The 143,570-nt window shown below is 45.3% G+C and overlaps 1 protein-coding gene across 3 annotated transcripts; it reads right to left on the bottom strand.

The window, feature by feature from the left end:
• Nucleotides 1–21,963: 21,963 nt before the first annotated feature.
• On the bottom strand, nt 21,964–124,842 carry LG13H14orf132 (linkage group 13 C14orf132 homolog). 3 transcript variants are annotated; one of them, XM_073610197.1, is made up of 2 exons: nt 123,686–124,842; nt 21,964–25,554 (listed from the first exon to the last, which is right to left on the bottom strand). In XM_073610197.1, the coding sequence occupies exons 1-2, from the start codon at nt 123,710–123,712 to the stop codon at nt 25,327–25,329; spliced, it is 255 nt and encodes an 84-aa protein (XP_073466298.1). In that variant the 5' UTR covers nt 123,713–124,842; the 3' UTR covers nt 21,964–25,326. The 3 variants fall into 3 exon arrangements, 2 of the variants coding, with proteins under 2 accessions (XP_073466298.1, XP_073466297.1); XM_073610196.1 differs by lacking the exon at nt 123,686–124,842 and adding an exon at nt 63,002–63,390; XR_012237145.1 differs by lacking the exon at nt 21,964–25,554 and adding an exon at nt 96,118–97,046.
• Nucleotides 124,843–143,570: the final 18,728 nt, after the last annotated feature.

Here is a 143,570-nt window from a genome sequence, read left to right as displayed (position 1 = left end):
GACTTAAGGAGATCTTGATATAAGGAAGACCTTGATGTAAGGGAGACTCTGTTGGGGACCCTGATATAAGGGGGGCTCTGATGTAAGAGGGACTCTGATGGGGTCCCTAATATAAGGGGGACTCTTATGCGATCCCTGATATAAGGGGGACTCTGATTTAAGGGGACCTTGATATAAGAGGGACCCTGATGTAGGGAGAACTCTGATATAAGGAAGGTCCTGTTTAAGGGAAGAATCTGCATTGGGCTCAGAGAAAAGAAGACCTTGATGTAAGGGAGACTCTGATGGGGTCCCTAAAATAAGAGGGCCTTTTATTTAAGGGGATCTTGATATAAGGAGGACTTTGATATAAGGGAGACTCGGATGGGGTCCCTGATGTAGGGGGGGTTCTGATGGGGATCCTGATAAAGGGGGTACTCTGATGGGGTCCCTGATGTGGGAGGGGGATGCTGATGGGAATCCTGATATAAAGGGGACCTTGATATAAGGGGGACTCTGATTGGGTCCCTGATATAAGAGGGACACTGATGTATGGGGGACTCTGATGGGGACCCTGATTTAAGAGGGACTCTGATGTAAGGAGGGCTCTGATGCAGACTCTGATATACAGTTTAATAGAGAAATTGGCAGGGAACTCTGACACAAAAAGGACCCTGATGCAAGGGGGACTCTGATGAGGACCCTGATGTAAGGGAGACTCTAAAGGGGTCCCTGAAGTAAGGAAGGACTCTGATTTAAGGGGTTCCTAATATAAGGAGGACCTTGATGTAAGGGGGGCTCTGATGGGAACACAGATGTAGGGGGGACTCTGATGTAGGGGGGATTTTAATGGGTGCCTTGATATAAGAGGTGCCCCGATGTAAGGGGGACTCTGATGGGGTCCCTGATGTAATGGGAATTTTGATGGGTGCACTGATATAAGAGGGACCCTGCTATAAGGAAAACCCTGTTTAAGGGAGGAATCTGCAGTTTATTCAGACACAAAGAGGACCCTGATGTAAGGGAGGACTCTGATGAGGAATCTGATGTAAGGGGGTCTCTTTATTTATTCTATTTTATTATTATATTCTATCATTATATTCTAATCTGTTATTTTTTTTCTATTCTATTATATTCTTTTATCTTTCTAATCTATTTGAATTCAAATTTATTCTATTCAAAATTTGAATTATGGAAGACGGTTATATTCTTTCTATTTTAGTCTATTATATTGTATTGTTTTTTTTCTGTTCTGTTGTATTCTATTCTTTTTTTTTCAACTTTTTTTTCTATTCTACTCTATTTCCTATTTTCTATTCTCTTCTTTTCTATTATATTCTTTCCTATTCTATTCTAACCTGTTCTTTTCTTTTCTTTTCTTATCTATTCCTTTATTTTCTATTCTGTTTCAGTCTATTCTTTTTGTTTTATTCTATTCTATTCTGTTCTGTTTTACTCTATTATTTTCTATTCCATGCTATTATTTTATTTTCTATCATTTTCTGTTCTAGTCCTTTATTTTCTATTCTATTTTATTCTATTACATTCTGTTGTTTTTCTCTGTTCTGTTCTATTTTATTCTTTTTTTTTTCAAAGTTTTTTTTTTTTATTTTCTCTTCTATTCCTTACTTTAATATTCTCTTCTTTTCTATTATATTCTTTCCTATTCCTTTCTAACCTATTCTTTTCGTATCTCTTCCTTTATTTTCTATTCTGTTTTAGTCTATTCTTTTATTTTATTTTTATTCTATTCTGTTCTGTTCTGTTTTACTCTATTCTGTTCTATTCCATTCTATTCTTTTATTTCCTATCATTTTCTATTCTATTCCTTTTTTTCTATTCTATTTTATTCTATCATATTCTGTAGTTTTTTTTTTCCTGTTCTGTTCTATTATATTCTTTTTTTTTCCATTTTTTTTATTTCTTTTCTCTTCTATTCCTTATTTTCTATTCTCTTGTTTTCAATTATATTCTTTCCTATTCCTTCCCAACTTATTCTTTTCTATTCCTTTATTTTCTATTCTGTTTTAGACTATTCTTTTATTTTATTTTTTATTCTATTCTATTCTGTTCTGTTTTACTCTATTATTTTCTATTCCATGCTATTATTTTATTTTCTATCATTTTCTATTCTAGTCCTTTATTTTCTATTCAATTTTAATCTATTATATTTTGTTGTTTTTTTCTGTTCTGTTCTATTCTTTTTTTTATTTTCTCTTCTATTCCTTATTTTAATATAATCTTCTTTTCTATTATATTCTTTCCTATTCCTTTCCAACCCATTCTTTTCTTATCTCTTCCTTTATTTTCTATTCTGTTTTAGTCTATTCTTTTATTTTAAAATGATTTTTTATTCTATTCTCTTTTGTTTTACTTTATTCTTTTCTATTCCATTCGATTCTTTTATGTTCTTTCATATTCCTTTATTTTCCATTCTTATATTATTATATTCTTGTTTGTGAATTAGACTTAATTTCCAAAATTCGATTCAAATCAAATTTTGGACAAAATTTAATTTCATTATTTCAGATTCATTTTAAATTTGCTACTATTGTAATTCGGAAATTCAGATACATCCAAATCTGCGAATAATGAAAAAAAAAATTGTCCGAATTTAGATTTGATTTGGAATTAAATGAACCGCACATTGTCTACCTGCAGCCGCCGCCCGCCCGCAGTAAATGTAGCGTAAGCGGGGGGGGGGGGGGGGGAGTGGTTAAGTTGGAACTTTTTGGGCAATTCCTTGTTGTTCTCCATTGTGATATACAGATATACGGAACACGCAGGTGGCTGACATTTCCATTAATACATGTGTGTGTTTTTCCCTGTCTCTGGGTTCTCTAACGAGAAGAACGATTGTCTGCCTTCCGCCAGATTCATTTGCTTTACCAGCATTTCATCACTGAATGATGATAAGACGCCCCTGTCAGTGTTCTCCAGGAGAAGCGCGCTGTGGTGCGGGAAGATTAGTGTTCAGGTGCCGGAATTGTAGCAGTAGATAGGAAAACATATTTTATATAAAAAACAATCCTCCAAGCATTGTTTGCCTTCCGATTCCTTCACTAATATAACCTCAAACAATGACAAGTCCTGTCCAAAAAAAAGTGGAACGCAAAAATAGGATCCGGTCCGTCCTTTTTTTTTGTGAGATCTCCCCCAAAACATTGATTTATTACCTATTGATCCTGCCAGTAGATCCATTATTCTTCTCCTTTACCAGGGTGACGGCGCTTTGTTGTGCAGTGAAACCCATTTTGGCTGGACATGGAGCAACTGATTATTGAACCTGTTGCTTAGGCATTCGATGGAGACCGTGAGGTCCCTTTATGGGGGTTTAACCCTTTTCCCGTCCATGCTATAGCCAAAAGATGGCTACAGGGCGCCTCTCTGGTCCTGGGAGGGCGTCCATCAGTGCAGGTAATCAATGCCCATCAGTGTTGCCTATCAGTGCCCATCAGTGCAGCCTCATAAGTGCCCATTAGTGCTGCTTCATAAGTGCAGCCTTGTCAGTGCACAACTGTGCAGCCTTATCAATACCCATCACTGCAGCCTCACCTGTGGCCATCAGTGCTGCTTCATCAGTGCGGCTGTATCAGTGCAGCCTTATCAGTGCCCATCAGTGCACAACAGTGCAGCCTCATAAGTGGCCATCAGTACTGCTTCATCACTGCAGCTGTATCAGTGCAGCCTTATCAGTACCCATCAGTGCCCATCAGTGTAGCCTCATAAGTGGCCATCAGTGCAGTTTCACCAGTGCAGCTTATCAGAGCCCATCAGTGCAGCCACATCAATGCCTCTTTATCAGTTCCCTTCAGTGCAGCTTACCAGTGTCCATAAGTGCTGCCTCATCAGTGCAGCTTATTGGTGCCCATCAGTGCCCATCAGTACAGCTGTATCTGTACAGCCTCATCAGTGCCCACCAGTGCAGCCTCATCAGTGTCCATCAGTGCAGCCTCATCAGTGCCCATCAGTGCAGCCTCATTAGTACTGCTTCATCAGTGCAGCTGTATCAGTGCAGCCTTATCAGTACCCATCAGTGCCCATCAGTGCAGCCTCATAAGTGGCCATCAGTGCAGTTTCACCAGTGCAGCTTATCAGGGCCCTTCAGTGCAGCCACATCAATGCCTCCTTATCAGTTCCCTTCAGTGCAGCTTATCAGTGTCCATAAGTGCTGCCTCATCAGTGCAGCTTATTGGTGCCCATCAGTGCCCATCAGTACAGCTGTATCTGTACAGCCTCATCAGTGCCCACCAGTGCAGCCTCATCAGTGTCCATCAGTGCAGCCTCATCAGTGTCCATCAGTGCAGCCTCATCAGTGCCCATCAGTGCAGCCTCATTAGTACTGCTTCATCAGTGCAGCTGTATCAGTGCAGCCTTATCAGTACCCATCAGTGCCCATCAGTGCAGCCTCATAAGTGGCCATCAGTGCAGTTTCACCAGTGCAGCTTATCAGGGCCCTTCAGTGCAGCCACATCAATGCCTCCTTATCAGTTCCCTTCAGTGCAGCTTATCAGTGTCCATAAGTGCTGCCTCATCAGTGCAGCTTATTGGTGCCCATCAGTGCCCATCAGTACAGCTGTATCTGTGCAGCCTCATCAGTGCCCACCAGTGCAGCCTCGTTAGTACTGCTTCATCAGTGCAGCTGTATCAGTGCAGCCTTATCAGTGCCCATCGGTGCACAACAGTGCAGCCTCATAAGTGGCCATCAGTGCAGTTTCACCAGTTCTCATCAGTGCAACTTCTCAGAGCCCATCAGTGCAGCCACATCAACGCCTCCTCATCAGTTTCCTTTAGTGCAGTTTATCAGTGCTTATCAGTGCTGCCTCATCAGTGCAGCTTATTGATGCCCATCAGTACAGCTGTATCAGTACAGCCTCATCAGTGCCCATCAGTGCAGCCTCATCAGTGCCCATCAGCGAAAAATTAAAATTAAAATTTTGCTAAACTAAACTAACTAAGAAAAGCTTTTCTATTTCAAAATTTTCAGTCTTTATCGTTTGTTTAGCAAAAAATAAAAAACCCCAATGGTGATTAAATACCACCAAAATAAACATCTATCTGTCTAAAAATTATAAAAATTTTGTTTGGTTACAGTGTTGTATGACCACGCAATTGTCATTCAAAGTGTGAGAGCGCTGAAAGCTGAAAAGTGTCCAGTATGGAAGGGGTTAAAGTAATTATAAAGGCAAAACTTTTTTTTTTTTTTTGCCTTAATGCATTCAAACTTTTAAAAGTTGCCCCCCACCCCTAGCCCTACTTAAACACTTATCTGAGCCCAATCTCGATCAAGTGCTGTGTCCGTCTACAGCAGCTCTTCCCCGCCCTCTTTCTTCTCACAGGAGACTCGGCAGCAGCGGGAGCCATTTATCTATGAGAAGGGAGCGGGGCCAAGCAGCGCAGTGTGTATCTATGGATGCACACAGTCCAACTTGGGCTCGAGCCCTCACGTCTGCCTCTATAGAAAGCAGATTGCTATGGGTTGGGGACAGATGGGAGCTATGGACAATGCTGCTATCCCTGCTGTTGTGAGACCTAAGGTGGGCAACCTGAGGGCCTGGAGCTAGAAAGAGAACTGACTGAGGTGGACTGTCCGCTGAAGATCTAGTCTGATATCACTGGAATAAAGTGTCTCTTGGATGTTGGAAAGAAGCAACCAGCTGTTCCTTGGGCCTTGTGTGAGTACAGATGCTTCGGAGAGATCTTGGGGACCTTTGTGATTTGGGCACCCCTCTGGTGCTGGAGAGTCAGCTGTGGTTCTAGTTAAAGGGGACTCCGGCTTGTCTTGAAAGAATATCTAAGTCCTCAAATGCTTGCATGATGCAGAGGCAGCAAAAGCCTTGTTGGTCAGTGGGAGAAATGCTCCTTAGATTGGTGATCAGTGGGAAGAATGCTCCTTACATTGGTGATCAGTGAGAAGAATGTTCCTTACATTGGTGATCAGTGAGAAGAATGTCCCTTACATTGGTGATCAGTGGGAAGAATGTTCCTTACATTGGTGATCAGTGAGAAGAATGTTCCTTACATTGGTGATCAGTGAGAAGAATGCTCCTTACATTGGTGATCAGTGAGAAGAATGTTCCTTACATTGGTGATCAGTGGGAAGAATGATCCTTACATTGGTGATCAGTGGGAAGAATGTTCCTTACATTGGTGATCAGTGGGAAGAATGTTCCTTACATTGGTGATCAGTGAGAAGAATGTTCCTTACATTGGTGATCAGTGGGAAGAATGTTCCTTACATTGGTGATCAGTGGGAAGAATGTTCCTTACATTGGTGATCAGTGGGAAGAATGTTCCTTACATTGGTGATCAGTGAGAAGAATGTTCCTTACATTGGTGATCAGTGGGAAGAATGTTCCTTACATTGGTGATCAGTGGGAAGAATGTTCCTTACATTGGTGATCAGTGGGAAGAACGTTCCTTACATTGGTGATCAGTGAGAAGAATGTTCCTTACATTGGTGATCAGTGAGAAGAATGTTCCTTACATTGGTGATCAGTGGGAAGAATGTCCCTTACATTGGTGATCAGTTGGAAGAATGTCCCTTACATTGGTGATTAGTGAGAAGAATGTTCCTTACATTGGTGATCAGTGAGAAGAATGTTCCTTACATTGGTGATCAGTGAGAAGAATGTTCCTTACATTGGTGATCAGTGAGAAGAATGTTCCTTACATTGGTGATCAGTGGGAAGAATGTCCCTTACATTGGTGATCAGTGAGAAGAATGTTCCTTACATTGGTGATCAGTGAGAAGAATGCTCCTTACATTGGTGATCAGTGGGAAGAATGTTCCTTACATTGGTGATCAGTGAGAAGAATGTTCCTTACATTGGTGATCAGTGAGAAGGATGTTCCTTACATTGGTGATCAGTGAGAAAAATGTTCCTTACATTGGTGATCAGTGAGAAGAATGCTCCTTACATTGGTGATCAGAGGGAAGAATGTTCCTTACATTGGTGATCAGTGAGAAAAATGTTCCTTACATTGGTGATCAGTGAGAAGAATGATCCTTACATTGGTGATCAGTGAGAAGGATGTTCCTTACATTGGTGATCAGTGAGAAGAATGTTCCTTACATTGGTGATCAGTGGGAAGAATGTTCCTTACATTGGTGATCAGTGGGAAGAATGTTCCTTACATTGGTGGTCACTGGTCAGTGGGAGAAATGCCCCTTACATTGGTGGTCAGTGGAAACAATGCTCCTTATAGTGGTGGTTAGAATGCCACTCTTACAGACTAAAAATATCTAGTGTCAAAAACCTGGTATTGCCAGATGATACTGGTCCTGGAGCTATGCAGGCACCATCAAATTGAAAGGTCATTTAGCCACAGCTCAAGCAACCCCTAGCAACCTCTAAAGTAACCCCAAGGTCCCACAGAGCCCTGGTTGAGAATTCTGCAAGACAATAGGAGTGTTGAAGCTGGGCCAAGATGGCTACCGCCTCTCTATTTTTTCCCACAATTCCTTACTACTAGAAACATGGAGCATGTGCTGTTCTACCACAACTCCTGCAACTCTCACCATCCCACCGGGTAAAAGGCAACCTTCTTACTGACTTCTTTCAGCAGAATAGTTTCCTCAGAAAAAAAACTATTCTTTGCTTGTTCTATATGTAATCCTTACATAACCATGAGATTATAGAGTGATTTTTTTTTTTTTTTTTTTTAGAAGGCCATTTAATCAATGCATGTATCCTTCTCAGAACACCCCGCCCACCTTCCTGCGATTAGGTTTCCCTTTAGAAATGTTCAGAAACATCTCATTAGAGCACCGGAATCTTCTTTCCTCCATGACCTCCCGTTAAATATTGATTGTCCTTTGAGATTGCGCTTCGAAGATGTGAGCAATCAATAAAACATTAAAACTGAACATGCGATGTACAGTGTAATGAAAGCAATGTAGGCCTATTTTCAATACGTATATACATTTATAGGAACATCGCTCGGATTTTGTTTCATTGAATTTAAAGCCCTCGGAGGAGGTGAAGACATTTCCTCTGACATGCAATAATTAATTATGGAAGGCAGCCTGTTGCAGTTTAAGGAGAAACTTGCAGGTTAAAGACCCCTGGTAAATGTGAATTAAATCAATTTGTCGCGATGTGTATCCACTTTGTCTTAAAATATAGACTGTAGAAGTGTAATGCAGGGGCTATTCTTTAAATTGTGAGCAGCAAGTGTTCCAGACATTTGTTTCCTTTCATCATAGATGCCAATTGTCCCAGGTTTGCCAGGACAGTCCGCAATGGCTTAACTTTCAAGGTTTCCAGTAAGTGGTGGCTGGTGCTCCATTTTTTGGCAGCAAACAAACCCTCCACCCCCCCCCCCCCCCACCGCCAGCCCTGCATGCCAGCTCCACTCACTACCACCGCTCGCAAGCACGCTTGCCAGCCCGGCTAGCCTGCTTGGCAGCCCCGCTCGCAGGCCCGCCAGCCCCTGCACTTACCCCATCCAGGTAACAAAAGTTCGGACAAGAACTACAAACCTTATTGAAGTCTATGGGACCCAAACTTAAAAAATCAAAAGTCCCAATTTTAAAGGCTTATAGGCAAGTTATTGGTATGCGGCCTGGGTACTGCCCTGGGGGACATGTACCAATGCAAATGGTATTGTTTTTCTGGCAATTTAAGTGGGTTTTTTTACAAATGTCTGTTTTGCTGCAGCAGGTGCTATACATGGTACAGACTCGCCACTTTACAGGCAGACTAAGGGGACCCCCCAGGCACTATATTTAAAGGAATTTTTCATTTTTATTGTTTCACTTTAAGCATCAGTAAAATCACAGCTCCCTTAAAAACTATCTTTTTATTTAAATTTTTTTTGCATTGGTACATCTCACCACCACCAGTTAAAGTAAAACTGTGGCAGGGAAAAGCATGTCCTTTCCCCTGCCAGACAGAAGGATCTGTGCTGTATAACGGGGCTGTTTGCATTTTTTGTACTGGACGGAGAGAAAACTGATTCTTTTTGACAGACAAAATAGATCCCATATATGTATTTAATCTGCTTATTTGGATGTTTGCCTGGAGATCAGCTTTATGAATGTTGGGGTTGGGGTGCTTAAGTGTTAAAGATAAGGGCACCAAAAGTTTCTGGTCTTCTACTGAGTGCCCCAGGTCTTCTATTAAGTGTAACAAAAAAGGGGGGGGTTTCCGGCGCTCTGCAACATGTGATGTCTAAGGTAAATAGTACAATGGTAGCTATAATAGCACATTAAAATAAGGCAGGTAAATTCTAGAATGAGGAGGCAGCCATCCTCAGAGGGTGTCCATTACCTCTGTTGATAATCAATGTTGAAAAAAGGAGGGGTGTGGAGGCGCCAACTGTGGTAGCTTGTTTATGCAAAAATAAAAGTTAGTGTAACAATTACACTTACTGGTTTGCAGGGTATTTCTTTGAGATGGAAAGTGTCCTGGGGTGTGCTGTTATCTTGTTTCCGGCTCAGATTTCATTCCTTCAGGCGTCTGGGTGTGGAGTCTGTACACAGGCTGAACCGCTGCATCCAGTGCATGGAAAGCTCCACGCTGAGCACTCTGGAGTGCAGAAGAGGAAATGACGTCACTGATGCACGGCAAACGTCCAGGCTGGTGTTGGGGATAATGCAGGGATAGTACAGGCTACGCGCTCGGGGCTCACAGCTCCTTCTACTGGCCAGTAGAAGGAGCTGTGAGTGCCCCAGTGTTTTTCAACCTTTTTTCAGCCAAGGCACCCTTTAGAATTGCAAACAATCCCAGGGCACACCAGTCTGAGGGCTTGATCGCACTAGGAGGTGCATTTGAGCGCACATGCTTTTTTGCCTGTTACCCTTCTAGCACAACCCCAGCAAATTCCCCCTCCTGGCACAATCCCAATCCCCCAACCAAATCATCCTCCCAGTACAACACCCCCCCCCAGCACAACCCCCCCAAACTCCCCTCCTAGCACAAATCCCCCTCCCAGCACAACCCCCCCCTCCTAGCACAACCACCCCTTCTAGCACAACCCCACCAAATTCCACCTCCTAGCACACCCCCCTCCTAGCACAACCACCCCTCCTAGCACAACCCCCCCCCAAATCCCCCTCCCATCACAAACCGCTACAAATCCCCCTCCTAGCACACCACCCAAATCCCCCCTCCGAGCAAAAAACCCAGACACAAATCCCCCTCCCAGCACAACCACCCATCCGAGCACAACCCCACCAAATCCCCCCTCCTAGCACACTCCCCCACTCAAATTATCCTCCCAGTACAACCCCCCTCCTAGCACAACCCCCCAAACCCCCCTTCTAGCACAAATCCCTCTCCCAGCAGAAACCCCCCCTCTTAGCACAAACCCCAAACGCCCCTCCTACCACAACCCCCATCCAAACCCCCCTCCTAGCATAACCCCCCCCACCTAAATCCCCCTCCTAGCACAACACATCTTCTAGCGCAAACTCTCCCACCCAAATCCCCCTCCAAGCACAAACCGCCACAAATCCCCCTTCAAGCACAAACCGCCACAAATCCCCTTCCCAGCACAAACCCCCCTGATAGCACAACCACCCCTCCTATCACTAGTACAACCCCACCAAATTCCACCTCCTAGCACCCCCCCAGCACAACCACCCCTCCTAGCACAACCCCCCCACCCAAATCTCCCTCCCAGCACAAACCCCCTCATTTAGCACAACCCCCCATCCAAAAATTCCCCTCCCAGCACAAACCACCCCTCCTAGCACAGCCCTCCCACCCAAATCCCCCTCCCAGCATAAACCGCCTCAAATCCCCCCTCCGAACACCCCCCCCTAGCACAATCCCCCAACCAAATCATCCTCCCAGTACAACCCCCCTCCTAGCGCAACCCCCCAAACCCCCCTCCTAACACATATCCCCCTCCCAGCACAACCCCTCCCTCTTAGCACAACCACCCCTCCAAGCACAACCCCACCAAATTCCCCCTCCTAGCACACTTCCCCACTCAAATTATCCTCCCAGTACAACCCCCCCTCCTAGCACGACCCCCCAAACCCCCCTTCTAGCACAAATCCCCCTCCCAGCAGAAACCCCCCCTCTTAGCATAAACCCCAAACCCCCCTCCTAACACAACCCCCATCCAAACCCCCCTCCTAGCACAACCCCCCCCCACCTAAATCCCCCTCCTAGCACAACCCATCTTCTAGCGCAAACCCTCCCACCCAAATCTCCCTCCAAGCACAAACCGCCACAAATCCCCCCTCCGATCACAAACCCAGACACAAATCCCCTTCCTAGCACACCCCCCCAGCACAACCACCCCTCCTAGCACAACCCCCCACCCAAATCTCCCTCCCAGCACAAACCCCCTCACTTAGCACAACCCCCAAACCCCCCTCCTACCGCACCCCCCCATCCAAAAATTCCCCTCCCAGCACAAACCACCCCTCCTAGCACAACCCCCCCTCCTAGCACTACCCTCCCACCCAAATCCCCCTCCCAGCACAAACCGCCTCAAATCCCCCCTCCAAGCACACCCCCCAAATCCCCCCTCCGAGCACACCCCCCAAATCCCCCCTCCTAGCACAATCCCCCAACCAAATCATTCCCCAGCACAACCCCCCAAAATACCTCCTCCTAGCAACACCCCCCCCCCTCAAAATCTGCCCTTCTAGCACAACCCCCTCACCTTCTCCCAAATCCCCCTCATAACACAATTACCCCCCCCCCCAAATCCCCCCTCTTCCTCTCCTTCCTGAGATATGAGCGATCCTCTGTTAACTAAGAGTACAGAGAAGAGCAGAGACCAGGGGGGGGGGGGGTTGGGTGCGGGCACAGATCTCTGCCTCCTCTGACCCTAAAGACTCCTCGTGGCACCCCATTGAGAAACACTGCGATAACTATCTCCTGTAGCATGATGGTAGTCTTTGATCATCTCTATTGGCATGAAGCTTTATAGGCTCTGTCTCTGACCACCTCCTGCTGCAACTCGTCCGCTTTCAATAACATTATATTCACTGACTGCTATGTGCTGCCTTATGGTGGTGTCAGGAGCCACACTTCAGATCCCCCCCCCCCCCCCCGTATCAAGGAAGTTGACCACCACTGCTCTATAAGATGACTCTCAATTAAAAATACCATGGCCAATAAAAAACACAAATCTTCAATGTTAATTTTATTAGAGTATATACATACGCACAAAAATACAGTAAAAAGTTTCATAATCCATCAACAGCACATAGAAAAATCACATTACCTGGAAATATAAACATTTAATGTCCCAACACCGCTTGAGAAAAAAATTCCTTGTCTGGCACAAAAAAGAACTTTCTAATTCTTCATTTAGATTGAAAAAGTTTTTCTGAACAAATTATATCATTTACAAAAATTGAGTAAACTATAATTACAGGCAAGGAATACCAAGTCGTATCTTCTAAATTCTTAATAGTATACAGTATGTCAGCAAATCGAGCGAATATTTGAGCTGATTTACTAAAGAAGTTAAGAAGTTGTGTTAATATTCACTTCAAATATCCAATCATGTGCAGGTGAGATAAGAGAACAGGAATTTGCTTTGTGACATGATTGGATAATTGAAGTAAACCGATAGATATACATTATAATTTTGTTATATGATGTAACTAAGAGATTATAATAATCTACAATGTTTGATGTGTGATTATGAGATTGTAAAATTGTTTTTTTTTTTTCCTATTGATTTTAAGAGGGGCGACATTTTTTTCTTCTGATATATAATAAATACAAAATTAGATACTTTTATATATGTCCATAAACAATGACGGCAAATCATTAATAACCCCAATCTTTCTTCATAAAGTGAAGTGAATATTCACACACTTTGTTAATTTATTCACTACATTATTTCCTAATTAATTCATTTATTTATTAATTTACATTTAATAAATCAGCCTCATTGACTTGGTTAAGTATAAACCTTTGGTACATTTTGAATGTCTTTTTTTTTCCTGTAGGGGGAGCAAACTTCCACTGGTCAGCCTTTGTCAATCAATCCAAGGGTGCAAGGGCCATTGAAACCATCTAACACTTATCATGTCTCCGGTGTTGCTCAGCATTGGCATTTAATGTCTCTTAATTAAGCTACAGAGTATAAAAGAGAAGAGAGGCACCTCTGAGTGTAGCAATATGTTGCTAAATGTTGTACCTTTATTAAATGTAACCATATTGCTACACTTAGAGGTGCCTCTCTTCTCTTTTATACTCAGTTGTGACATGACGCTACTTGTATATCAAGACATCGCTTGTATATCAAGTCAAACTTTATTTAAAAATTTTGCTTGACTTGCAAAACGCTCTCAAACCAAGTTACTCTCAAACCAAGGCTTTACTGTACTAATCAGTAGCGGCCCATCCATTAGGGGCGCACGAGCGCCCACCCACCCTATCCATGCGTCCGGCCCCCTGATCTACATACAGGGGGCGCCGGACTATGGATTCCAATGGGGGGGGGGTGTTTTTTTTAAGCACGTGATTGGAGCCAGAGGCTCTAATAGGCTTAAAAAAAGGGTGGGCTCGGGGCGCAGAGCACCTTCGTCCTGATCCCACTCAGTTGTGTGACGATAGCGAGTAAATATTCACTATTTTCGCACTACGTCTCCTCCACGCCAATCAGGAAGCGGGTCGTAGCCAAAAACATCAGGCGATCCTTTTGGACGCCTAGCGCCTAGGAGGAGGAGAGAAGAGACACACGGCAGAAGCCACGGAGGAAGCCACTGGTGGATAGGATACCCGAGCCGCTACTCCCACCTAGATGGGGTAAGTGCCAGACCGACTGGCCGCCACTGGTGCTAACTTTTTTTTTTCGTTTTGGATAGAGTCAGAAAATGCTGAAACCTCTTTTATGCTTTTGTTGCTCCAATAGCTGGAGCGCTGGACCCAAAGCTTGAGGTAATTCCCGTTATATCGATGAGTGTGCCAGCTCTCTATGGCCTAGGACAGTGGTTCTCAACTCCTGTCCTCAGGACCCGCTAAGGCTCTGTTTCCACTACCGCGAGCTGTTGTGCGGCTTGACACATGTGAAGTCGCAAGACAAGTCAAAACCCATGCATTTCAATGGTCCCCCCCGTTCTAATTGGTGCGACTCAAGTCGCAGCGACTCCAAAAAAAGGTTCTTGCACAACTTTGTTCCTACTTTGGTGCGACTTGTTCTCACATGGCTTACACCAGTCGCATGACATCGCATTCACAAACCGCATAGCAAAGTCGCAGTGTAAATCGCGTGACTTTGGGGACGCAATAGTGGAAACATAGCCTAAAAGGCCAGGTTTGCAAGATAACTGAAATACATCACAGGTGATATAATTTACTGTTCAGTGATTGCAGGATTCTAGCCTGCATCTCCCCCCAAGGTAATATTTAAAATCTGGCCTGTTAGGCTCTATTCACACTAACGCGTTTTTTGATGCATTTTGCATTTTGCAGGAATGCATGGGATTTTTTTTAACATGGGTTCCTATGGAACATGTTCACATCAATGCATTTTTGTGCCTCTGCGTTTTTGGAAAGGGTTGGGGACATTTTTTCATGCAAAATGCAGTGTTTTGCACGTAATAGAATTCAATGGGCCTGCATCCAAAATGCAAGTACCACGGTTTTTATCGTGTTTTGCGTTTTTTTTTTCTTTCTTTTTTTTTACACTGTATACAGTATTTTAAAAAAAACACCGTAAAAAAAAAAAAAAAAAAAAAAAAAAGCAAAAACGGGGCAAAAATGCGGCAACAACGAATGTTCAAAAACGCGGCAAGCACCGCAAAAAGCACTGCAGAAACGCTCAAAAGCAACATGCAAAGATGTGAATCGAGCCTTAGTGGGTCCTGAGGATAGGAGTTCAGAACCACTGGCCTCGGGAATCCCCAGTAGGATTCCTGGAAGAGCCAATTTGTCTGCCAACAACTTTACTGAATGAATCTTAAATTACGGTTTGCAAAGAAAATAAATAAATAAATAATACAAATTATGGGAAAAAAGTAAAGAAATAATAATTATTATTAAAATATTAATATTATTATGAATACATAAGATTTAATAACAATAATAAAACAAATTATAATACTAAATAAAAACTGTCAAGATTGTTCCCACACAATTAACCAAAGCCCTGAAAAAAAAGAATTATGACCCCCTATGGCTTGGCACCCCTCATGTTTTATTTCCATACAATGTTTTTTATTGCTGTCTGCGAGAGTCACTTGCTCTGTTCGATTTAAATGACTATTGTCAATAGGCCAGTAAGTGGGGTGGAGTCGAAAATGTTTAAGGGTGTCACAAGAACAGGAAATACTTCTATTGGATTGGGGTCACCTGTTTTAGTAAAAAAAAAAAAAAAAAAAAAAAAAAAGAAAAAAAGTTTAGATGGAATTTCCCCATATTTTTAAATGTTTTCAATTAATTTACTATTATGTCTTCCAGACAAAAAGTGAAAGGAAATCTCTCGAATTGGTTACAAGCAAAAAACAAAACAAAAAAAATAATTAAAAAAATAAATAAACCAGAGGTTCTAAACATTCCCTTCTGAATCCAAAACAAAAAGCGAAAAAAATGTATATATATATATATATATATATAAACAAAACATTTGGAGATGCAATCTCAGTTTCTGTTCAAAAAGAATTTTACTTCAGTCTTCTTGCATATACAAGACTGCGCAGTTTCGGACAGGAACTCCGTCCTTCATCAAGTTGCTTGTAGAGATGCATGAAGGGCGGAGTTCCTGTCCAAAACTGTGTCCGAAACATGATGATTGAAGTAAAATTCTTTTGAAAAGAAACTGAGATTGCATCTCCAATTTTTTGTTACATCTGGTGGAAGCAGGAGTACCACATCGGATGTGAATCTCTAAAGGAAGTGAAAGGCACGGCAGAGGTGTCCCACCCTAATATATATATATATATATATATATATATATATATATATATATATATATATATATATATATATATATATATATATATATATGTGTGTGTATACCTATATATCTATGAAACATTTGAAGGATGTTGTAAAAATGTATATCAATCAATGTAAGAGAACAAATACCATTGGGTTAAAAGTAGTTCACTGCCTAGAGGAAGGTCAACCAAAATCTATCTTGAACTTAGTTAATTGCCATGGGCTTATTGACCCCCTAGACCAGTGATGGTGAACCTTGGCACCCCAGATGTTTTGGAACTACATTTCCCATGATGCTCAACTGCATTGTAGAGTGCATGAGCATCATGGGAAATGTAGTTCCAAAACATCTGGGGTGCCAAGGTTCACCATCACTGCCCTAGAACCTCCCCAATTGCCTGTCTTTATTTTTCTTTTCTTTTTTTGTAGCCCTTCACCATTATTTGTCAGTAAAATTAAATCTAGCATTAAAAATGTATCTACACATTTAATACGTATATGTTCTTTTATTTTTTTTTTCTCAATTTGTTATATAAATAATTACACTTGCCAAAATTTTGACAAAAGCATATTACACTGAACACCCTAAGGCACCTGTTCACTAATCATGACTTGTAAGTTGCTTAATAATATTGATTTCCCTATGAATTAAATATGAAAGGGTCCATGTAGGGTAGCCATTTTTATGCATTTAGATTACTTTTACCCGTTGACTTCCATGGGCTTTCCTGAAGCTAATAATGATACATCTAAGCACACAGCCAAAACTGATATTCTATATTCTTCTGTCTAGTGGGGGCTTCTTTGCTCCTTACCACCAGAAGAGTTTACCAAACTGCTTTAGTAGCAGCAAAGCTGAATTATGATGCCACGAGATAGAAGACGTACATGCAGGAAATCTGGAGTGATACTGAAGTGATATATGGCCAAAGGTTGTGGACACCTGACCATCACACCTATATGAGCTCGTTGGACATTCCATTACAAAACCATGGCCTTGAATATGGAGTTATCTTCATTGTAGCTAATCACTCTTCTGGGAAAGCTTCAACAAGATTTGGGAGGGTCTGTGGGAATTTGTGCCCACTTGTGAGGTCAGGTACTGATGTTGGATAAGACCTGGCCCACAATGGACGTTCCAATTCATCCCAAACATGTTCAGTAGGGTTGAGGTCAGGACTCTCAAGTTCCTCCACACCAAACTGGTCAAACCAAGTCTTTATGGAGCTGGTTACACTTTTCTGGGAAGCTAAGCTCAAAATTTTGGAGTGTGTCTGGGGATTTTTGTTCATTCAGCCTAAAGGGCATTTGTGAGGTCAGGTTGGATGAGAAGACCCGGCTTACAGCGGATGTTCCAATTCATCCCAAAAGGTGTTCAGTAGGGTTGAGGCAAGGTCTCCATCATGTTACATAATGGAGATCTGCTTCCATTATGACCACGGGTTGTGAATACCTGACCATCACACCTATATGAGCTTGTTGGACATCCCATTACAAAACCATGACCTTGAATATGGACTTTTCTTCATTGTAGGTAATTACTCTTCTGTGAAAGCTTCAAAAAGATTTGGGAGGATCTGCGGGAATTTGTGCCCATTTGTGAGGTCAGGTACTGATGTTGGATGAGAAGATCTAGTTCACAATAGGTCTTCCGATTCAACCCAAAGGTGTTCTATAGGGTTGAGGTCAGTTCCTCTACGCCAAACTGGTCAAACCATGTCTGATTGGAGCAGGCTCCACTCTTCTGGGAAGGCTTCCCTCAAAATTTTGGTGTGTGTCTGAGGATTTGCTCTCATTCAGCCTAAAGGGCATTTGTGAGGTCAGGTTGGATGAGAAGACCTGGCCTACATCAGATGTTCCAATTCATCCCAAAAGGTGTTCAGTAGTGTTGACACAACATAATAGAGATCTGCTTCCATTATGTAATTTATGAGTCTGTATTAATACAGTTATACTAAATAGTTTTCATAAGTGTCTTCTGTTTACAATTAATTTAGTCAGTTAGTGCCATTTTTATATATGAATTAATATATTTTATTAGTAATTGAACCAATAAAGGAATTCATACTGTGACATCGGCCACGGTGTGAAAAAAGGGTTTTGTTTCACCTAGCGTTCTCAACCAGGCAGGTTAAGGGGCACCAGGCTGCTGGTGTTCTATGGAGGAAACTCTATTTTCAGTTTCCTCAGAGACTGGTAAAGCCTGGTTTGGGTTCTGGAGCCCAAAGGCTTTGTAGAGACTTGGGATGAGTGAAGTTTCCAGTCCTGGGTCCGGGCTTTGTGGACAACCAGCACATTGATGGTGTAGGTGTGGAAGGGGCTTTTGTTAGAGAGGTGGCTAGTGCTCAGGGCTCCACCCCGATGGACAGAGGAAGTCAACCACACAGAAGTCAGGAGGGCTCCACCCCGGCAACTAGTGTCCAGGGCTCCATCCCGGTGGACAGAGGAGGACTCCACACATAAGTCAGGAGAGCTCCACCCCGTCAACTAGTGTTCAGGGCTCCATCCCGGTGGACAGAGGAGGTCTCCACACAAGTCAGGAGGGCTCTACCTAGGAGGTAGGTGGGAGCCAGTGCAGGAGGGATCTGCTAAGTGCATGCACTGAGTCTGTCTGGAGGAAACAGACAAGGACGGCAGGGCCTAAGAAGGTTGATGTATATTGGTTTTGTGGCAGAGAAATGCTGAAAAAAACAGCATGAGAAACCCACGTGCACATATTTCTACTGCTCCAGGTAAGTCGGCACTATCAAATACTTCTACGATACAACACGGGGTGCAAGCTCAGTTCTCCACTGTGTCACTCCAAACATATTCTGGATGGCTGCACACCGGTGGATCTCCGAATGAAAACATTATTATATAACTACAAATGCATAAAAGCACCACATATGCAATAGCGGGGGAGGGATGGATAGTTCACGCATTTTATACTCTTCACAGTGCTTTGTCAAAAGAAGAGTGTGAAACGCGTAAACCATCCATCCCTGCCCTGCTATTGCACATATGGTGCTTTTATGCATTTGTATTTATTCAATAAAGTTTTCATTTGAGGATCCACGGGTGTGCAGCCATCCAGAATTGTATGTTTGGAGGGAAACCCACGTGTTGCATCTGTTTTTTTTTTTTTGTTGAAAAAAAGAAGACTTGAGCAAGAAAAGCCCTTATTATGAAGATTTAAGCGAGCTGGATGCGTCCTTGATGCTCTACTGTCCCCACAATATGTTTACAACATTTCCATAGCTGTTTTTTAGCCCTAAAGAAGGAGGAGATCTTTGATTCCCCAAAATGCGTTGGATATTTAAAGGAGAAGTACAGCCAAAGTTTGTTTGGCCGTACTTCTCCTGTGGATCACAGAAGTGCAGTTCGTTCTGCACCCCTATGACCATTTTCAGCAGACAGCGGGCTGAAGCCCCGCTGTCGGCTGATGTCACAGAGCCGGTCCAGGCTGGGGAAAGATTGCGACCGTATGGTCAGGATCCACCCACATGCCTGGACCGGCACCCAGCTCAGCCTCTCTGGGAGCCTGAGCCAGCTGCTCCCGCCCCCTCCACAGCCCAGCGCTCCAGTGAGCATGCGTGGGGGGGGGACAGAGCAGAGAGCCGGAGACTGACAATCATCAGTTCTCTGCTCAGGGAGCTCTGCGAACCGAGCGATCAGCGGTGTGTGATCGCTCGGTTCTTGGCCTTAGAGCCGGTGGTGGTGGACCGATACTGCATCTACCTAGGTAGGTATGATTAAAAATTAAAAAATCCCATACTTCTCTTTTAATATCCTTTTGTTATGAAATGACACTAATATTAAAAGATTTTGAACTCTCAATTAACTTTGTACATCAATCACCAAGAGGGAAATGTTGTTTTTTTTTCTCTTTTTTTCTCAGCACAAGTGGAGTGGGGGGAAAAAAACACTGCGATAAAAAAAAACTCAAAAGATGCATTCGCCAAAAATAAACCATTTTTTTTTTTTTTTGAATAAGTCAAAATCCTATTTTTACAAGCTGCAACAAATTCATTACGAAGAAACGGAATTTTAAACTATACGAGAGAGTAAAAAAAAAAAAAAGAAAAGAAAAGTGGATCAAACTTTAATGAAGCCTTTGATAAATTATACAGATTCGTTTAGCAGACATGAGCTGCTCCTCCGTTTGCCCTTTTGTTTATTAAAGCCTGCTTTTAAAAAGGCAGATTATTAGCTAATTAAAGCGTGACACATGTTTTGTTTTGTTTTTCCTGTGGCGTACAGCTGGAGACCTACATCATTACCCTTTCCGAGAGGATACAAAGGGGAAAGAAAAGGGTTTTTCAATGGGTTTGTTTTGAAAATGTTTGTTAATAAACAGGAAAAAAAAAAAAAAAGAAAAATAAATGGAATAAAATGTATCCACTTTGTGAATATTTTAATTAGAGGTCAAACTGTAGTGAGTGATAATGAAGAATGCAAAATGCCCACCAAAGTTTTTTTTAAGGCTGAACTCCGATCTGACAAAAAACTAAGAAATATTTTGTCCTAATATTTATTCCTAAAGAAAAAAAAATCAATAGATTCAAAAGCGAGAGATGAGAGAGGCGGAGTAATACTCAGGTAATGCCCTAGATCAGAGGTCTCCAAACTGCAGCCCTTTGCTTGCTTTCATCTGGCCTCTGGGGAACTATTTAATCCACCGACACCAACGATGGGGCACTATTCTTCCCACCGACACCAACGATGGGGCACTATTCTTCCCACCAACACCAAAGATGGGGAACTATTCTTCCCACAGACACCAACGATGGGGCACTATTCTTCCCACCGACACCAACGATGGGGAACTATTCCGCTCACTGGTACCAACGATGGGGCACAATTTCTCCCAATGACACCAAAGATAGGGCACAATTCCCCCCACTAACAATGATGGGGCACTATTCCTCCCACTGACACCAATGAGAGGGCACAATTCCCCCCACTGACTCCAATGATTGGGCACAATTCCCCCCACAGACACCAACGATGGGGCACAATTCCTCCCACTGCCAGCAATTATGGGGCACTATTCCTCCCACTGATAACAATGATGGGGCACTATTCCTTCCACCGACACCAAGGATGAGGAACTATTCCTTCCACTGGTACCAATGATGAGGCATAATTCTCTCCACTGACACCAACAATGGGGCACAATTTCTCCCAATGACACCAATGATAGGACACAATTCCCCCCCACTGACACCAATGATAGGGCAAAATTCCCCCCACTGACACTAATGATAGGGCACAATTCCCCCCACCGACACCAATGATGGGGCACAATACCCCCACTGACACCAAAGGCGGGGCAATGCTCTTTACCACTAATGTCTGGATCTTTTCTACTCCCTCTGGCCACAGTCCGGCCCCCCTAAAGTCTAAAGGACAGTAAACTGGCCCTTTGTTTAGAAAGTTTGTAGACCCCTGACCTAGAGTGCCACCATCCAGAAATACAACAAGGTCAAAACCAGGGACTTTATAGGATGGCACCCAAGCATACAGACCCAACACACGGGTATAAAAAAAAGTCAAAATATTATACGAAAATATATATATACCATATTACCAAAAGTTTTGGGACACCTGCCTTTACATGCACATGAACTTTAATGGCATCCCAGTCTTAGTCCGTAGGGTTCAATATTGAGTTGGCCCGCCCTTTGCAGCTATAACAGCTTCAACTCTTCTGGGAAGGCCATCCTGGAAGGTCATCCTGGAGATGTCCTAGAAAACCCATGATTTTTACCCTGTTTAAAAAAAATATATCAATAGATGTATTTTTAAATCTAATTAAAATTTTTAAATGTACACAAAATCTTGCCTTTGTTTTAGTTTCCTGCAATGCCCCGCACAGAAGCCTCTGAATGGGTGGATAAGGATTAGCAATGGGAGCCATTCATCAAAGTGCTAAAATTCCTTTATTATCCCCCCCCCCCCCCGTTCCACGAGTCCTTTATGTGTGGAATCTGTGGAATCACCTGTGGACCCCAGACCAGCATGGCAGGTACTTCCAGGTAGAGGTAAAGGGAGACCAGTGAACCTCTAGATTTGTATGCTGGCACTTTCCAAGGGAAGCACTGCTGCCTAAGGCACCCCGCCGCTGGTTTCCCTATGTACGTTTTCGGCTGTGTCCCATTGTTCTGTTGTGTCTGTCTGCCTTAGGAGAAGTGTATTAAGGGATGGATGTTTGTATTGGTGCTCCTGGAATGTAAACTGGGAGCAGGGTAGAGAGGGGAAGGGGGCAATTCCTCAAACAGCCCTCCCTGCTGATAAGGTGGTCTATTGTTCAAATGTTTGAATACCTGCGTGTTCCTTATTGCTGATTGGACAGTTTACCCCGCCCTGAATCCAAGGGAGGGGGCATTGCCCCTGAGTGTTTTTTTTCTGTTTGTACCTGTTTCAATAAACAGTCTGTTGTTTTCACCCTACATTGAGTTACGGCTAATGACCGGATGCTCTAATGCAGGGGTCTCAAACTGGTGGCCCTCCAGCTGTTGCAGAACTACAAGTCCCATGAGGCATAGCAAGGCTGACAGTTACAAGCATGACTCCCACAGGCAGAAGGCTCGCAACAGCTGGAGGGCCGCCAGTTTGAGACCCCTGCTCTAAGGGATCTTGGATTGTGTGGTACCGGACAAAGGAAGCATTTACGGCGGACAGACTCATCTTGAGTACGGGGGTCCACCACAGTCATAACCTCATGTTTTATATTTTACCATAAACTTGGATACTAAATTCTGATTGCGTGCCCAAAAATTAACTTTGACATATATTGTTTACTGAACTTTTGCATTTAATAAACCATTGCTCTAACATTGTGTGAAACCACCATTTTATTCTTAAGGGTCTTTGCTTTCAGAAAACCCACAATATTTTGCTGGGGTTTAAGTAATCTTCAGTACTGAAATTGTTTTTTAAACATGTGTGCATACCCCCCCCCTCAAAAACAGCTCTGGCAACAGAAGGGTTAATAAGCATTTGCCTTTTGCAGTATAAGGGGGAGGGGGGAGGGGGAGGGGGGGTGTAATGTAAGGGTATTTTTAAATCTCAGGATTCAGCTTTCAGTGCAATGGAGGTGCTGACTGTACTGTCTGGTACAGAAGCCAGGATTGTAAGGCTGGCTAAACACACTGTCAAGTATTTGGCAGGTCAGTCAGTTGGAAAAAATTCTGTTGAATAAAGAGTTCAATAGCTCAAGGTGAATTTTACACACAAAACTAAATGACTCCTTGCAATGGCTCATATATATATATATATATATATATATATATATTAGATATAAAAAGGTTTTTAAAGAATAGACATAAGAAATAAAAATAAATTAAACCGTTTTACTTTAGTACCGTCAGCTTATGTTTCTCTGACGGGTCCCCTTTTAGTACTTGGCCTATGCGGGGTCCCCTATCCATCTTTACATCTTGGCTTTGCGTTCCCGCCACTCCATCCAGCCACAGGGAGTGGAGAGAAAATACCCAATACTTGCAAGTATGGCAAGCATGTGATTCCCTCCCATCCAGACCATATTATAGTCCTGGGGCTTGGCCATTGGTTGCTAAAGCTCCAGTGCTATCACATGGGGTCAGAGTTCACATAAGGAGATTTGAAATCTTTGGGCAGAATCGCCACAATACTGCCTACGGTTCCAAATCGCGGCAGAACGTGTGCCGTGAGTTTTGGCCGCCAATTATTCTTTCATGGCACCCCAAAACATGGTGCAATTCTGTCATGATTGTCACGGGATAGAATCGTGTGGCAATTTGCGGCAAAACACACGTTTAAACTTGTCGCCCCAAAAAAATGGACGGAAACCTCTTTTGGGTGACAAACGCACACAAAGCAGCCTATTGAAGTGAATGGGCTACCGTATGCACTTTAAAAAAATTGCGTTCCCGCTGCGTGAGGTCTGAACAGGGCCTAAGGCCGGCAATATATGGAGAAAATTTCTTTCCTGCAACCACGGGTTGCAGGAAAGAAATTTGCTCTATTCCCCCAACAACATTGATAGTGTTGATACAGGAATCCTTCCTGCCGGTCCATTGTCTTCTCCCGGTGGGGGTGGGGGGGGGGAGCCGCCGCCGCTGGGAGAAGGCAGTGATTATAATTGCAAGAGAAACCGGGAGGCTGGTTGTACCCAAGCTGATCGGTCAACTTTCTACATTCAGCCTGCCCATTAGCGGTTCAAATCTTAGCCGGTTCCTGCTGAACCGGCTGAAATTTAAACCATGTATGGATGGCCTTAGTCTTCTCCTTGCTCCAGGGGGCCAAACGGTGTGGCAGGGGATCAAACAGAAGGCCAATAGAAGCATCGGAGAAGGGTGGCAGTTGAGTCAATCTGTTGATTTGACAAGCATGGCCAAAGCACAGGTCCACTTTAAGACAGTTACAGAAACCAGGAGGCTGGTTGTACATTCAGCCTGCCCATTAACGGTGCGAATCTTAGCCGGTTCCTGCTGAACCGGCTGATATTCAAACTATGTATGGATGGCCTTAGTCTTCTCCTTGCTCCCAGGGGCCAAACGGTGTGGCAGGGGATCAAATGGAAGGCCAATAGAAGCATCTGAGAAGGGCGGCATTTGAGTCAATCTGTTGATTTGACAAGCATGGCCAAAGTACAGGTCCACTTTTATAGAAACCCGGAGGCTGGTTGTACCCAAGCGGATCGATCAACTTGCTACATTCAGCCTGCCCATTATCGCTTTGAATCTTAGCCGGTTCCTGCTCAACCAGCCGCGATTTGAACCATGGTATGGATGGCCTTAGTCTTCTCCTTGCTCCAGGAGGCCAAGTGGAGTGGCAGGGGATCAAAAGGAAGGTCAATAGAAGCATCTGGGAAGGGCGGCAGTTGAGTCAATCTGTTAGTTTGACTAGCATGGCCAAAGCACAGGTCCACTTTAAGACGGTTACAGAAATAAGTAATGTTTCAGCAATTTGCAAGTTTCTAAACCGCATGTCAGTTGCAAGTGGTGATAAGTGACTGGAGAGCTGGAGAAAAATGCCCAATAACACTAAAAAAAAAGAAAAGCTTGCAAATATATTGAGAGTTGCAGATCTTTCATTAATAAGCCGTCGTTCGGATTGCCATCAATTAATTTTTTTTTTCCCGCCGCGTGCACAAATTGTCAGCTGGCTCCTTCAGGGTATTTCTTTTCCATCTTCTGGACCATCAGTATGAGAGCCGTAATACAAGCAGAATGAAGGCGGCAGTCATTTTTCAGCCTTCTGATGTTTCCATGTAAATTACAGCAGCTTTTTCCATCTCTGTAGGCAAGGAAGCGGCCGGTACCCCCTGGGCTCCGCAGAGTGTGACCGCCGCGCGTTTTCGATTATTTACACTCCACAATGAACCGTCGTTCCCGAGCGTTAAATGTTTCATGTTCATTTTCTTCTTTAGGTCTGACAGGGTTTAAATAATGAACGCGGTATGTACATAAATAAAAAATAATGTTTGTCTCTTGGAGCGTCTGGCATTCTCGTCTTCTTAGAAAGTGAAGGCGTAGACAACGCCGACCACAACAATGTTCCCGATGGTGGCGATGATGGCAATCCATAGCAAGATGGCGTCGTTGGAGGAGCGGGCGGGTTCTTCGGGGGGGCTCTGGGCGATGATGGAGGCCGCGTGGACGTTGGCGGAAGAGTTGAATATGGAATACTCTGTTCCGAATTCCTCATTGGGTGAATCCATAAAGGCCCCTCCCATGACGGGGAGCTGTAGGAAGAAACAGAAAAAGTCAGTTTAAACTCTCTTAGAAATAAAAAAGTATATTCAAACCCTTACATGTTTTCTACAGATTATTCGTTTAAAGAGGAAATGAACTGTGCCCCAAAAGAAAGTCTGGCAGAGGTGCCTATTGCAGTAGGGTGTGCACCCCAAAGCTCAAACACACATGTGTGATTGTCTACATCAGGGGTCTCAAACTGACGGCCTTCCAGCCGTCACAAAACTACAAGTCCCATGAGGCATTGCAAGGCTGGCAGTTACAAGCATGACTCCCACAGGCAGAGGCATGATGGGACTTGTATTTTCGCCAATTTGAGACCCTTGGTCTAAATATTCACTATATTACCAAAAGTATTAGAACCCCTGCCTTTACACACACATGAACTTTAATGACATCCCAGTCTTAGTCCGTAGGGTTCAATATTGAGTTGGCTCACCCTTTGCAGCTATAAAAAGCAGCAACACCTGGTAATACACTCACATTTATGTGGTGGATATCAAACAAAGCAATGTCCCAGGTCAATCCAGGGGGTCCGTGGAGTCATCTCTCTCGGCTGGTAGATGTAGGGGGTCTGTGCAGTCTCAATGCGCTCGATGTCCTCGGCCGAACAGCGGAGACAGGCACCAGAACGAGGCTTGGGTTACAGCCGATCCTGTCCTGGTTAAGACCGTTCCCACATTTCTTGTGCTGGTTACCTAAATTATGGGTTTCCTTATCTTTACAATTTTGGCCTTTTAGTCCCCTTGCAGTTTGATTGTGGTGTGAAAGTCCTCTTCTGAAAAGGCTGTCCACAAGGTTTAGGAGTGTGTCTATGGGAATGTTTGACCATTTTTCCAGAAGCGCATTTATGAGGTCAGGCACCGATGTTGGATGAGAAGGCATGGCTTACAGCCTCCACTCTAATTCATCCCAAAGGTGTTGAGGTCAGGACTCAGTGCAGGCCAGTCAAGTTCCTCCACCCCAAACTCGCTCATCCATGTCTTTATGGACCTTGCTTTGTGCACTGGTCCAAATCATTTGGTGGAGGGGGGATTACAGTGTGGGAGTGTTTTTCAGGGGTTGGACTTGGCCCCTTAGTTCCAGTGATCTCTTAAGGCGTCAGCATACCAAGACATTTTGGACAATTTCATGCTCCCAACATTGTGGGAACAGTTTGGGGACGGCCCCTTCCTGTTCCAGCATGACTGCCCACCAGTGCACAAAGCAAAGTCCATAAAGACATGGATGAGCGTGTTTGGGGTGGAGGAACTTGCACAGAGTCCTGACGTCAACCTGATAGAACACCTTTGGGGTGAACTAGATCGGAGACTGCAAGACAGGCCTTCTCGTCCAACAACAGTGCTTGACCTCACAAATGCTCTTCTGGAAGAATGGTCAAACATTCCCATAGACACACTCCTAAACCTTGTGGACAGCCTTCCCAGAAGAGTTGAAGCTGTTATAGCTGCAAAGGGTGGGCCAACTCAATATTGAACCCTACAGACTAAGACGTCATTAAAGTTCATGTGTGTGTAAAAGACAGGTGTCCCAATACTTTTGGTACTATAGCGTATTTAGCCCCGACACATTTATCTCCCTGCCAGCACAAAAAAACCCCCCACAATCTATAACTTATTTTTTATAGTAAAATCTGAAAGATGATGTTATGCCAAGTAAATAGATACCCAACATGTCACGGTTTAAAATTTGCTTGTGGAATGGCGCCAAACTATGAAACTTTAAAATAGCCATAGGTGACATGTTAAAAATTTCTACAGGTTACCAGTTTAGAGTTACAGAGGAGTTCATTGCTCTCGCTCTGACGTTCACGGCGAATCGGCGATACCTCACATGTGTGGTTTGAACACCGTTTACAAATATGGGTGTGACCTACATATGCATTCACCACTGCTTGCGAGCATAGGGGGATGGGGGCTCTTTAAAATATATATTTATTTATTTATTTTATTACTATTTTAATGTTTACACTGTCCCTTAAAAAAAAAAAATTGTGATCACTTTTATTCCTATTACATGGAATCTAAACATCTCTGTGACAGGTCCTCTTTACAGAGAGATCTGGGGTCAATAAGACCTCAAATCTCTCCTCTACAATGTAAAGCATTAGATGAAAAAAAAATAAATAAATTGACCTAATGCGTTAAAAAAAATGGCCTTGTTTACATTGGTCCAGAACCGGAAGTGATGTCATGACTTCGCTCTAGTCCTCCTAGATCATAGAGATGAGCAGAGGCCATCTTTCCCCAGCTCATGTGATCAGCCGCCAGTTCTCTGAGCTACCAATTATCCAGGTAAGTCCAACAACCACTGGGAAACGGCGGGAGGGTGAGGACAGCCCCTTCCGCCGCTTCTAATAGTGATCCAGCAGCTAATCAGCCGCTCAGATCACTTTGAGTGGTTAGAGAATCGCCAGCTGAGAAAATAATACCGGGGTCATGGAATATTGCTGCAGCCATAACCCCCGACATTCCACTGCCAATCGGGGACATCATTTCACAATGGACCTAAACAGGGCCATCTTTAATATTGATTGGACCCTGGGCAAAAAATTTCCTGCCCCCCCCCCCCCATGCAATTTCACTCTCCACCTGCTCTGAGACATACAATAAATAGCAGCTAGAATTAAAATCAGTTTACTGTATCAGATCAGGCAGCAATTGCGATTGGTTGCCAGCAGTTACAGCATATAATTACTGCTTACTGACTGGTTGCTAGAGGTTACAGCAAATGATTAATTGTTAATTGGTTGCTAGAGATTACTGTACAGTAATACTTCTCACTGATTGGTTGCTAGAGGTTACAGTACATCATCTTCTCACTGCAGGGGGGCATGATATACATATGAATGCCGCCTTTATTTACATATCAGTGCCGCCAGACGCAGCTATTTACTTATGAATGCCGCCGCTATTTACATATGATGCCGGGTATTTACATGTAAACACAGGGTCTGCAGGTGATTCATCTGTACACAACAATAGGGCAGAGCTGGGCAGCATTAGTACCAGCACTTCACACTGAGATATAGGGACACAGCACAGGACTAAAATTTCAAAGGACAAGGAAATTTAAACTGGGATAGTTGGCAAGCATGAGGCACCTGCTTTGGGCCCCACAACAATGACAGGGCCCAGGGCAGCTGCCCCTTTTGCCCTGCATTAAAGACGGCACTGGACCTGAACTGTGCCACAAAAAATGCTGGTAAAGGGCATAAGAATAATATTGGCTGTGGTCTCTCTGTAGCTCTTTTTTCCCCCATTACTGACTTGCTATGACATGTTCTGCACCATGCCTCTGTATGGCGGCAGCCACCTTGGTAGAAGCAAGGCTTTGCTTCCTTATGTCAGAGCCTCCAGCGAGGAGAACAATGGAGCAGCACAGCAGTAACATCACCAACTCTTAATCCAAATTTCCTGAGACTAGCAGTCAGAGGCAGCAGTGCCCCAGATCAGGGGTCCCCAAACTTTCCAACGAGGGGGCCAGTTTACTGTCCTTCAGACTTTAAGGGGGCCAGACTGTTTCCATTGGGAGTAGAAAAGGTCCCCACGTCAGCGGGAGGAATTGTGCCCCATCGTTGATGTCAGTGGGAGGAATTGTGCACCATTATTGGTCCCAATTGTTGGTGTCATTGGGAGGAATTGTGAGCCCATTGTTGATGTCATTGGGAGGAATTGTGCACCATCATTGGTCCTGATAGTTGGTGTCATTGGGTGGAATTGTGCCCTCATTGTTGATGTCATTGGGAGGAATTGTGCCCCATCATTGGTGTCAGTGGTAGGAGTTGTGCCCCATCGTTGGTGTCATTGGTCCCAATTGTTGGTGTCATTGGGAGGAATTGTGCCCCAATTTCTGGAAAAATTATGCCCCAAGGCCCGGATAAAAGCAAGCAAAGGGCCGCATCTGGCCCCCGGGCCACAGTTTGGAGACCACTGCCCTAGATGATCTCACACTGCAGATATACAACTAGGAGGCTACAGAACAGCACACTCACATATCAGGAAGTGCTATACTATTTCAGGAGAAATTCAAGAACGAAGGTGCATTATTCAATGTACTGCTTAGCCACAATTATTAGTTAAAGCCATCCTCTAAGAACAGCTTCACTTTTGTGTTCAGTTTAACTTAAAATCCAACTCGGGGCAACTAAAATGTTGTATCTTACAGTGGGGTTATGCCTGCATTACTTACCCGAATCTCCGCTCCCCCCTTCATCATACATAGCATCTTCTCCCGCCCTAAATGGTTAATTCACCCAAACCTGATGGGCTGAACCAGACTATAGATACTCCAACAGTGAGATCTCCCTGACATAATTCCTGATTCTGTGCTTGTCCACCTGAGAGTTCTGGATATTTTTACCCATCTTGGTGTGTCCAAGATCATCCTATAGTTATCATATAGTTATATTAACTGTTCAGTTAAAATAAAATAAATACAATTTCCAGAAGGGATGGTGAGAAACCCTAAAAATTACTACAGCAGGTGTACAAACCTGGGAACTCAGCACAGGGATGGTGGGAACCCCTCATAATGGGCCAGCAGGTGTCAAGACATGGGAACTCTGCACAGGGATGGTGGGAACCCCTCATAAACGGGTGGCCCCGCCCCCTCTGACACCACGGGGAAGCCATTTGGAAGTCCCCATGCATCAGAGGGGGGGCGGGGTCCCCCGGGTAGGTCACCGTGTGGCCCCTCCCTCAGTTATAAAAGAACTGTCACCTGACAGAACGGTCATTACAGCGGGTGCCTCCCATGGGGGCGGATCATGGCGGCGTGCAGGGTTTTTTTTTTTCTGGTCCGGCGGTGCGAGAAAAGAAGATGAATGGACTTCGTGGGACATTTTTATTTTTTATTTTTTTAATAAAGGACTTGTCCCAAGTTGTGACATTTTGACACTTTTTTAATGAAATGGTAGGGGTACAATGTACCTGTTACCATTTCAAACGGGGGGGCGGGATCAGGGGGTCCCCTTGTTAAAGGGGGCTTCCAGATTCCGATAAGCCCCCCGCCCGCAGACCCCCACAACCATCGGGCAAAGGTTGTGGGGATGAGGCCCTTGTCCCCATCAACATGGGGACAAGGTGCTTTGGGGGTCTACTCCAAAGCACCCTCCCCATGTTGAGGGCATGTAGCCTGATGCGGTTCAGGAGGGGGGGTGCTTTCTCGTCCCCCCTCTTTTCCTGCGGCCTGCCAGGTTGCGTGCTCAGATAAGGGTCTGGTATGGATTTTTGGGGGGACCCCACGCCATTTTTTTTTAAATTTTGGGACGGGGTTCCCCTTAAAATCCATACCAGACCCTCAGGTCTGGTATGGATTTTGAGGGGGACCCCTACTCCATTTTTAAAAAAAAAATTTGGTGCAGGGTTCCCCTTAATATCCATACCAAACCTGAAGGGCCTGGTATGGAATTTGGGGGGACCCCCACACAATTTTTTTTTTTAATTTTGGTTCGGGGTTCCCCTTAATATTCATACCAGATCCAAAGGGCCTGGTATGGATTTTTTGGGGGACCCACATGCCGTTTTTTTCAATGACTTATCTGTATTGCCAAGACCCGACAATTCATTATAGCCGCGAGTAGTTTAAATGACTTTTTTCCCTTTAGAAATGTCATTTTGCACTCGGACTGTTCTAAACACGGGAAAACTGCGTCACTTTACAGGCATACTATAGACACCCCCAGGTACGAAATTTAAAGGAAAATTTCACTTTTATTGTTTCACTTTAAGCATTATTAAAATCACTGCTCCCGAAAAAAGGTACGTTTTTAAAACTTTTTTTTGCATTGATACATGTCCCCTGGGGCAGGACCCGGGTCCCCAAACACTTTTTAAGAAAATAACTTGGATATTAACCCTTAAAATTAGCACTTTTGATTTTTCACGTTCGTGTCCCATAGACTTTAACGGTGTTTGCGTGTTCGAACAAATTTTTTGCCTGTTCGCATGTTCTGCTGCTGGGGGGGTGTTCGGCTCATCCCTATTGACAATGTTATCCAGCATCTGCCATCCTCAGCTTTCCTGGGTAGGGACAGGCTGACTATCTTCTACCTGGGCCAGCCAAAGCTCTGCAACAAGTGTGGAGATAAAGGGCTTCTTGCATTCCCCTGTCCGGTGATAAAGTGCTCTCTGTGTCAGGGTATAGGACATTTGGCAAAGCATTGTAACATTATAAGGTGCCATTTGTGCAATGCGGTGGGACATCCTTACAGTCAGTGTCCTGAGGCAATGCACAACAAGCCTGAGCTCATGAGAGAGTTCTTCCGCCTGGACATGGAGGATGCTCAGAGCTCAGCAGCTGGGGTGCCTGTGAGTCCATTTGAGTCTGTGCCAATACTCAATATGTCTGTGTCTTCCCAGTCTGTGGTGCCCCAGTCTGTGCCAATACCCAGTATGTCTGTGTCTTCCCAGTCTGTGGTGCCCCAGTCTGTGCCAATACCCAGTATGTCTGTGGTGGCCCAGTCTGTGCGTGTGCCTAGTGTGCCCGTGTCTTCTCAGTCTATGTGTTTGCCTAGTGTGCCCGTGTCTTCCCAGTCTGTAGGTAAGGTATCAGTTACTGAGAATAGTAAGTTAGGGGGTTATTCCCGCGCTATCAAATATGGAAGCAGCTAGGAGTGGAAAAGCCGCATGCACCAATAAGGTGAACACCAGACCTTTTGGGTAAATGATAAAAGTGGGTGGTGCTGCGCTAATCCAAAGCAATTAAAATTGGATAAAAGTGTGTGTGAATGAATAAATAAATACGTGTATCACAAATTCCGTGCAATTTCTTAAAAGAAAGTATATATGTGTAACCCAAATTAAAATAGTCAATTACTTAGATGACTGGTGCGAAAGTGGCATACATACATTATAAATAAATAATCACTTAGGAAAAAAAAAAAAAATTGGTATAATTATAAATACAAAAACGTGATTGATGAGACTACCTAAACAACAGTAGCTAAGATTCAGTTAAGCATAAATAAAGTGCAAATGTAAACAACGTGCATCTACAATAAAACCAGCAAAGTGTACAGTGCAAACACAAAAGTGCAATGTGCAACTTTAAGAGGTAATATCTAACTCTTATTCATATAATGCATGTGTGTAGAAATGACATCAAAGAATAAAAAAGAAAAATGACAAAGAAAAAGCGCATACAAAAAATGCATAAAAGAGTCAGTTTATAAAATTGTGACAGCAACGTCCTGGCATGCACACGTTGCAATTAAAGTGCTGAAGTGAACCACATCAAGTGTTTTCTTCGTGTACAAAAACCACTCGGATAGGTAATGGCCCCTTACCTTAAGGTAATAGGGCAAAAGCATGTGTCAGGATAGTTGTTAGGGCGTCCACCTATAGGCTCCAAACACGTCCCTCACTGTCCTAGATCCAAGGATGAAGTTCCCTCAAGTAGGATGCGGGGGGGGTTGTATGTATAGGGGTAATCGGCAAAAGAAAAGCCAATAGTGTAATCCCGTTTGGTGAATGATTTTCTCTTTATTAATAAATAATATAGGTACTCACATAAAGATTAAAAAACAGCGGTATCAATCCGACGAGCGGCGAGCTCGTATGCCTCTGTTAGTGTATTCAGCCTGTCTCGTCCCTACGCGTGACGTCATCACCCTGATGAAGTCACGAGGTGTGACGTCACGCGTAGGGACGAGACAGGCTGAATACACTAACAGAGGCATACAAGCTCGCCGCTCGTCGGATTGATACCGCTGTTTTTTAATCTTTATGTGAGTTACTGAGAATGTGTTCAATTCTCATGTGTCTGTGTCTTCTAAAATTGCAGAGGCAGCAAGAGGTGCTGAGGCAGGTGCCTCAAGTGCTGTGCAAGTCCCCACCCCCGCCCGACGCTGCAGGGTTTCTATTGAGGATCGTGGGGTGCAGAGGACTAGGGAAAATGGTGAAGAGGCCAGCCTGGTGGTAGTTACGAGAAGGGAGAGTGGGGGAAGGGAAGGAGTGGGGAAGCTGTTAATTCCGGTTTGTCCAAGGATGTTGTTTGTAAGATTTTTCAATAAACAAAATTAACCCATCATAATGGACACAGCAGGTGTACAGACGCGGGAACTCGGCACAGGGATGGTGGGAACTCCACCTGAGAGTTCTGGATGTTTCTACCCATCTTGGTGTGTCCAAGATCATCCTGTTCTGTTCAGTTTAGTATAAAATAAATAACATTTCCAAAAGGGTTGGTGGGAACCCCTAAAAACGACTATAGCAGGTGTACAAACCTGGGAACTCAGCACAGGGATGGTGGGAACCCCTCATAATGGGCACAGCAGGTGTACAGAATTGGGAACTCAGCATAGGGATGGTGGTAACCACTCATAATGGGCACAGCAGGTGTACAGACCCGGGAATTCAGCACAGGGATGGTGGGAACCTCGTCATAATGGGCACAGCAGGTATACATAGCCGGGAACTAAGTACAGGTATGGTAGGAACCCCTCATAATGGGCACAGCAGGTGTGTAAACCCAAAGAGCTGGCACTTTAAGAAAATATTAATAATAAAAAACATAATAAAACATGACCATCGCCATTTTTTTTCTTGTTGGCACATAGTTATCTCTTACCGGGACACCCTGGAATCTTTTTTGCAATCAAAGCTCTTTAAAATAGGGGTGTATTATGGGATGAAAATGAGCCTGACCTCGGGGTCAATTTAATAAATGGCCATTTGAACTCTATGGCGGTACGGTCCTGCATGCAGCTGAATGTCTACAAATTGCTTTGTAATAAGTGTCAGCGGTATTTTATGGTGGTCGGTATATTCACGTATCCCAGCGCATACGGCCGGCTACAAAATCCCATCACTGGTGGGAAAAAAAAAAGTAACTCGGAGGTGAGCGGAGATCAATGATTCAAATTAAGCTCTTTATTATGGGGAGCCATACCTCTATTTTTCACAATATCCATGACATGTTTAAAACATCAGAGCCATTCGGCAGTTTCTGCGCACTCGGTGGATATATGAAGTAAAGAGATCCGGACTGTACTGATGTGACCTCGACAATAAGTGCTCTATGGTCATGAACGGTCTATCTGGCCAACAAATCTGAGCTTTGTCTGTGTTCACAGTAACCATGAGTATAGAGACTGCGAGGGCTACACTGGCCATACGCATCACCTCACACCCATCTTTGGGTTCATTCCATAAGCTGGTTATATGCTCAAATTTCAGCCGATCAGGGACATCCCCTGATGAAGTCACGTGACGCATCAGAGCCATTCGGCAGTTTCTGCGCACTCGGTGGATATATGAAGTAAAGAGATCCGGACTGTACTGATGTGACCTCGACAATAAGTGCTCTATGGTCATGAACGGTCTATCTGGCCAACAAATCTGAGCTTTGTCTGTGTTCACAGTAACCATGAGTATAGAGACTGCGAGGGCTACACTGGCCATACGCATCACCTCACACCCATCTTTGGGTTCATTCCATAAGCTGGTTATATGCTCAAATTTCAGCCGATCAGGGACATCCCCTGATGAAGTCACGTGACGCAACGCGTAGGGAGTGGTCGGAATCAGTGCACACCGGAAGTGATGTGAGAAGGCGATGAGAACGCCGTTCTAATTGTTCTTTGCTTGTTTTTACACTTTTTATGTAAGAGTCCACCTACTTGGCACCTTAATAAATATACTTTTAGCCTTTAACATCTTTCTTTCTTCCCCCCACCTTTGCTGTGGTACTATACTGGAGCGGATCAGGATGGCTCAGTAGAGGATTTATATAGCTGGAGAAGCACTCATGGTTTCGCCAGCAGTGTATGTGAACAGGAAAAGGTCCCAATAGGATGCTGTGGAGAGTCCAACTTACTTACTGATGCGATTATCTTCATGTATATAAGGTGAGAGTTCTGTGAGACTAGATTTCGAAGAGACAATCCGTGGAGTTATTTATGGACAATGTAATGTTATTTATCTGCTCATTTTACAATACATCTACCGGATGCACCATTCTTTGAAATTAGGCGGTTGCCTAAGGCCTCGCGCTCACAGGGGCCTCGCGGCCGCCTAGTTTGCCTAATTAAAGAGCTGTGTTGATGGCGGATTCCCCGGGTGATCGGAGCTCACTGACAGTTCCAGATCACAGCCAGGGAGAGCCGCTGACACTTCCACCCTTCCCTCACAAGCAGGAGAGGAGAGAGAGCTGCTTATGCTGCTGCTCCTCCTCCTTCCGCCCACTTCTCCTGTCTGCCCCGCTGACCCATCAGGGATGAAGCCAGTGTCGGACCAAGTCCCGAACTTACGGCACTGCGCTCCACTCAATGAGGATTTTTAGCTGTGCCAATCTGTTGTAATGGATCTCTGGTTCCTCCACTCGGCGCCTCTCTCCCTGCCCGCCTTGGTGACCCTTTTTGAATCTGCTGCTGTATACACAGTGAGGAGAAATCTGTAGAACCACTCCACCTCTCAGCTCCGCCCCCTAACTTCGGCTCTCACACCTTGCTTGTAGCGGTACCTGATTCCTGCTGGTAAGGCAATATAAATAGAGACCTTTAAGAGGGCAGCGGGTGCTGCTATAAGCAGGGTCTCTATGATCTCTGGAGAACTCTAAGGAAGGGGGGCACTGATATAAGGGAACTGTGAGCTAATGGGGTTCTCTGGGGGGGCTACACTAAGGGGTATCCTTCTTTCCTTCCGCTCCCCCTGTACTGTGCCCACTTATCCCTCCTTTACTTTACTCTCTTGTCCTGTGCCCACTTACCCTCCCCCGTACTGTACCCTCCTGCCCCCTGTACTGTGCCCACTTACCCTCTCCCTGTGCTGTGCCCTCCTGCCCCCTGTACTGTGCCCGCACCCTCCCCCCTGTGCTGTGCCTTCCTGCTCCCCCTGTACTGTACCCTCCTGCCCCCTGTACTGTGCCCACTTACCCTCCCCCTGTGCTGTGCCCTCCTGCCCCCTGTACTGTGCCCACTTACCCTCCTCCCTGTTCTGTGCCCTCCTGCTCCCCCCTGTACTGTACCCTCCTGCCCCTGTACTGCCCCCATTTACCCTCCCCCTGTGCTGTGCCCTCCTACCCCCTGCACAGTGCCCACTTACCCTCCCCCCTGTGCTGTGCCTTCCTGCTCCCCTTGTACTGTACTCTCCTGCCCCCTGTACTGTGCCCACATACCATCCCCCCTGTGCTGTACCCTCCTGCCCCCTGTACTGTGCCCACTTACCCTCCTCCCTGTGCTGTACCCTCCTGCTCCCCCTTTACTGTACCCTCCTGCCCCCGTACTGTGCCCACTTACCCCCCTGTTCTGTGCCCTCCTGCTCCGCCCTGTACTATACCCTCCTGCCCCCTGTACTGTGAACACTTACCCTCTCCCTGTGCTGTGCCCTCTTGCCCCCTGTACTGTGCCCACTTACCCCCCCCCTGTGCTGTGCCCTCCTGCCCCCTGTACTGTGCCTACTTACCCTCCCCCTGTGCTGTGCCCTCCTGCCCCCTGTACTGTGCCCACTTACCCTCCCCCCTGTGCTGTGCCTTCCTGCTCCCCCTGTACTGTACCCTCTTGCTCCCTGCATTGTGCCCACTTACCCTCTCCCTGTGCTGTGCCCTCCTGCCCCCTGTACTGTGCCCACTTACCCTCCTCCCTGTGCTGTGCCCTCCTGCTCCCCCTGTACTGTACCCTCTTGCCCCCTGTACTGTGCCCACTTACCATCCCCCCTGTGCTGTACCCTCCTGCCCCCTGTACTGTGCCCACTTACCATCCCCCCTGTGCTGTACCCTCCTGCCCCCTGTACTGTGACCACTTACCCTCCTCCCTGTACTGTGCCCGCTTGCTCCCCCTTTTCTGTACCCTCCTGCCCCCGTACTGTGCCCACTTACCCCCCCCTGTTCTGCGCCCTCCTGCTCCGCCCTGTACTGTACCCTCCTGCCCCCTGTACTGTGAACACTTACCCTCCCCCTGTGCTGTGCCCTCCTGCCCCTTGTACTGTGCCCACTTACCCTCCCCCTGTTCTGTGCCTTCCTGCTACCTGTACTGTGCCCACTTACTCTCCCCCCTGTGCTGTGCCTTCCTGCTCCCCCTGTACTGTACCCTCCTGCCCCCTGCACTGTGCCCACTTACTGTCCCCCCCTGTGCTGTACCCTCCTGCCCTGTACTGTGCCCACTTACCCTCCTCCCTGTGCTGTGCCCTCCTGCTCCCCCTGTACTGTACCCTCCTGCCCCCCATACTGTGCTCACTTACCCCCTCCTGTTCTGTGCCTTCCTGCTCCCCCCTTTACTGTACCCTCCTGCCCCCTGTACTGTGCCCACTTACCCTCCCCCCTGTGCTGTGCCCTGCTGCTCCCTCCTTTACTATACCCTCCTGCCCCCTGTACTGTACTGACTTTCCCTTCCCCTGTGCTGTGTCCTCCAGCTCCCACCTGTACTGTGTCCAATTACCCTCCTTATACAGTCAATTTTTATCACTTGAATTATTTTTCCCATTATGGGTGTGAGTGGCTCATGCCTAAGTTTTGCCTAAGGCCTCACAAAGCCTAGAGCCGCCTCTGCCCGGTGGTTGTCTCTGGGCAGGGGGCTTATTAGAATCTGGCCCCCAGATACCACCCCTTCCCTCACGTGAATGAATAAGGGGGACACCCCTACTCATTCCCAGAAAAAAAGAAATGTAACCTGGAAATAAATTCCTTTACCACTTGCCGACCACCTAAATAGGAAAATATGTCATGACTTACATACGGGGCTTATGGCTGCAGCTAGATGCCATAACCTTGGTATTTTATTTTCCCTTAGGAGCCGGTCCTTCAGATAAAAGTGATCTCTGCGGCGGATTCGCCATGGGATCACTTTTAGAAGCGTCGGGGGAGGTGCCCCGTTTCCTGGTGGTTCCCAGGCTTACATTACCGATTGCTGAGCCCCGGGAACCATCTGGCGCCAGCAGTGTCTTGCCCATGAGATAAGCGATGGCAAGATGGCCACCACTCTATGATCTTTATGCCCTTGGAGGACCGGAGCGACGTCATGATGTCACTTCCGGTTCCCAGGCCATGTAAACATGTCATTTCAATTTAATTTTTTGATCTTTTGCTTTTAAGGGTAGAGGAGAGATTTGAGGTCTTTCAGATCTCTCCGTAAAGAGGACCTGTCATGCTGTATTGTTATCGCAAAGGATGCTTACATTCCTTGCGATAGCAATAAAAGTGATTTTTTTTTTTAAAGGGATAGTGTAAAATTAAAAATTTTATTAAAAAAAAAAAAAATATGTTAAAGCGCCCCCGTACCCGCATGCTCACGTGCAGTAGCAAACACATACGTAGGTCCTAAACCTTGTGGACAGCCTTCCCAGAAGAGTTGAAGCTGTTATAGCTGCAAAGTGCGGAGCCAACCCAATATTGATCCCTACAGACTAAGACTGGGATGCGTGTGCGTGTAAAGGCGGGTGTCCCAATACTTTTGACAATATAGTGTAGGTCTTTCGCCTCATCCCTAATCCTATATATCATCCAATCAGATGAATCGGGTTGCAGAAAAGAAATTTGCACGATTCCCCCCCCCATCGACACAGGCAGTTCTGACGGGGGAATCAGCAATTGTTTTCTCCTGGCGGGAGAAGACAGTGATTATCGCTATCGCCTGGGTTAATCAACCCCTATTGGAGCACATGTGCGAAAACTCAAATAGGCATTATGTAGGGGATTGGCACTGCAAGTGGGCAGTCCCCGCATATTTAGAGGCGGAGCCTGCGAAGGACCATCCTGTACAAAAGCCATGACTTCTGCACGCTCAACCAGAAAGTGCGCTGATGAATTGCAGACTGTGGGTGGAGATAATCATTTCCCGGGACCATAATATTCTTAAGGGTGGTATTATGTTAAAAAAAAAAAAAACGTTATAGAGAGGAGGTATAGCTGGGTGGAGTCCCCCCCACCCCTCCCTCCGCCCTCCGATGCTGCTCTGAGCTCGCCCCCGTATGATCGGCGAACCGGAGAAAGAATTCACCGCCACTGGATGTTGATCACAGAAATTTCCAGTGACCAGATGGTCCCCAGTCATCTCTATGACCTTCGGAGGCCCAGGCGTGACCTTATGACGTCACGTCCGGCGGAAGTAAACAAAGCCAAGATCTCGGCTGGAAAGAAAGAGGTCGTTCATTTTTTTATTTTTTTATCTCAATCTTTCCAGCCTGGAGGAGCAAAAAAAAAAAAAATGTAAAGAGAAAGTGTAAAAATGTAAAAAAAAATAAAGTAAAATAAACAATAATAAAAAAAAAAAAATTAAAAGAGAAAGTGTAAAAATAAAAAAAGAAAGTAAAATAAACAATAATAGAAAAAAAATGAAAAGAGAAAGTGTAAAAATAAAAAAATGAAAATGAAATAAACAATAATAAAAAAAAAATAAAAGAGAAAGTGTAAAAATAAAAAATGAAAGTAAAATAAACAATAGTTTAAAAAAAAATGTAAAGAGAAAGTGTAAAAATAAAAAAATGAAAATAAAATAAACAAAAAAAAAAAAAAAAATTTAAAGTGCCCCCGTGTGCTCGCATGCAGAAGTGAACGCATACGAAATTTGCACTCGCATATCTAAACGGCGTTCGAATCACACATGAGGTATCGCTGCATGCGTTAGAGCCAGAGCAATAATTCTAGCACTAGATCTCCTCTGTAACTCTAAACTGGTAACCTGTAAAAAAATTAAAGCGTCGCCTATGGAGATTTTTAAGTACCAAAGTTTCCATTCCTGAGCGTGCGCAATTTTAAAGCGTGACATGTTAGGTATCTTTTTACTCGGTGTAACATCATCTTTCACATTATACAAAAATAAATTGGCTAACTTTACTGTTTTGTTATTTTTTAATTCATGAAACTGTTTTTTTTTTTCCAAAAAAAAAACACGTTTCAAAAATTGTTGCGCAAATACTGTGTGACATAAAAAGTTGCAACGGCCGATATTTTATTCCCCGCTAAAAAACATATATATATTGTTTGGGGGTTCCGAGTAATTTTCTAGCAAAAAAAAAAAAAAAATGCTGATTTTTACACGTAGGAGAGAAGTGCCAGAACAGGCCCGGTATGGAAGTGGTTAAGCACCTAACTCAAACCAGTAAGGTCAATTTTTACTGGGAAAAATGATTAGCTCCTCTAGTGATACATTTGTTGCTTAAGTCGTCACTTTTTTTTGAGCGTTGATATTTAAAGTGCGCTGTCAGTGTTTCACGCCACCTAACCGCACTCCGTGCAAAAACCCCACTTTCGCTGGTCTTGTCTGATGTGCTAATAATCGCCATATCTCTGCTGGAGGATTTTAATATTTCATCGCCTCCGCTAACAGCTAACCACCGGCACAGATAAATCACCGGAATATGACAGCCAATGCCGCGACCCGACGCTCTCCTTCCTTACACAACTCATTTGCATAAGGTTTTAATTAGAGAAGAAAATATAACAAGAACTGCATGAGGTATAAAATCCTCCACATATCATAAATAATGTAAATATATATATAGTTTAGAAGAGGATACGATTTACGAGAAGGGTTCAGTTTCCATCAATGAATAATTGAAGGCTTGGAAAAAAGCAGTCTCTTCAGAGTGAATCCGCAATGTAGGATTGGAAGCTGACAGAAATAAGGGCTTGGAGGAGCAGAAATGTAGGAAACAAATTTACAAAAAGGAAATTATACATGGTGCTAACTACTGTAAAAGTGATGCTATTAGAAGGCGTGGGATACGTTATACCTCAGGGACCTGTTTATTAGAGATGAGCCGAAATGTCCTGGGTTTGGAAGCAGGATTCAGGGAACGTCAAAAGAAGTTTGGATGTTGAAACCCAAACCCCATTGAAATCAATAGGAGCCCAATCTGTCATATCAAAAATTAGCACTTTTCTGGGCTAAAAAGCAAATGCTTGTCAAAGATTGGGAAGCGAAGAATGTGGATGTGATGTGATCCTGTGCCCCCCGCTGTGTCTATGTCTATGCTCTGAACAATGTAGTAGGCCAGTGGTCTCCAAACTGAGGCCTGCGGGCCAGATGTAGCCTTTTGCTTGCTGTTATCTGGTCCTTAGGGCACTATTCCTCCCACTGACACCAATGATGGGGCACTATTCCTCCCACTGACACCAATGATGGGGCACTATTCCTCCCACTGACACCAATGATGGGGTACTATTCCTCCCACTGACACCAATGATGGGGCACTATTCCTCCCACTGACACCAATGATGGGGCACTATTCCTCCCACTGATACCAACAATGGGGCACTATTTCTTCCACTGACACCAATGATGGGGCACTATTCCTCCCACTGACACCAATGATGGGGCACTATTCCTCTCACTGATACCAATGATGGGGCACTATTCCCCCCACTGAAACCAATGATGGGGCACTATTCCTCCCACTTATACCAATGATGGGGCACTATTCATCCCACTGACCCCAATGACGGGGCACTATTCCTCCCACTGATACCAATAATGGGGCATTATTCCTCCTACTGATACCAATCATGGGGCACTATTTCTTCCACTGATAACTATGATGGGGCACTGTTCCTCCCACTGACACCAACAATGGGGCACTATTCCTCCCACTGACACCAACAATGGGGCACTATTTCTTCCACTGATAACTATGATGGGGCACTGTTCCTCCCACTGACACCAATGATGGGACACTATTTCTCCCACTGAAACCAATGATGGGGCACTATTCCTCCCACTGACACCAATGATGGGGCACTATTCCTCCCACTTATACCAATGATGGGGCACTATTCATCCCACTGACCCCAATGACGGGGCACTATTCCTCCCACTGATACCAATAATGGGGCATTATTCCTCCTACTGATACCAATCATGGGGCACTATTTCTTCCACTGATAACTATGATGGGGCACTGTTCCTCCCACTGACACCAACAATGGGGCACTATTCCTCCCACTGACACCAACAATGGGGCACTATTTCTTCCACTGATAACTATGATGGGGCACTGTTCCTCCCACTGACACCAACAATGGGGCACTATTCCTCCCACTGACACCAACAATGGGGCACTATTTCTTCCACTGATAACTATGATGGGGCACTGTTCCTCCCACTGACACCAATGATGGGGCACTATTCCTCCCACTGATACCAATCATGGGGCACTATTCCTCCTACTGATACCAATGATGGGGCACTATTCCTCCCACTGATACCAATGATGGGGCACTATTCCTCCCACTGATACCAATGACGGGGCACTATTCCTCCCACTGACACCAATGACGGGGCACTATTCCTCCCACTGACACCAATGATGGGGCACTATTCCCCCCACTGAAACCAATGACGGGGCACTATTCCTCCCACTGATACCAATGATGGGGCACTATTCATCCCACTGACCCCAATGACGGGGCACTATTCGTCCCACTGATACCAATCATGGGGCATTATTCCTCCTACTGATACCAATGATGGGGCACTATTCCTCCCACTGACACCAATGATGGGGCACTATTCCTCCCACTGACACCAATGATGGGGCACTATTCCCCCCACTGACACCAATGATGGGGCACTATTCCTCCCACTGACACCAATGATGGGGCACTATTCCTCCCACTGACACCAATGATGGGGCACTATTCCTCCCACTGACACCAATGATGGGACACTATTCCTCCCACTGATACCAACAATGGGGCACTATTTCTTCCACTGACACCAATGATGGGGCACTATTCCTCCCACTGACACCAATGATGGGGCACTATTCCTCTCACTGATACCAATGATGGGGCACTATTCCCCCCACTGAAACCAATGATGGGGCACTATTCCTCCCACTTATACCAATGATGGGGCACTATTCATCCCACTGACCCCAATGACGGGGCACTATTCCTCCCACTGATACCAATAATGGGGCATTATTCCTCCTACTGATACCAATCATGGGGCACTATTTCTTCCACTGATAACTATGATGGGGCACTGTTCCTCCCACTGACACCAACAATGGGGCACTATTCCTCCCACTGACACCAACAATGGGGCACTATTTCTTCCACTGATAACTATGATGGGGCACTGTTCCTCCCACTGACACCAATGATGGGACACTATTTCTCCCACTGAAACCAATGATGGGGCACTATTCCTCCCACTGACACCAATGATGGGGCACTATTCCTCCCACTGACACCAATGATGGAGCACTATTCCTCCCACTGATACCAATCATGGGGCACTATTCCTCCTACTGATACCAATGATGGGGCACTATTCCTCCCACTGATACCAATGATGGGGCACTATTCCTCCCACTGATACCAATGACGGGGCACTATTCCTCCCACTGACACCAATGATGGGGCACTATTCCTCCCACTGACACCAATGATGGAGCACTATTCCTCCCACTGATACCAATCATGGGGCACTATTCCTCCTACTGATACCAATGATGGGGCACTATTCCTCCCACTGATACCAATGATGGGGCACTATTCCTCCCACTGATACCAATCATGGGGCACTATTCCTCCCACTGACACCAATGATGGGGCACTATTCCTCCCACTGATACCAATGATGGGGCACTATTCCTCCCACTGACACCAATGATGGGGCACTATTCCTCCTACTGACACCAATGATGGGGCACTATTTCTTCCACTGACATCATAAGATAGGGCATCATTCCTTCCACTGACAACAATGGGGCACCATTCCTCCCACTGATAATTATGATGGGGCACTATTCCTCCCACTGACACCAATGATGGGGCACTATTCCTCCCACTGACACCAATGATGGGGCACTATTCCCCCCACTGAAACCAATGATGGGGCACTATTCCCCCCACTGATATCAATGATGGGGCACTATTCATCCCACTGACCCCAATGACGGGGCACTATTCCTCCCACTGATACCAATCATGGGGCATTATTCCTCCTACTGATACCAATGATGGGGCACTATTCCTCCCACTGACACCAATGATGGGGCACTATTCCTCCCACTGACACCAATGATGGGGCACTATTCCCCCCACTGAAACCAATGATGGGGCACTATTCCTCCCACTGATACCAATGATGGGGCACTATTCATCCCACTGACCCCAATGACGGGGCACTATTCGTCCCACTGATACCAATCATGGGGCATTATTCCTCCTACTGATACCAATGATGGGGCACTATTCCTCCCACTGACACCAATGATGGGGCACTATTCCTCCCACTGACACCAATGATGGGGCACTATTCCCCCCACTGACACCAATGATGGGGCACTATTCCCCCCACTGAAACCAATGATGGGGCACTATTCCTCCCACTGATACCAATGATGGGGCACTATTCCTCTCACTGATACCAATGATGGGGCACTATTCCTCCCACTGACACCAATGATGGGGCACTATTCCTCCCACTGATACCAATGATGGGGCACCATTCCTCCCACTGACACCAATGATGGGGCACTATTCCCCCCACTGACACCAATGATGGGGCACTATTCCCCCCACTGAAACCAATGATGGGGCACTATTCCTCCCACTGATACCAATGATGGGGCACTATTCCCCCCACTGAAACCAATGATGGGGCACTATTCCTTCCACTAATACCAATGATGGGGCACTATTCCTCCCACTGACACCAATGATGGGGCACTATTCCCCCCACTGACACCAATGATGGGGCACTATTCCCCCCACTGAAACCAATGATGGGGCACTATTCCTCCTACTGATACCAATGATGGGGCACTATTGATCTTTTATTAAAAGAATCAAGCAACCAATTTTATACAAAAGTAAAAAACAAAACCATAGTACAAAACTTCAACAGAAATCCAAGGAATACACATCCATGTTCAGAATATATACAATATATACATAATCCACTACCAAAATTATTTACATAAAGCAGCAGAGAGGGCCTAAGAGGCACAACCCATCACCTATGTACGCAGCCATTTATCAAAAATTAATCCAAAAAAAAAATAATAATCTAGGGTGATAAGAGACAGACAGCCACACCCGGGAAAGAGACTCCTGGCAGTCAGGGAGGCTTGAAACCCCTCCACGCCTTCAACCAAGCCCCCTGACTCCGCTTGTCTCTCTCGAGCACCCGAATCTTCTCTACCTCATGCAAAATGTCATACACCACCACCTGAACAGGAAGGATTTTACGCCGAATGCAGACCTGACACCGTGCGTTCCAAGTGAAATAACGGACTACTAGGCTAACTAGAAAAAGTGTATCTAAACAAAAAACCACCACCAGTATTGAATGCTCCGTACACCCACTCAGCATAACCCAGCCTGGAGAGGAAAGGGACACCGAGGGCCCGTCCCACCTGTTTGTACACCTCTATGTTAAAAGGGCAATGAAGCAGAAAATGGTCCATAGTCTCCTCCTCACCTGCACACTCCTCCCGAGGACAGCTACGATCCACCCCACTGCGGAATTTCAAATTGCCCCTAACATAGAGCCTCCCATGGAAGCACAACCAGGCCAGATCCCTGAATTTAGGGGGTACTCTGTCCAAATTAATAAGTCTTAACCCTGCCCTCAAAACTGGGCCTGGGCAATCCCTTAAGGCCAGTGGGTCATGAAAGACTTCGCTCAAGACTCGACTCATAAGGACTTTCCTCGGAACCGATCTGAGATCTTCAGCCGACAATCGCCACTGCCGTAGTAACTTCAGGCACGGAGCGACATAGGCTGGTAGCTGACCACGATGACCCCTGAGATTCTTCACTTGGCCACCTTCTTCCCAAAGTCGTAGAAAAGGCCTAAACCAAGATCTAAATATGCCTGCCCATCCAGGAGGTTCCACTGCAAGCATATTACCAATATTAAACTTGAGAAAAAGCAGTGAAAAGAAAAGAACTGGGTTGACCATACCTAAGCCACCCTCCCTCCTGGATAGATAGGTGACATTCCTCTTGATGGGGTTCAGTCTGTTCCCCCACAACATCTGGAAGAACACACTACTGACCCTAGCATAGAGAGACACTGGCAAGATGCAGACAAAGCTGACATACAAGAAGATCGGAATCAGGTAAGTCTTAATCAGATCAACCCTTTCCCTCATAGATAACTTCCATCTCTTCCAGCTGACCACCTTAGTATTGGCAATTTCCAGTCTGCCTTCCCAGTTTTTGAGGCCATAATCACCAGGTCCAAATTCAATGCCTAGAATCTTAATTCTTTCCTGGGGCACTGGAAAGGTGTCCGGGAGATCAAACCCCTCACCTTCCTTTCCCATCCAGAAAACTTCACTCTTTTCCTGATTGATCTTGGAGCCTGATGCTTCAGAATACCGTGATGTCAGAGAGACCACCTCCTCTGCTTCATCCGCCCCAGTGACAATCACCGACACATCGTCCGCATAGGCAACAACCCTCAAAGGCGGCTCACCCGGAAGCCCCACTGGCACCCCACACAACATGCCGCTCTCTAGCCTCCTGATGAAGGGGTCGATTGCAAACACATAGAGCAGGGGACTCAGGGGACAACCCTGGCGCACCCCGGAGCCAACCTCAAAGGACTGCCCAACCCAACCATTAACAAGAGGAAAGCTCTCTGCCCCCTCATACAAGACTTTTAACCAATCGACAAAACCACCCGGCAGACCGTACTTACTAAGGAGCAACCACAGGTACTCATGGTTAACACGATCAAAAGCCTTTGCCTGATCCAATGTCAGCAAATACTTTCCCCAGCCTGCAGCCCTGCACCGCTCCAAGGCCTCCCGGACAGCTAAAACTGCTGTGAAGGTGCACCTACCCTGGACCGAACAGTGCTGATGGCGAGAAAGCAAAGACTCTGCTACTGACGATAGGCGCCAGAAAATGATCTTTGCCAGTATCTTTCTATCGACATTAAGAAGGCTGATGGGGCGCCAATTCTCAACCATCGAAGGATCTTTACCCTTTGAAAGAAGAATCACAGCTGAGTGCCTCATGGAAGAGGGAAGTACCCCCTCAGCAAGGCAACTGTTAAAAACCTCTACCAAATGTGGGGCCAGAATAGACTTAAAAGCTTTGTAAAACTCAGCCGTCAAGCCATCCGGTCCAGGTGACTTTTTGATGGCAAGCTGTTCAATTGCCCTTATCACCTCTTCAACTGTGATCTCCTCTGTCAAATTCATCAATGGGACATCTTCATCATTTAGACCTGGAGTAGAGTCCAAAAAGCTTTCCATCTTGTCACGGTCAAGCTCTTTCCTCCCAAGAAGGTCAGCATAAAAGGACCTCACGACCTCCAGAATCCCTGACCTGGACTTTGTCAAGGAACCTGTACTGTCCTTAAGGCCAACGACCGTTTTAACAGCTACACCTTGTTTGCAGTTCTGGTAAGGGTCAGGCGAGTGGTACTTCCCATAGTCCCTCTCCAGAACCAAAGAGGCATGCCGGTCATATTGACACTTCCTGAGAAGGAGTTTCACTTCGGAGATTGCCCCAGGATCTCCTCCTCTCGAGACAAGAATATCCAGCTTCCTCCGTAAACGTTGGTAGGTCATGTATTTATTAAACTGCTTTCTATTGGCTAGGCCCCTGAAGAATCCAGCAATCCTCTTTTTGGTCAGCTCCCACCACTCAGCCTTGCTGCTACAAAAGTCCAGGATGGTCACCTGTGCCTGAAAGAATTCCTCAAAGGATTGTCTAACATGTTCTTCCTTGAGTAGAGTCGAATTCAATCTCCAGATGCCCTTGCCCCTCTGAGGGGCGTCTGAAGCATTCAGGACCACAGATAGCATACAGTGATCAGAGAACTCTACTGCCTGCACCACTGGGGGTGAGAAAGCAGAGGTCTCCTTCAAAAAAAACCTATCTATTCTACTCTGACTATTACCTCGATGAAAGGTGAACCCAGTGTCATCCGGGAGGTGCTTAATGTGCACATCCACAAGACCAGCATCCCTAACCATACTATTTAAAAAAACGCTATCATATCCCAGCCTGTCCTTGAAGTCCTTCCTGTCCTTGGGCCTAGTTACTGTATTAAAGTCACCTCCAAAGACCACTTGCCGGGATGTAAAAAGAAATGGCTTGATCCTTGTAAAAAGGCATTTCCTGTCCCACTTTGTGTGCGGTCCATAAACATTAATTAGGCGCAGGTCCTGCCCTCCCACAAGGACGTCTAAGACCATACATCTCCCAATCTCCACCTCAATAACCCGCCGGACAGTTACCATGCCGGTTTTAAACAACACCGCCACACCGCCGTAAGGCTCGGCCGCAAGAGACCAGTAAGATGGACCATACCTCCACTCTCTCTTGGCCATATGAATATCTGCCAAGGAGGTGAGCCTAGTCTCTTGCAAAAATAAAATTTCAGCATCTAATTGGCTGAACAAAAAGAAGGCCATAGAACGAGCTCTTACTGACTTAATGCTGGCGACATTTATTGTCACCACTTTTAACGGAGGGGGAACCGCCATTTGGGTTATTGGGTGGTTTGCTTCTTAGCTCCCCTCTGCTGCTCATCACCAGAAGCCTCTCTCTTTCTTGAGGCCGCCTCAAACTCCATTTCGGAGTCAGAACTTCGCTCCGAAGAAGCTCCAGATGAAGAGATATCCCAATTAGAGGACCTATACCGGTTGGAGACAGGCACTGGAGCCTGTTCTGTCCTCACCACCTGCTTCTTCCGCTTCCCAACCTTCCTTCTCTCCTCCAGGTACTGCAGGTCAGCTTCAGAGATGCCCTCATCTCTTACTTTTTTCTGTGAAGTCTTTACAGAAGACTTCTTTACAGAGGAAGAAGCAACCTTTTTAGTACCCACTACCACTGCTGGTGGGGGGGGTGCTCCCTTTGAATCAGACTTAGGAGGGGTAGACTCCTGGGGGGTAACTGACTCAGGGGGCACAAACTTGGAAGGTTCAGACACAAGAGGAGAGGGTACAGTAGGCTGGGGGGAGACAGATATAGATACAGAAGGAATACTTACAGACACATGAGGGGTGGCCACAGGAACTGGAGAGGGATCCTGAGCAGGACCAGGGGAGTCGGTCACCGCAGAGGAGGATGGTACACCAGGGGCCTCACCCTCCATCCTGTCCAGCCTTGACATGTCATCAATTACCTCCTTCTCCATATTGTGCAAGGCTTCAGGACATCTGCTGTAGGGGTGGCCAAGGCGCAGGCACAGGTTGCACCTGATCATTTCGGTGCAGTCCTTAGCCATATGACCCTGACCCCGACACACTGAACATATCAAGGCTGAACAGGAGGAACTCAAATGCCCCTTTTCTCCACAGCGGTGACACAGCTTCGGCTGACCAGGGTAAAAAACAGTCATCCTATCCCTCCCTATAAAAGCTGAGGAGGGCAGGTGACGGACAACATTCCCATCCCTGGCCAACCTGACTGTAACTGACCAACCCCCAGTCCAGATGTTACGCTCATCAAGGATTTTATTGGGCTTGGTCAAAACCTCCCCATAGTTCCTTAACCAAACCTCTAGATCCCGGGCAGGGACACTCTCATTAGTGAGGATAATTGTGATTTTTTTTACTGTAGACCTCTGAGAAACTGCAACTGGGGCCAGACCTTCCCATTCAGGTCTTGACCTGCACCGAGCCTCATATCTCTCCCAGAACAGGTCAAGACCCTCTGGCCTGGTGAAGCTAACTGTATAATCCCGTGTCCCAGCTACATGTATAAAGGCATACAGATCATTTGCCCCAAAACCCATCTCTAAAATCAAATCCACCACTGCACGCCGTGCTGGAGGGATCGCACCACCTTCCCATTTCAGAATAACAACATTACGTCTGGGACCCCCAGCAGAAGCCAGAGACCCAAGACCAGATCCTGGGGTGCTCAAAGTGGTAGCCTGTAGGGGAAAACCCCGCTTGGGAGCAGAGCTACCAGGAGCAGAGCGTACCACCTGAGCAAAGGTAGGTTTATCAGGGCCAAGGCCCCACACTGAAGTCACATTAGTCTGTACATCATTATCAACTGTCTGAACTGAACTGGCAGAATCCATAACAGGACGATTGTCCATCACACTGATACTGGGGTGATTGTTATCAGTCACAGCAATATTCAATTTCCCATCAGGAAAGGTCACAGTTTCTGCTGCAATACCAGCTGTCTCCTGATGCTGCGCTGTAGAGTCCTCAGCAGCAGTGGGGCAAACAGTTTTGGACTCACCTAAAGAAGGGTTAATGGGCTGTGCTGACACCTGTGGTTCTTCTACAGAAATGACATTTTTTAAAAGTAACTCTTGCTGCATTGCAGCATCAGCAGGCACAACATTGCTGCACACAGGATCAGCAGCCTGATTGTCATTAGGCACATTGTCAGTGTTGAAAGGCACAAAAACAGTCTTATCCACAACATGGGACTTGGCAGTCTTTACCTTATCAGGTACATCATCAGTAATGTCCTCTTCATTAAACATTAACTGATTCCTCCGCATAGGAGACTCCATTACCTGGATGGCCCTGAGCATGCCTCCTGAGTCCTGGGAAGGCATGGGGCTGCTTACCTCTCCCTGAGGGGGCAGGGGGTCAGAACTGGGGGTCTCCTCCTCCACCTCCATCTTTGCCATCCTTCCAAACCTCCTGTCATTTCCAAACTTCTCCTTAAATGGCCCATCTCTGCCTTCCATCATGGCCACAATGGTCTCCTGATGGTCCACACGGACTTTGGCCAACTGGATCTCCGGATCCATGGATCCACGCTTCTGGCTGTGTAAGCCCTCACGCTGCCTTCGCAGACGCTTCAGCTCCGCTCGTAACTTGTAAAGCTTATCCCTCTCCCTATTTAGGGCCTTAATCCCGGCCACCACTCGCTCCCGAATGGCTTCGGAACCTTCATCCCCACCAGGGGTAGAGAGATCAGCTTGTACAGGGGCAGGCATGTCACCCGACGGCCCAGGAGATGGCTGTGAGCTTCCAGCAGGAGAGGCCCTGCTGGCCTCCATGGCTTCCCCAGAAAGGGGCCAGGAGAGCTGGGATAGATTTCCTCACCAGTCCCCTCTCACACGGATCTGCAGCAGCTCCAGAGAGACAGCCTCCTCCTGACACACCTGTGCTCCAATGATGGGTGGGACACTATTCCTCCCACTGACACCAATGATGGGACACTATTCCTCCCACTGACACCAATGATGGGGCACTATTCCCCCCACTGACACCAATGATGGGGCACTATTCCCCCCACTGAAACCAATGATGGGGCACTATTCCTCCCACTGATACCAATGATGGGGCACTATTCATCCCACTGACCCCAATGACGGGGCACTATTCGTCCCACTGATACAAATCATGGGGCATTATTCCTCCTACTGATACCAATGATGGGACACTATTCCTCCCAATGACACCAATGATGGGGCACTATTCCTTCCAATGACACCAATGATGGGGCACTATTCCTCCCAATGACACCAATGATGGGGAACCATTCCTCCTACTGACATCAATAATAGAGATTTTGCTTCCCACTAATACCAATGATGAGGTGATATTTCTCCTCCTACTGCACACGGCATTATGTCATTTTTTTGCCTCCACTAACCACCAAGTCTAATGTGTTTTCTACCCCCACTAGCCACAATCCAGCCCTCCTTTTGTTTGAAGGACAGTAAACTGGCCCCTTGCTTAGGGCAGACAACCCTTATACTCTGTGTAGGAGGGGTAAATAAGAGTTACAATCACTGAGATACTTCTCTATTAGGTCTGTACTCACAGTCTACCCAAGACCTGAATGTCTCCCTCAGACTCTACAGGCAGACTCCTTTGTGAAGCTTCCAGGGCAGATCCTTAGTGGCAGCCCATTTTGGTTTCAAAAGGACTTGGTGCTGAGCCCAGATGGGACCTCAATGATCAGGCTGGACCTTCAGCAGGACAGTCAGAAAGGGCTTGCAGCCCTTCTGGCTGAGAACCTCTCTTCCAAGTAAAATAACCCTGCTCCCTGGGGTTCCAGACTATTGATGCGCGCTCCAACCACCATCTGGGCACACCTCCCCAGGGATTGGCTGGGGCTGCATTAATATTCAGGCTGCTCATTTGGCTCTCCCACCCACCATGTTCTGGAAATCTCCAGAAATCAAGGGGGAAGCAGTCAGACTTGCAGACTGCAGAACCCAGAGCAGCCCAAAGCAATCACACACATTGCTCTGCTGATTACAGGAGAGCCACAGAACTAAATTTGCCTAACCAAAACCTAGCAGCCTACCTAGGAGGGTGCTACACTAAGATAAGTTATCAAGAGAGACAATATGAATTAAATGTCAGGAAACCACTTATGTAATTTGATCTGCAGCCTTGGATCTGACCTTTTTCTAAGCCATCCAATTTTGCTCCACATTTGGTGTCCTAAAGGTGCCCTTTAAATTATTGGTCTGTGATAGTTTTAGACCAGTAACTGTAAGCAAAGTGATGCTGTAAGGAGATATGATGAATTACACCACAGGGACCCATTTATGATTTCTTTTTTTCTGCAGCCTTGGTTCCGTCCATTGCTAAGCATTCCAAACCTGTTCCTGTACATAAGATGTTCTAAATGTGTCTTAAATGACTGGTCTGTTATAATTTACAGACCAGTGACTGTAAACCAGGGGCGTTGCTAGGTCTACAAAAGATCTGGGGCTAGAGCCCATAGCAATGAAGTATAGAAAGTAATACGCTAATATATATTATCATCATTAGATCAGGGTCCCCAGAGAGCCCCCCTACTTACATCAGGGTCCCCAGAGAGCCCCCCTACTTACATTGGGGTCCCCAGAGAGCCCCCCTCCTTACATCAGGGTCCCCAGAGAGCCTCCCACTTACATCAGAGTCCCCAGAGAGCCTCCCCCTTGCATCAGGGTCCCCAGAGAGCCCCACCCATACATCAGAGTCCCCAGAGAGCCTCCCCCTTACATCAGGGTCCCAAGAAAGCCCCTTCCTTACATCAGGGTCCCCAGAGAGCCCCTTCCTTACATCAGGGTCCCCAGAGAGCCCCTTCCTTACATCAGGGTCCCCAGAGAGCCCCTTCCTTACATCAGGGTCCCCAGAGAGTTCCTTCCTTACATCAGGGTCCCCAGAGAGCTCCCCACTTACATCAGGGTCCCCAGAGAACCCCCCACTTACATCAGGGTCCCCAGAGAGCCCCCCACTTACATCAGGGTCCTCCAAAGAGCCTCCCCCTTGCATTTAGGTCCCCAGAGAGCTCCCCACTTACATCAGGGTCCCTAGAAAGCCCTTCTTTACATCAGGGTCCCCAGAGAGCCCCTCCTTATCTCAGAGTCCCCAGAGAGCCACTCCTTACATCAGGGTCACCAGAGAGTGGGCGGGCAGTGAGAGATGATGTCATCTCTCTGCTGCCCAGGGCTACACAGTGAGTGGAACAGAAGTGATGCAAAGCTAGCGGTGAGAGATGATGTCATCTCTCTGCTCTCTCGCCCGCCCAGCTCTCCCGTGCTGCCTGCCTGCTCTCCGGTGCTGCCCACCGCACTTGCAGCCCAGCTGCAGAGAGGCCACGACCGTCTTTGAGAAACTCGGGGCTATGGGCCCCAGATTCGGGGCTATAGCCCCAAAAGCCACCCCTCTTACGACGCCACTGCTGTAAATTAAGATAAGTCATTAGAACAGGGGTCTCCAAACTTTCTAAACAAAGGGCCAGTATACAGTACTGTCCTTCAGACTTTACAGGGGGGCTGGAATGTGGCCAGTGGGAATAGAAAAGGTCCCAACGTCAGTGGTAAAAATAATGCTCCATTCTTGGTTTCACTGGGAGTAATTGTGCCCTATTATTGGTGTAAATAGGAGGTATTGTGTCCCATCGTTGATGTCATTGGGCCCCTTCGTTGGTGTCATTGGGGGGAATTGTGCCCCAGTATTGATGTCATTGGGCCCCATCGTTGGTGTCATTGGGAGGAATTGTGCCCCATCGGTGTCAGTGGGGGGGAGAATTATGCTCCATTGTTGGTATCAGAGAATGTAATAGTTCCCCAAGGACCAGATAAAAGCAAGCAAAGGGCTGCAAGATTTAGGCACCAGTTGAGATTGTGCCCTGTTGTTCAAGAGAATGGACTGTTCAAACGACATGTTTACCAATTGAGAAGATCTCTTAGTAAACCAGGTCAGTTTTGGAGACTGTTGATGGGGTAGAGATGGGGATTATGTGTAGTGAAAGATCTTGAAGATCATGGTATTAGTTGGGACTAGGGATGGGCCGAACACCCCCCCCCCCCCGGTACGGTTCGCACCAGAATATGCGAACAGGCAAAATGTTTTAGCAAACATGCGAACCCTTTAAAGTCTATGGGACACAAACAAGAAAAATCAAAAGTCCTAATTTTAAAGGCTTATATGCAAGTTATTGCCATAAAAAGTGTTTGGGGACCCGGGTCCTGCCCCAGGGGACATGTATCAATGCAAAAAAAACGTTTTTAAAATAATAGTTTTTAAAGGAGCAGTGATTTTAATGATGCTTAAAGTGAAACAATAAAAATTAAATATTCCTTTAAATATCGTGCCTGGGGGGTCCCTTAGTCTGTGCGATGTGTAGAACAGTGCCGCAGCAATAATGACATTTCTAAAAGAAAAAATGTCATTTAAACTTGCTTGTGGCTGTAATGTATTGCTGGCTCCCAGCAATATAGATGGAAAAAATGAACATACCACCATACCAGGCCCTTCGGGTCTAGAATGGATTTTACATTTTTTACAAATCCTTCATTAAAAAAGAAAAAAAAGTGTTATATAGGCAAGGGCGGGGCCACCTGGTGACGTAACCAAGTGACCCTGCCCCCTTCTGACATCACATGACACCAGATGACCTCAGAAGGGGGCGGGGTCACTCGGTTACGTCACCGGGTGGCTCTGCCCTCACCTATATAACAGCTGTCAAAGCAAAGAGACAGCAGTCGCCGGGAGGCCTCCCATCAAGGCGGAGCTTTTTCGGTTTTTCTATTTTTCGGGTTCGTTGGGCGCCGTTATTGATGGTGGATGTACATTGTGGGACACTTTTTTTTTTTTTTTTTAATAAAGGATTTGTCAAAAACTGTTTATTGTGGTTTTTACTTCTTTGACACTTTTTTGGTGAATGGTAGTGATACCCATTCACTTAGGGGGGTCGGGATCTGGGGCCCCTTTGTCAAAGGGGGCTTCTAGGTTCCGATAAGCCCCCGGCCCGCACACCCCCTTGACAACCACCAGCCAGGGTTGTCGGGAAAAGGCCCTTGTCCCCACCCCATGTTGAGGGCAAGCGGCCTAGTATGGTACAGGAGGGGGGGCACTCCCTCATCCCCCTCCTTTCCTGGCCTGCCAGGCTGCTTGCTCAGATAAGGTACTGGTATGGGTTTTGGGGGGGACCCCACGGCAATTTTTTTCAAATTTTGGCATAGAATTCCCCATAAAATCTATATCCAGACCCAAAGAGCCTGGTATGGATTTTAGGGGGGACCGAATGCTGTTTTTTTTGTTAATTCTGTCATAGGGTTTCCCTTAACCACTTTAATACACTGTATTATATAGTCTACACTGACTGCACTGCGTTATATACACTATACTGACTGCACTATATACTCTACACTGTATGATTATATACACTACACTGACTGCACTATATACTCTACACTGTATGATTATGTATACTACACTGACTGCACGCTCAATCCACTAACTAACCTGCCTAATCTCCCTTCATTCATAAACACTATACACAGCTGCGGTGTAAGCAGCCTTATATAGTGTGGGGCGTGGACTTATTTCCTGAGCCATGATTGGCCAAAGGCACCCTGCTTTTGGCTAATCATGGCTCTCACAGCATATCGCGCTGTGATTAGCCAAAGCATACAGGTCAGGTGCATGCTTTGGCCAATCAGCAGCCTTCAATGCACTGCGATCTCACAGTGCATTATGGGGCACATCGCGGCGGGCGAACTTCCCACGAGCGCACATATGTTTGTTTGTTCTAAGAACAAACGAACACCCGATATTCGAGTCAAACTTACTTTGGACTCGAACATCGGGACCTTCCCTAGTTGGTTGGACCATCCCTAGTTGGTTGGATCATCCCTAATTGGTTGGATCATCCCTAGTTGGTTGGATCATCCCTAGTTGGTTGGACCATCCTTAGTTGGTTGGACCATCCCTAGTTGTTTGGATCATCCCTAGTTGGTTGGACTAGTTGGTTGGATCATCCCTAGTTGGTTGGACCATCCCTAGTTGGTTGGACCATTTGGTTCAAGAGAATTGACTTTTGAAAGGAGATTTTTACCGGGTGCAAAAATCTTTTAGTAGAAATGAGAGACTAGTCTAGTTTGGTCACAAGGAGCTCTCCACCTGTCTGAGGCCGTGGCATTGAGAGTATGCTTGTTTTGTCACAAGTGAAGGGTTGTGATCTTGAATCCTCTAATGATCACCTTTCCAGATTTCTTTATTGAACATTTAGGATGAGAAGATCCCTTAGTAAACCAAGTAGGAGACTAGTCTAAGTCTGGGGATAGCAATTCAATACAAAATGTTTTAAACATGAAGCCACTAATATGATAATACGTAATGATAATACAACTACTGGTTTAGCCTCCCCCACTACCTTTGCTGGTAGTGTTGTGTGTATGGCAGTGGTTATATAAATACAATGCTTGTGAGTTTGACTCCTAATTTGGTCGCCTGCTTGGTCTTATTTATTATAGTTGCAGAAGCTCATAGCAATCAATTGGCTTTCAGACTAGGTTACTGCACTTTGTTTATAGGCAGCAGCCAGTTGAGATGGTGTCCTGTGGTTCAAATCAATAGTCTTGAAAGTGCACTTAGGAGGAGGTGACGTGGGAGACTAGTCTAGGTTCAGATGGTAGCAATTTAGTAAAATATTAAGCCCCTAATAATGTGTCATTTCATGATATTAAAGCTCTAGTTTTAAGCCTGCCCACGATCTAAGACAATGGCCCTGCATGTATGCCGCTAATCTCACAAACAATATGTTTGCAAATTCAAATCCTCAAGCAACCACCTTTTCACGATTCATTTCTTAAAGTTACATAAACTGGAGAATCTCTCAAGAACCAATCAACTTTCTGACTAGGTATTCTTTTATTATGATTGCTTTGGGCTATTGTACTTTGCAAGCAGCAATTAAAATAATGCCGCGTACACACGAGCGGACTTTGCCCGGCGGACTGGATTTCGTCAGACAATTCGATTGTGTGTGGGCTCCAGCGGACTTTGTTTTCTCAAAAGTTGGACGGACTTAGATTTGAAAGATTGTTTTAAATCAATCCGTCGAAATCGAGTCCGGTCGAAAAGTCCGCTCGTCTGTATGCTAGTTCGACGGACAAAAAGCCACGCTAGGGCAGCTATTGGCTACTGGCTATGAACTTCCTTGTTTTAGTCCGGTCGTACGTCATCACGTACAAATTCGACGGACTTTGGTGGATTGTGTGTTGGCAAGTCCGTTCATTCAGAAAGTCCATCGTAAAGTACGTCGAAAAGTCTGCCGTAAAGTCCGCTCGTGTGTATAACCCTCAAGGTAACATATTTTTAAAAATACAGTTTTACCAGATGGCAGTATCCCTTGGAAGGTCAACTGGAAGACTAGTTTTTGTTACATGATGGCAATTTAGTACAATGTTTGAACATTAATCCACTGATCACATGGTATGTCATGATATTACAACTCTGGTGTGATAGAACACATGTCATCTGAGATTATTACCTTGGGGGTATGTAGGTGATCTCACAACTGAAATGGTCATAAGTTCGAATCCTCGGGTGGTCATCTTTATATATTAATGTTGTACAAATTGCTGAAACCAATAGCAACCGATCCTCTTCATATCGGTTGCTATGGGTTACTACATTTTGTAGCTTGAATGTAGGATGAATAGGCACTGCTGGCATGCTTGAGCATCCAGGTCTGTGGTGCAGCATGCAGGGTGGTAAATGTAGAATCTGTAGGCCATGAGTTCGATTCCCAGAACAGATCAACCAGGTGTCTGCTCAGAGCTGTTTGGGGCAAAACAACAACCATGTGCTTGGTGGCAGATGGGCAACTGTATAATAAGCGGTTAAGAAGCAGACCTTCTCACTGTGAAACCACAATGTGTGTGACCTTGGCACCGTGTGAATCAAGCCTCAATGAAACGAGCTCCAGCCATGTAACCATCAAGTGGGTGTCCATGAAACCATGTGAACACAAACACTGTGCTGCACTGAAACAAAGGGGAACTTGAACATAGAAACCAGAGGAGTGTGGGTGCTGAAGGCTTAGGAAAGAACTCCCAATCCCAATAGTATTTTTTTGGGGTATTTTAATAACAAATCTCATATTTTTCATCAACGTGCCCTTCTACTTTGCAGTATTCCTGCCCCAACTCTAGGGTCACTCAACCCCAACCAATGGTGGTCGGTTCCACCAACTTAGTCAAGTCTTGACCACTTCATCTGAGTCTTTACAATTTAATCCGCCTGTCACACAACTCCCAAAGTCTACTTCGAGAAATTATTTTTGCTCACTCATGGGAATCGAACCTACAGGCCTCTGATTCAGGAGCTTACATAACACATCACAGAACCAGAAGACATCAGAAATAGTTGCTAGACCTATATCAGTGATGGTGAACCTTGGCACTCCAGATGTTTTGAAACTACATTTCCCATGATGCTCAACTACACTTCAGAGTGCAAGAGCATCATGGGAAATGTAGTTCCAAAACATCTGGGGTGCCAAGGTTCGCCATCACTGACCTATATCATGGATCTAGACCAGGGGTCTCCAGTTGTTCAGGAACCACAATTCCCATCATGCCTGTGAATGTCAGAGTTTTACAATGCCTCATGGGATATGTAGTTTCGCAACAGCTGGAGAGCTGTAGTTTGAAGAATCCTATACTCTATACGACACATAAAACAGTTACCACATCAGAGATTTGAACCAAGACATCCAGGAATTTTTGCATTCCACAGCGGCACACCAACCACATGCACCACAGGCTCTAGTCAGCAATGCAAGTTCTTTGTAGAACTATATACTGAGGACGACATGATGGGAGCAATTGATAAACATTGAGTGGCCCTGAAACACTTTATTGTTACCGCCTCAGATTCAAACTAAGAAATCCAGGGCTTTCAGCATTCAACATCAGCACACCAACACCATGCACCACAGGCTCTAAGCGGCAAGCCATCTTCTCTGTAGAGCTATATAACCAAATACACCATGATGAGAACAATTGAAAAACATTTGGTGGCTCATGAAACACAAAACTTGGTTTTCTATATGCAGATTTGAACACACAATCTTTAAGCTGCGAGACAAGCACTCTACAAGTTGAGCTACATCGAGAGCATGCAGTCAGGCACTCTGGAGAGTGCTCGACTGTATAGAATGCATTAAGGTGAAAAACCTTGAGGATTTACAACCCCTTTAGGCTACTTTCACACTGAGGCGCTTCCTATCGCTACTGTGCTAAAAATAGCGCCTGCAAAGCACCCTGAAAGAGCCGCTCAATTCACTCCAATGTGAAAGCCCCGAGGGCTTTCACACTGGAGCAGTGCGCTTGCAGGACGGTCAAAAAAGTCCTGCAAGCCGCATCTTTGCAGCGCTATAGGAGCGGTGTATACACTGCTCCTAAAGCTCCCCTTCCCATTGGAAACAATGGGGCAGCGCTGCAAACCCGCCAGCAAAGCACCGGTGCAGCGGCACTTTGCCGGCAGTTTTAACCCTTTTTCGGCTGCTAGCGGGGGTTAAAACTGCCCCGCTAGCGGCCGAATAGCTAAATATAGCGCCGCTTTACCGCCGGCGCCTGCCCGCCCCAGTGTGAAATTAGCCTAAATGGCATCCCAGTCTTAAGCCTTACACACGGTACGATTGTTGGCAGGGGGTTGTCTGTTGACGGACTGTTGTCTTAAAATTTTACCGTTAGTACGCTCCTGGCAGGCTAGTAAATTTTCGGCGGACAACAGTCTGACATCAGATTTTCGTATCGCGTGTACACAAATCCGTCACACAAAAGTCCAAAGTAAAAACACGCATGCTCGGAATCAATGCTCACAACCACGAAAATTAGCAGAAGGGGCCCAAAGGGTGGCGCTCAAGAGCTGAAATTCCTTGTAGTACGTCACTATGCTCGTGTTTTGTTACATGACAATTGTGTCCTGTTAAGCCTCGTACACACGGTGCGATTGTTGGCAAACCGAGCGTCTGATTTTTGTCAAAAGGGCGTGTGCCAGGATCTTGTCTTGCATACTAACGGTACAAAATTTTCATGCCACAAACACGAACGTAGTGACATACTACGAGGAATTTCAGCTCTTGAGTGCCATCCTTTGGGTCCCTCCTGCTGATTTCCTTGTTTGGTGAGCATTGATTCCGAGCATGCGTGTTTGTACTTTCAACTTTTGTGTGACGGACTTGTGTACTGACCATCAGAAAATCTGACAACCAACCGTTGTCCGCCGAAAATGTACTAGCATGTCATTCAACATTTGTTGGCCGAAAGTTGAACAACAATTGTCAAAAGGATCGTACTAACGGTCAGATTTCAGGACAACAGTCTGTCAACAGACAATCCCCTGCCAACAATCGTACAGTGTGTACGAGGCTTTAGTATGCAAGACAAGATCCTGGCACACAACTTTTGGTGTGCCAAAATCAGACGCTCAGTTGGCGAACAATCGTACCGTGTGTACGAGGCTTAAGTCCGTAGGGTTCAATATTGAGTTGGCCCACCCTTTGCAAATATAACAGCTTCAACTCCTCTGGGAAGGCCGTCCACAAGGTTTAGGAGTGTGTCTATGGGAATGTTTGACCATTCTTCCTAGAAGCGCATTTGTGAGGTCAGGCGCTGATGTTAGACGAGAAGGCCTGGCTCGCAGTCTGCGATCGAATTAATCCCAAAGGTGTTCTATCGGGTTGAGGTCAGGACTCGCTCTTTCCATGTCTTTATGGACCTTGCTTTGTGCACTGGTGCACAGTCATGTTGGAACAGGAAGGGGTCATCTCCAAACTGTTCCCACAAAGTTGTGAGCATGAAATTGTCCAAAATGTCTTGGTATGCTGATGCCTTAAGAGTTCCCTTCACTGGAGCTAAGGGGCCAAGCCCAACCACCGAAGCGCATTTGTGAGGTCAGGCACTGATGTTGGATGAGAAGGCCTGGCTCCGCTCTAATTCATCCCAAAGCTGTTCTATCGGGTCGAGGTCAGGACTCTGTGCAGGCCAGTCAAGTTCCTCTACCCCAAACGCGCTCCTCCATGTCTTTATGGACCTTGGATTGTGCCCTGGTCCAAATCATTTGGTGGAGGGGGGGGGGGGTTATAGTGTGGGATTTTTTTTTCGGGGGTTGGGCTTGGCCCCTTAGCTCCAGTGAAGGGAACTCTTAAGGCATCAGCATACCAAGACATTCTGGACAATTTCATGCTCACAACTTTGTGGGAACAGTTTGGGGATGACCCCTTCCTGTTCCAACATGACTGTGCACCAGTGTACAAAGCAAGGTCCATAAAGACATGGAAAGAGCGAGTCCTGACCTCAACCCGATAGAACACCTTTGGGATTAATTCGATCGCAGACTGCGAGCCAGGCCTTCTCATCTAACATCAGCGCCTGACCTTACAAATGTGCTTCTAGGAAGAATGGTCAGACATTTCCATAGACACACTCCTAAACCTTGTAGACGGCCTTTTCAGAAGAGTTGAAGCTGTTATAACAGCAAAGGGTGGGCCAACTCAATATTGAACCCTATGGACTAAAACTGGGATGTCATTAAAGTTCATGTGAGTGTAAAGGCAGGCGTCCCACTCCCAATACTTTTGGTAATATAGTGTGTGTATATATATATATATATATATATATATATATATATATCAGATGCTCTTCAAGGCATAAAATGGTTACATGCTATTGTACAGTTACGAGCATTCCATGCTCTTCATCAGGCCTGATGAAGAGCATCTGATATAAATACATTTTGCATCGGAGAACGTGTCCCGTCGTTTTTTCTATTGGATATTGGTGGAATATTGGGAGTCCACCCTGACACTGATCTCTACATTGAGAACTGGAGGAACATTTAAAGTAACCCACCCGAATTTTTCATATATAGTATATATTAGATAATGGATAAATAGATATAGATTTATCTATCTATATATATATCCATATATATATCTGTATATATAGATATATATATATAAAAATTTGTATACTGTATATATATTTTTATGTCTGATAGCACTGTGAGCCCTTCCTTGGATAGTAAATTATGGAAATAGTTAACGATTCCCTGTAAAAGGTTGATTATATAAATGCGTGCAATAAATGTATATTTCTCTCTTGCAGTAATCCGGTGTGGGAGTCTAGTTCTCGGAGCCCCTGAGCGTGGCGCACTCATAGATCTGTGGCGGCGGAGGCCGATAATAACGTCTGGTACATCCCTCCTAATTAGCCGTGCCGGCTTTCAATGTATCTGGAGCACTCGGGCTGCAATCTCGCCTCCCAATCACATTGAATAACGCCACCACCTCGTACGTGACCCATTGTACCTCTGTATTATCCTGATTGAATCTCCGGCGGGGGCGCAGCGTGAGATGGTTGGATGATTGTATCATTTTGCTTTTTTTTTTCTTATTTTTTTTTATCTTCTTTTCTCCTGAGGACAAAAACCAGAAACCAGAGAGCGCGGCTCCTCCACTAATAATCTGCAGATTATTAATTTACAGCTCTCCGAGGGGAACGTGCCCGGTTCACGTGGAGCGGGGTCGGCTTCTTCTAAAAGGGACAGACAACTAAAATGATGCAGCTGTGCTAAAGTCTGAAAATCTGTACGGTGAAGTCCAGCCTTGAAGTGGCTCTAACATCGGAAGTATATTTTCCATGCTAAGTAACACTTCCAGGTATTTATTACCACTCACGGAGAGGTACATTTTGGCCTAAATTTATGAATATAATTTTTTTTCTTGGTTATATTTTATAGCAGAAAGTAGAAATATCTGTTTTTTTCCCAAATTTTTGGTATTTTTTTATTTATATAATAAAAAATAAAAAAAAATCAGTAGTGATAAAATACCACCAAAAGAAAGCTCTATTTATGTGAAAAAATTATATCAATTTAATTTGGGTACAGCTTTGCATGACAGCGCAATTACCAGGTAAAATAGCGCAGTGCTGAATAGCAAACAAGAGCCTGATCATGAAGGGGTTAAAACCATCCTGAGGTTAAGTGGTTAATAGTAGCCACAGCCGATCAGCTAACTTCAGCCATAAGGTCCTCCCATCACATCAGAGGTCCTCCATTACGTCAGAGGTCCCCCATCATATTAGAGGCCCCCCAGAAGCCCCCCCCCCCCATCACATCAGAGGTCCTACATCACATGAGAGGTCCCCACTTTACATCAGAGGTTCTCCCATCACATCAGAGGTCCTTCCATCACATCAGAAGTCCAGCCATCACATCAGAGGTCCTCCCATCCCATCAGAGGTTCCCCAATCACATCAGAGGTTCCCCAATCACATCAGAGGTTCCCCAATCACATCAGAGGTCTCCACATCACATCAGAGGTTCCCCATCACATCAGAGGTCCTCCCATCCCATCAGAGGTTCCCCAATCACATCAGAGGTTCCCCAATCACATCAGAGGTTCCCCATCACATCAGAGGTCCTCCCATCCCATCAGAGGTTCCCCAATCACATCAGAGGTTCCCCAATCACATCAGAGGTCTCCACATCACATCAGAGGTTCCCCATCACATCAGAGGTTCCCCATCACATCAGAGGTCCTACTATTAAATCAGAGGTCTTCCCATTACATCAGAGGTCCCTTCATCATATCAGAGGTTCTACCATCACATCAGAGATTCTCACATGACTTTAGAGGTTCCCCATCACATCAGGGGTCCTCTATCATATCAGAGGTCCCCCATCACATCAAAGATCTTCCCGTCACATCAGAAGTCCACCCATCACATCAGAGGTCTCCCCCATCACATCAGAGGTCCTCTCATCACATCAGAGGTGCTCCCATTACATCAGAGGTCTTCCATCACATCAGAGCCCCCCCCCATCACATCAGAGATCCTGCCATCACATCAGAGGTCCCCCATCACATCAGAGGTCCCCATCACATCAGAGGTCCTCCCATCACAATCAGAGATCCTCCCATCACATCAGAGGTCCTCCATCATATCAGAGGTCCCATCAATATCCATATGTAATGACTACAAAGTTACCATCTGATAAAAAATATATTTTCATTGTACATGCTATAATAAAAGTGGATATAAAAAGCAGACTCCCAAATTGGGTGCTTTATTCAGTCACAGAACCCTCTATAGGTTTGTAAAATATAAAGGCCCCCCCCCCCACCCCCAGTCTTAAATGTTAAATAAAACATACATTTTATTTGTCAATAGGAAACCTGAGCCTGGGATGATGCACACAACCACATCAGAGGTCTCTCCATCACATTAGAGGTCCCCCATCCCATCGGAGGTGCTCAATCACATCAGAGGTCCTCCATCACATCAGATGTCCCCCATCACATCAGAAATCCTCCCATCACATCAGAGGTCCTCCCATCACATCAGTGGTTCTCTCATCAAATCAGAGGTCCCTCCATCACTTCAGAGGTCCTCCCATCACATCAGTGGTTCTCTCATCACATCAGAGGTCCCCCCATCACTTCAGAGGTCCTCCCATCACATCAGTGGTTCTCTCATCACATCAGAGGTCCCCCCATCACTTCAGAGGTCCTCCCATCACATCAGTGGTTCTCTCATCACATCAGAGGTCCCCCCATCACTTCAGAGGTCCTCCCATCACATCAGAGATCCTCCCACCACATCAGAGGCCCCCCATAACATCAGAGATCCTCCCATCACATCAGAGGTCTTCCATCACATCAGAGGTCCTCTCATTACATCCGAGGTCCTCCCATCACATCAGAGGTCCTCCATCACATCTTAGGTTCATAATCACATCAGAGGTCCCCCCATCACATCAGAGCCCCCCTCCATCACATCAGAGATCCTTCCACCACATCGGAGGTCCTCCATCACATCAGAGGCCCCCCCATCACATCAGAGATCCTCCCATCACATCAGAGGTCTTCCCATCATATCAGAGGTCCTCCATCACATCAGAGCCCCCCCCCCCATCACATCAGAAATCCTGCCATCAAATCAGAGGTCCCCCATCACATCAGTGGTCCCCCATCACATCAGAGATCCCCTCCATCACATCAGAGATCCTTCCACCACATCGGAGGTGCTCCATCACATCAGAGGTCCCCCATCACATCAGTGGTCCCCCATCACATCAGAGATCCTCCATCACATCAGAGGTTCTCCCATAACATCAGTGGTCCTCGCATCACATCAGAGGTCCTCCATCACATCAGAGGTCCATAATCACATCAGAGATCCCCACATCACATCAGAGGCCCCCCATCACATCAGAGGTCCCCCATCACAGCAAAGGTCCCCCCATCAGTTCAGAGGCCCTCCCATCACATCAGAGATCCTACAATCACATTGGAGGTCCTCCATCACATTAGAGATCCCCCCATTACATCAGAGATTTTCCCATCACATCGGAGGTCTTCCCATCACATCAGAAATCTTTCCATCACATCAGAGGCCTCCATCATATCAGAGGTCCCATCAATATCCGTAAGTAGTGACTACAAAGTTACCATCTAATAAAAAAGATTTTTTTTGGTATATGTTATAAAAATAGCAGATATAAAAAGCAGACTCCGAAATTAGGTGCTTTATTCAGTCACAGCACCTTCTATAAGTTTGTAAACTATAAAGGCCCCCCCCCCCCCCCAGTCTTAAATGTTAAATAAAACATAAATGTTATTTATCAATAGGAAACCTGAGCCTGGGATGATGCACACAACCACATCAAAGGCCCCTCATCACATCAGAGGTCCCTCCATCACATCAGAGGTTCTCCCATCACATCAGAGGTTCTCCCATCACATCAGAGGTTCTCCCATCACATCCGAGGTCTTTCGTAATATCAAAGGTCCTCCCATCACATCAGAGGTGCTCCATCGCATCAGAGGTCCTCCATCACACCAGAGCCCCCCCCCCATCACATCAGAAATCCTCCCATCACATCAGAGGTTCTCTCATCACATCAGAGCCCCCCCCCTTTACTTCAGAGTCCCCCCCATCACATCAGAGGTCTTCCCATCAAATCAGAGGACCCCCAATACATCAGAGGTCCTCCAATGACATCAGAAGTCCCCCATCACATCAGAGGTCCCCCCATCACTTCAGAGTCCCCCCATCACATCAGAGGCCCTCCTATCGCATCAGAGGACCCCCCATTACATCAGAGGTCCTCCAATGACATCAGAAGTCCCCCCATCACATCAGAGGTTCCCCCATTACATCTGAGGTTCTCCAATCATATCAGAGGTCCTCCCATCACAACAGAGGTCCTTCATCATGACAAACTATGGCATATATACTGAAATTTGTATTTATTTATTTATTTTATACTAGTAAAGGCTAGTACTAGTATCAGTGACTTATAGTGGGACTGTGATAGTATGTGACAATCTGACACTAACTGACACTTTTGGGAACCAGTGACACTAATACCGTGATCAGTGCTAAAAGTATGCACTCTCACTGTACTAATGACACTGGCTGGGAAGGGGTTAAACATTTAGGGCAATTAAAAGGTTAAATGTGTGCCTAGCCAGTGTTTATGTGTACTGTGTGATGCTTTTACTAATAGATTTGCTTTGCAAGGAAACAAAAAAAAGCCACATCCCCGCTGACAGGACAGAGCTCTGTATTGTTCACATAGGCAGAGCTCCGCCCTGTCTTCCTTCTTGCCAGTCAGTGAGTGACAGTGGTCAATCATGGGCCATGGGCGCCCCCTACCCAGAAGTGCCGAATCATGTGCTAGACACGTGATCCGACACAGGAGAGCCCCCCCCCCACCTATTAGAATCATTTCAATGGGATTTGGGTTCCACATCCAAAGTTTGCTAAACCCTGCTTGAACCAAATCCATGGCGGTTCATCACTAGTCACCACCCCACTACCTGTTTTTAAGTGACATTAACCGCTTCAGCCCCGGAAGATTTGGCTGCTGAATGACCAGGCCATTTTTTGCGATTCGGCACTGCGTCGCTTTAACTGACAATTGCGCGGTCGTGCGACGTTGCACCCAAACAAAATTGACGTTCTTTTTTCCCCACAAATAGAGCTTTCTCTTGGTGGTATTTGATCACCTCTGCGGTTTTTATTTTTTGCGCTATAAACAAAAAAAGAGCGAGGATTTTGAAAAAAAAAAAAACACAATATTTTGTACTTTTTGCTATAATAAATATTCCCAATTTTTTCTTTTAAAAAAAGCTAATTTTTTCTCAGTTTAGGCCGATACGTATTCTTCTACATATTTTTGGTAAAAAAAAAAATCGCAATAAGTGCGCATCTACAAAATAGGGGATAGATTTATAGCATTTTATTTATTTTTTTTTATTTTTTTATTAGTAATGGCGGCGATCTGCGATTTTTATCGGAACTGCGACATTATGGCGGACACATCGGACACTTTTGACACATTTTTGGGACCATTGGCATTTATACAGCGATCAGTGCTATAAAAATGTACTGATTACTGTAAAAATATCACTGGCAGGGAACACTAGGGGGGCGATCAAGGGGTTAACTGTGTTCCCTCGTGTGTTTTCTAAATGTAGGGGGAGGGGACTGACTAGGGGAGATGACAGATCGTGGTTCCTAGCTATTAGGAACACAAGATCTGTCTCTCCTCTCAGAACAGAACAGGGATTTGTGTGTTTACACACACACGTCCCTGTTCTGCCTCTCGTGCACGCGATCGCATGTGGCCAGGGGTCACTGCGACCGTCAGCTGCGAGCATCTGGCGGCGCACACGCTCCTGCTATCCCGCTTAACCACTTAAGCCCCGGACCATTTTGCTGGCCAAAGACCAGAGCACTTTTTGGGATTCGGCACTGTGTCAGTTTAACTAACAATTGCGCGGTCGTGCGACGTGGCTCCCAAACAAAATTGACATCCTTTTTTTCCCCACAAATAGAGCTTTCTTTTGGTGGTATTTGATCACCTCTGCGGTTTTTATTTTTTGCGCTATAAACAAAAAAAGAGCGACAATTTTGAAAAAAACGCATTATTTTTTACATTTTGCTACAATAAATATCCCCAAAAAACGTTTTTTTTCCTCAGTTTAGGCCGATACGTATTCTTCTACATATTTTTGGTAAAAAAAAATTGCAATAAGTGTTTATTGATTTGTTTGTGCAAAAGTTATAGCGTTTACAAAATAGGGGATAGTTTTATGGCATTTTTATTAATAATTTTTTTTTTTTACTAGTAATGGTGGCGATCGTTTTTTGGGACCATTGCCATTTATACAGCAATCGGTGCTATACAAATGCACTGATTCCTGTGTAAATGACACTGGCAGTGAAGGGGTTAACCACTAGGGGACAGTGTAGGGGTTAAGTATATCCTAGGGAGTGTTTCTAACTGCGGGGGGGAGGGGCTGTGTGTGGCATGTCACTGATCTCTGCTCGCAAACACAGGGAGCAGAGATCAGTGACACTGTCACTAGGCAGAACGGGGAGATGCTTGTTTACATTAGCATCTCCCCATCGTGCGCGCCGGCCGGGACCTCCGTGAGTCTGGTCGCCACGGGGATACCCGCGACCCGACTCACAGGGGTCCCGGCCGGCGCGAGCGATGGCACAGCGGCAAATTTAAAGGGACGTACAGGTACGCCCATTTGCTCAGCCGTGCCATTTTGTCGACGTACATCGGCGTGCGCCGGTTGGGAAGCGGGTAAAGGAGCCGACGTACAGATACGACGGCTCGCGGGATCGTGCAGACCTGCCGGATTATAATGACGGTGGCTGGTCGGCAAGCGGTTAAAGTTTTTTTTTTTTTTTTTGGATTTAAAAATAACAAACATGGTATACTTACCTCCTCTGTGTAAGACTCCTTTCACACTGCCGGCGTTTTTTCAAGCGCTACAGCGCTAAAAATAGCGCCTCTATAGCGCCTGAAAAAAGCGCCTCCATTCACTCCAGCGTGAAAGCCCGAGAGCTTTTACACTGGAGCGTTGTGCTGGCAGGGCATCACAAAAAGTCCTACCAGCAGCTTCTTTGGAGCGGTGAAGGAGCGGTGAACTCACCGCTGCTCCCCATTGAAATCAATGGGGCAGCACTGCGATACCGCCGGCAAAATGCCTCTCCGGCTGCATTTTGTGGGTGGATTTAACCCCTTTTTGGCTGTTAGTGGGGGGTTAAAACCGCCCCGCTAGTGGCCGAATAGCACCGACGGTAAAGCGGTGCTAAAAATAGTGCCGCTTTACCGCCGACGCCCCCCCGCGGCTCAGTGTGAAAGCCGTCTTATGGTTTTGAACAGAGCAGCCCCGATCCTCCTCTTTTCGGGTCCTTCTCTGACGTTCCTGGCCCCTCAGTGTCCCGACAGCAAGCATGGGGGGGGGGGCACCCGAGCCGAGCCGCTGCTCTGTGTGTCCATTTAGACACGGAGCCGCGACTCGGTCCTGCCCCCTCTCTCACTGCTCATTGGCTTACTGACTTTGATTGACAGCAGTGGGAGCCAATGGTGCCCCGCTGCTGTGCCTCAGCCAGTCAGGAGGGAGATTCCTGGGCAGCCGAGTAAAATACTAAGTACTAAATACTAAAATAAAGTGGCAGGAATTCTGGCTTTCAATAACACCACTTTATAGAGAAACTGTAAATTGCTACATATAACTGTGTATCCAAAATATCAAGTAATTGTGTATTAACAACACACATAAAGAAACAAATAAATAAGTAAAATAAAAAATAAAGTCCATGCAAAGTGATGTGTTTCAAGAAATTAACTTGGTGAACAATCTTCTTATACACTCCTGAACTTCCTTCCACCACACCGATTGTGGTTGTGATCCACTCCCTATGAAAAGCGCACTCACCAAATAGATTCGCCTTGCACTCTCATGCTCGGCATAAATGCTGTTTAAGCCCACCAGGGTTAATCACACTTTTCGATTGAAATGGATGGTCTGGATGGTCTGCTTTATTGCCAATCCCCCACCGCCCCAAACACAGTTAGATGAATCTCTTTAAAAACGAGCAATAAATATCACAGCAAGCTTCCAATATGTGCCCAAACCAGTGCACCGTGGTCACGGCGGACCCGAGGTGTTCGGATGTAACCTCACCCCCCCCTCTCGCTGCTCGGGCTTGGATTTCTGCATCCTGAATCGGCTCAGCACGTCACACGCTAGCTCAGATGGTTAGCGCACAGCCACGCCCCGACATGTTTCGTCACACCTACTTAAGTCGGAATGACGAAACATGTCAGGCGGTGGCAGTTTGCTTTGATATTTATTGCTCGTTTTTAAAGAGTGTCATCCAACTGTGTTTGGGGCGGTGGGGGATTGGCAATAAAGCAGACCATCCAGACCATCCATTTCAATCGAAAAAGTGTGATTAACCCTGGTGGGCTTAAACAGCATTTATGCCGAGCATGAGAGTGCAAGGCGAATCTATTTGGTGAGTGCGCTTTTCAAAGGGAGTGGATCACAACCACAATCGGTGTGGTGGAAGGAAGTTCAGGAGTGTATAAGAAGATTGTTCACCAAGTTAATTACTTGAAACACATCACTTTGCATGGACTTTATTTTTTATTTTACTTATTCATTTGTTTCTTTATGTGTGTTGTTATTACACAATTACTTGATATTTTGGACACACAGTTATATGTAGCAATTTACAGTTTCACTATCAAGTGGTGTTATTGAAAGTCAGATTTCGTGTCACTTTATTTTAGTAAAAAATATTGGGGTTTTTCTTTTCACAATTTTTGGTCTTTTTTCGTGTATATAATAAGGATTAATAAAAAAAAAAAAAAAAAAAAAAAAAAAAAACAATAATACCACCAAAAGAAAGCTCTATTTGTGTGAAAAAAAAATTATATAATTTTAATTCGGGTACAGCGCTACATGGCTGCGCAATTACCAGTTAAAGTAGCGCAGTGCTGAATAGTAAAAAATGGCCTGGTCATAAAGGGGGTAAAATCTTCCCAAACGTAAGTTGTTAATGCTCGGTTCACACCTATGCGTTTTTTGGTGCTTTTTGTAGAAAAACCACAGTCCATTTAACATGGTTTCCTATGGGACTTCGATGCTTTTTTCAGCTGCTGCATTTTTTAAAAGGGTCGGGGCATTTTTGGTTCAACCGACTTCAACGGAGAAAACTGCAGAAAAGCTTGTAGAGCATTTTTGCCCAAATTTTGCGGCGATTTGAATTTTGCATTTTTTTAACTCCTTCGCGTCTGCGCTAGAGCCGAATGACGGCTACAGCGCGGACCTACTTTGCTGGGACGCCGTCATATGACGTCCGCCCCTTTGCACGCTCCCCGCGCTCCCCCTGCGGGTCACGTGCGGCGCGATCTGTGCTCACCGAGTCATCAATCCCGGCCCCTTACTACTTGATCAGCTGTCAGCCAATCACAGCTGATCACGCGATGTAAACAGAAGATCGGTAATCTCTTTACAGCACGAGGAGAAAAAAAACGATTACCGATCTTCTGTTTACATCACGTGATCAGCCGATCGCCGGCTTCAGTGGAAGAGACATGTACTGTGATATACTGAAGCAGAGCATGATCCCCTCCCTTCGGAGACTGGGCCGCAGGGCAGTATTCCAACATGATAACCACCCCAAACACACCTCCAAGACCACCACTGCCTTGCTAAAGAAGCTGAGGGTAAAGGTGATGGACTGGCCAAGCATGTCTCCAGACCTAAACCCTATTAAGTATCTGTGGGGCATCTTCAAATGGAAGGTGGAGGAGTGCAAGGTCTCTAACATCCTCCAGCTCCGTGATGTCATCATGGAGGAGGAGAAGAGGACTCCAGTGACAACCTGTGAAGCTCTGATGACCTCCATGCCCAAGAGGGTTAAGGCAGTGCTGGAAAATAATGGTGGCCACACAAAATATTGACACTTTGGGCCCAATTTGGACATTTTCACTTAGGGGTGTACTCACTTTTGTTGCCAGCGGTTTAGACATTAATGGCTGTCTGTTGAGTTATTTTGAGGGGACAGCAAATTTACACTGTTATACAAGCTGTACACTCACTACTTTACATTGTAGACAAGTGTCATTTCTTCAGTGTTGTCACATGAAAAGGTAGAAGAAAAGATTTACACAAATGTGAGGGGTGTACTTACTTTTGTGAGATACTGTAAATCTTGTATAATAATAATAATAATAATAATATTGGTCTAAATTGATGAAGAAATTAGATTTTTTTCATGTATTTATTTGTGTATTTATGTGTTTTATAGCAGAAAGTAAAAAATATTGTTTGTTTTTTTTTTTTTTTTTCAAAATTGTCTTCACTAAAAAAAAAATAAAAATAATTCCACTATATATCTCATAGTTTAAAAACGCTATAACTTTTGTGCAAACCAATCAATATATAATTGGGATTTTTTTTTTTTTTTTTTACCAAAAACATGTAGCAGGATACATATTTGTCCAAATTGATGAAGAAATTAGAATTTTTTTCATTTATTTATTGGATGTGTTTTATAGTAGAAAGCAAACAAGATTGTTTTTTTTTTTTTTTTTTTTTTTTTTAAATTGTCTTTTTTTGTTTATAGCACAAAAAAATTGTCTTTTTCACAAAAAAATGAATAGAAAAAACGCATAAATATATATCCGAAACCATATATCCCATAGTTTGAAAACGCTATAACTTTTGCGCAAACCAATCAATATATAATTGGGATTTTTTTTTTTTTTTTAACCATAAACATGTAGCAGATACTGATACAGATACACATATTGGTTTAAATTGATGAAGAATGAAGAAATTAGAATTTTTTCATGTATTTATTGGATATGTTTTATAGTAGAAAGTTAAAAATATTGTATATTGAAAGTAAAAAATATAATATTTTTTTTTCAAAATTGTCTTTTTTTGTTTATAGCACAAAAAAAAAAACGCATAAAGTAAAACATATTGTTTTTTATTTATTATTTTTTTCAAGATTGTCTTTTTCACAAAAAAAAAACAAAAAAAAAACCGCATAAAGTAAAACATATTTTTTTTTCAAGATTGTCTTTTTCACAAAAAAATAAAAAAAACACATAAATTAAAACATATTGTTCTTTATTTATTATTTTTTTCAAGATTGTCTTTTTCACAAAAAAAAAAAAAACGCATAAAGTAAAACATATTTTTTTTTTTTTTCAAGATTTTCTTTTTCACAAAAAATAAATAGAAAACGCATAAAAGTAAAACATATTTTTTTTTTTTTTTTTTTTCAAAATTGTCTTTTTCACAAAAAACAAACAAAAAGAAAACAAAACAAAAAAAAAACAGGTGATCAAATATAACCAAAAGAAAGCTCTATTTGTGGGGAAAAAAGGACATAAACTTTATTTGGTTACATCGTCGCACGACCGCGCAATTGTCAGTTAAAGTAACGCCGTGCCGTATCGCTTAAAATGGCCTGGTCATGAAGAGGGGTTAAATCTTCCGGAGCTGAAGTGGTTGAATGGGATGTGGTGTCTATTTATCATCATTAATTGCCACCAATCTATGACCGTATTACTCCACAGATTGGCGAACGTCCAAGTCTTTAAAGCTTCGCTCCGATTGGCTCCCTTAATCAATACGCTGCTGGTTGCCCTCATTTCCCTCTTTATCCTCCAGCTCGATAATTCCGGCGTATCCGGAGGATATCGCTTAACAGAATATAATGTTAGTGCGGGGCGAGTGTTGGAGGAAAACGCTGTGAATTATGTATGGAGGCTCAGAGGATCTTTTCACATTGCATTAAATCAGTGGCGGGGACTCCGCCGGATCCGGGTAAGGAGCGCTAACGTGAGTTTAATCGAATAAAACAGATGGCTGGTTATGCATTTGAAGTCTGAATAAAGCTAAATTTCAGAAGGTGATCTGCTAATTGTAGAAAATAAAAATAAAATAAAACAAAATTGCATCGCTGAAGGGGACCTCTGATCTTTTGAAAGCGTTTTATTTTTTAATGTAAATGTAAAATTCGTCAGCATGAAACGGGACCTCAGCCAAATAACTAAACGCACAGCTAAGCACCAGAGATATATATTACTCTTCCCGTTTATTATTTTCATATCTGTAATTCTGTTCGGCCAGTCGTGTTATTTATGCTTTCCCTCCTCCCCCTGCCCTTGGAAGTAGTGACTCTGACCTGAGCTCTACAATCAGCCTGGAGATTGAGCGGCCTCTCTGCAGAGATCTGACATGACCGCCCCCCCCCCCCCCCCTGCTGAGTCAGAGCCAGGGCTCGCCAATCAGCTGGGAGTGTGTGTGGCCTCTCTGCAGAGGTCTGACATGCCCCCTGCTAAATCAGAGCCAGAGCTCTCCAATCAACTTGAAGCATGAGTGGCCTCTCTGCAGAGGTCTGACATGCCCACTCCCTGCTGAGTCAGAGCCAGAGCTCTCCAATTAGCTTAAAGCATGAGAAGCCACTTTGCAGAGGTCTGACACGCCCCTACTGAGTCAGAGCCAGGGCTCTCCAATCAGCTGGGAGTGTGGGTGGCCTCGCTGCAGAGGTCTCACACGCCTCCTGCAGAATCAGAGCCAGGGCTGTCCAATCAGCTGGGAGAATGAGTGGCCTCTCTGCAGAGGTCTGACGCGCCCCCTGCAGAATCAGAGCCAGGGCTGTCCAATCAGCTGGGAGAATGAGTGGCCTCTCTGCAGAGGTCTGACACGCCCCCTGCTGAATCAGAGCCAGGGCTCTCCAATCAGCTGGGAGAATGAGTGGCATCTCTGCAGAGGTCTGACACTCCCCTTGCTGAATCAGAGCGAGGGCTCTCCAATCAGCTGGCAGAATGAGTGGCCTCTCTGCAGAGGTCTGACATGCCCCCTTCTGAGTCAGAGCGAGAGCTCTCCAATCAGCTGGGTGTGTGGGTGGCCTCTCTGCAGAGGTCTGACATGCCCCCTCTGCTGAATCAGAGACAGGGCTCTCCAATCAACTGGGAGCATGAGTCAGGGCTGGGACAAGGGGTGGGCAGGAGGGACAGTTGCCCTGGGCACAGTGAAGCAAAGGGGCAAGAAATGGACACCCATTATACGGCATGCATTAATAGTGGGGGAGGGGGGCGTAATTCTGCATCCTTGCCCTGGGCACTGGATGACCCTGTCCCGGTACTGGCATGAGTGGCCTCTCTGCAGAGGTCTGACATGCCCCCTTATGAGTCAGAGCTCTCCAATCAGTTGGGAGTGTGGGTGGCCTCTCTGCAGAGGTCTGATACGCCCCCTGCAGAATCAGAGCCAGGGCTCTCCAATCAGCTGGGAGTATGGGTGGCCTCTCTGCAGAGGTCTGGCATGACCCCTGCTGAGTGAGAGCCAGAGCTTACCCAATCAGTGGGGAGAGCATGAGCTTTGCTGGTTGGAGAGCTCTAGCTCTGATTTAACAGGGGGGGGGTGTCAGGCCTCTGCGGAGAGGCCACTGCTTACACACATAGAGCAAGGGTCCTTCTAAGTAGCATGCTGGAAGGGGACAGGCTACTCTACTCAGGCTGTAGGCTGAGCTCTCCAATCAGCTGGGAGCATGAGCTTTGCTGGTTGGAGAGTTCTACCTCCAACTCAAAAAGAGGCACATCAGACCTCTGCAGAGAGGCCACTGCTTCCACACAAAGGTCCTTCTAAGAAGCTTGCTGGCATGTGACAGGTAAAACACAAGCATTGTAAACTTCCGCTTGAATGTATTAGGCAGTAATAGGAATGAATTGCTGGTGCAAGATCGCCATTAACACGATCAACGAGAGGTGTCAGGTGATCAATTTGTAATTAAATGAAGGAAATGTAGCAGAGTAGCAATGCTAGTTAATTGCAATTCTTTTTTTTTTTTTTTTTTCTACTTTTGGCGTTTCGCTATTTTGTATCATATAAAACACGTCTATGATTTATGGAACATTGGTAATGCGGCAGTACAGCGTCCTCACACTTCTACGAGAAAAAATATAATAATTAACAAACAAACGTCTGTGAAAGGATACATTTAAAAACGATATTAACTACTTGACCTCCAGAAGATTTATCCCCCTCCTGACCAGGCCATTTTTCTGCGATACGGCTTTGCGTTACTTTAATTGCACAGTTGTGCGACGCTGCACACAAATTAAAATTTATTTTCCCACAAATAGAGCTTTCTTTTGGAGGTAGAAAATAGAAAAATAGAAAAAAATTGTAGCAGCGCTAATATATATATATAACATATTATCAATGCTACATTTATTTTCTATTTATCTTATGTGTGTATCTCACTTCTAGTGGCTACTTATTATATTTTATATTTCTTAATATTTTTTTATGTGCCATCAGCGCGGTATTTTATTTTTGTTTTATTTCTTTTGGAACTATTTGATCACCTCTGCGTTTTTTATTTTTTGCGATAAAAAAAAAAAAAACAAAAAACGACAATTTTGAAAAAAAAAAAAAAAAAAACAGTATTTTTGACTTTCTGCTATAAAACACATCCGATAAAAAAATTGAAACAAATCGAATTTCTTCCTCAGTTTAGGCCAATATGGATTCTGCTACATGCTTTTGGTATAAAAAAAAAAAAAAAATCTCAATAAGCGTTCATTGATTGGTTTGCGCAAAAGTTATACAAAACCGTGGGATATTTTTATTTATTTATTTTTTGTTTTTATTTTTTTTACTAGTAATGGCGGCGATCAGCGACTTATAGCTGGACTGCGATATTGCGGCGGACATTCTGACACTAATTGACACTTTTAACCCTTTGTGACACTAATACAGTGACCAGTCCTCAAAATAGGCACTGTCACTGTACTAATGACACTGGCCGGGAAGGGGTTAAAGATCGGGGTGATCAAAGGGTTAACTGTTTGCCTAGCCAGTGTTTTACTACAATGTGGGAGGAGCTTTTACTAGGGGAAGAGATGGATCCTAGTCCCCGCTTTGCATCCATGCCTTCCCTCCTGGCAGACCGCCGTTCTGCCTCTGTGCTGGATGTTCGGTGGGTGCCGACGGACATCATTTCTGCTGTACCCGCCGCGCACGATCACAGCAGGAGCGAGCCTCCGCCAGCACGCATGCGCGCCCCCCCCCCCCCCCCAGGAGAGCCGGGTCCTGTATCTATACGTGATCCCTCACTGCTATGGGGCAGACAGCAAGTGGTTCAACCCAAAAGCAAACATTTATTATCTGCTTCAGCCCCGGAAGATTTTACCCCCCTTCCTGACCAGAGCACTTTTTGCCATTCGGCACTGCGTCGCATTAACTGACAATTGCGCGGTCGTGAGACATTACAACAAAACAAAATTGACGTCCTTTTTTTCCCACAAATAGAGCTTTTTTTGGTGGTATTTGATCACCTCTGAGGTTTTTATTTTTTGCGCTATAAACAAAAAAAGAGCGACAATTTTGAAAAAAAAAGCAATATTTTTTTACTTTTTGCTATAATAAATATCCCCAAAAAATATATAAATAACCAAATTTTTTTCCTCAGTTTAGGCCGATACGTATTCTTCTACATATTTTTGGTAAATAAAATCGCAATAAGAGTATATTTATTGGTTTGAGCAAAAGTTATAGCATCTACAAAATAGGGGATAGATTTATGCCATTTTTATTATTATTTTTTTTTATTAGTAATGGAGGCGATCTGCGATTTTTATCGGGACTGCGACATTATGGCGGACACGTCGGACACTTTTGACACTATTTTGGGACCATTGTCATTTATACAGCGATCAGTGCTATAAAAATGCACCAATTACTGCGTAAATGACACTGGCAGGGAATGGGGTTAAACACTAGGGGGCGATGAAGGGGTTAAGTGTGTCCTAGGGAGTGATTCTAACTGTGTGAAAAGAAGAAGCAAAAAATACTCTTGCGCACAGGTGTGTTGGCTAAAAAGTCCCAAGGGTACAAGAAGGACTATGGATTTCGGCCTTGCTGCTCTCAAAGGATGGGATTGTCCTAGTGTTAAATAAAAAGAAGAGAAAAAAGAGCGCACCAGCCTAGTGCATTATCCTTGACAGATTTATTTAATTAAAAACAAGATAAAAACTACTCACAAAGGTCGAAGAAAAAATCGCATAGCAATGGCACAGAGGCAATTATTCCAGTGGTAGCAGTTTTCCAGGTCCCAGGAAGGAGGCATACGGACTACTGCTGGCTAACGCGTTTTGAAGGTTACCCTTCATCAGAGGCTCTGATGAAGAAGGGTAACCTTCGAAACGCGTTAGCCAGCATATCGAGTTTGCGGGACCCGCGGGCATGGTCACGCTGTACGCGGCGCGTGCGCCCACTAGCCCCGCAAATTAAAGGGGATTAGTTACCTGTACGCCTATTTGCCCACCGCTGCCATTGTGCCGACGTATATCAGCGAGCGGCGGTCAGCAAGTGGTTAAATTTGCAGCTCTGATGGCTGCATTCGTTTTCTTTTTTAGACTTTCTTTCTTCTAATTTCATCTGATGATCCAGCCAGTAAGTCTGTTGTTTTTCAAAAGCAGAAGCTCTCCAGCAGAATGCATCAGTTACCAAGATGAGGCAAACCACAAAACACTAGCAGGGGTGTTCACAATGATCAGCTTTTATTTATTCATGTAAAGCCTTTATCCCAAAAGGGAGAAGAACTGTTTGCTGTAACTGATTATAAAGCATGAGCTGGAGTTTGGTTTAAATTTGTTATTCTAAATCTGATTATACATTTAACACCCCCCCCCTCCCCACGCTGACAGTGCTGTTACCTGCTGTGCCTCCTGTGCTCCTTCATTCAGAGTGGGGGCGGGGCTCTAATACAGGAGGTGTGGCCAGATAACCAGGTGAAAACAGAGAAAAAGCCAAAGAAAACAAATAATTTCACATCTAATGATTGTTGAGCTACAATAGATTACATTTTTTGTTTTGGGTTTCGATCTCCATTTGACACATTTCCAAGGATTGAGGTTGGAGGCCTGGCCCCCAGCTGGGTGCTTTGGTTCCATCCGCTGAGCCCCTTCATCAGTACTGGAGAAGAGATTGTATGCCCATTGGACTTGGAAAGTCAAGATGGCTAAGTGAGTCTGGGAGAGCCGGGACAACTAGGTGAGTTCAGGGGACTGAGGGAATCTGGAGGTCTCAGAGTAGTAAGAGAGCCCGGGTTGTCAGGAAATCCCCTATTGAGAGACCAGGAGCATGCCTTTACTAAAAGAGAGATCATATGTCCATAGGACTGGGAGATTCAAGGCACCTAAACGAGTCTTGGAGAGTTGAGGTCACTAAGCGAGTCCGGAAGAAGCCAGGTAAACTAGGCGAGTCCAGGGGATTGAGGGAATCTGGAGGTCTCAGAGGAGTGTGAGAGCCTGGGTTGTCAGGAAATCCCCTACTGAGAGACCAGGAGCATGCCTGGAGAAGAGATTATATGTCCATAGGACTGGGAGATTCAAGGCACCTAAAGGAGCCTGGGAGAGCCAGGATGACAAGGCGAGCCCAGGGGGTTGAGGGAATCTCAAGGTCTCAGAGGAGTGAGAGAGCCAGGGTGCCAGGAGATCGCCTACTGAGAGACCAGGGGCATGCCTGTACTGGAGAAGAGATTATATGCCCATTGGACTGGGAGAGGCCACTGAGTCTGGAAGAGCCAGGACAACTAGGCGAGTCCAGGGGATTGAGGGAATCTGGAGGTCTCGGAGGAGCGAGAAAGCCTGGGGTGCCAGGAAATCCCCTATTGAAATACCAGGAGCATGCCTGTACTGGAGGAGAGATTATATGCCTATTGAACTTGTAGAGTCAGGGTGGCTACGTGAACCTGGGAGAGCCAGGACAACTAGGCAAGTCCAGGGGACTGAGGGAATCTGGAGGTCTCAGAGGAGTGAGAGAACCTGGGGTGCCAGGAGATCACCTACTGAGAGACCAGGAGCATGCCTGTACTGGAGGAGAGATTATATGCCCATTGGATTTATAGAGCCCAGGCGACTAAGTGAGTCTGGGAGAGCCAGGACAACTAGGCAAGTCCAGGGGACTGAGGGAATCTGGAGGTCTTGGAGGAGTCCGAGAGCCCAGGGTGCCTAAAGATCACCTACTGAGAGCGCATGCCTATACTGAAAGAGATTATACACCCATAGGACTGGGAGATTCAAGGGAGGTAAATGAGTCTGCGAGAGCCGGGATGACTAGGAAAGCCCAGGGGTCTGAGGGAATCTCAATAAGTGAGAGCCCAGGGTAGGGTTGCCACCTTATCCCTTTAAACCCGAACACATATTAATTACACAGGTTCTGTGGCTTATTAAGGTGCAAATTAAACGTACTTAGTGCCTTTTCTGCATTTAATTAGCCTCAGAACCTGTGTAATTAATATGTATTTGGGTTTAAAGGGGTGAGGTGGCAACACTAGCCCAGGGTGCCAGGAGATCACCTACTGAGAGATCAGGAGCATGCCTGTACTGGAGGAGAGATTCTATGCCCGTTGGACTGGGCTAAGTCAGTGTAGGAGAGATGAGACAACTAGGCGAGGCCAGGGGATCAGAGGCAGCTCTCTAATTGGGCAAATTAGGCAGTCGCCTAAGGCCTCGCACTCGTATGGGCCTCGCGGCCAGGGCCAGACTTATCATTGGACTTGAGTGGGCTGAAGCCCATGGGCCCCGCCTAATAGGGGGCCCCACGGGCAGGGCCGGATCTACGGCAAACTCCCGCCCGCTAGCCAGCCATTTCGCCGGCACCGCTGCTTATTATTTAACGGGGACCGATCGGGCTTGTGTACTCTCACTTCCTGGTAGCGGTGGAATGCAAGATAGGGCCTCCCATGTCTTGCATCATTTCTGGCTGATTACATCACGTCCGCCCTATCGTGCGTTCCACCGCTACCAGGAAGTGAGAATACACAAGCCTGATCGGTCCCCGTGAAATAAGCAGCGGTGCCGACAAAACAGGCTGGCTAGCAGGCGGGAGTTTGCCGCCCCCCTCTGAATGTTAGAAATCATGGGGCCCCCACATCCTACCTGACGGGGCCCCCTTCGACCCGGTGGCAGGCGACATGACAAGTGACACCCTGCATCCCCTGGCAAGTGACACCCTGCATCCACTGACAAGTGACACCCTGCATCCCCTGACAAGTGACTTGGCAAGTGACACCCTGCATCCGCTGGCAAGTGACACCCTGCATCCCCTGACAAGTGACACCCTGCACCTGCTGACAAGTGACACCCTGCATCCGCTGACAAGTGACACCCTGCATCCCCTGACAAGTGACACCCTGCATCCGCTGACAAGTGACACCCTGCATCCCCTGACAAGTGACACCCTGCATCCCCTGACAAGTAACACCCTGCATCCCCTGACAAGTGACACCCTGCATCCCCTGACAAGTGACACCCTGCACCTGCTGACAAGTGACACCCTGCATCCGCTGACAAGTGACACCCTGCATCCGCTGACAAGTGACACCCTGCATCCCCTGACAAGTGACACCCTGCACCTGCTGACAAGTGACACCCTGCATCCGCTGACAAGTGACACCCTGCATCCGCTGACAAGTGACACCCTGCATCCCCTGACAAGTGACACCCTGCACCTGCTGACAAGTGACACCCTGCATCCGCTGGCAAGTGACACCCTGCATCCGCTGACAAGTGACACCCTGCATCCGCTGACAAGTGACACCCTGCACCTGCTGACAAGTGACACCCTGCATCCGCTGACAAGTGACACCCTGCACCTGCTGACAAGTGACACCCTGCACCTGCTGACAAGTGACACCCTGCATCCCCTGACAAGTAACACCCTGCATCCCCTGACAAGTAACACCCTGCATCCCCTGACAAGTGACACCCTGCACCTGCTGACAAGTGACACCCTGCATCCCCTGACAAGTAACACCCTGCATCCCCTGACAAGTAACACCCTGCATCCCCTGGCAAGTGACACCCTGCACCTGCTGACAAGTGACACCCTGCATCCCCTGGCAAGTGACACCCTGCATCCGCTGACAAGTGACACCCTGCATCCCCTGGCAAGTGACACCCTGCATCCGCTGACAAGTGACATGGCAGTGACACCCTGCATCCGCTGACAAGTGACACCCTGCATCCGCTGACAAGTGACACCCTGCATCCACTGACAAGTGACACCCTGCATCCGCTGACAAGTGACACCCTGCATCCGCTGACAAGTGACACCCTGTATCCGCTGACAAGTGACGTGGCAAGTGACACCCTGCATCCCCTGGCAAGTGACACCCTGCATCCGCTGACAAGTGACACCCTGCATTCGCTGACAAGTGACACCCTGCATCCCCTGGCAAGTGACACCCTGCATCCGCTGACAAGTGACATGGCAGTGACACCCTGCATCCGCTGACAAGTGACACCCTGCATCCGCTGACAAGTGACACCCTGCATCCACTGGGCGGCACAGTGGTGCAGTGGTAGCACTCTCGCCTAGCAGTAAGAAGGGTCACTGGTTCAAATCCCAACCACAACACTACCTGCCTGGAGTTTGCATGTTCTCCCTGTGCCTGCGTGGGTTTCCTCCGGGTACTCCGGTTTCCTCCCACACTCCAAAGACATGCTGGTAGGTTAATTGGATCCTGTCTAAATTGTCCCTAGTATGTATGAATGTGAGTTAGGGACCTTAGATTGTAAGCTCCTTGAGGGTAGGGACTGATGTGATTGTACAATGTATATGTAATGCGCTGCGTAAATTGACAGCGCTATATAAGTACCTGAAATAAAATAATAATAAAATAATAATAAATAAATCCACTGACAAGTGACACCCTGCACCTGCTGACAAGTGACACCCTGCACCTGCTGACAAGGGACACCCTTCATCCGCTGACAAGTGACGTGGCAAGTGACACCCTGCACCTGCTGACAAGTGACACCCTGCATCCACTGACAAGTGACACCCTGCACCTGCTGACAAGGGACACCCTTCATCCGCTGACAAGTGACGTGGCAAGTGACACCCTGCATCCACTGACAAGTGACACCCTTCATCCGCTGACAAGTGACGTGGCAAGTGACACCCTGCACCTGCTGACAAGTGACACCCTGCATCCACTGACAAGTGACACCCTGCACCTGCTGACAAGTGACACCCTTCATCCGCTGACAAGTGACGTGGCAAGTGACACCCTGCATCCGCTGACAAGTGACACCCTGCACCTGCTGACAAGTGACACCCTTCATCCGCTGACAAGTGACGTGGCAAGTGACACCCTGCACCTGCTGACAAGTGACACCCTGCATCCACTGACAAGTGACACCCTGCACCTGCTGACAAGTGACACCCTTCATCCGCTGACAAGTGACGTGGCAAGTGACACCCTGCATCCGCTGACAAGTGACACCCTGCACCTGCTGACAAGTGACACCCTTCATCCGCTGACAAGTGACGTGGCAAGTGACACCCTGCATCCGCTGACAAGTGACGTGGCAAGTGACACCCTGCATCCGCTGACAAGTGACGTGGCAAGTGACACCCTGCATCCGCTGACTAGTGACACCCTGCATCCACTGACTAGTGACACCCTGCATCCGCTGACAAGTGACACCCTGCATCCACTGACAAGTGACGTGGCAAGTGACACCCTGCATCCGCTGACAAGTGACACCCTGCATCCTCTGACAAGTGACGTGGCAAGTGACACCCTGCATCCGCTGACAAGTGACACCCTGCATCCTCTGACAAGTGACGTGGCAAGTGACACCCTGCATCCGCTGACAAGTGACACCCTGCATCCGCTGACAAGTGACGTGGCAAGTGACAATCCGCATCTGAAGGCAGGTGACGTTGGCAAGTGACACGCTCAGGCTCCAACTGGTTCTGCTTATGGTGAGTTGAACTATTTTATTTTATATAACAATGTAATAATAGAAATATTGCACTTCAATCATTTTTTTTGCGATACAGCACTGCGTCGATTTAACTGACAATTGCGCAGTTGTGTGATGCTGTACACAAACACTCGGCTACTCTCGGCTCCGCTCGGGACTGCGAGAAGATACAAGAGCCGCTGAGAAGACCCGAGAGCCGCCGAGAGAACCCGAGAGCCCCCGAGATACACAGGGCAAATGACACTGGGGCAAGGCTGGAAATGACAAGGCTACACTGACAAGGCTGCAATGACACTGGACAAGGCTGCAGATGGATGGACAAGGCTGCAGATGGACGCTGTGCAAGGCTGCATTGATGGGCATTTAAATGTAAGTTTTTTCCTTAAACTTCCCTCCTAAACTTGGGGTGCGTGTTATACGCCGATAAATACGGTAATGTATAGAAGGTAGGGCCTGAAAGCGACTCAAGCCCAGGGGCCCCCACCACCCTAAGTCCTGCCCTGCTCGCGGCCGCCTAATTTGCCTGTGATCAAACACAGATTACAACACCGGTGGCTCACCCTACCCCCGCAGGGACTCTGTGGCCAATCGGGTACAGGCCAATAGCAGCCTCGTCATGGAGCGTCCGGTCCAGTGGCAGCAGGTGCGGGACAGCAAAGGCCTCTAGGTGGCGGCAGTGTCCAAATGACGGCACCCAGCTCCAGATGCCACCTCTACAAGACGTGTGGGCAGCATGTCCATGTGGGTCCCTAAGGCAGCCCCCATCAGTGCAGCCTCATTAGCGCCCATCAGTGCAGCTTTATTAGGGCCCATCATTGCAGCCTCATTTGTGTCCATCAGTGCAGCCTCATTAGCGCCCATCCGTGTAGCCTACTTAGCACCCATCAGTGCAGCCTCATTAGCGCCCATCCATGTAGCCTAATTAGCACCCATCAGTGCAGCCTCATTAGCGCTCATGATTGCAGCCTCATCAGTGCCCATCATTGCAGCCTCATCAGTGCCCATCATTGCAGCCTCATTAGCGCCCATCAGTGCCCATCAGTGCAGCCTCATTAGCGCTCATCATTTCAGCCTCATCAGTGCAGCCTCATTAACGCCCATCATTGCAGCCTCATCAGCGCCCATCAGTCCAGCCTCATCAGCGCCCACCAGTGAAAAAGAAAAATAATTTATTCTATAACATAAAGAAAACCGTTTTTTTTTTTTTCAAAATGTTCTGTCTCTTTTCAAAAATCTACCAAAATAATTCTATCTGTCTCAAAAAAAGGATAAAAATTTTGTATTGGGTACAGAGTTGCATGACGGCACAATTGTCATTCAAAATGCAACAGCGCTGAAAGCTGAAAATTGGCCTGGGCAGGGAGAGGGGGGTGAAAGTGCTCAATAGGCAAGTGGTTAAATTACAATAACTTTTATACCTCATTTATATTGATTATGTTTTTTATTTGTTCTTGTAGACCTAAAGTAAGGGGGAATGCTTTGGCTCTTGAAACGAGTTGGCTGTTTTTACATGACCTCTTTACCAACAAGTCTATTTATAAACTATAAATATATCTCTGCACTGGTCTGGTATTGAACTGCTGCAATCCCCAAATCCTGGAAAAGAATGTAAAATAAATTTAAAATATTCTAATGGGGCGCTGTTCCTTTAAATTTGTGAACTCATATTATAATGTGGTAAAATAGCAGATAAAGTGAGTGAATTAATCTGACACAATCACTCCTATACCTTGTACTCAAACAATAAATACGAATAGTGTAAATACTGTATGTCTTAGGTTCATCAGTAAAATAGTGCAAAAAAATTGTCACAATAGTACAAAAAGACAAATAGACAAAAAGTCTATTTAAAAAAAAACATCCATTGTACGAATGTCAATTGTATTCCTGCAAGCTGAACAAAATGTCACCATATTTTTTCTAAGAGATTCATTCCTTTATTATAAGCTCCATCTAGTGGCTTAAATGTGGTTGTTCTCCCATTGGGGTATTTCAAACAACTATACCCCTTTATTATTAGCTCCATCTAGTGTTAAAATTGCGTTAGTTGTCTCACTGAGGCGTTTCAGAAAATGATACCGCATTTTGGACACTAGATGGAGCAAACTATGCAATCTATGTTTCTATGGTGTGAGCAATAAAACATCCACAGGGGTTCTAATCCATTGTTAATGCATCCAAAACTGAAAAAAAAAGTCTGGCTATACAAACATTTTAAGTTAGTTTTAGGTGGTATTAAATGAAGGATTAAAGGTCTTGTGGAAAGAGCAGGAGAGGTTTAAAGACGTTTTTAGGTGGATGGTTCAGTATTATGGATTCAAGTAGTAAGTGGTCGAGGGGTTAAAGTGTAAGTCCAGCCTTAGATCTGATTAGTTTTGGATAGGGTGGGGAAAGGGTTAGAACCTCATTTGTGTATTTATTACTCATAGATGGATTTCCCTTCGCTTCCCATCCCGCGATAAGTTAGGAAGTGAAGAAAAAGGGACACAGACAGCAATACATACTTGACATGGAGACATGGAGATCTAGCTTTTCCCTAGTTTGCTCTTTTTTTTTTTTTTTCTAATCCCTGTTTCACCTTTCTCCACTCTGCCCTATACTAACAAAGAAAGTATTGGCTGGCAGTACACTTTAAAGCAAAACCGCAGTTAAAGAAATAAAAAGATAAAAATAAATAGCCTATTAAAGATAAAAGACAAAGCCAGCTTGTGTTATAATGTTTACTTTCAGTCTAGAGCTCTTCCCAGCAATACGTCTTTTCAACCAGTTTCCTCTGAGCCAAGGTGGTCCCGGACGAGCCCCCAATACTGTGACTGGACAGTGAAAGGAGAAGCAGCACAGTGTTTTTTTTTCTCTATATGTATACCATTAACCTCTTCGCACTGACCACGCACATATATGCGACCTCACAGAACTGGGCTTTTTTTCTGTGGGGCCACATATATGCGCTCCGCACAGCGCACTCCCAACACATAGACCGGGGTCTCACCAAGAGCCTTGGGTCTCGTACGATCGGGACCTGGGACTGTTGGTTTCTGGGTCTCCTGATCGCTATCACAGCCTCTGATTGGCTATCACAGTGATCAGTCACTGTGAGCCTGCTCTTGGGTTTCCTTCCTCTTCTGAATGAAGAGAAAGATACCTTGTATCTTACTCTGCTGCAAGAAGAGGAATTGAAAACAAACCAAAGCGTGTAAAATAAATAAATAAATAAATAACATAAAAATAAAGAAACATAAATAAATTTTAAAAAATACATGAAAAAATAAGGAAAAAAAATAACGATATCAAGGTTGCCAGGGTTAGTGTTAGGGTCAAGGTCGGGGTCAAAGGTCACAGTCAGCATATTTTAGGTAGAATTAAAAAAAAATAGAAAAAATAAATTGGTATCAGTGTCGGTGTGTTTTAGCCAGGATAAAAAAAAAAATGCAAAATGTGAAACATTCTTTCTGGACTGTACTCTGGGTACAAACAAACAACTAACATCCACATATGTGGTATCGCTGCAATCGTCAGGAGCAGGAGAATTTATTTTGGGTTGTTCTTTGGTGGTAAATTATGATAATAGCAAGAAATATACAGCTACATTTAAATAAAATGTATTTTTTTTTGTATTTTGGGCCAGTTTTCCTTTGATAATAAAAAAAAAAAAAATCTGGAGATACCCATTACCATTAACCACCAAATAAAAGCCCAAAAAATGCGGTATAGTGTAGTTGTGATGATATGTACGGTTTTACTAGCACGTCAAAGTTGCAAAATTGTGCTTAGGCATTTACATCTGTCTTACCCTTAGGCGTGAAGGGGTTAAAGCGGAGTTCCAGTCAGAAAACAAATTTAACGTTATTCAGCAGCATTTAATACAAGGAACAACCTTTGGGAAAAAAATTAATTTTTTACTCACCTTTTCAGGTCTGTTGCTAGGGGGTCCCTCGTAATCTGCCTCTTCCTCTCCAAGGCGCCTGACGTCACTTCCCTCACTAGTGCTCCTGGGAGATTCGTCTGTCATCATTTCCAAGGAGTCACTGGGCAGCGCCGAGGGCTTCGTTGGCATCACAACATGGGCGTGCACTTCCGACGACGACGACGCCTGTTGTGATGGCAACGTCAGAAGTGTATGGCGCTGTGCCGTACATACGGCGCATGCGCGAGAACGGGCGGTGCATGCTGGTCGCTTAGCTGCACCAGAACCCCGAAGATAGTGCTTGTGGGCTTCACATGCCCACAAGCACTATGGAAACTTCTAGTAAACAGGAATATAAGATATATGCCTATATCAAATCGGCAATCGAGCGCCGATTAATCTCACAAACGCGAGTGCGCTAAATAAACCTAAAAACAAAAATGTTTAAACAGTGGGAACTCCGCTTTAATGATGAATAAATACAGAGCTGCTTTGTGCTTTTTATATCTGAGTCCAGCTTTAGCTAATGGTCCATGGGGTGCTTCAGGGCAATAGATGGGCATATTTTGGGGCTGCCTGTCATCTCAATGGGCAACCTTCTGCCAGTCCAACCATAATAAGCCTGAACCAGCTGATGGACAGGCAAAAATGTGAATGCAAACTCCATGCAGGGGGTTTCCTTGTTAGGAACTGAACCTGGAGACCTACAAGGCCGCAGATGCAAGATTTACCACCGACTATTGCTGTCTTATGAAATGCCTTTGTTGATCTACCCAGCAGGAGCTTCAGCTTTCCATTATGGCCGTTTCTGGTCGCCTGAGCAGTCAGCGCCGGCTGAGTTCATTTATTTGTGTGATTAGGAGCTGACAGTCTAAATCCTCGTCATCGCGTCCCTCGGCACTGCCGCCGACACGCTTCTCTCTGCCCTGCAGCCGCATGCACATCGGGACAGACTGAACTCACTCAGTCGCAGCAGGGCTCCGATAACCGCAAAATGAAATTGCACACAACCTGATCCGCTGCTGAGAGATGTCATACTATTCAAGGGGACAGTAAATATAAGGAAGAACTCCGGTCTAATCAATCAGCTGATAATATGTTTAAAGCTGAACTCTATTTAACCACTTCAATACCACGCTATAGCTGAAAGATGGCTACTGCTCGGTTGTCCAGTTCTGGGGGGGCAACCATAGACATCCTCCCAGAGACCCGCCCCCTGCACGCCCCCTGGGGGTGAGAAACGGGTGTGCCCATTAACTGCTTTGTCCTTCTAACACAGCTGATCACAGATCGGAGTAAAGGGCCAATCACAGCTGATCACAGTGTAAACAGACTTGACAGTTAACGGCATTCCTTTCCTCACACACTGGGGTTGACTGCAGCTCTGCATGGTAACCAATCAGCTTCCAGGTTTTATTGACAAAGATTAATTAAACAAGCTGACGTTAGAAGCCGATTGGCCACCATGCACAGCTACATCAGAATCTGAGCGCTCCCGATTTAGTAAATCAACGCCACTGTGTCTGTGTGAGAAAAAGAGAGCCGATAACCGCCAAGGCTGTCACCACACTCTACACTCTTCACACTGATGATCAGTGCTGCCCCATCAATGCCAATCAGTCCTCTCAGCATGCATTAGTGCAGCTTAGCAGTGCCCATCAGTGCTGCCTATTGGTGCCCATCAGTGCCACCTATCAGTGCCGATGAGTGCCTCCTCATCAGCACCCATTAATGCAGCTTATCAGTGCCCATCAGTGCAGCTTATCAGTGCCGCCTCATCAGTGCCCATCAGTGCAGCCTCATCATTGCCCATTGGTACAGCCCATCAGTGCTGCCTCATCAGTGTCCATTAGTGCAACCCATCAGTGCAGCCCATCAGTGCCCATCAGTGCAGCCTCATCAGTGCCCATCAGTGAAGCACATCAGTGCAACCTATCAGTGCCCATCAGTGCAGCCTCATCAGTGTCCATCAGTGCAGCCTATCAGTGCCCATCAGTGCAGCCTATAAGTGCCCATAAGTGCAGCCTCATCAGTATCCATCAGTGCAGCCTATAAGTGGCCATCAGTGCAGTCTTATCAGTGTCTATTAGTGCAACCCATCAGTACAGCCTCATCAGTGCCCATCAGTGCAGCCTCATCAGTGTCCTCATTGCAGCCTATAAGTGCCTATCAGTGAAGCCTATAAGTGCCCATCAGTGCAGCCTCATCAGCGCGCATCAGAGAAGAAGAAAAATGACTTATTTGCAAAATTCTATAACAGAAACTAAGAAAAAATAATTTTGCAAAATGTTTGGTCTTTTTTTGTTTGTTTAGCAAAAAATTAAAACCCCCAGCGGTGATTAAATACCACCAAAGGAAAGTTCTATTTGTGTAAAAAAAATGATAAAAATGTCATATGGGTACAGTGTTACATGTCATTCGACAGTGCTGAAAGCTGAAAATTGGTCTGGGCAGGAAGGGGGTGAAAGTGTCCAGTATTGAAGTGGTTAAAGTGGCACTGCTGAAAGGTCCCTGTAACAGAACATACTGTATACTCACCTGGTGAATCTTCCCTCTGTTTTGGCCCTGCAGTCTTGGTAAGGCTTTTCAGTATATGGAGCGTTAAAAGTCTGGGCCCTCAGAGCCCTGAGTCATTATTGTGTGCTGTGGTGACAATGGGGCCGAAGGATGTCACTACGGTACATTCAGGGGGACTCAGGCACCCGACACTCCCAGAAGCATTGAAAGCTGAAGAGTCTTACCAAGGCCGCAGCCAGGGCCGTCTTTACCGCAGGGCGAACAGGGCACCTGCCCAGGGCCCTGCCATCGTTGGGGGCCCAAAGCAGCTGCATCTGGAGCTCGCGCTGCCCGTTGGCTTTTTTTCAGCCGAGTTCCTCCACTTCCGAGATCCTGCTCTGGCTGCTAAACTGACCGCTACTGTCACTTGTAAATACCGAAGCGCTGCTTTGGTATTTACAAGTGACAGTGCTCATCTCCCGGTTGCTGTTTAGAATCCTCTCTCTGCTCTACAAAACACATTGTTTTTCTCTATGCAAGAGCAGGGGGGGGGGAGCGGGGGATGTATACAGGCAGAAGCTACTCCACGGACATGCAGTGAGTTACAGCTTCTCTTCTGCAGCCCCACTCTAATGTTAGTTAGGTGATGGGAATGCTCAGTATTGAAAGGGGGATTGATGCCAGAGGAATGCTCTGTATTAATGGGGGTGAGCTCCAAACTGGAATCTGGGGGGAGAAGAGCTCTGTACTTGGGAGAGGGTCGACTTGGATGTACACAGCTCACCCCTCAATCCTGCACATCATACACAGCTCACCCCTCAATCCTCCACCCCGTACACAGCTCACCCCTCAATCCTCCACCCCGTACACAGCTCACCCCTCAATCCTCCACCCCGTACACAGCTCACCCCTCAATCCTCCACCCCGTACACAGCTCACCCCTCAATCCTCCACCCCGTACACAGCTCACCCCTCAATCCTCCACCCCGTACACAGCTCACCCCTCAATCCTCCACCCCGTACACAGCTCACCCCTCAATCCTCCAACCCGTACACAGCTCACCCCTCAATCCTCCACCCCGTACACAGCTCACCCCTCAATCCTCCACCCCGTACACAGCTCACCCCTCAATCCTCCACCCCGTACACAGCTCACCCCTCAATCCTCCACCCCGTACACAGCTCACCCCTCAATCCTCCACCCCGTACACAGCTCACCCCTCAATCCTCCACCCCGTACACAGCTTATCCCTCAATCCTCCACCCCGTACACAGCTCACCCCTCAATCCTCCACCCCGTACACAGCTCACCCCTCAATCCTCCACCCCGTACACAGCTCACCCCTCAATCCTCCACCCCGTACACAGCTCACCCCTCAATCCTCCACCCCGTACACAGCTCACCCCTCAATCCTCCACCCCGTACACAGCTCACCCCTCAATCCTCCAACCCGTACACAGCTCACCCCTCAATCCTCCACCCCGTACACAGCTCACCCCTCAATCCTCCACCCCGTACACAGCTCACCCCTCAATCCTCCACCCCGTACACAGCTCACCCCGTACACAGCTCACCCCTCAATCCTCCACCCCGTACACAGCTCACCCCTCAATCCTGCACCCCGTACACAGCTTATCCCTCAATCCTGCACTCCATACACAGCTCACCCCTCAATCCTGCACTCCATACACAGCTCACCCCTCAATCCTGCACCTCATACACAACTCACCCCTCAATCCTGCACTCCGTACACAGCTCACTCCTCAATCCTGCACCTCATACACAGCTCACCCCTCAATCCTGCACCCCGTACACAGCTCACCCCTCAATCCTGCACCTCATACACAGCTCACCCCTCAATCCTGCACTCCGTACACAGCTCACTCCTCAATCCTGCACCTCATACACAGCTCACCCCTCAATCCTGCACCCCGTACACAGCTCACCCCTCAATCCTGCACCTCATACACAGCTCACCCCTCAATCCTGCACTCCGTACACAGCTCACTCCTCAATCCTGCACCTCATACACAGCTCACCCCTCAATCCTCCACCCCGTAGACACAGCTCACCCCTCAATCCTCCACCCCGTACACAGCTCACCCCTCAATCCTGCACCCCGTACACAGCTTATCCCTCAATCCTGCACTCCATACACAGCTCACCCCTCAATCCTGCACTCCATACACAGCTCACCCCTCAATCCTGCACCCCATACACAGCTCACCCCTCAATCCTGCACCCCATACATAGCTTATCCCTCAATCCTGCACTCCATACACAGCTCACCCCTCAATCCTGCACCCCATACACAGATCACCCCTCAATCCTGCACCTCATACACAGCTCACCCCTCAATCCTGCAGTCCGTACACAGCTCACTCCTCAATCCTGCACCTCATACACAGCTCACCCGTCAATCCTGCACCCCATACACAGCTCACCCCTCAATCCTGCACCTCATACACAGCTCACCCCTCAATCCTGCACTCCGTACACAGCTCACTCCTCAATCCTGCACCCCGTACACAGCTCACCCCTCATACCTGCACCCCGTACACAGCTCACCCCTCAAACCTGCACCCCGTAAACAGCTCACCCCTCAATCTTGCACCCCGTACACAGCTCACCCCTCAATCCTGCACCCCATACACAGCTCACCCCTCAATTCTGCACTCCATACACAGCTCACCCCTAAATCCTGAACTCCGTACACAGCTCGCCCCTCAATCCTGCACTCCGTACATAGCACACCCCTTAACCCTGCACTCTGTACGTAGCTCACCCCTCCACACTACCCTACTGCAGGCGTACTAGTAATTTATTCCTGGCAGCCTGTCTTCGGGGATACTGCTCCTATTGAGCTCTGTTCCTAGCTGCACTCAGTTAACCTTCATAGCTGTGTATGCTCTGCTCTGCTCATTGCTAATAGCAAGTTCTAGGAGTTTTACGTCTATTGGTGGGTCCCCTCACCTCCCTAGTCCATGGTGTGCAGGCAGTGAGGAGATGATGTGCTGTAACCTTCAGCAACCAGTCATTAAGCTGTATTGATGTGCTGTGACCTCTAGCAACCAATAAGTAAGTGGTAATGATGCACAGTAACCTCTAGCAACCAATCACTGAGCGCTAATAATGTGCAGTAAACATCTAGCAAACAATCAGTGAGTGGTAAGAATGTAACCTCTAGCAACCAATCAGGGAGCAGTAAGCATGTAACCTCTAGCAACCAGTGAGCGGTAAGCATGTAACCTCTAGCAACCAATAAGTGAGCGGTAAGCATTTAACCTCTAGCAACTGAGGATGTGTAGTAACCTCCAGCAACCAATCGGTTAGCAGAAGTGGTGTGCTGTAACCTCTAGCAGCTAATTGATGAGTTGTAATGTGTGCTGTAACCTCCAGCATCCAGTCAATGAGCAGTAATGATATGCTGTAACCTCTGGCAACCAGTCGCAATTGCTGCCTGACCTGATTTTGAGTCTAGCTCCTAGAGTAGGGGGGGGATCTGGGGGGGGCAAAGGAAATGTTTGCCCAGGGTCCAATCAATATTAAAGACTGCCCTGGCTGCAGCACTGGAACAGGGAGAAGGCAGTAGACATAGGCTGCTATAGAGATAATTAGAATTCCATATTGCAGGGAACCTTTTCCTTAATCAGTGGCCCTTTAAGAAAAAAACATGAGTCCATGTAATTGTCCCTATATAGGCTGCAATGTAATAGCTGTGTAAATCCCTCCTTCCATTGGTTTACCAATTTATTGTGACTCCTGGGCTTTGATTGAGCTTGTATTATGCAAATGAGGAGCTCTCTGAATCCCAGCGCCCTGAAAGATTTAGTGTATGTGCCGCCGTGACTGACAGCAGCTCAGCGAAGTAAGAGAGAGAGAACTGGAGGGTTTTCCAAACTGTTCTCCCAATTATCCCTGGTAGAGAAGATCTGGTAGAGAAGATCTGGTAGAGAAGATCTGGTAGAGAAGATCTGGTAGAGATGACCTGCTAATACCTGCTGGGACCTGAGCTGTTAGAGATTAAAATTGTCAGGAAATATTTATTATTATTAATAATAATAATTATTAATATTAAAAACAATAATAATAATAATATTTAAACTTTTTTTTATTCATTATTAAACGAATAGCCCGTTTAGCTTTCACACCTGTACACCCCCCATGGAGCAGAGTACGTTCACATTTCTGCTTTGAGCCTACTGATTGGGCAATAACTTTGTCTTTACTTAAAGCGATATTTAACCCAAAAGCAAAACATTTATTATATTGCAGCTTACCAATTCTTAGATGTGATGGCTGCATTCGTTTTTTTTTTGTTTTTTTTAGGCTTTCTTTCTTCTAATTGCACACGGTGATCCAGCCAGCAAGTCTGTTGTTTTTTTTTCAACAAAACAAGCTCTCCAGAAGGATGTATCATTTTGTATGGGTGAGACAAATTAATTAAACTCTGACAAGGGTACTTACAATGATCAGCTTTTATTTATTATTGTAAAACCTTTATCTCAAAAGGAAAAAAAAAAAGTTTGCTGTAACTAATTATAAAGTGTGAGCTGGAGTTTGGCCTCAGTTTGCTAGTGTATTTAAAATGGCACTATGATTCTTCTACAAAGCATTGCAAAGTGATACAAAAAATAAAAATATATGTTGTATATCTATATAGAGCTGCTGACTTTTAATAAATGGGCACTTACCTGTCCAGGGTGCCCGCGTTGTCGGCAGCAGATGACGAGCAATGGCTCGGTTCTCCGCTGCCCCCGCCGCCATCCTCGGTCAGGGAATCAGGAAGTTAAGCGTTGCGGCTTCACTGCCCGGTTCCCTACTGCGCATGCGCCTTCACTGGTCCCCGTTGTGTTGTGGGAACTGTGTGTTTCCCAGAACACAAGGGGGGGGGGGCGGTCATCTGCGGCTAGCTGCGGCTAGCTATTCCCTAGCTATGGGTGCAGATACCTGTATTATATAGGTATCTGCACCCTCCTCCTCCCTGAAAAATTGTGGCACCGGAGGGGGGGGGGGGAGGATCCGATGAGCAGAAGTTCCACTTTAGGATGGAATTCCGCTTTCAGCTCCAGAAGATTTTACCCTGTTCATGACCAGGCCATTTTTTGCTTTTCAGCACTGCGCTAGTTTAATTGGCTATTGCGCAGTCACGCTACACTGTACGCAAATTACATTTGTATCACTTTTTTTTCACACACACATAGAGCTTTCTTTTGGTGGCATTTGATCACAACTGGGTTTTTACATTTTTGCAATATAAATGAAAAACGATCGAAAAAAAAAAAATTGTAAATATATATATATATGTTCTACTTTCTGTCATTAAACATATTTAATTAAATCAAATTTCGTCATAAATTTAGGCCAAAATTTATTCTGCTACATGTCTTGGCTGTAGTCAAGTGACTGTGGGATGTCAGCGAGTGGTTAAAAACATTGATCAGACAGGAGATGCAGAGATACAAAGTAACATTGTTTATAAACACTGATCAGACAGGAGATAGAGAGCCAGATACAAACGTACATATTGTTCAGACAGAAGATAGAGAGATGCACAGTGATATTGTCTATAAACATTGTTCAGACAGGAGATGAAGAGATACAAAGTAACATTGTTTATAAACATTGATCAGACAGAAGATAGAGAGATACAAAGTAACATTGTTTATAAAGATTGATCAGACAGGAGATAGAGAGATACAAAGTAACATTGTTATTAAACATTGACCAGACGGGAGATAGAGAGATACAAAGTAACATTGTTTATAAACATTGATCAGACATAAGATGGAGAGACAGCTACAAACTTACATATTGTTCAGACAGAAGATAGAGAGATGCACAGTGATATTGTTTATAAACATTGTTCAGACAGGAGATGGAGAGATACAAAGGAACATTGTTCAGACAGGAGATGGAGAGATACAAAGTAACATTGTTAATAAACATTGATCAGACGAGAGATAGAGAGATACAAAGTAACATTTTTTATAAAGATTGATCAGACGAGAGATAGAGAGATACAAAGTAACATTGTTAATAAACAATATGTAACTATTTATCTTTGTATGTTTTGGTTATAGGTTTATATTTTGGTTGAATATTTTGGATGTAGGTTTATATTTTGGTTGTAGTTTTTCTGCAAAGAAGTTTAAGTTGTGTGGTGATCTTTCACACAAAAGCCGAGTTCTTCTGGCATGCTGGGATTTGCAGTTCCCCAGCAGCTGCTGTGCAACACATTTCTGTTGGATCTTTGCTCTCCATTGATTCTCTTTCATGTTGCTCCTCTGAACAGCGCTCTCTCCTCTTTGAATGCCAAGTGGTCTGGAGCGCAGAAAAAACGTACATAGCTGTCATCACAGGTACTCTCACTGACATCTGTGTGATCAGACACTGGAACCGTCCTACAGAGATTATGGATGGAATCCCATCACTGCATTAATACTCAACCCAGCCTCTGATGTCTGCATGTACTCCCACTATCCACTGCTGATCTGAAGCAGCTGAAGGATATGGCTAATAGGATAAGGCATTAGAAATAATGGGGCCTGGTAGAAATCTCCCTTCCTCTGGCAGTTACACCTGCTTTGCCATATTGCGTGTTGCATGCGTTCTTTACACACTCTGCTGGGAACATGCAATGTGCTGCCAAACAGTGCTGCACACGCCATTATTTGGATGGGCATATTAGTGCACTGCAATGCACACCTGTCACAATGTTGCAAGATGCGTTGGGGGTGCCATTGGAATGGCACCATGTTGCACCAATGCACGTAAAACAAGTTGCTGCAACACTAAAATGTGAATGTGCCATGTCAGTGCAGACACTTGTTTGGATGACAGGAGGTGGCACCAATACATATTAACCTGAGGTCAACCAATTATTGGGTGGACAGCCAATCAGAGAGATGACATTGACAAAGGGCCGATCCCGTGATGAAAACAGGAGCCGATTACCGGCTCACGTAAAAGGGATATCGGTCCCACACCGACAGCCACTGCTGCTAAGCAGTGCCCACCAGTGCCACCTACCAATGCCCATCAGTGCTGCCAATCAGTGCCCTTCAGTTCCTCATCATCAGTGCCACCTATCAGTGCCATCTACCAGTGCCCATCAGTGCCCATTAGTTCCAGCTATCAGTGCCATTCAGTGCCACCTATCAGTGCCACCAATCAGTGCCCATCAGTGCCACCTATCAGTGCAGCCTCATCAGTGCCTCCTGATCAGTGCCCATCAGCGCCACCTTATTAGTGCCCATCAGTGCAGCCTATCAATGCCCATCAGTGCTGCCAATCAGTGCCCTTCAGTTCCTCATCATCAGTGCCACCTATCAGTGCCATCTACCAGTGCCCATCAGTGCCCTTTAGTTCCAGCTATCAGTGCCATTCAGTGCCACCTATCAGTGCCACCAATCAGTGCCCATCAGTGCCACCTATCAGTGCAGCCTCATCAGTGCCTCCTGATCAGTGCCCATCAGCGCCACCTTATTAGTGCCCATCAGTGCAGCCTATCAATGCCCATCAGTGCTGCCAATCAGTGCCCTTCAGTTCCTCATCATCAGTGCCACCTATCAGTGCCATCTACCAGTGCCCATCAGTGCCCATTAGTTCCAGCTATCAGTGCCATTCAGTGCCACCTATCAGTGCCACCAATCAGTGCCCATCAGTGCCACCTATCAGTGCAGCCTCATCAGTGCCTCCTGATCAGTGCCCATCAGCGCCACCTTATTAATGCCCATCAGTACAGCCTATCAATGCCCATCAGTGCTGCCTCATTAGCGCACATCAATGAAGAAGAAAAATTATAACAAACTATGAAAACATTTTTTTTTTTTAATTTTCTGTCTTTTTTTTGTTTGTTTAGCAAAAAATATAACACCCCGCAGTGATTAAATACCACCAAAAGAAAGCTCTATTTGTGTGAATTTTTTTTTTAAATACCATTTGGGTACAGTGTTGTATGACCGCGTAATTGTCCTTCAAATTGTGAGAGCGCTAAAAGCTGAAAATTGGCCTGGGGAAGGGGGTGAAAGTGCCCATTAAGCAATTGGTTAATAATCAAATTTGGAGATATTTTGTATATTTGGTAAGAGATCACCGTAGCTTAACCAGTTCCTGCTTGGCCAATAGCAGATTGATAGGCGGTGATTTTGTTATTCTGACTGGAGGTCATATGTCAGGATGCGCCGGTCGCGCAGGCGCGGGGCCAAGCCGGGACCACGTGACCACTGTAATCAATCACAGCAGGTTACATGACAGTTGTACACAATAGATGGCTTCCTTTCATGCCATTCATTGGGTACAACTGAGTTGTTAGCTGTGATTGGTCTGTGTGATCACATGGTACAGATAGGTTTGCCACCTTTTCTTCAAGCCAAACCTCAACACTTTAGTGGCAACTTTTTTGTTGTTGAAGTATTAGCTGTAAGATTGTAAAAGACCTGGGGCACTTTTGGTGGCCCGAAAGCGAGCAGTAATGTGGCGCATGTGAACAGTGCATGTGACCGAATTGTGAGTGTTCTGCATGGAATGCGGGGGTCAGAAATAATGCACACAATGCAGGGGTCAGATATGTGCTGGGGCTAGTGGCTAGTGCTAGCAGGGGGGTGGGGGGAGTTAGATATGTGCTGGGGAGACTCTATGGGAGGGGAGAGGGCTAGTGTTGGGGGGAATCAGATATGTGCTTGGTGGTGCTTCGGGAGGGAAGAGGGCTAGTGCTTGCAGGGGGGTTGGATGTGTGATGGGGGGATGCTTTTGGAGGGGAGAGGGCTAGTGCTGAAGGGGGGGCAGACATATGCTATGTGGAGCTTTGGGAGGGGAGAGAGCTAGAGCTAGCAGGGGGGCTTGGATATGTGCTGGGGGTGCTTTGGGAGGTGAGAGGGCTAGTGCTTGCAGGGGGGGGGTGGATGTGTGCTGGGGGATGCTTTGGGAGGGGAGAGGACTTGTGCTAGCGGGGGGGGGGGTCAGAAATGTGATAGGGGGATGCTTTGAGATAGGAAAAAGATAGAGCTAGCAAGGGAGGGTCAAATGTGTGCTGGGGGCGCTTTGGGAGGGGAGAGGGCTTGAGCTAGCAAGGGAGGGTCAGATATGTGCTGGGGGGTGCTATGGGAGGGGAGGGGAGGGGAGAGGGCTAGAGCTAGCAAGGGAGGGTCAGATACTGTATGTACTGTACTGTATGTGACAAAAAATTACAACTTCAAAAAACTCGCCATGCCTCTTACTAAATACCTTCCTGTCTACTTTCCAAAAAGGGGTCATTTGGGGGGGTATTTGTACTGTCCTGGCACTTTTGGGCCTCGAAGAAATGAGATCGGCCGTCAGTACATCAGGATTGATCGATTTTCAGATATTTATATCCTGTAGTTTGTGGACTCTATAACTTTTCCACAGACTAAATAATATGCACTGATTTGTGTTATTTGCACCAAAGAAATGTAGCAGACTACACTTTGACCTAAATCTATGAAGAAAGATTATTTTTTTTGCAACATTTTGTAACAGAAACAAAGAAAAATGCATTAAAAAAAAAACAAAAAAAAACAAATCAGTCTTTTTTGTTTGTTTGTTTATTTAGCAAAAATAGTAAAATAAATCCAGTGGTGATTAAAGGCCACCAAATAAAAAGCTCTATTTGTGTGAACAAAATGATACAATTTTCATTTGGGTACAGTGTTGCATAGTTAGTCAGGTTGAAAAAAGATACAAGTCCATCTAGTTCAACCATAAAAAATAAATAAATAAATAAATAAAATAAAAAATATCATACAATCCAATATACCCAATCCTATACCCACAGTGACCGAGTAATTGTCATTCAAAGTGTGACAGCAATGAAAGCTGAAAATTGACCTGGGCAGGAAGGGGGGTGAAAGTGCCCGTTAATGAAGCAGTTAAATAATTCAGGCAACTTGTATTGTTGTGATATATTTCCTCGAGTCTCTGCACTAAATCAATATTGTTTATTAAGTTATTTTATATTTGCAATAACAGCTGGAGGCATTTGTATCTAAATTCTATTTATAATCCCCTTTTATGAATAATTTATAATTCACTGAGCCCCTTCATTAGAATCCATTACATTGTTTTTCTCATGTAACACCACAACCTTTCAACAGTCCCGGTGTGAGGCGCTTCCATTTGTGCTTTATAATCAATTTCTGCGAGCTTGGATGAGCTTATTCGGATGCCCGCACCTGATCAGTGTTTTGGACTACAGGGGATACAGCAGGTTTTATATGGCGCTTTGAGCGTTGATCCAGGTTCTGTAAGCAAGGGTGACAACGTAGGTGCACAAGCGGGAGACGGGGACACAACGTTGTCATCCGGTAACAGCACAACCTTAATTAGGGACCAGGCCTATTTTTCAGACTCGGTGTTTACAAGTTAAAATCTTTTTTTTTTTTTTGTGCCAGAAAATTACTTAGAACCCCCAAACATTATATATATATATTTAGATATATATATATATATCTATATATAGCTATATATAGATATATATATATATCTATATATATATAGATATATATATATAGATATATATATATCTATATATATATAGATAGATATATCTATCTATATATATAGATATATATAGATAGATAGATATCTATCTATATATATAGTTATATATAAATTTTTTTTTTCCTAACACCCTAGAGAATAAAATGGCAGTCGTTGCAATACTTTATGTCACACCGTATTTACGCAGCAGTCTTACAAGTGCACTTTTTTTGGAAAAAATACACTTTTTTGAATTAAAAAATAAAACACGACCTCTGTTTTCAGCTGCAAAAGGAGCTTACAGAGGTGGAGGTGAAGACTGCAGGGGGTGTGACAACAGGAGGCAGAGAAACAGCAGTACACTGATCCTCTCCTTCAAGAGCTGTGCAGGGGGGCGTGTCAGCATAAGTCTTGGTCATTGGAGGACAAGCAGGCTGTGCAGGGGGGCGTGTCATTCCAAGTCTGATCATTGGAGGACAGGCAGGCTGTGCAGGGGGAGTGTCAGCACAAGTCTTGGTCATTGGAGGGCAAGCAGGCTGTGCAGGGGGGCGTGTGAACCCAAGTCTGATCATTGGAGGACAGCCAGGCTGTGCAGGGGGGCGTGTCAGCACAAGTCTTGGTCATTGGAGGGCAAGCAGGCTGTGCAGGGGGGCGTGTCAACCCAAGTCTGATCATTGGAGGACAGGCAGGCTGTGCAGGGGCTCTGTCAGCCCAAGTCTGATCATTGGAGCAGAAGCAGGCAGTGCAGGGGGGCGTATCAACCCAAGTCTGATCATTGGAGGACAGCCAGGTTGTGCAGGGGGGCGTGTCAGCACAAGTCTTGGTCATTGCAGGACAGCAAAGCTGTATAGATGGGGGTATCAGAACAAATCTTAGCCATTGGAGAACAGGCAGGCTGTGCAGGGGGGCTATCAGCACAAGTCTTAGCCATTGGAGGACAGGCAGGCTGTGCGGGGGGGGGTTATCAGCACAAGTCTTTGCCAGGAAAGGCAGGCTGTTCTGAGAGGGTGGGGGCGAGTCAGCAAAAGTCTTGGCTATTGCAGGACAGGCAGGTTGTGCAGGGGGGCGTGTCAGCACAACTCTTAGCCATTGTAGGACAGGCAGAGCCAGAAACCTGTCAATACTGGGATGGATGTGCCACCATGCCTAGCGTGGTCAGTTTGAAATAGGAAATCAGGGAGACTGGCAGTATCAACATGTATTTTACACAAAGGAAGCAATACAAAGAGAACAAGAGACTTTCTACATGGTACAGCAGACACATATCAGGAATATGAAATGATGGGGTAACATATTCTTTAACATGTTGGAGCTTCCATGAGATTTTAATGATCGGATTTATATTGTACAATAACACTTTGCACAGATTATGTTATTGCTGTTTGTGTAAATATTTTTTATCTTTTTAAAGTAGAAGTCTCTGTTGCATTTAATAATGAGATCCCGTATCTCCTTGCATTCTCATTAAAGGGATTCTTATCAGGAAAGCAGCCGGTGCGATTATTGGGTCTGCGCCAACGCCGAGATAATAAATCTGCTCTTCATACTATCTCTGTAATAGGAACGGACTCAGCTGGAAAAATATTGATGTTTACCGGGTAAAAAGCATCATCCGCCGTGACTTCACCACATCAAAGACGCGGCGACCGCGCGGAGCAGAAGAGAGTGCTTGAAATGTGTTTGTTCTTAGCGGCTCTGTTTTCTTCTGTTTCTATAATATCCGCAAAAAAGGGTGTTGGACCCCAAAAACAGGAGGGATGAGCTTTTTAGATCTGGATTTCAGAGGACTGCGGTGGATTTGCAGCGGGATCACTTATAGAAATGGTGGTGCCCCCCCCTTCTCTTGGGTCTCTGCTAAATATATATATATACAGTGGGGGCGGAAAGTATTCAGACCCCCTTAAATTTTTCACTCTTTGTTATATTGCAGCCATTTGCTAAAATCATTTAAGTTCATTTTTTTCCTCATTAATGTACACACAGCACCCCATATTGACTTAAAAACACAGAATTGTTGACATTTTTGCAGATTTATTAAAAAAGTAAAACTGAAATATCACATGGTCCTAAGTATTCAGACCCTTTGCTGTGACACTCATATATATAACTCAGGTGCTGTCCATTTCTTCTGATCATCCTTGAGATGATTCTACACCTTCATTTGAGTCCAGCTGTGTTTGATTATACTGATTGGACTTGATTAGGAAAGCCACACACCTGTCTATATAAGACCTTACAGCTCACAGTGCATGTCAGAGCAAATGAGAATCATGAGGTCAAAGGAACTGCCTGAAGAGCTCAGAGACAGAATTGTGGCAAGGTACAGATCTGGCCAAGGTTACAAAAAATTTCTGCTGCACTTAAGGTTCCTAAGAGCACAGTGGCCTCCATAATCCTTAAATGGAAGACGTTTGGGATGACCAGAACCCTTCCTAGAGCTGGCCGTCCGGCCAAACTGAGCTATCGGGGGAGAAGAGCCTTGGTGAGAGAGGTAAAGAAGAACCCAAAGATCACTGTGGCTGAGCTCCAGAGATGCAGTCGGGAGATGGGAGAAAGTTGTAGAAAGTCAACCATCACTGCAGCCCTCCACCAGTCGGGGCTTTATGGCACAGTGGCCCGACGGAAGCCTCTCCTCAGTGCAAGACACATGAAAGCCTGCATGGAGTTTGCTAAAAAAAACACCTGAAGGACTCCAAGATGGTGAGAAATAAGATTCTTTGGTCTGATGAGACCAAGATAGAACTTTTTGGCCTTAATTCTAAGCGGTATGTGTGGGGAAAACCAGGCACTGCTCTTCACCTGTCCAATACAGTCCCAACAGTGAAGCATGGTGGTGGCAGCATCATGCTGTGGGGGTGTTTTTCAGCTGCAGGGACAGGACGACTGGTTGCAATCGAGGGAAAGATGAATGCGGCCAAGTACAGGGATATCCTGGACGAAAACCTTCTCCAGAGTGCTCAGGACCTCAGACTGGGCCGAAGGTTTACCTTCCAACAAGACAATGACCCTAAGCACACAGCTAAAATAACGAAGGAGTGGCTTCACAACAACTCAGTGACTGTTCTTGAATGGCCCAGCCAGAGCCCTGACTTAAACCCAATTGAGCATCTCAGGAGAGACCTAAAAATGGCCGTCCACCAACGTTTACCATCCAACCTGACAGAACTGGAGAGGATCTGCAAGGAGGAATGGCAGAGGATCCCCAAATCCAGGTGTGAAAAACTTGTTGCATCTTTCCCAAAAAGACTCATCAAAAGGGGCTTCTACTAAATACTGAGCAAAGGGTCTGAATACTTAGGACCATGTGATATTTCAGTTTTTCTTTTTTAATAAATCTGCAAAAATGTCAACAATTCTGTGTTTTTCTGTCAATATGGGGTGCTGTGTGTACAATATGGGGTGCTGTGTACAATATGGGGTGCTGTGTGTACAATATGAGGTGCTGTGTGTACAATATGGGGTGTTGTGTGTACAATATGGGGTGCTGTGTGTACAATATGGGGGGCTGTGTGTACAATATGAGGGTGCTGTGTGTACAATATGGGGTGCTGTGTGTACAATATGGGGGGCTGTGTATACAATATGGGGTGCTGTGTGTACATTAATGAGGAAAAAAAGGAACTTAAATGATTTTAGCAAATGGCTGCAATATAACAAAGAGTGAAAAATTTAAGGGGGTCTGAATACTTTCCCTCCCCACTGTATATATATATATATATATATATATATATATATATATGTATGTATATATATATATATATATATATATACACTATATACAGCGGGTAAAATAGGTATTGAACACATCACCATGTTTCTAGGTAAATAGGTAAATATATTTCTAAAGATGCTATTGACACGAAATGTTCCCCCAGATGTCGGTGAGAACCCATGTGCAATCCATACATACAAACAAACCGAAACAAATAAGTTCAGAAAGGAAGTTCTGTGTAATAAGATGGAATGACATCAAGAAAAAGTATTAAACACATGAAGAAAGGGAGGTGCAAAAAGGCATGGAAAGCCAAGACACCAGCTGAAATCTATCAGTAATTAGAAAGCAATCCTGCCCCTTGTCAGTGCAAATTAATTTAAATTAATTAAAAGGCATCACACAAGAAACATCTCATGATGGGTAAAAGCAGAGAGCTCTCTCAGGACCATCACAACCTTATTGTTGCAAAACATACTGATGGCATTGGTTACAGAAGGATTTCTAAGAATGTTCCAGTGAGCACTGTTGGGGCCATAATCTGTATGTGGAAAGAACATCATTTCACCAAAAACCGTCCACGACCAGGGGCTCCTCGCAAGATTTCTGACAGAGGAGTAAAAAGAATTATCAGAAGAATTGTCCAAGAACCAAGGGCCACTTGTGGAGAGCTTCAGAAAGACCTGGAATTAGCAGATACACAATAAGTAATGCCCTCACCCGCCATGGCCTGTATGTGCACTCACCACTCCATTTGCTGCACAATATTTAGACAAGCCTGTGAAATACGGGGAGAATATAGTCCGGTCAGATGAGACCAAAATGGAAATCTTTGGATGCCATAATACACACCATGTTTGGGGGTCACATGGCACATCACCCCAAAAACACACCCCCTCTAGCACCAATAGATTCATGCATTGTATGAATCTATCTATGGCCGCTGCTGCCACCCCCTATTCAGGCGCCCGGCCCCTTTTCCCCTCCGCGGGCCGCCGCCACCTTTGCAGGGACCGCTACTAGAGGCCAAAACTCCCTATGCTTGAAAAGGGATCCAGAACCGCTGAATAAGAGGCGCCGGCCTAAGATCCCCCCCAATATGTTGCACCCAGGGCAGACCTCTCCCCCCCCCGCTCCCCATTGATATGCCACTGCCTGGCTGTGCCACTCGCTCGCAGTAAGCTTACCATGGTCCAGCGTAGACATGTGCAGAACGAAAAAATTTGTATCGTTTTGATTTGTTATTTGAAAAAATTTGTTTAGTTTAATTGATTTAGTTCATTTTCGGAATTCGTTTTGTTTATTCATTTTCGAATCGATTGGAATTTTTTGAATTCGAATAGATTCAAAACGTTTTTCAAATAGTTTCCGAAATTCGAAAAATTTTCGAATTTGAAAAGTTTTCGTATTTGAATAGTTTTTCAATTTCCAAAGAAAAGGAAATAGAATAAAAAATAAAGGACTAGAATACTGTAGAAAAATAAAATATATATATATTTTTTTTTTTATTCTATCCCTTTATTTTCTATTCTATTTTATTCTCTTTGAAAATTGGAAAACTATTTGAATTCTAAAAAGTTCTTGAATTGAAATTTGAAAATGATTAGAATTCTAAAAAATATTCGAAAACAATTTGAATTCCGATTCTTTTTTTTTCTCATCATTTTCGAATTCGTTTAAATTCGGTACTATTCGAATTTGGAAATTCGGATACATCCGTATTTCCCTCAATATTTTTTTTTTTTTATTCTATTCCTTTATTTTCTATTCTATTTTATTCTCTTTGAAAATTGAAAAACTATTTGAATTAGAAAAGTTTTTGAATTTGAAAACTATTCGAATTCTAAAAAAATATTCGAAAACGATTCAAATTCCGATTTTTTTTTTTCGTTATTTCGAATTTGTTTAAATTCGGTACTATTCGAATTTCCGAAAAATGAAAATTTGTCCGAATTTTAATTCGGAACAAAATGAACCGTGTCTAGTCCAGCAGCAAGTTTTTAAATAGACTTTAGGGGTGCGCGCCATAACGCATGCTATTGCGCACGCACAATGAGAGCCGATGTTATAACTCAGGGCAGCTCTTTTTTTTTCTTTTAACCTTAAAAAAATGAACATTTCCTATAACTCTATGCTCAGTAGTGCATTGTGAAGCATGGATGCTTGTTGTACCTCATTTTTGTGCATCGCAGAGATTGATGCAGCACAAAGCCCCTGGTGTGAATGAGCCCCAAGGCAATGGCTCCCCCCGTATTCCCGTGGAGCAGTCTTTTTATAAGGCGACTATCTGTTTAAAGGTAACCTGTGCTGTGCGCTGACACGTGCCCCCGTACATCTGTCTCCAGATCCTGCTACTATTTTCAGAGCAAATCAAATCATTCCCGTGTTCTGCCAACGCTTTCCAGGAAAACCGCAGATGTGCCCAGAACGAGCGCAGCTTTATTCTGGAGTCACACCCTTCGTTTTTTTTTTTTTGCTTCATGAGTTTTCCATTGAAACCAAAAGAGCAATGGAGATGCATGCAAGCACATCTCAACTCATGTGTGGAGACGTCCGTCAATGTGCGTTTTGATGCATATTGACATTTAATATAAAGTTATAACATATTGAGCTCCGCTAAACAGAAATCCAATAATTAAATGAGTGAAAGAATGTACAACATATATATAAAAAATAAAAATAAAAAAATACAAATGCTTTTTTTTTTTTTTTTTCATCCAGTAAATAAATACAAAATAAATTATTAAAATGCATATTGAGCTCCGCTAAACAGAAATCCAATTCTGGAGATCCTTGGTGTGCTGGTGACAAATTTCTTGCTTTGAATATCTGAGGTTTCCAGCCACTTGGTCATTGCACCACCCATTTATATTTACAGCCAACCTCAGGAACGTGTGTGTTGGGATTATTGTGCTTCAACCTCCAACAGTATCCCACAGTGCACCCCAGCCCCCCTGCAGTGCCCTCAAGTTCCTCACATTCCTTCTGTAAAGTCCCCAGCCTCCTGGAGAGATCCTCAGCTCCCTCCAGACGCACATCCCCCACAGTTGCCCCCAGCTCATTACAGGAACGTCACCCCTTACAAGGCCATACATACATACATACATACATACCCTGTTTCCCCGAAAATAAGACCTAGCGTGATTGTCGGTGATCACTGCAATATAAGCCCTACCCCCCAAATAAGCCCTACCCTGTTTCCCCGAAAATAAGCCCTACCCTGAAAATAAGACCTACAAGGACTTTAACTAGGGCTTATTTGGGGGGTAGGGCTTATTTTGCAGCCATCACCGACAATCACGCTAGGTCTTATTTTCGGGGAAACAGGGTACATACATACATACATTTATTGCATGGTTATAAAATGTTATTTTTAACCGTTGGGGTATGGAAGGTTTTGGAAGAATTTACCAGACCCTCATCTGAAAAAGTTTGAAAACTACTTCTTTAGATCAGCATTTCTCAATTGGGGTGCCGTTTGGATTCCCCCAGGGAGCCACAAGCACAGAACACAGTTTGTCTCGGATCACTGTCATGACTTGCCATGGTGAGGGTGGTCTGACAGCCAGCACCATAACAACCTGGCATTGGTCTCAATAAGGTTGAGAACCACTGCCCTCAATCCCTTGGTGTTTATAAAGACACCAAGAAAGCAAAAGAGCACCAAGGTGAGTGTGAGTTGGTGGTGGCGGTGTGGGATGGATTGCTCTTTTAAAAGACTCTGTCACTTTACCCTGAACGGTTTGCTTGGTTTTGGTACAGCAGGTGTATAGACCCAGAAACTCAACACAGGGATGGTGAGAACCCCTCATAATGGGCAATGCAGGTATAGAGATCCAGGAACTCAGCACAGGGATGGTGGGGACCTCTCTTAATTGGTACCGAAGATGTATTGACCTGGAAACTCAGCACAGGGATGGTGGGAAACCCTCATAATGGACACAATAGATGTACAGACCTGGGGACTCAGCACAGGGAATCCCTCATAGTGGACACAACAGATGTACAGACCTGGGAATTCAGCATAGGAAGGATGGGAACCCCTCATAATGGGCACAGCAGGTGTACAGACCCGGGAACTTAGCACAGGGATTTCACCATAATGTCCTAATAGAAAAAGAAGAGACTGTCAGCTGGTTTAACTCTCCAGCATCTGCTCCTGCTGGACTACTCGCTTGTACAGCATGTGTTTGCATTGAGCTGATTTTATTATCAAAACAAGTCAATGTAAATTAGAAACCAACTAAGCCGTTTCCCTGAGCAATACAAAGGCACACCGTAGCAACTCAGAAGCAAGTCAAAGCATCTGAAAACCCTGTGAAAGCATAATGCATTTGACTTGCTTTAAAGTACAATGCATACGTAGCCCCAAGATTTTGTTATGACCTTGGATGTAATGGATGGCTGCTCTGCACTCATAGGTTAACATGCCAAGTAGAGATACTCTATGCCATGCCCAAAGGCTATGGGAACAGTTGTGTCTTGGCAAGATGGCTGGAAATGGATAATGAAGTACAGTGGCCTCTAGTGGCCAATCATGTCATACATTGAGTGGAAACTAGTCCCCGCTGCTGAGCATTTCAGGCAACTATTTACGGCTGCTATCTGGGCTCCTGGCCCTCTCAATTATGGGCTTAGTGTTGGCCATGGCAGAGCAGTAAATTCAGAAGAAACCAATTTAATATAAAGCTAATTACGTACTGCTGGTTGTGAAAAGACAGAGAAAGACTGCACACATACATACAAACTCCATGCAGATAGTGTCCCCAGTGAGCATGAAACCCACCAAGACTTTAGCTCTCCAAAGCAATAGTGCTAATCAGTCAAGTAGTAAAGTAATATAACAAAAAATACCTTCCCTCCCCACCTCCATCAATGAGCCTTCCCCCCCACCTCCATCAATGAGCCTTCTCTTCGCCCATCTCCATCAATGAGCCTTCCCTCCCCATCTCCACCAGTGAGCCTTCCTTCCCCATTTCCATCAATGAGCCTTCCCTCCCCACCTCCATCAGTGAGCCTTCCCTCCCCACTTCCATCAATGAGTCCCCCCCACCTTCATCAATGAGCCTTCCCCTCCCGCCTCCATCTTGATCCTTCCCCCCCCACCTCCATCATGAGTCTTCCTCCCCACCTCCATTAATGAGCCTTCCCCTCGTCCCTCTTCATCAATGAGCCTTCCCTCCCCACCTCCATCAGTGAGCCTTCCCTCCCCACTTCCATCAACGAGCCTTCCCCCCACCTCCATCAATGAGCCTTCCCTCCCCACCTCCATAAATGAGCCTTCCCCCCACCTCCATCAATGAGTCTTCTCTTCGCCCATCTCCATCAATGAGCCTTCCCTCCCCATTTCCATCAATGAGCCTTCCCTCCCCACATCCATCAGTGAGCCTTCCCTCCCCACTTCCATCAATGAGTCTCCCCCCCCACCTTCATCAATGAGCCTTCCTCTCCCGCCTCCATCTTGATCCTTCCCCCCACCTCCATCATGAGCCTTCCTCCCCCACCTCCATCAATTAGCCGTCCCTCCCCACTTCCATCAATGATCCCCCCCCCCCACCTCCATCAATGAGCCTTCCCTCCCCACCACCATCAATGGAAATGGAGAAATCCCTCAAGGGTTGGGACTGTAGCGGCACTGGTAGATTAAAGTCAAAGAGGTAGTAAGAATTGTAAAAAATATTACATTTTATTACAAACTGTACACCTCCATTAATGAGTCTTTCCTCCCCACCTCTATTAATGAGCCTTACCTCCCCACCTCCATCTATGAGCCTTGGCCACCCATCACCTTGTCTCCAGTTGGCAGGTTCTCCTTCCTTGGACCAATTTTGGTTAGTCCTGACCACTGCAGACCGGGAACATCCTACAAGAGCTTCAGTTTTGGAATTGTTCTGACCCAGTCGTCTAGTCATTACAATTTGTCCCTCAAATCCTTCTGCTTGCCCTTTTTTTGCTTTCATCACATTAACTTCAGAGACAACATGTTCACTTGCTGCCTAATAGATCCCACACACTTTCAGATGCCATTGTAATCAAATAATCAATGGTATGTGCCCATTAACACCTGAGCGATGTGCTATCATTCAGCGATCAGAGATCACACAGGGGCTTCTTTGGATGAATGTGTAACCAGGGCTGTCTTTAATATTGATTGGACCCTGGGCAAACATTTTCTTGCCCCCCCCCCCTCCATGCAATTTCACTCTCCACCTGCCTGCAGACCATGGACTGGGGTGGTGAGGGGACCCATTAATACATTAATAGACAGAAAATTCCTAGGGATCCTAGAACTCCTGGAATCAGTGGCAGTGCTGGGGGGAGGGGAGGGTGTGATCAATGGCAATACTGTTTTTTTTACCGACTACCAATATAAAGAGGAGTTTCAACACTGGCCACCAATGTAATATGGGTTTACACTGACCACTAATGTAATAGAAGCATTCGCAGTAACCACCAATGTAAGGATTGTACATCAAGCCTCTATGTAATGAGAAGATTTACAATGACCACCAATGTAAAGGGGATTTACCCTGACCACTAATATAATAGGAGTGTAGCCATATGGACTACCAGTAGAAAGCACCGTACCTTTCAGTGTTTTTAGACATCGCTTGTCCCTTTGGTAATCAGTGCAACCAGTGACCTCATATTTGTGTGCCTAACAAAGTGAATTATGGGATGTATAGTTCTCCTTCGGATAGTTACTTTGCACCCATGTACCCTAAGACTACACATCCCAGGGATCCTTACTGCAACATGAAGATTGCCAGGAGTGGCTATAAAGGGAGCCGAAAGCGCACGTGGAGCTCTCTTCCTCCTGGGCCTGACGCAAGACGGACCCGTGTAACAGGGACAACAGACGTGTAACAGCCTACCACGCGGAGTCTTACTTCCAACCCGAGGCCTAAAGGGCCTAGCTCTGTTACCCGCTGTCTGACATCCTGTCATCAACAATACTCGGATCACCTGTTGGTGTGTGGGTGCGTGTGCCAAGCTTCATTTCGGAAGACCGAGACAGCAAATCCGCTGCACAAGTGTTGCTACTCGAGTTCCTGTCCTGAAGACATCAGAGCAATCTGGTCAATGGTGATAGGGCAAATAGCTCAACCTCTATGTATCCATTGCCATTATTACAGAGGCACTGTGCACAGACATCTTTACCCCAAGAACACTTTATAGCATTGCATGAACACTGTGCTCAGATACCTTTAGATCTTCCTCCCTAGGAACTTACTGCTTCATCAAAACCCAGACGGATTACACTTACTGAGCTCCAACTAGCTAGCGAAGAACATCAGATCTGCGACGTGGAAATTTCATTGCTGTTACTTAGAGGGCCCTCCCCTATACTACTTCGTGATAGACCTGCTTTTATCTCTTAGTATAGCATAGACTGGCCAGATCACATCTTTCTCTGTGTGGCAGCATAAGTAGTTAACTGAAGCCTTCATAAGGGAGTGTATATATCTGTATTTATATAATAGTGTTGTTGCTTAACATTGTCTTGTGCTTTCGGGAAGGCCTGGTTTGCTGAGTTGGCGCTGTTGTCTTGGCTCAGCAGATTATCACCTCCCTCTCTAAAATAACTTTCTTTTACTGGTTCGAGTAAAGTATTTCAGAACCTAATTATACTGAGTTGGGTGATCATTACCACACAGTGCTACAGGGATGTCCGAACCCAGAGTGTCAGGTGGGCTGGAAGGTTTAACAGGTCATGGCCGTGCAGATGAGCAGGAAATTCTCAGAATTCCCCTAGCGAGCTGTGCTACAGAAGCATTCACACTTACCACCAATGTAAAGAGGGATTTACACTGACCACTAATGTAAGGGGCACCTTCACACTGGCCACTAGTGTAAATGAAAGGATTCTACACCAAGCCCCAATGCAATGAGAAGATTTACACTGACCACCAATGTAACTGAGACATTTAGCCTGCGTTCACATTTGTGTGTGTCGGGAATGCAAGTAAAATCACTTTCCTGACACAGCAGAAACGGGCTGCCCTTTAGCAGATACACAGCAGTGCCATTAATTGTTAATGACACCCTCACGCATCTGCTGACATGTGCTGTGCAACCGTGTGATTTTGAAAAAAGCGTTAGTGACTTTCTTCCACATTTCTAGCACATAGAGCAGCCCATTGAAATAATTGGGCTGCCTAACACGCGACCTACATCTTTATCCTTCCTGTCCACCTTTGCATCCTAAAAACCCCTGCTAACCTCTGCACCCCAAACCTCCCCCATCCTCTGCACTCCAACCCTCCACCCCTTTAACTCTACCTGCCTCCTCTGCTTATCTTTAAACCCACCTTCCTTACCTCTATACATCCCCTCCTTGCTCACCTGTGGACCCCAAACTGTAATTACCTCTCTGCCTACCCCACACTACCCCCCCCCCCACCACCACCACCACCACCACCACCACCATTTGCTTACATTTGCAGAACAGGCTGATGTTGGGCTGAATGACCACAGTTGCAGGCAGGACTTTCAAGCATGCCCCTTTACCTCCCCAGTGGGCAGCATTCAGTATAGATGATGGTGGATACGACCTCTGGGGGGCATGATATACATATGAATGCAGCCTCTATTTACTTCTGAATGCAGCCGCTATTTACATATCAATGCCGGTTATTTACTTTGCAGGTGAGTCATCTGTACACAACAATAGGGCAGAGCTGGGCAGCATTAGTACCAGCACTTCACACTGAGATGTAGGGACACAGCACGGGACTAGAACTTCAAGGGATAAGAGAATTGAAACCCCGGGATAGTTGGCAAGTATGAGGTAGCTGCTTTAGAACCCACAACAATGACAGGGCCCAGGGCAGCAGCCCCTTTTGCCCTGCCTTAAAGACGGCCCTGTGCGCGACCCCAATAGACTTCAATCAGAGTGACTACAAAAATGCCCTCCTCCTTCCCCTAATAACTAGCTTTCCATATGCTAATTTAAAAAATGCTCAAGCTTAAACATACTTGAAAAAATGAACACACGAAAAAAAATTGTTTTAAAACAACATAAAAAAGCCCATGCCCAAGAATGAATCCAAGCCAAGGACTGGTAATCTGCAATATATAACATTTTTGGTCCTGGGTTTTAACCTCTTCCTGTCCAGGCCTGGCATTGCTTTAAATGGGTCTATGCGTCTGGGGGGTGGGACTAACTTCCCAATCACATGACCACTGTGATTGGCTGTCACAGTAGTCACCTGATTGGTTGCATGGCTTCTGCTCCCGATCAAGACTAATGTCAGGGATGGTCAGATCTGCGTAGCTACACTCAGGAAATTGAAAACCAGACTGCGGATGTGGATCTTGCTAGAAAATTACTTAGAACCCCCAAACATTATATATACTGTATATATTTTTTAGAAGAGGCCCTACAGAATAAAATGATGGGTTTTGCAATTTTTTATGCCACACAGTATTTGCGATGCGGTTTTTTACACGCAATTTTTTGGGTAAAAATACACTTTCGTGAATTTTATTGCACACAAACACAATATAATATCCAATTTTTCATGAAATGTAAAAAGATCATGTTATGCCGAGTAAGTAGATACCAAACATGTCACGCTTTATAATAGCGTATGTCCCTGGAATGGCGCCAAACTACAGTACTTAAAGATCTCCATAGGCAACGTTTTAAAAGCTTTTTTTGCTCTGACGTTCCTCGCATTTGTGGTGCGATCATGTCATGTACATATGTAGGTGGGACTTAGGTATGCATTTCCATTTGTGCATATCATTCATTTTTTTTATTATTATTATTATTATTTATTTGATCTTAAACTATTTTTTACACTGTTTATTTTTATTATTTTCTTGTATTAACTTTATTGCTATCACAAGGGATGAACAATATCCCTTGTGACAACATGGGCCATGACAGGTTCTCTTCTTGGAGAGATCTGGGGTCTTTTAGACCCCAAATCTCTCCTGTGGCCTCCAATGCAGCCGATCAGATACAGATTAGTCTGATCGGCTACTTTTCTGGCCGCTAGCGGGCAGGTAAACAGAGAGGCGGAACCGGAAGTGATGAAATCTCGTCGCTTCCAGGTTCCTGGGACTAACAGAAAGGAAGGAACTATGTCAGTTCCCCGCCCTCTCTTCTGTGCACCCGGTCAGAGCGCTCTCCGTTAGAAGTGGTGGTCAGGGGAAGAGTGGAACCACATTCCGCCGCCTGCAGAAGTGATCAAGTGGCTGCATTAAAGGCAACCGCCGGCTGAAAATGTTAATACCTGTATAACCACTACCAACCAAAGACGTTATATGACAGCCTATGGTCGGTAAGTGCTAAGTAGAACTATTGGAAAAACTCTTTAGTGTAAGGGAGGGTTATAACCCCTGGCAGATTTTTTCCCATTGCAGAGATTTCCCCACACTGTCCTATAGCCAAACAGGAAGTTAGAGGGAATCTCTGCAAATTAAGGTATTTCCTTGGGGGCCCCCCAGGTCACCAGAACTAGTGTCCCCATTGGAAGATTTCCCATCTATTATATTTCTGGGGACAACCCAAAATTTGGGATTTTCTTTTACTTTCAATGATACTGGTAAACAGGACAAAAATAAAGAGGGAGAATCTCCCTAACGGAAACACACTCTATCCCACCCTATCCAAAACAAAAAAAAATAGTTTTGCCTTTAGTTATAATTTAAAGTGGAACTTCACTCTCCCAATCAACATTGATTATTTTTAATCCTTATGCTGCTAGCATTAGTAAATAGATAGTCTTGGGCATGGAGGTCACCAGAGCTTCACAGGTTGCCACTGGAGTCCTCTTCCCCTCCTCCATGATGACATCACGGAGCTGGTGGATGTTAGAGACCTTGCGCTCCTCCACCTTCCGTGTGAGGATGTCCCACAGATGCTCAATAGGGTTTAGGTCTGGAGACATGCTTGGCCAGTCCATCACCTTTACCCTCAGCTTCTTTAGCAAGGCAGTGGTGGTCTTGGAGGTGTCGCCTTTAAAGGACAACATCTCCATTGACCACCAATGTAAAGGGGCACTTTTCCACTGATCCCCAACTGAGAAGAACATCTGCACTGACTATCATAGTAAAGGGGCACTCTTCTACTAATCCCTGATTAAAGGGGAACATCTCCATTGACAACCGTGTAAAGGGGCACTTTTCCACTAACCCCAAATAAAGGCGAACATCTCAACTAATCATAATGTAAGAGGGCACTTTTCCCTTTTCCATTGATTTACAATTAAAGGAAAAGATCCGCACTGACCACCAGTGTAAAGGGGCAATTTTCCACTGATCCCTATTGAGAGGAACATATGCACTGACCATCAATGGCACTCTTCTACTAATCCCTGATTAAAGATGAATAAATACATTGACAATCATGTAAAGGTTTTTTTTTTCCACTAATCTCATTTAAAGTGGAACATCTCCACTTACCACCAATGTAAGGGGGCACTTTTCCACTGATTCACAACTAAAGAAAAATATGTGCACTGGCCAATATTGTAAAAGGGGGGCAATTTTTCCACTGCCCCCCAAGTCAAAAGAGAACATTTCTATTTGGCCACCAATTTAAAGGGGCACTTTCCCACTGATCTCCAATTAAGGGGGACATCTGCAACAGCCACTAATGTAAGGGGGCACTTTTCCACTGATCCCCAATTAAGGGGAACATCTGCAATGGCCACCAATGTAAGGGGGCACTTTTCCACTGATCCTCAATTAACAGGGGAACATATCCACTGAGCACCAATATAAAGGGGCACTTTTCCACTGATCCCCAATTAAAGGGAACATCTGCAATGGTCACCATTCGAAGAGGGCACTTTTCCACTGATCCCCAATTAAGGATAACATCAGCAATGGCCACCAATGTAAGGGGGAACTTTCCACTGCTCCCCAATTAACAGGGGAACATCTCCACTGACTTCCAAAGTAAGGGACTCTTCTCCTACTGATCACCATGTTATAAGGCAGTGGCAGCCAGGGGTGGGGGGTAGGGGGGGCGGCAAACAAACCACCTGAGTACCCCCCCCCCCCCCCGTGGGGGTACTCACTAGGTTGGGCTCTGGGCAGACATATTCCGAGTCCTGGATCTTCCTGTAATCCTTCCCCCTGCCCGGCCAATGCGATCGTTTCTCCTCTTGGGCCAATCACGCTCCTCCCGCTTTCTGATTGCCCAGTAGGAGAAGCAGGAAGATAATAGCGGATATTAATTCCCTATTGTCACATAACTAAGTGGGCTCAGGGTGCAGTGCCCTGCGCCCCCGAGCCCACCCTTTTTTGAAGCCAACTAGAGCCTCAGGCTCTAATCATGAGCTTCAAAAAAAAAAAAAACCATTGGCATCCATGCGTAAGGGGACATTTCCCTACTAACCACTACTGTATAGAGAATACTACAATTTTAATCTTCTATATTTATTTTCTGTCATTTCTTTTACTATTCTTTCCCTTTATTATTATAAGTTTTTAGGGTATAGCACAGGAGAGTGTTGATAAGTGATCAGCTGTGGGAGTCAGATGTTCTACATTCGCCATATTCTTTATTTTCTTTACAATTTTCTGCAATCACTGATCCACTGATAAAAAGAAGTTCTGTCTAGGGATACATTTTAAGGATATGTTCTACTACGCAAGAAGAAGACAATACAAAGAAAAGCTGAATGTATGACACTCTAGATACCACTTCCCCATCTTAGTTAAAGAAAAGAGCCCAGCACATACGGGTGGCTTATAATGCTACTACAGGCACAATAGTTGTTGCCAGGGCTGAGAAAAGGAGTGGGCAGGAGGGGCAGCTGCCCTGGGCACTGTGGTTTCATGTGAGGTTGGGTTTGGGGGGGGGGGGGTGCAACGCTAGGAGATTGGGGGGGAGTTGTGTTGGTAGGGGGAATTTGGGGGCAGTGGGGGTAAGAATTGTCCTAGGAGGGGAAATTTGGAGGGGTGCTCTAGAAGTGATGATTAGGGGGGATTTGTGTTTGGAAGGGGTGATGGAGGAATTTGATTTGTACTAGGATGGGAGATTTAGGGGGTTTGTGTTAGAAGAGGTGATATGGTAGAGGGGGGAGGGGATTTGAGCTAAGAGGGGAATTTTTCTTTTTTTAGGGGAGGGGATTGTGCTAGTAGGGATGATTGGGGAGTATTTGTACTAGGTGGGGAAATTGAGGGGTGCTAAAAGTGTTTTTTGGGGGGATTTGTGTTGGGGGGATGGGGGAATTTGATTTATGCTAGGACGGGGGACTTAGGGGGTTTTTGTTAGAAGAGGTGAGATGGTAGAGGGGGGAGGGTATTTGAGCTAGGAGGGGAATTTTTCTTTTTTTTGGGGGGGGGGGTGGGGGGTTCTGGTAGTAGAGATCATTGGGGAGTATTTGTACTAGGCGGGGAAATTGAGGGGGTGCGAGAAGTGTGTGTTGGGGGATTTGTGTTGGAGGGGGATGGGTGAATTTGATCTGTGCTAGGAGGAAGGATTTGAGGGGCTTGTGCTAGAAGAGGTGATATGATGGAGGGGGAGGGGATTTGTGCTAGGAGATTTTTTTTTGGGGGGGGGGGGGATTTTGCTGACATGTAATGCTCATACATCTTGGGGGGGGCACAGTTTGGCACATTCGCCTGGGCTCTAGATGACCTTGTCCCAGCTCTGATTGTTGCAGATGCACTTGACCACTAACACCTCACAGGAGCGCATGCTGGGACTCGTAGTGCTGGAGAGCCACGATTCTATATATATAGAAGCACTTGGATGTATTTGCTCGGACACCGTAGCAAGAACCTGCGAGGAGTCCCTAGGCTCTGGGGACTTCTCTGCACCCAACTGCTGCAGATAATTATTCAACATGGCCACACTTATTCTGAGTTTCTGAATCGTTTTCATACATTAATCTGGACATCAATGAATCTCAATGGAAACATCATCTAATCAGTGCATAGCTGTGTATCAAAGCTCGCTTTTCTCTCCAACAGATTCCACTTACAGCTCTAAAGTATTTTATGAAATAGTAATGGCGCGCCATTTCATCTTCTTACAATTTTCTTTTCATACCCATTTATGCATAATTTATGTTGTTAGTAAGACTTGTGTGGGCGGGGTGTGGCCTCCGGTGTGGGCTGGAAATACTTGATTTGATTTCAGAGAGCCCAAAGTGCTGGTAGTCATTACTCAATGGAGGGGTTTGAGGGGTCTCAAACTGATGGCCCTCCAGCTGTTGAGGAACTACAAGTCCCATCATGCCTCTGCCTATGGCAGTCATGCTTGTAACCGTCAGCCTTGCAGTGCCTCATGCAACAGCTGGAGGGCCACCAGTTTGAGGATATATATATATATATATATATATATATATATATATATATATATATATATATACTTTAGAATGTAAGCTCCATGAGCAGGGCCCTCCTATTCCTTCTGTATTGAACCGTATTGTAATTGTACTGTCCCCCTTTTTATTGTAAAGCGCTGCGTAAACTGTTGGAGCTATATACATCCTGTATAATAACATATATATTTATTATTTTTTTAATAATAATAATAAATTGTTGTTATTATTATAATAAATTATTATTATTATTATTCTTGAAATATTTAAATATAAATGTTAATACATATTCATTAAATATTACAAATTCATTAAATATTACTAATACAAATATATCAGTTAACTCAGAGAACTTAACATATTTTTTTTTTTTTTTTAAGTAGATTTATTTATTTATTTATTTATTTATTTATTTATTTATTTATTTATTGTTATATATGTACCAACAACCAAAACCAAAATTTTATAGTAGGACTTTACCGATACAGATGGGACAGACACTTAATTTGAGAAAGGTTTATACAAAATGTATTATGTTAAATTTGGTATAAACCTTTCTCAAATTAAGTGTCTGTCCCACCTGTACCAATAAAGTCCTACTATAAAATTTTGTTTTTGGTAGTTGGAAAATATAGGGATGCGGTACAAGTGGCTGCATTTGATGATGGGCACAATGGCTGCATGTGATGGGCACAAGTGGCCAATGGCGTCCCTAGGGGGGGCAGAGGGGGCCCTGACCCCCCCCCCCCAACATTATGCTGTGCCCCACCATGTGCCCCCCAATTTAAAAAAATAAAATGTTTTTTTATTTTTTTACAAAAAGGCAATGTCTAAGAGGGAGAGAGTCCCCAGTCAGCTCCTGCAAGTGATTCCTCCCCCCTCCCTCTGCTCGCTGACACTGCATAATGCAAGCGCTCACACAACCACGGCCGCCCGATCTGCTCCTTCCCCTGCATCCTCATTGGCAGGGAGAAGAGCGAGTTGCAGGAGGGACTCCACCAGGTCTCTCAGTTACTGAAAACACAGACTGATTTCTCCCATCCTTAGGACAGGAGGACCAGCCTATAAATTCCAAGAGATGCCAGACCAGCGCTGTCAATAGCAGGGGCAGGACAGCAAGAGGAGGCTGGGGAACCCCACAGTGGCAGAACACCAGGGCCCGGTGGCAAGACAACCTTTGCAACCCTGATAGTTCTCCCACTGCTTTGGACCCTTATATTTTCTTGGTATGCTGGTGACATATATCTTGTTTTCTGCCACCCTGGGGGGACCCCAATACAGTAGAAGGGAGCTCACTGCAGAACATGTGAAAGGGCCATTGTGGGGTCGTAGTAAAGGGCCCCAGGATATATATATATACATATATATATATATATAAAATTGCATTTTGTAGTTGTCCCCCTACTTTTGTCCCTGTCCCCCCATGTGCCCCCCTAAATATGAAAGCTGGAAACGCCACTGCAAGTGGCTGCATATGATGGGCAAACGTGGTTGCATATGATGGGCACACGTGGCTGCATATGATGGGCACACATGGCTGCATATGATGGGCACAGTGGCTGCATTTGATGGGCACAATGGCTGCATTTGATGGGCACAGTGGCTGCATTTGATGGGCACAGTGAGGCTGCAATTGAGGGGGGTCAGTATTTTTCAGTTTGTTTGCGCCCCCCCAAAATTTTGAGCACCAGCTGCAACTGCGTTCCTGCCATTCAAATAGTCTTCATCTCTTTCCAATCTTGTATTGAATTTTATTGGAACTGTACTGTCTCCAATTTTGTAAAGTGCCGTGTGAACTGTTGGCGCTATTTAAATCCTGTACAATAACAATAATAATTTAAAGTAGTTCTCCTTATAAAAGTAATCAGTAATATGAATGAGAAGGCAAAAAGGTTCATCATGTTGTCAAAGAGAGTTCTAAAAACTGTTGATCCAGAAGAAGGCTAAACAAAACCTCCAGCAAGTCAGCCGTCTCTTTATCCTTACTGGGGAAATGGTAGTGCCAATAAAAATACAGTTGAGCTACAGGTTATGAACAAGGATACTAATAAATGTATCACAATACAAAGGATACTTAAAAAAAAATACATCATAGGCAAGGATTAAGTACAAGAATGTTTGATAAATATATAAAGTATAAGGATACTTAATAAATGTATGAGAGGTAAAACCATAAGTACCTAATGTATATCACAGTCAAAAAGGGATACCTAAAAAATGTATGTTGGGCAAGGATTAGGTACAAGGATACTTAAGTACAAAGCTACATAATAAACTTTCCTGCCACTCAAATGGTCTTCACCTCTTTCCACTCTTGTATTGGAATACCCTGTACGATAAGATTTTCCAACAACAAAATCCATGTTTTTTTTCCAACGGATGTTGGCTCAAACTTGTCTTGAATACACGGTCACACAAAGTTGGTCAGAAATTCCGAATGTCAAGAACGCGGTGACGTACAACATGTATGACGAGCCGAGAAAAATGAAGTTCAATAGCCAGTGCTGCTCTTCTGCTTGATTCCGAGCATGCGTGGAACTTTGTGTGTCGGAATTGTGTACACACAATCAGAATTTCCGACAATGGATTTTCTCGTCGGAAAACTTGAGAACCAGCTCTCAAATTTTGTGTGACGGAAATTCCAACAGAAAATGTCCGATGGAGCCGACATATGGTCGGAATTTCCGACAACAAGCTCCCATCGAACATTTTCCGTCGGAAAATCCTATCGTGTGTCCGTGCAGAACTGTACTGTCTCCCATTTTGTAAAGTGCTGTGCAAACTGTTGGCACTATATAAATCCTATATAATAACAATGCTAATTTAAAGCAGTTCTAGATGAAAAAAGTAATCAGTAATATAAATGAGAAGGCAAAAAATCAATTAAAAAAATTGACCCGGGGCCACCAGGTTCATCGTGTTGTCAAAGAGAGTTCTAAAAACTGTTGATCCAGAGGAAGGCTAAACAAAACCTCCAGCAAGTCAGCCGCCTCTTTATCCTTACTGGGGAAATGGTATTGCCAATAAAAATACTGTTGAGCTACAGGTTATGAACAAGGATACTAATAAATGTATCACAATACAAGGGACACTTAAAAAAAATGTACCTTAGGAAAGGATTAAGTCCAAGGATATTTGATAATATATATAAAGTGCAAGGATACTTAATAACCATATAAAGTACAAGTATACTTAGTAAATGTATGTGTGGTAAAAACAGGAGTACCTAATGTATATCACAGGTAAAAAGGATACTTAAAAAATGTATCACAATACAAAAGATACTTAAAAAAGTATCACAATACAAAGGATACTTAAAAAATATATCACAATACAAAGGATACTTAAAAAATGTATCACAATACAAAAGATACTTAAAAAGGTATCAAAATAAAAAGGATACTTAAAAAAAGTATCTCAATACAAAGGATACTTAAAAAATATATCACAATACAAAGGATACTTAAAAAAATATATCACAATACAAAGGATACTTAAAAAATGTATCACAATACAAAGGATACTTAAAAAAATGTATCACAATAAAAAGGATACTTAAAAAAGGTATCACAATAAAAAGGATACTTAAAAAAAGTATCTCAATACAAAGGATACTTAAAAAATATATAACAATACAAAGGATACTTAAAAAATATATCACAATACAAAGGATACTTAAAAAATATATCACAATACAAAGGATACTTAAAAAATGTATCACAATACAAAGGATACTTTAAAAAAGTATCACAATAAAAAGGATACTTAAAAAAAGTATCACAATACAAAGGATACTTAAAAAGTATATCACAATATATAGGATACTTAAAAAATTTATCACAATACAAAGGATACTTAAAAAAATGTATCACAATACAAAGGATACTTAAAAAATGTATCACAATAAAAAGGATACTTAAAACATGTATCACAATAAAGAGGATACTTAAAAAATGTATTGCAATACAAAGGATACTTAAAAAATGTATCATAGGAAAGGATTAAGTACAAGGATACTTGATAAATATATAAAGTACAAGGATACTTAATAAATGTATGAGAAGTAAAAACAGGAGTACCTAATGTGTATCACAGGTAAAAAGAATACCTAATAAATGTATCTCGGGCAAGGATTAGGTACAAGGATACTTAAGAACAAAGGTACATAATAAATATATGAGGTAAAAGGATACTTAAGTACAAGGATACTTGATAAATGTATCTCAGACAAGGGATACATAATAAATATATCACAGGTAAAAGGGATACTTAATACATGTAACTCATGCAAAGATTAGGTACAGGGATACATAAGTAAAAAGATACTTAAGTACAAGGATACCTAATAAATGTATCAGAGGTAAAAACAAAGATACTTAATAAAATATCAACAGTTGCAAAAGGATACTCAATAATTGTATCAGAGGTAAAAGCATGGGCACTTAATCAATGTATCTTACCTGAGCGGCCATAAAGGAAAGATCCATGGCGTGTGGTAGCGGTGGACCGTAAGCCGTCTATAGAATCTGATCAGCTGTGTTCATCTTCCAGGGGGCTTGGAGGCGCGGGCTCCGGAGAGCGTTCCGGTTAGGGGACCCAATTAATCCAAGCTGCTTTTTCATGACATCTCCTTGGCGCCTGCTTCCCCTTGGCCACCGTTGACCAGACAAGAGCGTGCTCTGCTTCTGTGTTTTTCGGGCAGGGTCGGGGTAAGCTCTTCGTTTAAGTGGCAGAGCGGTGCCATCCACCGTTAACTCTTTCCTGCCCGGCTTGTCTCCTAGGCGGTACTGCGAAGGCTGAGCCCTCCAATCTGGGGAAAGAGAAGCTGTTTCTGAGGGATTAGCTCATCTTTTTAATTGTTTTTGTTTTTTTTTCCCTCTCCCTCTCTCTCTCTCTCTCCCCCTCTCTCTCTCGTCTTGCCTGTTGGAGACCCCTGACACAGATTCCGAGCTTGACGACGGAATAAAATGTGCGGCGAGCCCTAGATTGAGATTCATTTATAAAGTGATGTGATAGTTAACTGTGTTCCTATGGCAACCAATGCTCCTCAGGGACGGAATGAATGAGCAGCAGTACTGACAGGGAAGTTTCAGGCAGATGTGGTCTGTATTGAAAAGTTGGTGACCGTCAATTGCAATTTCACTTGAGAGTCACGTTGGGGTTTAGACGCTGCCGGAAGAATTATAAAAAAAAAATATATATATATAAAAATGGTGTGATTTCTAATCTGGCCGCTGCTTTGCTTATTTGAAGGAAACAATACGTTGAATATACTTCATATTCCCTAATATACTCTTCTTTCTGATTTTTTTTTCTTTTTTTTTTTTTTTTTTCTTTTTTTTACATATTCCCTAATATACTCTTCTTTCTGATTTTTTTTTCTTTTTTTTTAAATATTTTTTCATATTCCCTAATATACTCTTCTTTCTGATTTTTTTTTTTACTTCAATGGCTTCCCATAACAAGATTTTTGCTTTAATTAAGAACATTTATTTGAAAAGGCAACCTACATATTTCTCTTACCACAGGCATCCTTTATTGTCAATTTACACATCAGCATTGTGGGCAGGGCCGGGGGACAAGGGGTGGGCAGGAGGGGCGGCTGCCCTGGGCACTGTGGTATCATGTAAGGTAGGGGGGCACCACAAAGAGATTGGGGGGGAGGGGATTTGTGTTGGGAGGAGGAATGTGGGGGGGGCGGCAGGGGGTAAGGATAGTTCTAGGAGGGGAAATTTCGAGAGGTGTGCTAGGGGTGGGGATTTGAAGGGGGATTTGAGTTGGGAGGGGGTACAGGACTTGTGCTAGAAGGGGGAATTTGGGAGGTTTGCGTTAGACTGCTTTCTTTTTAAAAGCGCCGGCCGCTAGCGCTAAAGCCTGAGTGTGAAAAGTCACACTGGAATGAATGGGAGGCAGTTTTCAGGCGCTTAGCAGAGGCTATCTCCATTGCTAAAGTGCCTGAAAACAGCCCCACTGTGAAAGGGGTCTTAGAAAAGGTGATATGGTAGAAGAGGGGGGGTTTGTGCTAGGAGTGGAAATGTTTTTTTTTGGGGGGGGGGGTTGTGCTATTAGGGATGATTCGGGAATATTTGTGGTAGAAGGAGAACTTTGGGGGGAGGGATTTGTGTTAGGATGAGGAATTGGGGGGAGGGAATTTGTGCTGGGGGGATTTGGAGTGGGAGGGAAGGGTTGGTGCGTAGAGGGGATATTTGAGGGATACAGGATTTCTGCTAGGAGGGAGATTTTATTGGGGTAGAGGGGGTTTGTACATATGGGGGGGGGGTTGGAGAGGATTTGTGCTAGGAGGGAGATTTTTTTGAGGGCAGAGGGGATTTGTGCGTGTGTGTGTGTGTGTGGGGGGTGGAGAAGATTTGTGATTGGAGAGGATAATTTGAGGGGTAGCGGATGTGTGCTAGGAGGGAGGACATTTTTGGGGGGGAGGGGATTTGTGCGTGTGGGAGGGGAGTGGAGAGGATTTGTGACTGGAGAGGATAATTTGAGGGGTAGGGGATTTGTGCTAGGAGGGAGAATCTTTTGGGGGGGAGAGGGGATTTGTGCGTGGGGGGGGGGTGGGGTGGAGAGGATTTGTGATTGGAGAGGATAATTTGAGGGGTAGAGGATTTGTGCTAGGAGGGAGAATTTTTTGGGGGGAGAGGAGATTTGTGCGTGTGTGTGGGGGGTGGAGAGGATTTGTGCTAGGAGGGAGAATTTTTTGGGGGGAAAGGGGATTTGTGTGTGTGTGTGGGGGTTGGGGTGGAGAGGATTTGTGATTGGAGAGGATAATTTGAGGGGTAGGGGATTTGTGCTAGGAGGGAGGACATTTTTTGGGGAGAGGGGATTTGTGCTGGGGGGCATGGGGGAGGTAAGATTTTGTGCTGGGAAGGAGGGAAATTCAGTAGGGGGGTGGATTTGTACTTGGAGGAGGGGGGATATATGCTTAGGGGTTAAGTATGCAGATTAGTGCTCGATTGTTTGGGGGTGAGGGATTTCTGCTGACACACAATGCTCATACATCTTAGGGGGGTACAATTTGGCATGTTGGCTCTAGATGACCTTGTCCTAGCACTGGTTGTGGGAAAACATGTATAACCCGCGCAGATCGTGGGAACACATCTAACATACGTTGCTGTGTTGCAGTGCCTTTTATTTTGAATGGAACCACAATTTTCATTGAATTTTTGAATGGCGCCCCAACACACCAAGGCAATGCACCCCTCCGTTATACTAATAAAAGAAGCTGAGCTACGGTTGTGCTAAATCATAATACAATATGCATCATAATGGACCCAAAACAACTACAGTGACCATACAACAAAATATAAATTATAAATCAATCCACAACCTTTATGATAAAGTGTCCATAGATTTTCGTAATGTTCTTCAAAAGTGCTCTTCACGCCAAAAATCCACAAACTCAATGTACTCTTCCCTCCACCTTATAGATAACACACTCACCAGAGAGTCATGATATTCTAGCAATGTACACTCACCGGACACTTTATTAGGTATACCTTGCTAGTACCGGGTTGGACCCCCTTTTGCCTTTCCACTCTGGGAACCACAGTGCCACCAGCAGGTGATCCTGACAACTAGAGATTAAAGTCTATGACAATTCAGGTCACTGCGCTGGGAGGGTGCAGAGAGCATGCTCTCATCACAGAAACCTCAGACATACATGAGGGTATATGTGGAGCATGTGGGCATTAAAGGCCACCCTCTTTGCTGCTGCACATATGCATCACATGGTTGGTAGGGGATTAAAGTACACTCACTGGCCACTTTATTAGGTACACTTTGCTAGTAGCGGGTTGGACCCACTTTTACCTTCATTCTTGGTGGCATAGATTCAACAAGGTGTTGGAAACAGTCCTCAGAGATTTTGCTCCATAGTGGCATGATAACATCACACAGTTGCTGCAGATTTGTCGGCTGCCCATCCATGATGCCAATCTCCCATTCCACCACATCCCAAATGTGCTCTATTGGATGAGATGTGGTGAGTGTGGAGGCCATTGGAGTACAGTGACCTCATTGTCCAGTGGTGAGATGATTGGAGCTTTGTGACATTTTGCATTATCCTGCTGGATGGAGCCATCAGAAGATGGGGACACTGTATTCATAAAGGGATGGACATGGTCAGCAACAATACTCAGGGAGGCCGTGGGGTTTAAACCACGCTCAATTAGTACTAAGGAGCCCAAAGTGTGCCAAGGAAATATCCCCCCCACCATTACACCCCCACCACCAGCCTGAACTGGTGATACAAGGCAGGATGGATCCATGACACCAAATTCTGACCCCACCATCTGAATGTCGCAGCTGAAATCCAGACTCATCAGACCAGGCAATGTTTTTCCAATCTTCTATTGTCCAATTTTGGTGATCCTGTGCCAATTGTAGCCTCAGATTCCTGTTCTTAGCTGACAGGAGTGGCACCCGGTGTGGTCTTCTGCTGCTGTAGACCATCTGCTCCAAGGTTGGATGTGTTGTGTGTTCAGAGATGGTATTCTGCATACCTTGGATGTAATGAGGAGTTACTGTTGCCTTTCTATCATCTGGAACCAGTCTGCCCATTCTCCTCTGACCTCTGACACCAACCAGACATTTTCCTCCACACAACTGCTGCTCACTGGATATTTTCTCCTTTTCCCTCCATTCTCTGTAAACCCCGAGAGATGGTTGTGCGTTAAAATCCCAGAAATACTCAGACTAGCCCATCTGCTACCAACAACCACGCTACGTTCAAAGTCCTTTAAATCCCCTTTCTTCCCCATGCTGATGCTCGGTTTGAAATTCAGCAAGTCATCTTCACCACGTCTATATGCCTAAATGCATCGAGTTTCTGCCTTGTGATTGGCTGATTAGCAATTTGCGTTACCAAGCAATTGAACAGGTGTACCTAATAAAAGTGGCCAGTGAGTGGATATCACTTTAAATTTCCTCCAATGGCTCCAGATGTACCAAAGCAATTTTTCACCACCTTCACTAGGTTCTCCAGAATGATGTCAGGAAATCACAGAAAGACCATCATTGTGCAACATACTGTATTTAATAGGATAACAACTCTTAAAGGTAAAATAAAAGAAAACTCACATGATTTAGAGCCCTTAGACGGGCACCTCGTACATCCAGCAATGCTCTATACCAATATTCTTGTGTTCCAGTAACAGGAAACATCGTGGACCAGAAGTCCCCTGAAGTGCCGTCAATGGTAAGCTGCTGCGCCTCAATGCGTTTCACACAGTGTGTGCGTCCTCAGGTGCAGAAGTGGCTTTAGCAGTAAATATCCGTTTTCTTGTGTGAACAGCTTTCAAACGAATTCCATGCTGTCCTCTAACACAATGTTTCTCAACTCCAGTCCTCAAGGGGCACCAACAGGTCATGTGTTCAGCTTTTCCATTATTTTGCACAGGTGATTTGATCAGTTTCAATGCCTTAGTAATTACCACAGCTGTTTCATCGGAGGGAAATCCTGAAAACATGACCTGTTGGGGCGCCTTGAGGACTGGAGTTGAGAAAAACTGCCCTAATGCAATGAGAAATTGATACTATTGTTGCATATTGGACAAATGGAAATGATTTGATGGGCCTTGTACACATTTTAGCTGCTCCCATTGTTTTGGAGGAATTGGGGTCAAACACTGCAACCAGGCTACGTACAAAAAAAAGTCAACAAAAGCTTGGCCTTTCGGTATATTTGACCTATGGCACATATGACGTTACAGTGCCATCTAGAGGTTGAGTTAAGGAAATACTTCCTTCATAGAAACTAATGTAGAAAGGAAGAGATGAAGGTATAAGCCCATGTGGGATTGGCTACCCAAACTTTCTAAATAAAAGGCCAGAAGCATAAGCTGAAAGAGGGGCCCCATAATACCAACAAGAACTAAGAAGGAAAGTTTTTGCCAGAGATTTCCCAAGAGCCTTCACCCGGGAATGATGCAAGGAACCTCACCTGGGGGTGAACCTAAGCCCTGGTTCACACCAGTGGGATTTGTCAGTTCAGAATGGCATAACAAGTCGCACCCCATTGCCGGCAATGGAACTGTTCAAATCATTGTGACTCAAGTCTCATCGACTTTGAAAAAGGTCCCTGCACTACGTCTTTGCGATTTCATTGCAACTTGTTTGACTTCTGTTAAATGAAGTCGCGAGCCGCAGTGAAATCGAGGTCCAAATCACACTGATCTGCGCTTTGCGCTCAAGTAGCAAGTGATTTTTTTGCCACAAATAGAGATTTCTTTTGGTGGTATTTCCTCATCTCTGAAAAAAAAAAGAGCGACAATTTTGAAAAAAAAAAGCAATATTTTTTACTTTTTGCTATAATAAATATTCCCCCAAAAAATATAAAAAAACTAATTTCTTCCTCAGTTTAGGCCAATATATATTCTTCTACATATTTTTGGTTAAAAAAAAAAATAAAACGCAATAAGCATATATTGATTTGTTTGTGCAAAAGTTATAGCGTCCACAAAATAGGGTATAGCCCTTTCATGACTAAGCCTATTTTTGAAATTTGGTGTTTACAAGTTAAAATCCGTATTTTTTGCTAGAAAATTACTTAGAGTTCCCAAACATTATATATATTTTTTAGCAGAGAATCTAGAGAATAAAATGGCGATTGTTGCAATATTTTTTATCACACGGTATTTGTGCAGCGGTGTTTTAAACGCAAATTTTTGGAAAAGGGACACTTTCATGAATTTTAAAAAATCCAAACAGTAAAGTTACCCCAATTTTTTTGTATAATGTGAAAGATGATGTTATGCTGAATAAATAGATACCAAACATATCACCCTTTATAATTGCACGCACTCGTGGAATGGCGACAAACTACAGTATCTATGAATTTCCATAGGCGACGCTTTAAAATTTTTTAAGGTTACCAGGTTTGAGTTACAGAGGAGGTCTAGGGCTAGAATTGTTGCTCTTGCTCTGACGATCGCGGCGATACCTCACATGTGTGGTTTGAACACCGTTTACATATGCGGGCGCGACTTCTGTATGTGTTTTCTTCGCTGCGCGAGCTCACGGGGGCGGGGGTGCTTTAAAAAATTTTTTTTTTTTTTAATTTATTTTATTTATTTTTTTACTTTATTAATTGTGTTTTACAAAAATTTTTTTTTTTTTACTTTTATTGCTGTCACAAGGAATGTAAACATCCCTTGTGACAGTAATACAGTAATAGGTGGTGACAGGTACTCTTTATGGAGGGATGGGGGGTCTAAAAGACCCCCCATCCCTCCTTTACACTTCAAAGTATTCAGATCGCCGAAAACGGCGATTCTGAATACTGTGTACTTTTTTAAATTTGGCGCCATTGGCAGCCGAGTAAACGGGAAGTGACGTCATGACGTCGCTTCCGCGTTTACAACAAGAAGGCTGGAACGAAGCCACTCACAGCTTTGTTCCAGCCCGCCCCCAGCCGCCGAAGGTACCCGATTGGACACCGGGCCTCCCGTTTGCACGGGAGGCCCGGTAAGAGCGACGGGAGGCGGCGGGAGGGGGGGTGTCCCCTCCCGCTCCTCCGGTATAACAACCGAGCTGCTTTTAGCCGCATCGGTTGTTATACACGGGTAGCCGATCGCCCGCTGTAAACAACGGTACCGGGATGATGCCTGCAGCTGCGGGCATCATCCCGGTATAACCCCGGAAAGCCGAGTACGCATATCTGCGTACGGTCAGCGGGAAGGGGTTAGATTTATGGCATTTTTATTATTATTATTTTTTTTTTTTTACTAGTAATGTCGGTGATCTGCGATTTTTAGCAGGACTGCGACATTGCGGCGGACAGATTGGACACTTTTGACACGTTTTTGGGACCATTGACATTTATACAGCGATCAGTGCTATAAAAATGCACTGATTACTGTGTAAATGTCACTGGCAGTTAAGGGGTTAACACTAGGGGGCGATCAAGGGGTTAAATGTGTTACCTAGGCAGTGATTCTAACTGTATGGGGATGTGACTGACTAGAGGAGGAGCCAGATTGCTGTTCCTAGCTAGTAGGAATAGACGATCTGTCTCTCCTGTCAGAACAGGGATGTGTGTGTGTTTACACACACACACATCCCCGTTTTGGCTCTCATGCCCATGATTGCGTGTGGCCGGTGGACATCGCATCCCGCTGGCCACATGAATTGCCTGCTATTGAAGGGGCGACGTAAAGCTACAGAGATTTGCCCAGGAGAGCCAACCTGCCACAGTATAACGATGGGGGCTGGTTGCCTTCTGGTTAATACAATTTACAATTTACGATTTAATACAATTTATGTATCTGTTTTTTAGTATAGAGTTCTGTTGTTGGAGGCCTCTGCTCCTGAAGAAGTGAAAGCATTCATGAAATGCGTTGAGTTACAAGATGCATTCCTCTCCCACATTGCAATCATATTGGTTATATAAAGCATGTTTATTTTATATTGTTATGTGTAACCTATTGGCTTGCTATGAGAAACATTTTATGTGTATTTTATACATTTATGTGTCAAATCTTTGCACAATAAATTGGTATTTTATGACTTTTGTATTATGCCTCATTTAACCGCTTGCCGCCCGCCATATAGCAAAATGACGGCGGCAAAGTGGCTTCAATATCTTGACCGGATGTCATATGACATCCGGCAGGATATTAAGCCGCTGCGCGCCTCCGGGGGCGCGCATCGCTGCGATCGTTGTTGCAGAGTGTCAGTCTGACACCTCGCAACACCGATCTAGGTAAAGAGTCTCTGACGAAGACTCTTTACCACGTGATCAGCTGTGTCCAATCACGGCTGATCACAGTGTAAACAGGAAGAGGCGGTAATCGGCTTTTCCTCACTCGAGCCTGTCGGCTCCTCCTCTGACGGGGGAGTCTGTGCTGATAGATTATCAGCGCAGCCCCCCAGCCCCCCCCCCCCCCCCAGGATGCCCACACTAGACCACCAGGGACGCCACTAGGACCACCAGGGATGCCACCACTAATCACCACCAGGTATGCCACCCTAGACCACCAGGGATGCCAATCAGTGCCCACAATGGATGCCAATCAGTGCCCACAATGGGCATCACTGATTGGCAGGCATTATTGTTTGGCACTGATTGGCATCCATCAGTAACATTTATTATTGTACAGTGCCACCTATCAGTGCACATCTGTGCCACCTATCAGTGCCCATCTGTTCTGCCTATCAGTGCCCATCTGTGCCGCCTATCAGTGCCCATCCATGCCGCCTATCAGTGCCCATCTGTGCCGCCTACAGTGCCCATCCATGCTGCCTATCAGTGCCCATTCGTGCTGCCTATCAGTGCCCATCCATGCCGCCTTTCAGTGCCCATCAGTGCTGCATATGAGTGCCACCTATCAGTGCCCATCAGTGCCGCCTATCAGTGCCCCATCAGTGCCACATATTAGTGCCTTCTCATCAGTGCCCATCAGTGCCACCTCATTAGTGCCCATCAGTGCCACCTTATCAGTGCCCATCAATGCAGCCCCATCAGTGCCCATCAGTGAAGGAGAAAAATTACTTATTTACAAAGTTTTGCAACAGAAACAAAAAAAAAAAACGTTTTTTTTTTCAAAATTTTCAGTCTTTTTTTTATTTGTTTAGCAGAAAATACAATCCCCAGAGGTGATCAAATACCACCAAAAGAAAGCTCTATTTGTGGGAACAAAATGATAAAAATTCTGCACAGTGTTGTATGACCGCGCAATTGTCATTCAAAGTGCGACTGCGCTGAAAGCTGAAAATTGGTCTGGGCAGGGAGGTGTATATGTGCCCGGTATTGAAGTGGTTAATGGGCAAATATTGGTTGTGTGGTCATATATATATATATATATATATATAAATCTGTACAGCATTCTTGTTTAGTAAAGCGCATTAATATACTACAGGGGCTTTTGTTTCCTTGCTTTACTGCAAAGTAACCTTAAAAAATAGAAAACCAGTGGGTAGCAAATGGCAGGATGCAACTTGTGACCAATCAGCATGTGGCTTCCTAAATTAGTGTTCATGTCAGGCGGACCGGGACCTCTGGATGGGGGAGGAATGGTCACATAGCAAACAAGCAGACTATTTGTACCTGAAACTTTCCGGAACAATAGTGCAAATTGTTGGGAGGAAAATAGATTTCCCCCCCCCACAGAAAAGCAATTTTGGAAACGACTTTGTTCCAGGTAATTATTCTCCTGCTGCTTCCTCTACATTTTGTTGGAGGAAATGGGGGCTGAGCTGCACTTGGCGGCTTGTTAAAGACGTGTATAAAAGCATTTAAAGAGTATTGAGTATTTAAGTTTAGAACGCATACCTGGAGCTCCCGCAGCAGCGCCTGTCAGGGGCGAGTGGGCAGGAATTGGGTTTATATGAGAAGTATCTTGGCGGTGCGTCGTGCCTCGGAGGATAGTCGTGTGATTTCACAATCTGAAAAAAAAAACAAAATGCCTGAGCATCTGCAAAAAGGGGTGTTTGAAACAACGTATAGGCGACTGGGACCTTTCCTAGATCATGTACATCCACTGGCATCAATATTTAGAGCAAGACCATATTTACTCTGCTCCCACTGCACTTTGGCCACAGCGTGGGTGCAGCACGGTGTACCCGCCGTTTTCCTGTGGGCTAGCTGCGCTTTTCCATAGAGTTCTATTATGCTGCGCTTTTGGTGTACTTTCTGAAAGTGCCTCAAAACTGCAGGACATAATAAAACTGTGTAGGTAAGCTAAATTAACCCACACGAAAACCGCCGGTATACTGCGCTGCGGCCAAGGGGCAGCTGTCACGTACCTGGTGGAGATCGATCTGTAGAGGGCAGCGGCGGCGGCTGGTGCTCAAAATTTTTGGGGGTGCGCAAACATTTTTTGAAAAAAAATCATCAATTGCAGCCACTGTGCCATCAAACACTGCCACTGTGTTCAGCTAAAGCTACAAGTTAGTGTAGTGCGTCCTCTGAACAGTGTTCAGCTAAAACTACAAGTTAGTGTAGTGCGACCTCTGCACAGTGTTCAGCTAAAGCTACAAGTTAGTGTAGTGCGTCCTCCGAACAGTGTTCAGCTAAAACTACAAGTTAGTGTAGTGCGACCTCTGCACAGTGTTCAGCTAAAGCTACAAGTTAGTGTAGTGCGTCCTCTGAACAGTGTTCAGCTAAAACTACAAGTTAGTGTAGTGCGAGCTCTGCACAGTGTTTACCTAAAGATACCTGTAGAAGGTTGGTGGTGTTTTCCTGATCCTATCACTACCGCAGGCAGCTAAATAAGCTACAAGTTCATTTTTTGCGAGCTCTGCACAGTGTTCAGCTAAAACTACAAGTTAGTGTAGTGCGAGCTCTGCACAGTGTTCAGCTAAAGCTACCTGTAGAAGGTTGGTGGTGTTTTCCTGATCCTATCACTACCGCAGGCAGCTAAATAAGCTACAAGTTATTTTTTTGCGAGCTCTGCACAGTGTTCACCTAAAGTTACCTGTAGAAGGTTGGTGGTGTTTTCCTGATCCTATCACTACCGCAGGCAGCTAAATAAGCTACAAGTTAGTTTTTTGCGAGGTCTGTACAGTGTTCAGCTAAAGCTACCTGTAGAAGGTTGGTGGTGTTTTCATACTACAGGCAGGCAGTTGATTTTGCTAGCTGCAGTATCAGTTCAGTATATATATATATATATATATATATATATATATATCCCAGCTTAGTGCAGCTACAGGCCATTAGTATGTCTGGAAGGCCAACAAGGAGAGGCAGACAGTCACAAGCCAATAAAAGAGGGCAAGCAGGCTCTGTGTCTAGAGGCAACAGTGCTGTTCGTGGAGACGGTACATCCTCATCAGCACGTGGCCGTGGGACACGCTTGGCCTTTCTTTCGGCAGCTGGCCGTGTTGAGCCGCAACATGGGGAAGACTTGGTCGAGTGGATGACCAATCCGTCCTCATCCTCCTCATTCTCTCTCACCCATGCTCAGGGTACTTTGTCTGGCAAAGCAGCTGCCAACGTGGCCTCTTCCCTCGGCTCAATGGCATCAATGACTCCTTCCCTAGCCCCACCATGTCCTCCTGAGGAGTCCCTCGAACTGTTTGACCACAGTGTTGGGTACATGCTCCAGGAGGATGCCCAGCGTTTAGAAGGCTCTGATGATGATACTGAGCTAGATGAAGGCAGTAACGTGAGCACGGACAGAGGGGGTGCCCAAGAAGGACAGCAATCTGGCAGTCATGTTCCCCCAGCTGCAGCATACTGCCAGGTTTGCTCCAGTGATGAGGAGGGAGGGGATGATGAGGTCACTGACTCAACGTGGGTGCCAGATAGGAGAGAGGAGGAGGAGGCACATCACCAACGAGGCAGGATGCCCTCCAGGGGCCAGCCTAAGGGCAGCACACTGACTGAATCACAACCCAAAGCTCCGCATGTGCAGGGCGCTGCTGTCTCTGCACGTTATTCCAAAAGTTCTTTGGTGTGGGCCTTTTTTGAGATGAGTGCATCAGATCGCACCGCTGCTATTTGCAACATATGTCTTAAGCGTATCTCGCGTGGCCAAAACATCTCCCGCTTGGGCACCACATGCTTGACCAGACATATGTTGACCTGCCATGCAGTTCGTTGGCAAGCGTATCTAAAAGACCCACACCAGGGGGCGTGGCCTGACACAGCATGGAGTAGGACGTGTGGACTCAGAGCTCCGTCCATTACTCCTGATAAATCACTAATCCTGGACAAATAACGTTAACAATTCGGCTGGATTGACTCCCTGAGGCACCTGAGACAGCTGGGTCTTACCTCCGGAGAAATAGGACGCACGGCGGCCTGAACGGAGCGGCGATCTCCCGCTCGGCGGCAAGCACTAATCGAGACCGCGGCTTCGGCCTACACCCGGAGGCCGTGGCCATCTTGGTACACCTCGGATTTGGCCCTGCATGAAGCCAGCCCCAACATCACAGGTACCCAGCCATTAGACAACTCCCCAGTGGAGCTGGACTTTTCTCATCCCCCTGCTTCTGGCCTGTGTGCTCCCTTGAGACCCAGAGAGGCTGACGCTCAAAACCGGCCTAGATTGCGGCCTGGGCCTACATGTGCTGCCTGCTTCTACATCATCCTGTGCCCACAGACCTCTTTAAACAAGCTCAATAGCCTCCCCCTTGCGACCGCTGAAACATCCAGATACGATGTCCCCCACAAAGGCTCAGAAAGCAGCGACGGCGGCGAAACTGGCTCAGTACCGCCGGCAAGAGGGAGAAGAGATGGAGGAAGATGGCGCTGCGGAGAAGCCTGAGGAGGAACGTGCGACAGGAGACACAGAGCGGCTTCTCGAGGCAATTACATTCTGCAGAACCTCATTAACAGCCCAGATAGAGGAGGTAAAGGTAGATATATCTCTCATCCGGCAAGATTTGCATAAACTACGGGAATGGGTTAAAACTACCGAAAACCGAATCAGCAATGTGGAAGACGCCATTCCACCCCTGCAAGAGGGGACAGAACGTATGCAGCGCCAAATTCAGCAACTGTTCTCCAAGCAGGATGAAATGGAGAACAGACTAAGGAGGTGCAACCTGCGATTAATCGGCCTCCCTGAGGGTGCTGAGGGTAAGGACCCCACCACATTTCTGGAGCAGCTGCTTATCACACACTATGGCAGAGAGGCCTTCTCCCCACTGCTAACTGTAGAAAGGGCCCACCGAATGCCTGCCAGACCACCTCCACAGGGAGCACCCCCGCGCACCTTTATAGCCAAGCTCCTTAACTATAAGGATCGGGATGCGGCCCTGAGAATGGCGCGAGAAAAAGGCAACATTCAACTTGGGAACAGCAAAATCGCCATATTCCCTGACTTCTCGACAGAAGTACAGCGCCGCAGACAGGGGTTTATGGAGGCCAAACGTAGGCTGAGAGTAAAGCAAATTAAGTATGCTATGCTGTTTCCAGCCCGACTCCGAGTGGAGCAGGATGGCAGAGTTCACTTCTTTGAGGATCCCGAGGAGGTGATAACCTGGTTGGAACGCCAAGGGGCACCGGAAAGAGCAGACTGATACCGCTGTAAGTACGCTTTTTGCCACCACTTACTACAATCAATACAACATACTACTCCTGATACTTATTGCAGACCTGATTAGCATTTAACAACTATGCGCTGGGCACTGAAGTGGACATATACAGATCAAACTACTAGATTTAAATGCTCTTCCCGCTAGCCCACCTATTTGCTTAGTGAGCCGGATGGAAGGCCCTCCAAGGAACTGTGAGTTGTATACTTACTGCGAGAGTCAAGTTTAGACTAAACAGTCAACCCTTTTATTTTTTCCCTTGCCCATGTTTTTTTTTTTATTTTAATTTGTTTCCCTCTGTCATATTATGTGGCTCATTATGCTTTTTGAGAGGACGGAGCTCGGAGAGGACATAGTCCTGCCCCTTAATTGCAAAGTGCAGCGAGACTTTACCCCACTCAACACCAGAGGATATGATCGTGAGATTGGGTGCCACTGCAATGAACAATCATATGCCATTCTTCCAACATGGAGTATATCCCGTCATCATTATCTAGTGCGGTGGCCCCAATTACTCATGTGTTTATGGCTTTACCATGCAAAGTTTTTTATTTTCTTGTTGGGGAATTTCAATTGGTTTGGGGATGATGCCAGCAACAGTTGGGAAGGTTGTAAGGCAGGGTGGGGGGTGGTAGGGGGGATAGTTCAACCGTTGAACAGATTTGTATGTGTTGTAATCAGAATGTACACCAACCAAAGTTTGGCACTGTTGCTGCAGATATTAAAAGCTATGCTATATCTAGTAAAGTGTACACTAAATATACAATACGAACATATGAGAAGACTAACCAAAAAACTAGACAAACACATGATAGCTGAAACACGTAGCTGTATAAGGGGGAACACATGGGGACTTTAAAGTTTCTCACCTGGAACGTGCGGGGCTTGCGTGAGAGGATAAAACGCTCGGCGGTCCTCGCGTTCCTTAAAAAACAACACGCTGACATATTAGTCTTGGTAGAGACTCACGTGGAGGGGAGATTGCAAATGGCTCTCCGCCGACCCTGGGTCAGATGGGCATTTCACTCAACCTACACACCGCACGCGCGTGGGGTATCAGTTTTGGTGGCCAAATCGGTACAATTTGAGCTTATAGAGGTTTCCACAGACCCGCAGGGACGATACGTCTTTTTATTTGTTAAATTATATGGGGAACCTTTTCTCATTCTGGCTTTCTATGTTCCTCCCCCATTCTCCATACCCATAATCTTAGAGGGATTTACATTCATAACCAAACACCCCACAGTCCAGGCGGTCTGGCTAGGGGACTTTAACACCACGCTAAACCCCTCGATTGATAGACTCCAAGCCTCGAATCCACATCCAATAACCAACAGAGAAACCAAATTTGCCAAGCTAATTTCCCCTTTTCAACTTGTGGATTCTTGGAGATATAAATACCCACACAAGCAACAACAATCAATCCTGTTTCTCTTCTTCCCACAACTCTATGTCTAGAATTGACATGATATTGCTATCACAAAGTCTCACACCTCGACTACTAGAGACAGTTTTCTCTCCCAGGTTGTTGTCTGACCATAGCCCATACTGGATTACAATAAGCGTGCCCATTGACAAACCAAAACGGAACTGGCGATTAAACCCATTTTGGCTCTCAATACTCCCTGAGGATGATGAACTCATGAATGAATGGAAGTTGTACTTTAGGAACAATGACCGTTCAGCCTCCATGACAACAATCTGGGAATCTTTTAAATCTCATGTTCGCATGATACGCTCAGCTCGCATCAATAGAATCAAATCAGATTCTTCTAGGGAGCTAGACAGAGCGGTAACGGTTCTATCTCAATCTGAACAAAACTATACGAGTGACCCCTCTCCCGCAAATGCAGACTTACTTAAACTTCAGACCAGAGTAGTAGCCCAACTTCAATATGTTCTTTGCCAAACAAAAGCTGTTTGAGCACGGGGAGAAGGCTGGCAAGCTCCTAGCATACCTGGTACACAATGAAGATAGACCTCCGGTGGTAATATCCCTATACGGTCCTGGCGGTCAATCCATTACTGATCCCCTCACAGTGACCTCTATGTTTAGGGGGTTCTTTATTGACCTTTACAACTCAAAAGGTTCTGAGGACAAGGGCCCAATGAACTCCTTTTTGGAGGAGACGACACTTCCTCAGTTAACAGAAGACCAGGTTAACCTCCTCGAAGCACCTCTCACCGAGGAAGAAATAGCAATGGCTATAGCTGGATTCGCCAGGTCCAAATCCCCGGGCTACCTATAGAATTCTACTCTCAATTCAGCGATTTTTTGATCCCAAAACTTTTAACCTTATACAACCATTTATTTGAGACATTTTCACTTCCTGATTCTATGAGAGAGGCAACAATAGTCCTCATACCTAAACCGGGAAAAGATCCAGGATACCCCGAATCCTACCGCCCAATTTCCTTATTACAGGTAGATATCAAAATATTAGCCAAGGTACTTTCCCTCCGACTCAATCAAGTTATTCTTTCTCTGATTCATACAGATCAGGCGGGGTTTATGCCTGGTCGTAACACCTCGTTCAACTTACGGAAATTGTTTATAAATCTACAGGCCATACATGAAAATGTAGGATCCCGGGTGATTGTGACGCTTGACACGGCCAAGGCGTTTGACTCTGTAGAGGGGGATTACCTGTGGCAATGCTTGGGGAAGTATGGTTTTGGCCCCAGGTTCCTTAAGTGGATCAAACTACTTTATCAAAATCCTACAGCTAGAGTGGTGGCGAACGGGTGGCCGTCTCAAGAGTTTGATCTCAGCCGAGGCACGAGACAGGGCTGCCCTCTCTCCCCACTTCTCTACGCCCTAGCTGCGGAGCCTTTGGCCGTGTCCATTCGTGCAAACCCCGAGATTGTGGGTCTACAAATGGGGACCTTAACCGAAAAAATTAGCTTATACGCAGACGATACCCTACTATATTTAGCCGACTCAGGTCCTTCCCTTCAAAAAGCATTACAGCTGATTGAACACTTCGGAACGTTTTCCGGTTTAAAGATGGGAAAAGTCCCAGATACTACCTATAGACAGTTTCCCACCACCTGAATCATGGACAGAGATCCCACTAAAAAGAACAGATACAATCAAGTACCTAGGAATTCACATATCCAGAGATCCGGCTGATTATATTCCCTCAATATAGAACCCCTCTTTACACTAGTCAAAACCAAAATACGCACTTGGGCACGTTTACCACTAGGAGTATGGGGTCGCATAAATCTGATAAAAATGGTCCTTCTCCCGAAAATCCTGTACATATTGTGGCATACCCCAATCTATCTCCCATTACAACACTTTAAATCTCTTGAGGCTCTACTCAAACCTTTTGTGTGGGGGACTAGCAGACATAAAATCGCATGGCCAGCGCTCAAAAACCCGACGGATATGGGGGGAATGGCCTTACCGGATCTGAACTTTTATTACATTGCATCACAATTATCACAACTATTTCACATAGACAAGACGGATAACGTACGCTTCCTGACCCTTCTTTGTTCTAAAAGAGTGCAGCTTACCGGGGATTCTCTTTATGCAATATCGGCAAGATTCAGGAATACTGAGATGGGGGAAGACAAGAAGTCCTTGATATATCACTACAGACGTATTTGGGACCTTGCTTCCACTAAATTAGGAATACCTAGACTACACGACCATACACCGATATGGCACAACAGGGATATGACAGAATTTATAAACATACCGGACTCGGAGCTGTGGGAGTCTAGGGGAATTTACTATATACATCATCTGCTATTCAATGGAATCCTCAAAACTTACAACACACTCAAAGAGGAATTTTCTCTTCCAAATTTCATGTTCTTCAGATACCTACAAGTAAGACATGCGACCCAAACACAATTCTTGCGGGCTGAGGCTCCACCCACTCTTCATCCCATTATGGCTATTGTTAAAAATACAGACCCACGCGGATTAATATCCACATTTTATAATATGCTCCTAACTCCCACTTCGTCAAAAATAGCGTTTGATCTGAAGCCTCGCTGGGAAAGAGAGGTGGGACTGATGGAAAATGAGGAGTGGGAGGAAGCCCTCGAGACATGCAAAGCAGTATCACCAAAACTCTCAGACAGACTCTCTCAGATTTACATAACACATAGAACATACCTTACCCCAATTCGAGTAGCCAGATACAAACGTAATCAGTCTACCCTATGTCCGATGTGTGGATAAGAAACAGGCACGTTCTTCCATTTAATATGGACATGTTCCAAGATTCAACAACTTTGGAAACAGGTTATAATATTTCTACACGATACCATGGGCTCCCCAATAGCACTAGAACCAAAACAATGTCTCTTAGGGATATTTCCAGACACAGTCGACAAATTTACCAAGGTATTCCTACATGAAACCCTATTCTCTGTCAGAAAAATTATTGCAAGAAAGTGGATGAGGCCAACCCCCCCCAGTATGGTGGAATGGAAAACAGAAGTTAACGCAACCTTGCCATACAAAAAACATATATACATTAATAGAGGTTGTCCGACAAAATACAACAAAATTTGGGATCGATGGTTGCAAGAACCTGAAACCTGTACTTAATTATAAGCTTGTTCAGCAATACAACACTTAGATCTACATAACTAAGACTTTATTCCAGTTACAAATAGAGAAAGTATAAATCAAAAGACACTATGGTTAATGTTGTTCTCCCATAATGGTCATGTCTGCACAGTGCACAATATATCCCATACAGACTTAAATGTATGTAACATATATGAGAATGCCACGATATATACATATACAACACGTATACTAAAATAAAAAAAAAACAATAAATGTTCAACGGGGGCGGGGGGGAGGGCGGAGGGAGATAATATTACTCACTATATTGATAGTATTCCATAGTTGTATACACTTATTTTTGCGTTAGCACATGTTACTCCTAATTTTGACTATATAAACAGTGTATACCTCCCTTGTTTAACATGCATTTTATATACATGTATATTGGTACAACTCTGTATTTATATGCACCATCTTTACTTAATAAAACCTTTGTTTAATGGAAAAAAGACCCACACCAAAAAACAAAGAGGACCTCTCCTTGCTCCTTGCTCCTCACAAGCTGAGATCTCCAACCCCACTATACCTTCAGTCCTCTCTGAGACCTGCACTGAGAGGAATGAAGGTGTAGAATTAGGTGTGTCACAGCCAAGTACTTGTGGGCAATCTGCTTTCGGTACACCAACGTCAGATTGTACCAGGCAAATTTCCCTGCCCCAGCTGCTGCACCGCCAAAAGAAGTTCGCTCCCAGCCATCCACATGCCCAGCGGTTGAATGCTAGCTTGGCAAAATTGCTAGCACTTCAACTGCTGCCTTTTCAGTTGGTAGACTCTGGCCCCTTCCGTGAGTTTGTGGAATGTGCGGTTCCTCAGTGGCAGGTACCCAAACGCCACTTTTTCTCGATTCCAGCTCTCTACCGGCATGTGGAAGGCAATGTCCATGCCTCGCTGGACAGGGCGGTCAGTGGTAAGGTGCATATTACTGCTGACTCATGGTCCAGCAGGCATGGTCAGGAACGTTACCTAAGTTTCACCGTGCATTGGGTGACTCTGCTGGCAGCTGGGAAGGATGCAGGACAAGGTGCAGTAATGTTGGAGGTTGTTCCGCCACCACGCCTCCAAAATGCCACTACTAATGATTCTGACACACCTCTCTCCTCCACCCCCTCCTCTTCTTCTTCCTCCATGGCCTCTTCCTGTGCTTTGTCCTCGGAACCAGCGATGCTCCGTAGCCATTCAAGGGGCTACGCAAGTATGCAGGCCAAAAGATGCCATGCGGTGCTTGAGTTGGTGTGCTTGGGGGACAGGAGCCACACTGGGGCAGAGGTTCTGTCAGCTCTGCAGGGGCAGGTTCAGAGGTGGTTGACGCCACGCCAACTTAAGGCAGGAATGGTGGTTTGTGACAATGGCACCAATCTCCTCTCTGCCCTCTGACAGGGACAAATGACCCATGTGCCCTGTTTGGCTCACGTCCTTAACTTGGTGGTGCAGCGGTTCTTGGGCAGGTACCCGGGCTTACAGGATGTCCTGAGGCAGGCCAGGAAAGTCTGTGTGCATTTCCGCCGGTCATATAATGCCAATGCTCGGCTGGCAGACCTCCAAAAGGAGTTTAACCTGCCCAATAACCGCCTAATCTGTGACATGCCCACCAGGTGGAACTCAACGTTGGCCATGCTGCAGCAGCTGCACATGCAGCAGAGGGCCATCAATGAGTACCTGTGCAACTATGGCACCAGGACAGGGTCAGGGGAGCTTGGCTTGTTTTCCCCATGCCAGTGGGCCATGATCAGGGATGCATACACTGTCCTGTCACCATT

Source organism: Aquarana catesbeiana, linkage group LG13 (genome assembly GCF_042186555.1).
Source record: "Aquarana catesbeiana isolate 2022-GZ linkage group LG13, ASM4218655v1, whole genome shotgun sequence".
NCBI classification, from domain to species: Eukaryota; Metazoa; Chordata; class Amphibia; order Anura; family Ranidae; genus Aquarana; species Aquarana catesbeiana.
This window is presented reverse-complemented; position numbering and strand designations above follow the sequence as displayed.

Coding starts and splice junctions, on each gene's coding strand:
- LG13H14orf132 (XM_073610196.1), bottom strand. CDS start 63,067: ATGATACAATCATCCAACCATCTCACGCTGCGCCCCCGCCGGAGATTC. Junction 25,555..63,001: donor TCAATCAGGATAATACAGAG/GTACAATGGGTC, acceptor TTCTTCCTACAG/CTCCCCGTCATGGGAGGGGC.